The 138,321-nt window shown below is 38.4% G+C and overlaps 4 protein-coding genes and 1 long non-coding RNA gene across 10 annotated transcripts; all 5 read right to left on the bottom strand.

Annotated features, from left to right (window-relative positions):
- Positions 1-600: 600 nt before the first annotated feature.
- Positions 601-13,391, bottom strand: clcc1 (chloride channel CLIC-like 1). 5 transcript variants are annotated; one of them, XM_067416100.1, is made up of 11 exons: positions 12,836-13,391; positions 7,748-7,864; positions 7,487-7,600; positions 7,174-7,398; positions 6,939-7,079; positions 5,414-5,513; positions 5,091-5,188; positions 4,803-4,949; positions 4,129-4,716; positions 1,846-1,923; positions 601-1,582 (listed from the first exon to the last, which is right to left on the bottom strand). In XM_067416100.1, the coding sequence occupies exons 1-11, from the start codon at positions 13,010-13,012 to the stop codon at positions 1,505-1,507; spliced, it is 1,863 nt and encodes a 620-aa protein (XP_067272201.1). In that variant the 5' UTR covers positions 13,013-13,391; the 3' UTR covers positions 601-1,504. The 5 variants fall into 5 exon arrangements, with proteins under 5 accessions (XP_067272201.1, XP_067272202.1, XP_067272205.1 ...); XM_067416101.1 differs by having other exon boundaries at positions 1,870-1,923; XM_067416104.1 differs by lacking the exon at positions 1,846-1,923 and adding an exon at positions 1,686-1,759.
- A 2,169-nt stretch (positions 13,392-15,560) lies between these two features.
- Positions 15,561-35,266, bottom strand: wdr47b (WD repeat domain 47b). Of its 2 annotated transcripts, none has more exons than XM_067416099.1 (14): positions 35,043-35,266; positions 33,270-33,465; positions 32,726-32,809; positions 32,554-32,638; positions 30,730-31,523; positions 28,269-28,380; positions 27,274-27,443; positions 24,823-25,050; positions 24,575-24,742; positions 23,467-23,636; positions 21,071-21,241; positions 20,860-20,991; positions 18,293-18,511; positions 15,561-16,454 (listed from the first exon to the last, which is right to left on the bottom strand). In XM_067416099.1, exons 2-14 carry the CDS (start codon positions 33,425-33,427, stop codon positions 16,312-16,314), a joined length of 2,634 nt encoding a protein of 877 aa, XP_067272200.1. In that variant the 5' UTR covers positions 33,428-33,465; positions 35,043-35,266; the 3' UTR covers positions 15,561-16,311. The 2 variants fall into 2 exon arrangements, with proteins under 2 accessions (XP_067272200.1, XP_067272198.1); XM_067416097.1 differs by having other exon boundaries at positions 33,270-33,439.
- Positions 35,267-46,632: 11,366 nt separating this feature from the next.
- LOC137039553 (uncharacterized) lies at positions 46,633-50,927 on the bottom strand. Its single transcript, XR_010897690.1, has 3 exons — positions 50,879-50,927; positions 50,081-50,215; positions 46,633-48,885 (listed from the first exon to the last, which is right to left on the bottom strand). It is a non-coding gene; the product is annotated as an uncharacterized lncRNA (long non-coding RNA).
- Positions 50,928-68,196: 17,269 nt separating this feature from the next.
- p3h2 (prolyl 3-hydroxylase 2) lies at positions 68,197-129,158 on the bottom strand. Its single transcript, XM_067416112.1, has 15 exons — positions 128,616-129,158; positions 92,602-92,754; positions 91,248-91,437; positions 86,415-86,546; positions 85,582-85,709; positions 83,038-83,127; positions 81,229-81,269; positions 81,057-81,148; positions 80,542-80,669; positions 80,303-80,398; positions 79,742-79,892; positions 77,853-77,970; positions 76,282-76,357; positions 76,066-76,206; positions 68,197-69,322 (listed from the first exon to the last, which is right to left on the bottom strand). Exons 1-15 carry the CDS (start codon positions 129,021-129,023, stop codon positions 69,230-69,232), a joined length of 2,037 nt encoding a protein of 678 aa, XP_067272213.1. The 5' UTR covers positions 129,024-129,158; the 3' UTR covers positions 68,197-69,229.
- A 3,405-nt stretch (positions 129,159-132,563) lies between these two features.
- LOC137040462 (claudin-7-A) lies at positions 132,564-134,962 on the bottom strand. The gene is made up of 4 exons (XM_067416115.1): positions 134,687-134,962; positions 134,438-134,602; positions 133,301-133,382; positions 132,564-133,206 (listed from the first exon to the last, which is right to left on the bottom strand). Exons 1-4 carry the CDS (start codon positions 134,895-134,897, stop codon positions 133,047-133,049), a joined length of 618 nt encoding a protein of 205 aa, XP_067272216.1. The 5' UTR covers positions 134,898-134,962; the 3' UTR covers positions 132,564-133,046.
- Between the last annotated feature and the right edge of the window lie 3,359 nt (positions 134,963-138,321).

Here is a 138,321-nt window from a genome sequence, read left to right as displayed (position 1 = left end):
CATCGACGCTTTGCATTTTGTAAAATCACAGAGCAGAATCAGCGCATTTTTACACAGTGCGCAGAAGTCTCCAGCTTTCTGCAGAGTTGGAGACTTCTGCGCACTGTGTAAAAATGCGCTTATTCTGTTTTTTACATGGCCTGTAGCTACCACTTCGTGGCTGAGATGCTGTAGTTCCCAATTGCTTCCACTTTGTTATAATACCACTTACTGACCGTGGAATGTTTAGTTGTGAGGAAATTTCACAAATGGACTTATTGCACAGGTTGCAACCTATCACGGTACCACGCTTGAATTCACTGAGCTCCTGAGAGCGACCCATTCTTTCACAAATGTTTGTTGAAGCGTCTGCATGCCTATAGGTGCTTGATTTGATACATCCGTGGCCATGAAACAGATTGGAACAGCGGAATTCAATGATTTAAAGGGGTGTCCCAATACTTTTGGCAATATAATATATGTATTATTCCAATGTTTTTTTGTTTTTTGGAAAAAATGTCACACAAGAAGAAATGGTCAGGATCCAAGCCAAATTGTATTCATTTCCTTCAGGAAACTATTGCACCAGTTTGGAGAAAATTGTCAATAAAAAAAGCAAGGAAGACATCATATTTTTTAATGAATATACACTTTTTTTGATTAATGTATCAATGGTTTATACACTCACGTTTCTTGGCATGTTTTGTTTTGGGTTTGTGTGTGTGTGAATTAATTAATGAATTATTAATTTCTGTATTCTACTGTATACTAAAAAGGTCTCAATTTAAAACACAGACCATACACCAGTTTTAATACAGAAAATTAGTTGTTAATGCTTTAAATGAACACAGTGAGGTAAAAATGTTCCAAGCTGGAGCTTATTTCCAAGCTGGAGCTTATTTCCAAACTTCCAAGCTGGAGCTTATTTCTGAGGTCACCTTGAAAGTGCACTCAGTTAAAACAGTTTTTCTCCCCCAAAGAAATGAACAACACTTTTGATAAATATAACCCACAATTGATGATGATTCCAGACATGCTAGTCGCCAAGAAAAAGTTTACCTGGTTAATGATGATGACAATAATAATGTTTACTTTATACAGTGCTTTCAGCCAGTGCTCAAAACACTTTACCAAACATAATCATAAAAATACATGTAAACAAACCAATACATTAATGACACAACAATGAAGCCTGAGTCACCATTATGAATGTGTGATGGATAAGATGGGGGAAAAAACAGTAAACACAATACAAGTATAATATATAAACCGTTTTTAAGCATCAGCAGATAGTGAACAGATTTCATACATCCTGGCCAGTAGATGCCAATATAACGTCCAAATCCAGTGATACAATTGGACGCTTATTAAAACCCTGCACCTTTATTAGACTCTTTATTATCTAAGGATAGTTGAGAAGATTTACTTCAATCAAATCAATCTAAACAAATATGTTTGACTTTTTTTAAAAGTCAATGACACAAAGAAACAACTATGTTGATACAAAACAAGTTCTAAAACCATTTTATTGCCCTGATTCTTGGACTGGTTTCCTAAAGCTTGAAAAAACTTCCTCTTCAGCTGCAACATCTGCTGATGCCTCCTGCACAAACAAAAAAGATTTCTGGTCAAAATTATGCAGGAACAACTTAGACATTACATATATAGTGGAGTGTATGAGTGTTTAGTGAGATATGGCACTTTACGTATTCGATAAGTTGTGTATTCAGGTTTGATGGGATATACAAGCACAATGTAATACTGCACATGCACTATTGACCTAACATAGAACAGAAACACAAATACAACAGAATCACAGGCCATTCAAAATAACAATCATAAATTCAGCTGTAATGACAGACGTACGATGATAAACTTGCGAAACGTAACCTGCAGCTTGAGGTCATTTCGAGCAGCCCATTTCCTTTTAGTGCACATAAAGTGCTGCAATGTTTAAATTAAAGGAACACAAAAAAGTAAGAAATGTTGATAACATTTGTGTGTGTAATATATAAAGTATTATATATATATATATGAATACACATACACTATATGGAGAAAAGTTAAGGAACACTTGACCAATTACACCCACAGGGACTGTAATGACATTGCATTTTAAATACACAAAAATTAATATGGAGATGGTCAACCCTTTTCAGCTATAATAGCTTTAGTTTCTGTGGGAATTTTTGCCCATCCTTCCAGGTCAGGCACTGATGTTGGATGAGAAGGCCTGACTTGGTATCTCTGTTCCAGTTCATCCCAAAGGTGTTCGACGGGTTGAGGTCAGGGCTCTCTCTGCGGGCCAGTCAAGTTCTTACACATCAGTATCATCCAATCATATCCTGATGGACCTTGCTTTGTGCACTGGGGTGCAACACAGTCATGCTGGATTAAATTTGATCCCCATACAAATTTGGAAGCAAAGCATTCTCCAAAATGTCGTGGTATGTTGAAGCCTTAAGATTTCCCTTCACTAGAAATAAGGGGCAAAGCCCAAACATTGAGAAACAGCCCCATGCCATACCATTATCCCTCCCCTACCAAACTTTACACGTGGTACAATGCAGTCAGGCAGGTAATGTTTTCCAGGCATTTGCCAAACTCAGAGTCAGCCCATCAGACTGCCAGACAGAAGTATGATTCGTCAGTCCACAGAACATGCTCTAGAGTTCAGTGACGCCCCTGCATCCGACGCTTTGCATTGTACTCAGTGATGCGAGGCTTGCTCGCAGCTGCTCAGTCATGGAAACCCACTCCATGAATCTCCCGCCACAGTTTTTGTGCTGATATTAATGCCAGTGGAAGCTTGGAAATCTTCAGCCATGGAATCAGTAGAGCGCCAGCAACTTTTAAGCAACAGCACTTTATGATCCTCAAGGCTGAATTATAAAAATGTCATACATTTCTAAACTGTATCTAAACACTTTCACTTCCCAATAATTCCACTTACAGTTGACCATGGACTATATCAGGCATGAAATTTCACAAACTGACTTATTAAAGGTGGCATCCTATCACAGTACCACGCTTGAATACACTGAGCTCTTCAGAACGATCAGTTTTTTTCCACAAATGTTTGGCTAGATGCTTGATTTTATAAACCTGTAGCAATGGTTCTGACTGGAGCACCTGAATTCAATAATTAAGAAGTGTCTCCCAATACTTTAGTCCATATAGTGTATGTATTATAGACTATTGTTCACAAGTTTGGGGTCAGTAAAAAGTTTTTTTTTTTTTTTTTTTTTAATTCATAATTAATACTTTTATTTAACTTTTATCACATTAAATTAATCTAAAGTATGCAACTGTTGTTTACACCAAGATGAAAACGGCATCTTTGTTCATTAGCATAGCACATTAACAAAACATTTTAATGGCACTTATAACACTAATATAAGTACAATTACAAATTTATAATAATAATATTACTACATTTATATAATCCTAATAACACTCTTTAGGTCCGAACACAACACAATAATGAGTCATCGATGACAATCAAAAGCAGCTTTAAACACTGACCTTAAAAACAAACAAAACTTGTTTTACAAGAATTGATTTTTCTAATTCTTTTCACTATCATTTCGGTAAGTTCCACAAGAGAAATATTAAGCCAATAAATTAAGACAGTTGATATACTATTATCAACACTGAGGTCAATTCATCTCTCATTGTGTCTGAGAAAATAAATGTGGTGTGTAGTGTCAAAATGCCAAAAGCGTGGTCAGTTTTTACTTTTGCTTTCATTGAGTAATTAACTGTGGTTTGAGATTCCTTCACCAGCATAACTCTTGTGCAGTTTGTAAACTGCATGTGTAATATTATCAAAGGGCTCGGCTTTTGGGTGAAAGATTTTTATGTGGCGTGATTTTTATTTATAACCAACGCCATCTTAGCTCGCAAAAAGTTAAAACAAAGATTCTCCTTTTCTGCAATAATAAAAGTAAATAATGAAATAAATTAGTAAATTAAACACCAAATGAGTAAACTATTGCACAAGAGCATTGGAGACTTCTTTCAAAAACATAAAAATCTTGTCCAACCCCAAACTTTTGAATAGTGTGATTGTTCATTAATTAATTTATTAATTATTAGGGTGAAATAACCATCTAAATTAAGGATTGAAAAAAATCAATCGTTACTTGCCTCATTCCCTTGATTAGCTCCAAGTGTTTTCACATCTATCTGAGGAGAAGGCACATTGGTTACAGGCTCACTTCCATCTGGACTCTGTGTGTCTTTCTCCCTCTTTTTGTCCACGGTGGATGCATCTTTCTCCTTTTCCTCAACTTTCACTTCAGGTTCTGCATTTTCCACTGTACCAGGGTCCACCTCCTGTGTCCGCTGCTGTAAATCAGTCTCATCACTAATGGGCATGTTACCCGCAGCATGCACAGTCTCTACCCGGACACTCCGGGTCCCGCTGGGTCTGCCGGCAAATTCCTGTCTGAGTTCCATGCTTCTGTCCTCCTGTCTATTTTGTGCAGCTTGAGCATCTCCTGCTATGAGGCCCTGGTCACCTCGGTTTCCTGCTTGATTCACCATGTTGCCATTGTTCTGGCGTATTTGTAGTGGCTGCGGGGCATCGCCCCCTTCCCAGACGTGCTCATGCTCCCTTAGTTGAGGAGCTTGGGGCTGTCGTACCGCAGGAGGCGGCGGGTCATGTCTCCAGCCGAGCCGGGGCATGCGTACTGCTTGATGTATAGCAGCCTGAGCACTTCCATACATAAACACCTGAGAAGAGAAAAGATGACTTAGTATGCCTTTCTTTTTTTTGACCAAATAAGAGATTTTAAAAATTGTACGTTTCCAGTTCTTACAAGGATGGCTAATACTATGGTAAGCAGCACAGGTATCTGAAGAGTGAGTGGTAGATCTTTCAGCAGCGCTCTGAGGAACTCACTGAGGCCCTCCCCAATTTGCTTCAAGGGATCTGTGATGAAGCTGGTTATGGTGACGGTGATAGCCTGGAATACAAACAACACAATTTTTTTTTTCTCTTTTTACAGCTCTAATTAAATAAAGATAAGAAACATATATGCAAATATAAATAATATAATAAATGTTATAAAATATAATAAAATTAATGGAAATTAAAAGATACAGACCTTTGTTGGAGGCACAAGCAAAATGGGGTTCACCACTAGGACCTCGTAATATTTTTTGCAGGGATCATCTTGAAGAGTCCATGTCCGTCTGTACCACTCTGAATCAACAAGGAGTAACAGCAGTTCATCATTATTCACTTAACTTTAAGTCATTTAAAATCTGTAGGCCGTTCCTATAGTATATTTTTGTTCTTTTTGAAACTTAAAAAGATCTATATGAAGATTCTTCAAAATTCTAAATTAATGTTCCACATCAATCAATTAGGTGAATAAATATTTAACCCATTCCCAAACCCAATTTTCTTTAACTGCAAGCACCTCACCTGATAAACTGTCCTTCCAGTCCAGTTCTCTCACCCCAGTGCATTTGCCATTGAAGTTCTCCACTTCCACAATGTTCTTCTTGTGTTCTGCAAAGACAACCTAGACAAAACGGAAATGTTTTTTAAAATCTTGAACACACACACACACACACACACACAAACTTATGTATCCCCTTGAATAGCTGTTTCCATCCAAAGTTGTGAATTTAACTTGGAAAATTAAGGATTTGCGAATAAAGCAGCTTGTCCCTTCTCCAATCTTTCCATTGCGGTTTATGCTGGTGTTGTCTTATTTGCAGCTGTATCATACAAATAAAGAGTAAAAAAATCATAGATTGTGATTTCTGGATTTTTTTTTTTTTTTTGATATGTTTCCAACAGTGGCCATGCACCTACGATGACAACTTCAGACTCCTCCATGATTTCCAAGTGGGAAAACTTGCAAGATAGTAGGGTGTTCAAATACTTATTTTCCTCACTGTATGTCTCTATTTGGCCATTGTGTTCAGGCGCTCAACATATGTCTCTGATTGGCCATTGTGTTCAGGCGCTCAACATATATGTCTCTGATTGGCCATTGTGTTCAGGCGCTCAACATATATGTCTCTGATTGGCCATTGTGTTCAGGCGCTCAACATATATGTCTCTGATTGGCCATTGTGTTCAGGCGCTCAACATATATGTCTCTGATTGGCCATTGTGTTCAGGCGCTCAACATATATGTCTCTGATTGGCCATTGTGTTCACAAGCTCAACATATATGTCTCTGATTGGCCATTGTGTTCAGGCGCTCAACATATATGTCTCTGATTGGCCATTGTGTTCACACGCTCAACATATATGTCTCTGATTGGCCATTGTGTTCACACGCTCAACATATACGTCTCTGATTGGCCATTGTGTTCACACGCTCAACATATGTCTCTGATTGGCCATTGTGTTCAGGCGCTCAACATATATGTCTCTGATTGGCCATTGTGTTCAGGCGCTCAACATATGTGTCTCTGATTGGCCATTGTGTTCACACGCTCAACATATACGTCTCTAACTGGCCATTGTGTTTAGGCGCTCATGCACTTAAGAATCAGTTCAACTGCGCCGCTCAAAATGCCTGCATTGTTTTTAGTCTTTACTTTAGACCAGTGGTTCCCAACCACATTCCTGGAGCCCCCCTAACACTACACATTTTGCATAACTCCTTTGACTGACACACCCATTTCAGGTCTTTGAGTCACTACTAATGAGCTGATGACCTTAATCAGGTGTGTTTGATTGAGGAGATGTGCAGTGTTAGGGGGGCTCCAGGAATGTGGTTGGGAACTACTGCTTTAGACAACACTAGCGCATATGTTTTATGTGCATTTTTTTATTTTACGCACATCTTGGGGTTTCTGCTCAGCCTTTGTTTATACTATATACAAAAAATGTGCATATAAATAGGTGGGTGGAAACAGCTATTTTCATCTGTTGAATACCGGTTTAGCAAAAATGTCAGACAAACAGTATTTTGTACAAAGATGTTTACCATATAAAGATGGAACCAGTTCCAGATCAAGCTAATAAAAAAGCAAACAGCGAACATTCTCCTGAACTGGACAAACCAGGACACCACAGACCAGAGTTCAGTGCAGATAACGGCTACGACAATCAGAACAATCGAAGAAACCTGTAGGAAGAATACAGCACAAAATCATTTATTAATTTTATTAATACAATTATTAATTTTATTTTATCTCTAAAACGCTTTAACAAAATCTGACCTTCAGGACCGTATTAGCCTCCACATAAAACGTGTCTTCGAAACGCCACTTCCAGGCTTCGTGGTTGTGGGGTTTGAATTTGACCAGAATTTGACTGAGTGCCTCGTCCATGGCTCCAGTCGTCCAGTCGTTCTCTTCATCCAAAAGCTTCTGGATCTCTGCCAGCGACTGCTTGGAAAGCTTCACCTTAGCGTCATAGTGCATGACTGTTTTTTCATCATCAGGCTAAAGATGTTAAAAAAGCAAAAGTTGTGAAATCTTTAGCTGTGTAGAGTAATACTGATTCAATAACTTGGAGAAAACAGTCACATACCAGGCCAAGTTTTGAAGTTTCTTTAATGAGCTTGGAAAGGAATCGCTTGAATACTGGAAGGCATACTGGCTTTGAAGAGGTGGTGGCGGTCCCCTTCTTTTTGTGTTCATCAAACTAAAACAGAGGTAGCAGCGAGAAGACAATTAGTACCCTGGTAAATTTACTCATGATAAAACCATTGTGTACCATGCCCAAACAACATTGCAGGGCCATTTTGTTGGTAAGGTCTACCAAACACAGGTGTATTTTGATATATTTCACCTCTTTCTGTAAAATCTCTAGTTTACTGATGCACTCAGATGCATAAGACTGTGGCACATCACAGGACTCTGAGCTGAAATCCCTTCTCTTGGTTGGCACATTTTGGTAACTGGCAGACTGTAAAACATAAAAAAGTTAGATTCATTGAGATAGTTTGAACGTGATGTCTATTTGAATGTCCTGCATACAATTAATTTCATTTTGTCATCATATGTAGACAGCATCACTGAATGTAACGGGTTCTGTTCTCTTTTGTCACGTCCGGTGTAGACACGGTGTAATGTGAGTGCACCTTAAAGGGTTACTTCAGCGATTAGCATATGGCTTTGTATCAGTAGAAACCCTGGAGAATATTCAAATTATTGTGCTTTCCCCTCTCATATCTCCCTGAGACGAGAGATTTATGCATTTTATTTCTGGAAAAATTCCTCCTATGATGCAAAATGACGATTTTTGCATCATAGGAGGAATGTTTGCCCAGAGGCTAAAGACTACAGCCAGCAGAGGGAGCCATTTCCGCATGTTTTGAATCCGGCATTGGGGGATGGGAGATTACACTCAGCTTGCAGGGAGAGCTCAGCTTGTAGACAGGATCATTTAAACGGAGCTATGGTGAGCAATGTAAGTCTTTTAACTTCTCAAATTCATTTCTATGAAAGTTAAGCTTGCAAAGGCATGAACTGAAACGCGCCAGACTGAACTCGCGTTGTGAATGTATGCCGCGAGTGTAGTCGCGATTACCTCAGCTCTCATCACTCCTGCAGTTAGTGCTCAGTGCTGTGAGACTCGCGCGGTGACTCATTATATTGAACAGACACGTTCAGTTTTTAATTGTAGTGTCTCTAACTCAGTCACAGTAATGAAGTTGGTGGCGTTGGGAATGGCCTCACATGGCAGCGAAGCATTCTGGGAATTGTAGTCTTTCATCCCCATGGGACAAAAATACATTTTCTATCTTTTCTGAGTCTAGAAGACACCAAATTCAAAAATAATTTCACATTTCTACTGCATTGATGACCCAGTTTAAATACAGATTCATCTTCCCAGCGCTGAAGTACCCCTTTAAACTGAGAGTTTAAGAGAGTTGTCAAGTTCTCTTTCTGTTGAATCCCGAGCAGTCTCTTTAATGTTAGATCTTATCAAATCTTTTGGCACAGTCTCTAGATACATAACTGGGAGAAGAGTGAATTAATATATTTAATGGCTGATCTTGATACTGAATTCCTACACAATCTCTCTTTCAAAATCAGACAGACAAACTTGTATCTTGGAGTTGTTCTGCCCAAAACTTCTAAATTCATTTTAAGTAGAATTTTCTTCAGAAATTGGAGGACCTTAAAGGGTTAGTTCGCCCCAAAATTAAATTTATGTCATTAATGACTCACCCTAATATCGTTCCACACCCGTAAGACCTTCGTTCATCTTTGGAACATCGTTTAAGATATTTATTTAGTCCGAGAGCTTTTCTGTTCCTTCATGAAAGTGAATGAACACTATACTCCGACATGAAAGACAACCACTGCTTTGCAAAAGAAGCTGAGGGTAAAGGTGATGGACTGGCCAAGCATGTCTCCAGACCTAAAACCTATTGAGCATCTGTGGGGCATCCTCTAACAGAAGGTGGAGGAGTGCAAGTTCTCTATAATCCACCAGCTCTGTGATGGTGTCATGGAGGAGTGGCTATCTGTTAAACTCTGGTGAACTCCATGCCCAAAAAGGTTAAGGCGGTGCTGAAAAAAAATGGTGGCCACACAAAATATTGATAATTTGGGCCCAATCTGGACCTTTTCACTTATGTGTGTGTACTCACTTTTGTTGCCAGAGGTTTAGATATTAATAGCTGTGTGTTGAGTTATTTTAAGGAGACAGCAAATTTATACTGTTATACAAGCTGTCCACTCACTTCTTTACAGTGAAGCAAAGTGTAATTTCTTCCATGAAAATATTTAATAAAATATTTACAAAAATGTAAGGGGTGTACTCACTTTTGTGAGATACTGTATGGTACAACCATTTCTGGATCATCTTTAACACTGACTCTGATCAGTAACAGAGGGGGTTGTGTGCTGTCTGCTCTGCCCTCTTGTTTGCTTCACTGTTTATTACTGAAACTTATTTATTTATTATTATTATTAATGGATGGTGATTATTCATTTATATATTATTGTTATATTATCATTCATTGATTTGTGTATATGTTAAAGTCATGGTCAGATGTATTACAGTTCCTGCAATGATGTGCTACATAAAACAAATCACACAAAAAAATCACAAATACCATAATCCTACCTAAAATTAACATCTGGACAAAATATTTAGCACTGCCTTTTAAGCTTAATTTGAACAAGAAAAAAATTATTTGTCCTAAAATATGAAAGATATGTCATAGAAAGCATTACATTTAACGTTGTCCACACATTGTTAAAATACCATATATTTTTTTTAGAATGTGAAGGTTCTATCTGCATTTTACCTGTTAAAAAAAAAAAAAAAAACGCCATTAACAAATTTAAGAGGATTGTGATATTGCACATTTAGAATACATCTAGGGTCTCTGTCACTTTAGTGTATGAAAGAGACTTCTTGTTCCCCATATAATTTTTGCTATAACGGACTCTGCATGAACGTTGAAGCTCAATATCTCGAGACCGCTCAGAATGCAGATAGAACCTTATTATTCCATGGTGAGGATTTAGCGGTTTGCTTTTTCCCCAAACCCTAAAATTTGCCCTCAGAACACGAGGAAAATACGGCAATGGGGTCTTTGTCTGATACTTTTGCATCTTTTTAAAAGCTTTAGGTGATCCCTATTCAGTGCCATTATTTTGAGAGTGAGCATGACAATTTTTGATAAGTTATCAAACGTTCTTCCAGTAACGTTAATATAATTCTCTCTTGTATTTAACAAGGTCCCCAAACGTTAGCATAAAAACAGTTGTTATAACGTTACATTGTTCGTGGAACGTTTGCCTTTGTGGAACAGGAACAGGGAGGCTTGATGCTACTTCAAACATTTTCAAAACATTCCCATATGCAAAATGATACAATGGAATGAAATGTTTCGAACATTCATAAAAAAGTGTTTATAAAGCGAATGTTAGAAAGTTAAAACGTTCTAAGAACATATTTTGTTAGCTAGGTAATGACGTAATTTAATCTCGGGGCGAACTAACGTTATCCCTAAATATTAACGTTACATAAACCAGAGGTGGGACAAAGTCATTGCTATGCAAGTCACAAGTAAGTCTCAAGTCTTTGCCCTCGAGTCCCGAGTCAAGTCGAGTCAAAGCCAACAAGTCTCAAGTCGAGTCCAAAGTCCTACCATTTTAGTTTCGGGTCACTTCAAGTCATCTTACCACAGAAATACAAATTATACAAATCATGTATGTCTGTAAGATTTGTATTTATTTAAACCTCTCTTTATACAATGACATTAAGCAAAAACAGTAAAAAAAAAAAAAAAACAGAAAATGTACATTTTCACAGAAAATGTTTGTATTTCAAAAGCATATTGCATTAGAACAATGCACAGCAGCTTCAGTCCGGTATTGTGTTGACCTCATATTGCAAAACAGTTTTGGGTCAAGACATGGGTCCTTTTAGCCTAAACTTACGGCCATTATGGGAATATTGTTTAGCTTATTTTTGGTTTAATTTGGTTTACTTTAATCATTTAATTTATCCAATTATTTTGTTTTGCTATACTTTTTATGCCAGCTTGCCAAGGCCCCCCTAGCATCCCCTCGCGGCACCCAGGGGTCCCTGTCCCCACTTTGAAAAGCACTGCTATAAAGCATATGACTTCAGTTTCTTGAGGGAAAGGGCTTTCTAATGACTTTTGAAGCAGTGAAAATATTCTTAATATTGCACACACTGAAACTGAAATATTATTGAATACCGTGGTGTATAATAGACAATGAATATTAACACAACAACATTGATATCAGTAAAGAGTAGTTTCAAATACAAAGTGTGAGGCTATAAGGGACTTTCTGACATCTGTTTAATATTCTTCTCAGGTATGAAGAATACCTAGAGGGGTGGGGGGCCCAAAACAAGCCCAATATTATTATATTATTATATTATTATCAATAATTTATCAAAAGCCTGCAACATATTCAATTGAAATCTCTTGGAGTTTAAAAAGCAAATACAGATGGGATTTTACAAAATTCTTCAAGTTGCAATAAAGACTGAACAGAAGAGGTTTGGAGATGGAAAAAGAAAAAAGGAACGTGAAGAAATATTGCTACTCCAGTCGGAGTTATTGCACACATAGGCCTATAAGGAGGAGTGGTGCACACTATAAACCGTAAAAAGGATAAGCCCTGCATCTCAATGTGCAATGTGCTCAAAATAGTAATGAAAATTACTAATGTCACATAGCTACTATTTAGAAATAATATGCACTTTTTTTTACAGTCTATGATTGGGAGTTGGTGCACAGGAAAACACTGGGAGCGCAGCAATGAGACATACTTATAATAAAATACATTCGAACCATACCTGTTATTATTAGTAGCCAATACTTTTTTTCTTTTTTTATAATAGCCTGTCATAATAAATAGCCTACATTATAAAAAATATTTTTTAAATTAAATTAGGTGGCTCACCTCCCTATTTCCTCTCCATTTCTGTACATATCTGCTGGTTGCATTGTTTGTAAAAAAAAAAAAAAAAAAAAAAATTGTCTATTTACGTCTACAAACTATTACATTTATAACATCATATGACATGCATTAAGTCTTCTCGAATCATAAGGCTCAAGTCCAAGTGAAGTCACGAGTCATTGATGTTAAAGTCCAAGTCGATTTGCAAGTCTTTGTACATTTTGTCATGAAGTTGAAGTCATCAACTTCATGACTCGAGTCCAAGTCACATGACTCCGAAGTCGAGTCCGAAGTCATCAACTTCATGACTCGAGTCCACACCTCTGACATAAACTATAAAGTTCGTGAAATGTAGCACGCCTTAAAAGTGATGAAGTCAATGTCTGAACGGAGTTTATTTTAGTGAGGAGGGGGAAACACTGAAGAAGAGGTTTTTAAATATCCTGCAAGCTCTGTAAACACAATAATAAACTCTTACCTCAGTGTTTTTTCTCATGCGCTTTGTTGTTGGGTCGTAGTTGAGCATGTCATATGGATCGATCCATCCATCATCTTCCTGGTTATTTAAATTTGCACAAACAACCAACTCTTGCCCTAACAGATTACAAAAAATAAAGAAGCAGAATCCAAACGACGAAACGCTTGGCACCTTCATAATCCTCACTGGAACAGACAACTCTAATAAAACTCAAAACTACTGATACATTAAAGTTCAGATTCAGCTTTCTTGGACATTTGTTTACTCTCTGTAAACCAGATCACCTGTTTAACACACATTATCCTAACTGTAGCTAAATGCATCTATCGGTCGCTTAAAAGTTACACACTGAGTCTGAGGGCTAATAAAAAACATAAGAGATTAATTGAAGAAAACTCGATCGCACCAGGCAGCAAAAATTGTCCTTACATATTGGAAAAGAGCTGTCATTTACTGCCACAGACAAAACACGCATAGACACATAAGAGCGATTGTTCAAAATGTCAAATACGAGTTCTAAATACTCATTTCTATGTGCAGTTCTTCTTCTTCTTCTGTTGCCCTTTAATGGAGGTTGGCGAACCAAATATCGATGCATTACCGCCACCAACTGGACTGGAGTGTGAAGCAGTAATAACCAGGGAACAAAAAACAACAAACACAAAATACTCCGTCTATTCCTATTTCTTATATATTTTATTAGAGCACCATATACTCTTTCGTTCTCTGCTTTATCTTTTAAAAGGCTTTGCATATTAAATGAGTCAATGTCCATTCTTAATTCCTTAATGAATTTTAATCTTTCTGATTCGTATTTTTTACAGTTTATTAACACATGCTCTATTGTTTCTACCTTATCACTAGTGATGGCGAAATGAGGCTTCCTGAACCAGTGAGGCTTTCCAGCCCATTGCTTCACCAAAAGGTGCATTTACCCGAAGCCTCATGAAAGTGTGCTCCCTAGTGACACCTGCTGTGCAAAGCAATGCATCGCACACAAATCTATTCATCCTGAGCAACCAAATTATCATACTGTGGGCACACCCTTTTTCTATTGCCTGTGTATTAATAAAGTATTTTACTCTGCCTGTATTAACCTATGCACACACAACTCACACAAACACACAACTTTGTGTTCAACTATTCAGTAGTTCTTTGGGTTAGTGATGAGTGAATGCCCAGAATGATTGTAAATAAATTATTGTGAGTGCAGTGCTTATGGGACTGGAATTGTGGAACAGCAAACTGCAACAGGGATGGGAAAAGCTTTCCCTAATACAGTCTAGTCTTATAATAATATTATTAATAATAATAATAATAATAGCAATAATATATATAATAATAACACTAGGCCTACTACTAAAATATGAGGGGCTGTACAAGCCATAATTCATTCTGGTACTCTCACACACATACATTCTCATTTCATATATATATATATAAAATTACGTAGTATAGGTATTACAACTAGGCTAATTTAATAATCTACTGAACTATGTATAATTTACTCTAATAATCTACTAAACTAAGTATAATGTAATATAATATATAATACAGCTATGATATATAATGATATCGCTACTACATACAACCAACACCTCAACACCAAATTACACCAAACCTTTCATGTTGGAAGAGCGGACAGTCACACATAAAAACCACTCGCCAACTCTCGCGAGAGAAAGAACCGCAGCTTCTAAAACAAGCCCAATATTATTATGTTAAATATGTGTCATTGTATATTGTTTTGGTTATGGCAATAATTAAAAAACAAATGGAGCAGTGGAGACGAGTTCACTGGAGTAACGAATCATACTTCTCTGTCTGGCAATCCAATGGATGACCTGGGTTTGGCAGTTTCCAGGAGAATGGTACTTGCCTGACTACATTGTGCCAAGTTTAAAGTTTGGTGGATGGGGGATTATGGTGTGGGGGTGTTTTTTTTTATAGGGGTCAGGCTTGGCCCCTTTTAGTTCCATTAAAAAGAACTCAATGCTTCAGCATACCAATACATTTTGGACAATTTCATGCTTCCAACTTTGTGGGAACAATTTGGGGATGGCCCCTTTTTGTTCCAATATGACTGCGCACCAGTGCACAAAGCGAGGTCCATAAAGACATGAATGAATGAGTTTGGTGGATGAACTTGACTGGTCTGCTCAGAGTCCTGACCTCAACCCGATAGAACACCTTTGAGATGAATTAGAGCGGAGACAGAGCGAGGCCTTCTCGTCAAACATCAGTGCCGGACCTCATAAATCCGCATAAACACACTCCTAAACCTTCCCAGAAGAGTTGAAGCTGTTATAGTGGGCCAACTCCATATTAAACCCATGGATTAAGAATGGGATGTCCTTAAAGTTTATGTGCATGTAAAACAGGCTGCCCAAAACTTTTGCCAATATAGTGCATGTATATATATAGGTTTTTTTTGTTGTTGTTTCTTTACTTACATGCTGTATATTATAGATATTTACAAACTTTTTTATGTTACATGTGATTAATCATGATTAAACAATTTGACAGCAATACATATATTCTATTTAGGAATTAATACACAGAATACATTATATTGTTGTAATTGTGATAAAATGAAATTGTAATTTGTCTGCAGAACATTATAGTGAATCTTTTCAAAATGAAAATGTTGCTTTAAAAAAAGAAAAGAAAAAAAGAATAGCAAGTAGATTTATAGAAGAAGCCGTAAATCGTTCATTAGGCTAAATCTCAGTCAAAAATTATGTTTATTCCCATGTTCAAATAAATTACCAGTACATACTTTATACAACAAATGATTGAGCGAGTCCTATAATTGTCCTCTGCGTCAATAGAAAAAGGTGCTGAATGGATGTGCAAAAGTGATGCATATACATATATGCATTAGGAAACTAACAATCCACAATAAAAGCATTCCTAAAATGCACGAAACCGTTTCAACAACACTGAGGAGGATGATTTTCATCCTCAGTATTTACGGGCTTTTGATTTATTTACATTTATTTAAATGCAGAGATGAATGTTCATGCTGCATAAACTGTTATGACGTTCATAGTGCAATGTGCTATACAACGATTTTATGCCTTGATGAGCCTATGCAAAAGCTCATATTTACAAGACATTCAGTTGAATAAGTGTAGCTACAGACATCATCAAGGCACAATTCAGCTCACATTTTCAGGACCGTTTCATTCACGCGAAATGGCAAAATACAGAAGCAATGCTACGCGTGGCATTTTTAGTGTTTTTAAGTGAAAAACAAAATGATCAGATTTTTCTGAATAGCAATACATTTGACATTAAAGCTGTTTCTTCCAGTAGACATGCACTTCCAAATGTAGACATGACTAGGACTGAGAACGAACAGTCAGTTCAGGAGGAAATTACAAAGAGATATGCACAAACACACACTGACACACTTTGACTTTGAACTGTCCCTTTAAATGCAGGGCGATCAGTGTTTCTGTGGCGGCTGTGGCTCAAGGCTGATACGCCCACAGTGTGACAGTCTTATCAGCTGAAGAGGACAGGAAGGAAAGGTCTCTGGTGTGCCATCGGCACTGGATCACTTTATCACCATGTTCAGCGGCCACAGTAACCGGCAGGGTTTTGGTGAGATCGCCTGGAGACAAGCAGGGAAAATTCAATTCCATAAAATGGCAATTTTACTTCCATAATGTGACAATTATTTTTATTTTGTTAAACAGTGGGATTTTTGGTGCTGTCAAACGATGAATCATGTACTAAAGGCACACACCGATCAGGTAAAACATTATGATATTCCTTCTTAATATTGCATTGGTCCCTCCTTTTGCTAACAAAACAGCCCTGACCTGTCGAGGTATGGACTCCACTAGACCCCTGAAGGTGTGCTGTGGTGAACCAAGATGTTAGCGGCAGATCCTTTAAGTCATATAAGTTACCAGGTGGGGCCTCCGTAGATCAGACTTGTTTTTTCAGTGGACGCTCAATTTTCACAGATGCCCAATTGGTTTGAGATCTGGGCAATTTAGACGCCAAGTCAAAACCTCAAATTCGTTGTTGTGCTCCTCAAACCATTCCTATATAATTTCAGCTTTGTGGCAGGGTGCATTATCCTGGACCATACGGGCCAGCCTTCACCCCCCACGTCCATCAATGAGCCTTGGCCGCCCACTGTTCCTTCCCCATTTTTCCTGCTTCGAAAACACCTACTTTGAGGACAAAATGTTCACTTGCTGCCTAATATATACCACCTACTAACAGGTGCCGTGATGAAAAGATAATCAGTGTTATTCACTTCACATTAAGGTCATAATGTTATGCCTGATCGGTATACACACACACACAAACGCGCGCACGCGCACACACACGCAAATATTAAAGGGGTGATGAATTGAGAAATCAACTTTCACTTGAGCTTGCCAAGCACCGCCATATTGCAATTCTAAAACAATTTATTAAACAATAATTGTATTTGTATTTAATTATACATATATATTTATATTGTAATTAATAATAATAATACATTAAAATGTTAAATTGATTTTTTTTTTTTAAATGAGAAAAAAAATGAAATGGCATTCACAAGCCAAGCATTTCTTCTGTTATGCGACAAAGGAACAGTGGGATTTAATTTTATTAATACTAATAGCACAATTCAAAATAATAGTAACCATATTAAAATTTAAAAAATTATATACATTATTATTATTACTTAAATTTAAGGCTAATTCAGTAAACAAAAAAATATATATATATTTTTAAAAATTGTTTAACATAATATAGTCATTAATATTACCAGTAATAATAAATATTAATTTGTGTAAAAAAAAACAAAAAAACAAGATAAATGGCATTGTATTAATTGTAGTAATAATAATAAATAACAATATTAAAATTCAAGACCAATTCATTAAACTACGACAAATATAATAAAAAAAATTAAAATACTATTATAATATTATTACTAAAACAGATTAAAATTCAAAGCTAGTTCACTGAAAATAACTCATTATGTATTTACTAACTTGGTTTTGATGTTTAATATAGTAAAATAATAGTATAATCAAAATTGATTAATTGAAAAACATGAAATCATTCACATGCTATATTACTTTTGCAATGTGGCAAAAACTGTAGAATTACATTTTGTATTATTAATAATAATAAACATTATCATCATTATTATTAGGATTAAACTATGTGAAAATTCAAAGCCAATTCAGTGAAAATAACTCAAATTATTTTGAATAACACCAATATTTAATGGTGGTTATGAAATCCTAATACTAAATATTAATACTAATATTAAATATGAAAGGTCACTCAGAAAGCCATATCACTACTGTGATGTGACATTCACTGTAATTTTGAGTGAAAATATTTATTTAACAAGAATTGATTACATCAAGAAGTGGTTGGAGAGGGTTAAAAAATAGGAACTGTGATGCTATTTTCATCATTTGCAGCACAACTCACCTTGAAGATCCGTGATCATGACTTTGTTGTCATAGGAGCCGGTGAGCAGATAGTGTGCTCCAGGAGAAAAGCGCACGGAACGAACGTCGCTGGTGTGCGGCCGATACGCCTGGACGCTGCGGCCGCCTCTGATGTCATAGAGCATGCAGCGACAGTCCTCCAATCCGGTGGCCATGAGCCGCCCACTGGGATCCACTGCCACTGAGGCCACTGCACTTCCTGTCACATCACACAACAATACACACATGTTTGGCACTGAATTACTAATATGATACTAATACTATTAATAACTGAAATACTGATTAAGATTTTGGTAGGTCAATTAAAATTAATAATAATAAGCAAAAATCTAATATTAAAATTTCATATAATGATGATGATGATAAATTGTAATACTACCTAAACCTTAATTTAGGAAAAACAAACATTTTTTAATCCTCTTTACATCCCAGATCAGACTTCATTCAACTATTACAAATCTGACAGCACACTCATCCCGATTAATTATGTGAGTATTTTCATTATTGTTATTGACATTATTGTTATTAATATTTTCAGTATCATAGAAACATTTAGCAGTAATGGAATGATGGCGATGTGAGGATGCTTTGCTTGATATAAGGAAAGTATTGATATAATGTTTATCTTTAATGATTAAAATAAATAAAGTGAAGTGATAGTAATAATAATATAAATACCTAAAATATAACAATCAAATCAACACTTAACATATATCACACATGATTTCAGTGCGCCACACACACCCTTCTTTTGATGCACCACCTCAGCTTAGGCATTCATACAAATAGTAAATGTACTGTGAATGATTCAAAATCAATTTGGTTTGAATTATTTTTAAAAATGTTTATTCCGTAAATAACGAACAGCTGGAGACACCATGAAAAAAAATGGTGGAAATGCATTAGTCAAATGTGTGAACTAGAGATGTCACAATACTCAATATAATATTGAACCGCTCGGTACGGCATTCACGGTTCAATCCGCGCTGGTGAATTGCGTTTTTTTTCCCGGTTTTGCATTTAATTTATTATTTCACATATATATACACAGTTATGTCTAAAGTGAAAGTAAAATCGCGTGCGTCTGTATATGAGATGTGAGCAGGTCTTCAATTGACAGTAGCAGCCTAGTGAACCGCTTGACCTTAAAGGGACAGTTCACCTCTAAAATGATGTTAATTAACAAAAACACCTTCAATACAGCAGCTTTTTCAATACATTTTGTATATTGAAGACTATGTAGTTTTAATTTAAGCCTACATTTATTCATTCAATTTCATACTTAAATGCTACTGTACATCTCTGAGCTGCCACTGTAAATCTTTATAAATATTTATTTTATATTATACAGTACACTAGGAATGTGTACAAGGTTTTTTAGGTAAAGTTTTAAGTTTAAGTAAGGGCTTTTCAAGTCTTTTAAGTAAAATAAAGAAAAAGTATTGCAATAAAAACATTTTCTCCTTAACTTTTTCTGTTCCTGTCGCCTAATGCCTGGTTCAGACTACACGATATTAGCCCGAATTTGGCACGATCTGTTTGACGTAAACGATAATGGACGTCGGGACGCAAGAATCGACCATTTCATCTCGTATAGTGTATCATAGTATACGACAACCGAATCCGCGTCTGCGATAGCTCACGACGTCATGACAGAAAGACTAGCATGTTTAATTTTTTTTGCGGTCCTTCACGACGGGTTCTGTCACGTGTGACGCTGACCAACCGGAGCACAGACAGTTTTCGTACACAGCTTTCAAACACGGCGAAATGCATGAGAGATGACGGAGCGGCTAACTTTAGGTGGAATTATAAAATGGAGGAAAGGTTCGTGGAGTTGTGGCAACAGTATTCCTGCCTGTACGATGTGTCATCGACGGACTACCACAACCAAACAAGAAAAATGCTGGCGAACGATAGCGGAAGCCCTTCAGGAACCCGGTGAGTAACGTTACTGGAATGTAAGCTTAAAAGATGCTTTACAAATACGTTGTGGTGTGGCAAGCTTTTACTACTGGCTAATAACTAAATATTTAATATAAAAAGAACAATATTTTACCTCAAGTTCTCTTTGGAGGATTGACAGCCCTTAATGTCCTCATCCAGCAAGCAAGGAACATGTCCTTTGTTGGGTTTTATTTTTATTTTTGCGCTTTTCTAAACATAAAACAGCCAAAACACGCTGCTTCAGACATCGTTTGTTTACGCTCTTGTTTCTTAAAGTCAATGACATCACGCACATCGTGACAACAAGCGATGATTGGTCGAGTAGTAACGTGTACTCTGACATGTTTCTAGTCCAGGACACGAGAAGAATTTAGGAGTAAAAATTGCGTAATCTGACACAGTAACTATCGTAACAGACAAAAATATCTTGTAGTCTGAACCAGGCATAAGAATAGCATTGCACAAAAAAACGAACCGAACAACCGTGGTTAAAAACCGAGGTGTGTATTGAACCGTGGACTCACTGTATTGTTACATCCCTAGTGTGAACCCTGATGTCGTAAATAAAGGCTTGTAAAGGAGCGGAGAGGAAACGCACACCTGTTCCATGCACAGCCGTCCCAACCACCTTCACACAGCTGGGCACACGCAGGTCCCAAAACCTCACCGTCTTATCCTGAGAGCCGGAGGCAATCATCCACCCGCCCCACGTGTACAGAGACAGAATGTGTCCTGTGTAAAATAATAAAACATCCTGTTATGGTTACTGAGGGCATAAATAAAAGATGACGGTTAGCGTGTGTGAGAGCACCTGTGTGGCCGCTGAGTGCGTGCAGGCCCTGTCCTCTCTGGCAGTCAGTGGTGTAGATGTTACAGTCTCCAGCCCCAGCGCTGATGAGGATGGCACCGCCACTCTCCGGACCCTCCATGAACGCCAGGTCTCTGATGGTGCCGTCATGCATGCTGAACTCTAGATCCGGCCCTGCAGTCCAAATACACACACACTAACCTGTTAATATACATTCCATTCCAAGAGCATATATAAAAATATATAAATTAGTCATATAATATAATTTTAAAAAAATCTAATTATAGTGTGTCATATTATTTATATATATATATTGGTTGTTGTCAATAAGTGCAACAAATAACAACATTAAATAAGATATAAAAGCAAAGTATGAGATATTCAATAATATTTAAATAAGAAATTCACAACTTAAAAGATAAAGCCACAGAAAGTGTTTATAATTTTATATATAGTATATGAATTTCATATACTTTATATTAAAATGTTATAAGTGAATGTCTTTTTGTAAAAAAAAATACAATATTTATTCAGCAAAAATGTGTTAAACTGTTTAAAAGTGACAGTAAAAGACATTAATGCTGCATAGACTTTCAAATAAATGCTGTTCTTTTGCACTTTCTATTCACCAAAGAATACTAGAAAAAAAATCCTAGAATGTATATATACACACACACACACACACACATCTATAAAACACATTTCTTATTGGACAATAATCACAAACGTTTCTTGAGCATCACAGGAATAAATTACATTTTAAAATACAGAATTTAATTTTAAATTGTAAAAAATACTATTTCACAATATTAATGTTTTTATCAAATAAATGCAGCCTTGGTGAACATAAGAGACATTTAAAAACATTAACAATTCCTAACAACCACATCATTTTGATATGACTGATATTATTGCTACAGAAATATTGTCTGTTCTCACACAATAAAATAATATTTCAGCATATTTCATGTGCATTTTATTTAGCCAAGTAGCTGTGAAATGAATGATGTACAGCCAATTACGATCAGTGCACTTTATGATTTCGTAGGAAGACACTGGCCCTCATTTATCAATCTTGCGTAGAAACTGGTGTATATGTTGGCGTAAGATTATGCTTACACTCCTCTCACCGCCTGATTTATGAAGCTGTGCGTACCTCTGCAATCCAGGTGTACGCAATACCTGCCCTTAATAAATGTGGCGGCTGAAAACGATCGTCATTAGAATAACACGCCCCTATATATTCAAGTCTCCGCCTCTCCCATGCCCTCATTTTACGCAATGGACAAACAGAAGACGGCAAAGAAGCGAAACTTCTCCGACGTGGAGATCAGGCGCGCTCAATCATCTCACTACTCCACTAGTCAGGGCACTGATTAGGACATAAGTCAATGGGCTGACTCCCTGATCAGTGCCCTGACTACTGAACTAGTGAGATGATTGAGACGCGCCCATCGAGACCATCACCAGGGAAGTGGAAAAAAAACCCCGAAATTGTTTTATTTGGGAGTTTAAAGAGTGGGAATAAAGGCACCTACAAAAACAAAATATGGACCCAAATTACGAGTACTGTTAATAATGTGGAGGTTGAGAAGCGCACTCCAGCAGTTTCTCAATATAGCTGTTTGGATGATAAATTACCATCACAATGCATTATTTTACAGCACGTTTTGAAACCATTAGGATTTAATTTCGTATCACGGCACATGTATTGGGGTGTACGACAGTGATGATGATGCTATGTGGAGTACTACCATTCATTCACATTAATAATTACATGACGATTTGTAAGATTCTTATTATTATTATTATGATTATTATTCTTAATGACGCTTGTTATTCAGAAGAAGAATGTCGTTTTTATTGATTTTATTATTATTTAAAAGAAGAAGGTCATTTTTATTATTTTGTCAGTCTGAATTATTTTAGTCCCAGTCCGTGCGCAGCTGCCGGGCCAGGCGGGCCTGAAACGTCAGATAAAGCGCACAGGCTTGCGACTGTAGGAATACATATGCCTACAAATCAAACGCTTTGGTAAAGTCACACAAATTAAACATTGATGTTCATGTTGCACAAAAATAAACACTGAATGTTGTTGTTGTGGTTTTTAACAGTGGGTCATATAGCATATCTTGTCAGTGCGTTTTGTGGTGTTAGGAATTGTTTTTCTGCGCATTTTCCCACTAACTCAAACGTGCGTACACCACCTCCTGAGCTGGCGTAGGATTTGAGCGTGCCGTACGCCAACGTCCATATTGATAAATCTCAAAGTCACCGTGGGTTTGGGTGTACGCAAGGTGTACGCTGGAAATTTGGTGTACGCACTTTTGATAAATGAGGGCCATTGTGTATTTACACTACACAGGATGTATTTGATCTGCCATTATTAGACACATTACCTGTGGCGTTGCAGGTTTCTGCGTTGAACGGAAGGACTTTGACATACTTGTCGTTGGAGCCCGTGGCAAGAAGCTGCCCGCAGGGACTCCAGGCCACACAGTAAATAGAGCCTTTATGGTGTTTAATACGCTTGAAGCAGATGTCAGGCTGCTTTACTGGAGCCTCAGCGCTATACAGGAAAAATAGACAGAGGGTGTTACAATTCCTCAAGCCTGCTTTGATGATAAAAGCGTGCAGGGCTGCATGATATGTTGAAATAAAAAAACAATGTCATGATAGGGAGTGAATTTGAATAATTTTTAAATGCCATGCTTAAGATGTAGAATTATAGTTTATTGTTAGCTCATATAGTGAACGCATGTAGCGAACTAATGGTAAGAAATCATGAATCCTTATTGTAAAGTGTTTTTTTTTTGTTTTTTTTGAAGGACTTACTATACCTTTTTACATTTGTCTAGTGTGTAATGTTGCAGTTTGAGAATGAAAAAGGTCTGAAAATCTACAAAGGTCTCGAGTTCTTCCCGGGAGCAAACACAGCACAATATTCTTCATTTAATTCCCGCCATATACAAATAAAGAGACGAAGTTAGTTAGTGTGTTGAACCCATAGACTGTAAAAAAAAAAAAAATATGGATGTAGTGTCCGTGACGTCACCCATAGGATTCTGAAGAGCAGTTGTCAAGCGTAAAGTAGACATGTGCTGGCCGTTGCCATCTAGACAGTGCGTCATCACGCGTCATGCCCAGATAACAGAAAATGGGCAAAGAGGCGGGACGTGGGTGGGGCTAAGCTGAGGTGACGCGATGACTAATAGACGGCAGATAAATGGCTATCCACCTGTCATTTAAAGTGGCCACGCCCTTAATTATGCAGAACTTTAATACTTTATATAATGTAAATGAATCAGTTATAAAAAAAAAAAATCACCCCCTCAGAGTTGTCATGAAAGGCAAAATTAGCCATGTTAGACCAAAACAATTTGTACCAGGCTGTAAATATGTTTTATTCTAGGTTTTAAAATTTTCATCTCTATATAAATCACAGATATGTCAGTTTTTTTCCAATATCGTGCAGCCCTAAAAGAGCGTTAAATACTGAGAACATACATGTTTTTGAGGGACTGTGGGTAAGTGCAGACACGCAGTGCTTTGGAGTTTGAGCCGATTGCATAGAGAGTCCCAGACGGGTGGAAGGCGACCGCGCGCACAGCCTGTGTGTCCTCCAGCGTCTCTACTGCTATGAACGGGGATTTGGGTTTCTCATCCTGAAACACACTGTCATGATATAACCGCATTAAAACAAGCTCACAAAGCAGCGTTATATCAGCTTGGTAGAGTTAAATGCTTTGAGAAACCTCTGGTTGACCAGCACTGGGGACTCGTCCAGAGACGGCACCCCCCGGCCTCCTCCTTTCTGAGGGGTGCTGCTGATCACCGCCGCCTTGTTCCGGCCGGAGCCACTCTCTGGGGTCTGTTTACCGGCTCCGCTCGCTGCCGTACCGTTACACTGCTGGGCCAAAGCTTGGACGTCTTCTCCCAGATCTTCCATACCCACATTCAGTTCCTCCAGTTTCTGAATGGACCTACACAAATGATCAAGACACAACGATGGCTGATGGTGATATCAAGAGAGCAGGGTGACAATGGGTGATATAATGCTGATATTTATATAATTTAATGACAGCAAAGCAGTTGTGAAAACTGTGAGTCACATTTTTATTCTTAAATAAATATGTAAAACTATAGGAAAAATAGTAATTATTTAATTGATTTATTAATTAAAAAGTTCATAACCTCAAAAATATATATTTTTAAAATATATTATTATTAAAGTACATATATCTAATTAATAAATAGCAAAATATAATCATAATATAATTTAACGAAAGAAAAAAAATGACAAAAATCTGAAAAGCAATTAACAAAAAAGAAAAATATGATATTATGAATTGCTGATAACGCCAAAATGGCCAAACACAAAATATAATTATATATATATAAAAAATACACACACACACAACAACAAAAGTTGGGACACTATGTGCACATTTTGAATAAAAAAAGGAATGCAATAATTTACAAATCGCATAAACTTATACTTTATGCACAATAGAATATAGATAACATATCAAGTGTTGAAACTAAGTGAGGCATTTTGAAATGTCATGCCAAATATTGACTCATTTTGGATTTCATGAGATCTACACATTCCAAAAAAGTTGGGACAGGTCGCAATAAGACGCTGTAAAAAAATAAAATGTACATATAAGGAACAGCTGGAGGATTAATTTGCAACTTATTAGGTCAATTGGCAACATGATTGGGTATAAAAAGAGCCTCTCAGAGTGGCAGTGTCTCTCAGAAGTCAAGATGGGCAGAGGATCACCAATTCCCCCAATGCTGCGGTGAAAAATAGTGGAGCAATATCAGAAAGGAGTTTCTCAGAGAAAATGTTATGATCATCTACAGTGCCTAATATCATCCAAAGATTCAGAGAATCTGGATCAATCTGTGCGTAAGGTTTAAGGCCGAAAAAATCATACTAGATGCCCGTGATCTTCGGGCCCTTAGACGGCACTGCATCACATACAGGAATGCTACTATAATAGAAATCCCAACATGGGCTCAGGAATACTTCCAGAAAACATTGTCCGTGAACACAATCCACCTTGCCATTCGCCATTGTCAACTAAAACTCTATAGGTCAAAAAAAGAAGCCATATCTAAACATGATCCAGAAGCACAGGCGTTTTCTCTGGGACAAGTCTCATTTAAAATAGACTGTGGCAAAGTGGAAAACTGTTCTGTGGTCAGAAGAATCAAAATGTAAAGTTCTTTTTGGAAAACTGGGACACCATGCCATCCGGAATAAAGAAGACAAGGACAACCCAAGTTGTTATCAGTGCTCAGTTCAGAAAGCCAGCATCTCTGATGGTATGGGGTTGCGCGAGTGTGTGTGGCATTGGCAACTTACACATCTCGAAAGGCACCATCAATGATAAAAGGTTTATCATGTTCTAGAACAACATATGCTCCCATCCAGGCGTCATCTCTATCAGGGCATCAATTACAACATCATGGCTGCATAGAAGAAAGATCTGGGTACTGAAATGACCAACCTGCAGTCCAGATCTTTCACCTATAGAAAACATTTGGCGCATCATAAAGAGGAAGATGCAACAAAGAAGACCCAAGACAGTTGAGCAACTAAAGCCAATAATGGGACAACATTCCTATTCCTAAACTTGAGCAACTTGTCACCTCAGTCCCCAGACATTTGCAGACTGTTATAAAAAGAAGAGGGGATGCCACACAGTGGTAAACATGGCCCTGTCACAACTTTTTTGAGGTTTTTGTGTTGATGCCATAAAATTTAAAATCAACTTATTTTCCCCTTAAAAATTATAAATTTTCTCAGTTTAAACATTTGATATGGCATCTATGTTGTATTCTGAATAAAATATTGAAATTTGAAACTTCCACATCATCGCATTTTGTTTTTGTTCACAATTTGTACAGTATCCCAAATTTTTGAGAATCGGGTTTGTATATAATGTTTTTACACACATATTATACTATGGCTATATATATATATATATATATATATATATATATATATATATATATATATATATATATATATATATATTATTTTTATGTACTTTTTTTTTTATACACCAGATATTACTTACAATCTCATCATCTTGACCAATAGAAGCCACATAATCAATCAACAGCACAGCAGTTCCAACACATCTCAATGCCTATGAGGCGCATTAGAGGTACACAGGGCACCTGGATCTGACCTGTTCAGGAACTTCTGTGTGAGATTGTGCTGTGCTGCGTCTGTGGGCTGGTCTGGAGGATGAACTCCACCTTCTAGCAGCATCTGATTGTACAGCTGCCTCTGCTGCTGCTTCTGCTCAAGATGCTGCTGCACTCGCAGACGCTGACGCTGGAACTCCTGCATCTGCTCCTACACAGAGACAATAAACAGTATCTGGGTCACCAAGCTAGATCACCAAAAATGCCAATTCTGCTAAGATGTGTTCACACTTGGAATGTTTGGTTCAATTAAAACAAACTCTGGTGTGATTGCTCTGTTAGCGCGGTTTATTTAAATAATTGTGAACGCTGCCATCCAAACTCTGTGGGCACCAAACAAGTGGACAGAGACCGCTGAAAAGATTTGTCTCAGTCCGCTTCCAAATGAACTCTGGTGCGGTTTGAATGAAATATGAATGCAACACAGAGCAAAAACATATAAATGAACCAAAAACAAGAAGATGAGAACCTAATAAGGACAGAATGCTCAAGCATACTTGTTTTTCCTGTCATAGTCGTGATTTTGCTCATTACAGTTCGGTACAGGCATCAGAACCGCGGCTCCACACAGCAGATCTCTGTTTGTGTGTGTGAAGGAGAGATTCCAGTTGTTGTTTTGACTCCTTTACACATTTTAAAGTACTTTGCAAGTTCTCAGCTGGTCAAAATACACACAAAAAGTATTCTAGTCGCCTCATAACATTAAAGTTGAACCACTGGAGACACATGGACTATTTTAACAATGTCTTTCCTACCTTTCTGGGCCTTGAAAGTGTTATTAAATTGTTGTCAGAGAGCTCTCGGATTTCTCAAAAATATAATGCGTGTTCCGAAGAAGAACAAAGGTCTTACAGGTGTCGAACGACATGCGGGTGAGCAATGCCATGAGTTTTCATTTTTTGGTGAACTTCCCCTTTAAGGTCCTGGACGTGTACAGTAATTATGCTGCTGGTTTAGAAGGAAATGATTATATTACCTCTGGTGTTTCTCCTGAAGCCATGGCTCCACCATCCCTGCCAGGAGTCAGCGGAGGACGCAGTGAGTTTGTTTCTCTGGAGCCGTTGATCCTCTCGGCCTGTGCTTGAGCTCTGGAGGAACAGGATAACGCCAGTCAACATCTTAAGATCGATGTATGCACAGATTTTAAATGCAAGCTCATACAATAAACTGTTAAATAATTCCATGTTATGACAAATCACGATATTATAATTATTATACACGGTTCTCTCGAGACATGAAAATAAAACAATAAAAACTAAAGGCAGCGGCTATTTGCACTAAGTGTAAAAAGTATCTAGTTGCTATTTTACACTAAGTTCAAATAGCGATAGATGATATCTACACCAAGTGTTAATACCAACTAGTTTCTATTTACACTCAGTGAAAATAGCATATTTTCTTAACCATAATTGCTATTTAAACTAAGTGCAAATAACAATAGATGCTATTTACACCAAGTGTTAATAGCAACTAGATTCTATTTACACATATTTTCTTAGCGATAGATAATATTTACTCAAATAGCTGTAGATTCTATTTACACTATATAAAAGTAGCAATTCTTTGCCATGTTAATGGCAATTACATGTAATTTATACTTCATTTTAACAGATAAATACTATTTGCACCTCAGTATTGTTGTACATTAACAGGATGAAAACTAGGGCTGCGCAATATAGCGAAATGATCAAAAAAATGTATATATCGCAATATGCATATCGGAACGGCACGCAATATCTGAATGATTTAAATAGGTTACTACAACGTTGTGAAAAGGTGTACGTTTTAGGTCGAAGCTGTGACGCATATAGCAGAGAATAGACTGGGCACACAACTGTTAGTTATGTGACTTGCTTGACGTTAAAAAGAGTTATTAAACGCAATAACTTGTGAAAAACAACAACTTGCAGTCTCGCGCTGTCTGACACACACACGCTGATCCATGCGCATAAGCCACCTCTCAGAAAGAATGCGATCCCTTCAGTTTAGTTTTGTGTCTGCATTATATTTACATTATATTTTTTGTTTGTTTACATTGATGTTATCGTCAAATTTGTGACAATTTTTTGCTAAATCACTGTTGGTCACTTTAAGAAGTTGTAGCGATACTTTCTTTTCCAAGAAAGAATGTGAAACACATAAATGGTATCATTCTTAGTTTTTAAATACTTTTTAAAATAATCACACTAATTCCAATATCGTATCACATATCGAATATCGCATTATTTAACAAGCTATTGCACATCGCATTTTTCTTCAATATCGCACAGCCCTAATTATAACAGTAAATTATTATTTTATTTAAATTATTAAATAGAATACCGCCTTATAAAAGGACAATACAAGCCCTCCTTACATGTATCCCTACCCAATAAATGCTTTTATTATTATTAAACATTTTGTTAGGCACTTTATTTCCACATGTGAACATGTGATCTAAATGTAAAAATGGAGGAAATAAACATGAACGAATAAATATTTAATATAAAATGTTTGAGATCTGTAATATTTTTCAGATGTTCTGTAATATTTGTAATATTCTGTAAGATCTGTAATATTTTTCTTTGATGTTCATCAAGGCTACATTTATTTCGCATAAAATGTAGTTAAAACTGTAATACTGTTCAAAATGATTACTATTTAAAATAGCCGTTTTCTATTTGAATTTCATTTATATAAATTATATTTTTTATTTCTGTGATCAAAGCTGAATTTTCAGCATCATTACTCCAATCATTTTAGTGTCACATGATCCTTCAGAAATCATTTTATTATGCTGATTTGCTGCTCAAGAAACATTTCTGATTATCAATGATGAAAACTCAAAATACCTTTTCCCCGCAACAGCATTTATTTTGAAATATAAATCTTTTGATCAATTTAATGCTTCCTTGCTGAATAAAATTATTAATTCTCCCTTTTCTCAATCTTTCTGACCCCAAAATTTTGAACAGTACTGTAGATTAATTACAAAATCAATATGAATATCTATATATTTTACTAAACACTATTGTTTCCTATCTGGTATACAACAAATTTCTCTTAAGTATATCGACTTACATAGAAGTTTGTTTTGGACTTAACTAGTAAAGCTTCCCAGGTCTATTTCCATGGGTTTAACCGGATTACAAGTGTTAAGCTTGAACACCATATGTTGAATTTCACCCCTCACAGTAACGCCTAGCTAGAGTATCCCCACTGCCTACACATAGTATCCACACATCTAGATTTTGCTCATTTATACTTTTGTTTTTGTCCATACAATGAAAGTCAATGGGGTCCAAAATAGTGCAACATTGGAACCCATTGACTTTCATTACGTAGATATAATAAGTAATAAGAAAGTCACCCAGGTTTGGAATGACATGAGGGTATATCTAAGTCCAGATGTGTCATTTTTCCATGAACTATCTCTTTCAGTGAGAACACAAGCCCACCTGTCTGGCGATTCGCTGAAGACGTCATGCGTTGTCTCCAGTGTGTTTTTGCTTCCATTTCCCCCTGAAGGATACCCAAAGTTGGCGAAAGAATGTGACATGGCCGCTGCTTTTCCGTCGCCTTCAGTGCTTTTCTTTTCCCTTCCCACCAAACCGTAAGATAGACCGTCCAGGACGGGATTGAGAGAGCGCGACATGTAAGTATCTGCCGATTTGGGTCGGCGTAGTGGCGATGCCGGGCAGGGCGAGAGTTTGGTGAGCAGAGGAGTGAGAAGGTCCGCGTGCCCCGTCCGGGCCGGTTTGACGAGCCGGTCCACGTGGATGCTGAGGGTCTTCTGCTCAAACGCGCAAGCGAAGACCGATGGCGAGAGGTTTTGCAGCCAGGAAAGCAAACTCAAGTCCAGCTCCTCGCAGCCGTTCCCGCACAGAACGTCGACAGCCAGGAGAACTTCCTCCTCGCTGATCTCCTCTCCGGTCGCTTTGCTTTGGCAGAATTCAACGCAGCATTCGTACAGAATTCCTTTGATGAGGAGCTGGAACAGACGGTCCCCGCTGGCTTTGAATCCGACTTCGCTCAGTTTGCGGTCAGCAGGGATGAATTCGGCCACCATGGTGCAGGCTTCCTCGAAGCAGTGGACGCGGGCCGTACTGGGGTTCCAGTCCTTGAATTCGGCATGGTTGGTGAGGCGCGGGAGAGTGAGGAGCAGACAGAGTTTGCTGTAGTCTTCTTTGGTTGGGCAGAACTCTTCCAGGGAATGGAGGGACTTTACCGCGTCCTGCATAGTCAGCTCCAACTGGAGATGGGAAAGAGAGAGTTCTTCATGGGATGCTTCCTGACTAGAACATTCGTTTGGGCACATTCTGAGTCGATATACAAAAGGTTTAATGTGGAATGGCCCAATTTATAAATATTTACATATACATATTTGTACATATACATGTACATAGACACACACATCGGGATTAAATGCTACTTTAATGTTCACTTTAATGTGTGTGTGTGTGTGTGTGTGTGTGTGTGTATTTTTTATGTATCACTATTACAGATTGTTTCATGCTACTATTACACTACTACTACAACTACTACTACTAATAGCAATAATAATAATAAACATAAACAATTACAATTATTTTGCATAAGGCAATGCTTATTTATTCATTTTAAATGCTATTTTTATAGTGCCAATAATAATAATAATAATAATAATAATAATAATAATAATAATAATAATAATAATAAGGCTATCAAACGATCCAAAATAAAAGTTTGTGTTTACATAATATACGTGTTTGTAATGTATATATAGAATTATTATATACACATTTGAATACATACATGTTTATATTTAAGAAATATCTGCATGCATATACTGTATATAAATTATTATATAATTTATAATATATATCTAAAAAAAATATTCTTTTTTAAAAAAATATTCTAAAAAATATATATACATGTAAATTACTAAATTCACTAACTAATAAATTAAATCAACAAATAAATAAACTTTAATTGTATATTATTATTATTATTATTATTATTATTATTCATGGTACAAAAAATAACCATGATAATAATTAATAATAATAATAATAATAATAATAATAATAATAATAAATTACATTTTTGTATCATTTTGTATAAAATATGAGCATTGTTTATTTATTTATCAATATTAAAGGCTATTTTCATGGGATAAATTATTATTATTATTATTGTTATTACTGATCGATAGATAGATAGTCTTTGCTCAAAAGACAAGCAAAGCTGATCTTTTTTTCTAGAACAACAGTATGACACTGTCCAAACACAAAAAGACTCACATTCTCAGGGTCATCTGACGCAGATATGGCGTTGTTTACGCACAGAGCTTCCAGAAATTTCTGTTTTAGGATAATATATCGAAATCTAAAAGAATAAAAACAAATCCCAAACAGTGAAACAATCAACGCGTGCTGGGGTGTCGGCAAAATATTCCAAACCGACGTCGCTCACCTCTTCCTGTCAAATTTATCCAGGCACTCCAAAGGCTGAATGAACTGCAAAACTTCCTCCCATTGCCCATCTAAAACAAGTTGCCTTAGCAAAAATAGAAAAAGGTTACCCAGTTAAAGAAGTGATGTTAAAGAATAATGCCACTGCAAAAAAACACAACTCAATACTTCAGCAACTGAAAAAGACACCGTTTTGCAAATGCCACACTTCATTAAGCAGCACAACCATTTCTTAATGATGATACAATGTTTTTCTTCATAGACTGGAGGGAATAGCGTCTAAAATGGCTGCGTAGGTCAACATTTAACAAAAAAAATGACTTTTAATAAAATTAATTTTACAATTAATAATTTATATGACAATATAAAATTTAATAAAGTATTTGTTGTAAAATATTTTTGTTGATCGTTAATTTGTCTCATAGACATACACCTATAAATGCCTTACTGATTCCATACTTTTGAACAGTAGTGTATTAGATCACCAAGCATTCGTTTGCTGTTTAGGTTTAGGTAGACTCTGGAGGTGCCAGCTTACTACCCACCTCAGGAAGAGCATATCATCTGAATAAAGTCCATTAATGATGCCGCTCTCCTTTTCCAGCGCCAGCATACTGATGTGCAGCTTTCTGGAGTTGAGAAAGTCCAGGATAAGCTTGATTATCTCTGCTTCTTTAATGTTTATAATCTCCTCTGCAGTCATGGTGTCAGATTCCTGAAGGGACAGAGGGAGAAGGACATCTGTGAGCAAGGACAGAGAGTGAGTGTTAGTGTGTGTGTCTTTGACCAACTATCCCTACAAGGATAATCAATCATCTACAACATGGGACCAGACAACAGCCCCCACAAAAAGTTACCGTTTTAGAATCCATTCAGCCCATCTCCGGGTCTGGCGGTAGCACTTTTAGCATAGCTTAGCATAGACCGTTAGCATCTCTCTCAAAAAGAGAGTTTAGATATTTTTCCTATTTAAAACTTGACTTTTCTGTAGTTACATCATGTGCTAATGATATTTGATGCATCTGCAATGATATTACGCACATTGCCTAAAAATAGTCCCCAGCCAAGCCAAGTATAGCAGGTTATCACGCTGTTATGTTTGTGGAAGTTAGCCTATTTTCAGGCGCTGCGTAATATCATGGTATAACAGTAAATTTCCTTGATTATTACGCAGGAATTAGAGTATAGTTTCTAGCCAACTTGGTCTAGAAAATATGTACACGGTGCAACTAATAAGTCATGTTTTAAATTGAAAAAAATATCAAAACTCTTTGGTAATTTTTTTTGTGAGATGCTAACGGTCTAATCAGATTTAATGATCTATGCTAAAAGTGCTATCGCCAGACCCGGAGATCGGCTGAATGGATTCAAAAACGGTAAAACTCAGCTGTTTAACTTGAGGGGAGTTGGAAAATGAGCCTATTTTCAAAAATAGTGGCATGTTCCTTTAAGTAAAAATATATCATTAGCTCAGAATATACAGAAAAAATAAATTAAATGTGAGAAAAGGACAGGAAATATCAAAATATCAATATACTAAACCAATACAATAATATAATAAAATAAAAGGTGAGATTAGGGATAGAAAACATAAATAAAAAATGAATACATTTAATAATTAACATTTATTTTAATATTACAAAAAATACAGTGAGGGTTAGGTTTAAGGTAAAAGAAGCATCATTATCCCTAAAACATACATTAAGTAAAATAAATGTATAGGATTATGGAATAAAAAATAGGTTAGGCTATGATTGGCACATTATTTCAAACCAAATAAATACTAAATAATTTTTATTTTTTTAATTAGGAGTTTAGAGTTAGTCTGCAGTGATTATGATTTATAGGCTATACAAAAATAAACACAATAGAAGTCTATGCTATTGGTATGTCCCCATTATGGTAAATTCAATATAAGTAGGCTAAATACAGCGAGAGGCCTATACATTTTCTCTGGTTCACGTGATTTATTTAACTGATGGATTTAAGTCTGGATTTATTATACATGGAAATAGTTGCATGCAGGTACTGCGACAACTTGTGCCACCATGCAGTACTGTCAGCAAAGAGAAGCTTGCATGTGACTGTGTTTCCACTAGAGCAATGGAGACAGCATTGGGTATATTTAGGTTATTGATCTCACCTTTGTTCACTGAGCCTTTTAACTGAATGCAACCTCGAATATATGTCATTTTCGCTAACATTTACATATAAACAGTATGCATGCCCGTCTAGCTCTCAATGCAACGCAGTGAAGCTTTAACTCTGCGTGCTTGCAAGACACCGCTAAGATCCGTGCAGCATTTCCAAAATCTTACCTAATTTCAAGCCTCGCCCAAACCCGAATTGTTTTGTCGAGTCTTCTCCTGCGCGTTCCTTCCACCGCGGATAAGCGCGAGCTCAGCGTTCCGTCGCCCGAGCGTGAGGTGTGTTTAACCCGACAATGGCTCGGATGTCCCCACCCACCTTCCGCCTGTCTCACTCTCCATCAGCAGCAGCGCCGGTTACCGGGGGAGAGACGGTGCTCCGGTCACACCCACCGAACGCTTCACTGCTCTTCACTGCTCTTCACTTGACCGTTGAGGTGAATTATGAGTTTGGGAATCGTAATTATGACATGATCCGGATTCAAATGATTTGGGTCGGAATGCAATGGGCAAAAACATAAATATTTAACACAATTGAGAAACCCAAGACATAACAATGTTAAATATTAATATGAATACATTTTTTATATTTAGGCAATTTTTATTTTTTTATTTTTTTATATTGATTTCCTATTTATTGCTAGAAAGCAGACGAACTTGTTTGTATTATAACCTATGAACACCTGATGGCACTGTGCCATCACAAGACCACAGATTCAAAATATTGGCCTGTCAAAATACCCTGAGCGGTCTTTGCACTTGCCCACTTGACTTACATGACGTAAAAACAGAGTGCTGTATTTTTGGCCGAAGTAGGTGTAGAATTTGGTTACCCGATGGGAGACACTTATAGTGTTGCAAACATGCCAACGTTTACAGAATTCTATTTTGATTTACTTTTTAAATAAACTACTGTTCAGTAGTTTGTTGAGATGAAACAGACAGTACAATTTAGTAATTTGTGGTGCTCAATTAATAGATAAAAAATAGTTGTATATGAAATACACCCTTTTACCAATAAAATGTGCAACATAATGTTTTGCAACCAAATTAGGCAATTTAAAGGTGTCATGAAATGGTTTATTTTTTATGTTGACTGAGGTCAACTTATGAAATTTGTGTGGTTTTTACATTCAAAAACATCATAATGAATATGTAATAGGCTATTTTCTACACTGGTTTTGAGCCTCTCCTGGAACACTTGGTATATGGGCGTGCTGCACTGAAGGCTTGGAAGTAAATGTCCACGGCTAGGAGCTTCTGCTCCCCTGTTAGTAGGCCTACACTTGAGGGATTGTTTTGAAAGCGAAACGGCATTCGGAATTATTCGCCCACAGGGCTCGCAAAACGTCGTTATCAAACAAACACGCAATGCTTTATCTCTCATCCACCAGTTATTGATTGGAATGTTATTTTTTGTATTACCTGATCGGCCGATATAACCACAAACCACACACACTTGCACAAAAGCCTCACTGTAGTGTCACAAACAATGGGGTAATCTAGCACTGGGAAAGCTAGATTACCATATAGGGGCGGCCATTGCTAACCAAGCCATCACCTGCTGTTAGCATCCCCTTGACTCCCATTCATTTTTGCGTCACTTTCACAGTGGATAACTTTACATGTGAGGCGTTTAAAGACTCCATTTGTCCATTGTTTATTTCTAAAGAAACACGACAATGCATAAAAGGCTCCATTACCTTGTATCTTACACTATCGCCCCGTAGAAGCTGTTTTTGTAAAAATAGGCTAACGATTGCGTCATAACCTATACGCGACTCTGTCGCACAGTAGAGAAATTTGCGTATAGACAGGAGGAGATGCTCGGACGCAATCTTTTATTGTCTATCAGACAGTCGGGGGTAGGTGGAGACATAACGTCTGATAAAGTCAAGGGAGAAGAATGGGGAGAAGCTCATAGGGAGCCAAAAGCAACGGGACAAAACATTTAAACAACGTGATTCAGATTTCACTTTCAAGTTCAAGTTCAAGAGTTTTATTTGTCACATACACAGTTATACAGAATACAACCGGCAGTGAAATGTAAACAGGTCCGCTCCATGGACAGCAAATAACAATTAACAAAAAAAGCACAATAAATTATAAAATAGGAATAGGACAAAATAGGAATAGGATAAGGTGCTATATATATACATATGTAGAATTATGAATAAATCAAGTAAAAGAAATAAGAGATGTGGAATAAAATAAGTGAGATAAAGTAAAACTGGAGACTATAAAAATAAATACGTGGATAACAGAAGTGCAGGAGTGTAATGTGCAAACAGCATTATAATGAGTAGTTACATGAACACAAGAGTAAAGTGCAGTGCAATATCAGTATGTGAGTTTTAGTACTGAAGTGAGGTGAAGTCACTTGTTGTTAAAGGGGGGGTGAAACACTCAGTTTCAGTCAGTGTCATGTCAATCTTGAGTACCTATAGAGTAGCATTGCATCCTGCATATCTCCGAAAAGTCTTTATTTTTTTTATAATTATATAAGAAAGATGCGCTGTTCCGAGTCTTTCCGAAAAAAGCCGAGCGGGTGGGGGCGTGTCGTGTGAGTGGAGCTAAATAATGACGTGTGCAGCAGCGCGCTGCAGTGAGGAAAGTGAGTCGCTCTGTGAGGAAAGTGATTCGCTCTGTGAGGAAAGTGATTCGCTCAGTGAGGAAAGTGATTCGCCCGCCGCGTGAGGAAAGTGATTCGCTCTGTGAGGAAAGTGATTCGCTCTGTGAGGAAAGTGATTCGCTCAGTGAGGAAAGTGATTCGCCCGCCGCGTGAGGAAAATGAGTCGCTCTGTGAGGAAAGTGATTCGCTCTGTGAGGAAAGTGATTCGCTCTGTGAGGAAAGTGATTCGCTCAGTGAGGAAAGTGATTCGCCCGCCGCGTGAGGAAAGTGAGTCGCTCGGTGAGGAAAGTGATTCGCTCTGTGAGGAAAGTGATTCGCTCAGTGAGGAAAGTGATTCGCCCGCCGCGTGAGGAAAGTGAGTCGCTCGGTGAGGAAAGTGATTCGCTCAGTGAGGAAAGTGATTCGCCTGCCGCGTGAGGAAAGTGAGTCGCCCGTCGCGTGAGGAAAGTGCTAATACAGATCGACCGCCGGCCTATCAGTGGGTAAGTCAGTAGCTACTGGTTATATCACCTGTTTAGCATCCTACAAGCCAGCGCTTTGATGGGCGTAGCCTGTTGCTTTCGCTCTCTCCCTCGCTCTCTCTCACGCACTTCCGGTAGAATTGTCCGTAAGGCCCATACAAGGAAATTCCGCCCCCACTAACGTCAATGGGAACGCATGATCTCAAAAAACTTGCCGAAACTTATGACTAACCGGAAGTAGTATTTTTGACAAAGAAATACTCCCATCAAACGTCCACCTTAACTTTTGAAACTTTGTCTATGTTTAGTATGGGATTCCAAGTCTTTAACAGTGTAAAAAGATCAGTATGCATGAAACAGCATTTCACCCCCCCTTTAAGTGACAGCGTTCAGGAGTCTGATGGCATGTGGGAAGAAACTACTCCTGAGTCTCTCAGTTTTGGCCATCAGGCTACGGAAGCGCTTACCAGAAGGCAGCCGGGTGAAGTGGGGGTTGGCCGGGTGATTAATGTCCTTGATGATTTTTGTAGCTCTGCCTCTGCATCGTTTGATGTAGATGTCCTGCAGAGACGGGAGAGCTGACCCTGAGATGCGCTCGGACAAGCGCACCACTCTTTGCAGGGCTTTGCAGTCGTGACTGGTGCTGTTACCATACCACGCTGTGATGCACTGAGTCAGTAAACTTTCTATCGCCCCTGAATAGAAAGTTTTCAGGATAGCTGGTGAGACCCGGAATTTCCTCAGGTGGCGCAGGTGGTACAGTCTTTGCCTGGCCTTTTTCACCTGAGACTGGATATGTGCAGTCCAGCTCAGGTTCTCGGAGATGTTCACACCCAGGTATTTGAAGCTGCTCACTCTCTCTACTGGTGTCCCGCTGATCATGAGAGGGGAATATGACCGTTGCTGTCTCTTCCTGAAGTCCACAATCAGTTCTTTGGTCTTGTTCACATTCAGAAGGAGACAGTTGTCTTGGCACCATGATGTCAGTTGCTCTACCTTGTCCAAGTATGCGGTCTCATTGTTGTTGGAAATGAGGCCCAGGACAACAGTATCATCCGCAAACTTGATGACAGAGGTGGAGCTGTGTGTGGACAAACAGTCATGCGTGTAGAGAGAGTAGAGCAGGGGACTGAGGACACAGCCCTGTGGAGCTCCCACACTCACTGTGATGGAGGTGGAGGTGAACTGTCCTACTCTCACCACCTGAGGTCTGCCAGTGAGGAAATCTTCAATCCAGTGACAGAGAGAAGAGTTCAGTCCGAGATCCAGGAGTTTGTTAGTTAGCTTAATGGGAACTATGGTGTTAAAGGCTGAACTATAGTCAATAAATAGCAGTCTTACATAGTTCCCATTCTTGCTGTCGATGTGTGTGAGGGAGGAGTGGAGGACGTGAGAGATGGCATCTTCAGTCGATCTATTGGGACGATAGGCGAACTGAAGAGGGTCCAAGGTGTCAGGGATGGAGGAGCAAATGTTGTTTTTGATGAGTCTCTCAAAGACCTTCATGACTAAAGACGTGAGAGCCACTGGGCGATAGTCATTTAGGCAAGAGGGTTTACTGTTCTTAGGGACAGGGATGATGGTGGATTTTTTGAATGAGGTTGGGACCACAGATGTAGCAAGGGACTCATTGAAGATGGATGTGAGGAGTCCAGCGAGCTGATCAGCACAGGACCGCAGGACACGACCTGAAACGCCATCCGAACCAGCAGCTTTCCTAACATCCACACGTTTGAGTGTCCTGCGAACTACATCCTCCGAGACAGAGATCACGTGATTGTTGCAGCTCTGAGTGATTCTGTCTGACGCGTCACTCGGCGGTGTCGCGCTGCCGCGATTGCCATCAAAGCGAGCGTAGAAAGAGTTTAACTCGTTCACAAGCAACGGATCAGCTCTCACTTCTGCAGAGGATTTCGTTCCAAAAGCACAGATGGTCCTCAGTCCCTGCCACATCCGCCGGGAGTCGTTGAGTTGGAAATAAGACTCCACGCGATCCCTATAATGGAGCTTTGCGGCTTTAACGGCACGTCGGAGAGCATAACTAAATGATTTATAATCCCGCATATTCCCTGTTAGTAGACCGGCGTTGTATGCGGCAGTGCGGGCGTTCACTGCAGCGCGGATTGAACTGTCCAACCACGGTTTCTGATTAGAGAAGGACGTTATAGTTATTGTTTGTGTGGCTTGCTCTGTCAGTGTGTTGATGAAGCAGAGCGCCACATCAGTGAACTCGCTGACGTCCGATGAACTCGCCCAGAACATGTCCCAGTCAACGTCATCAAGAGCTGCCTGTAGCGTGATCTCTGAATGAGGCGACCAGCGTTTAACTTCCCGCCTCACCGGGGGTTCCTACTAGAACCCTACTAGGGTTCCACACTTTCCACATCTACTAGAAGACTTACAACTGTCAGAGGTTGCTTACGTCACATCTACGTCATCAAGCTCAGTCTGAGTCTGCGCAGTTCGCTCAGCCATCAGGGAGTGCTTCTAACTGACTTCATTTTTCGACGTTGAAGTCAGTGGGATCGCTGTGTCCATTTCTTTTACTGTCCATGGTCATTCTTCCACCTTTATGCTAAATTGTTCCGTTAGACACGTAGCATATCAAACGATCTGCAACAATGCAATATTACACACAATTTTTTTTTTTACTTACATTAGTGTGTTGCTTCATTCATTCATGTGATTTCACCCTGTCTGCAAATCCAGTCTCTTGTTTACAAACAAATCTGTGGTAAAATGAAGGAACGAACGCGCAATGTCTTCCCCATGTGTGCTGGATATTCTTTCGAAATAAAATGAATTCTTGCATTCATTATACTGGATATAATAATACTACATGTTTATTGCTTAAAATTTCGATCCAGTTTAGCTCTATGTAGGCTTATGCCATATATACGAGTCGGTGGGCAGGGCTACAGAATCAAGCACTGCTTATCTTCCGTTGAGGTGGCATTTCACCACACACTGACGTCACAGCCTGGCACATTCTGAGATCTGTCATTTGTTGGGCTGGTGTCAATAAAAACGTTTGTTTTTTTTTTACTAAAAAGGTAGTTTTTAGCTCTGAAACTTACCGGATATTCTCATGACCTTTTATATATCAAAAGCTCAAGTGAACGTTGATTTCTCAATTCATCACCCCTTTAACTTAAATTGACAGTTTAGTGTTAGTGATTAATTTACAGCAAAAATTAATAATAATACAATTATATATATTATTATTATTTTGCTGTGGGTTTATAACATTTATGCTTTCATGTTGAACAACATTATTTTTGTACATTTCCTAATAAACTCAAACAAGATCATTTTCTGTCAGTTTATTTTCTTGAATTGGAATGTGTAAAAAGGATTGTGGGTGATTTAAGGCTGCGAAGGATACATCCAATGCATCGTTCAAAACAGGCTGAATGAAGGACGCAAAATGAAGGCTGCCTTTCAATTATCCTTCAAATTGAGATGGCGGTGACGTTTGATGACGTGGCAGCCGAGATATGATATTATTGATAGGTGACACACAGACACTGCATGTCCTGGTTAAAATTGCTTTTTTCTTAAACAATCTTGGAAACATTTGGGATAATGTAAAAACACAAGTCAACATATATACATTTTTTTCTAGTGGTTTTGGGATATTTTAATCTAAAAATCTTACATATTGTGCCTTTAAGGGCATGAAGTCTACATGAATTCCAGAATGTGATGCATGATACGCTTTGAATCAGTGTAGATGGTGTGCGTTTAGTGTGCGATAAGAGCACTCAGCTTTGGTGTTTTTAAGACTTCCTGTAGCATGCACATGCTCTTGAGTGGCTAAGACAGCACAGCATGTGGGTATTTGGACAGGCCCAATGTTTTTAATCTTATCAGGAAACTATTACTAGGTAACTCTCTAAAAACCCACATTACCAGAAAGTATTCTAGCATAACAAAACATTAATAATTACTTAATCTCCCACTTTGCATTAATCTTGCACAATAAACAATACATTAATTTTAGCATTTACTCTGTTTCGAGTGCCATGTGCAAAGCATGCTGGGAAATAGAAATCCCAGCCCAGCTTCAGTTAAACTTGTTTGAATAAACTATGAAACAGTTCAGTTTGCTTAAAATATATCAGTTCTGTGAAATTGAAAGAACAAGAAAGCGTTCTAAATAATCATAAAAGTTAATTTGACTGAACTAATTTGTTTAATTTAAGTTTGTCCTACTCAAATCAATTAATTATTTTGAGCCAGTAAGCTTTTAGGAGGTTAAATCGGCTTCATGACTCTGTTTGACAAAGGCCTTCACGTTTTTTAGGCATTAAATGCACCTGCAAATGGGGCACAGTTGTTTTCTGCAGAACTATCCTACCTTTGCATTTAATATAGCTGCTTAATAACCATCATAATTGTTCTCACCAGAACATACAATACTGTTTGGGGTAAATAAGATTTACAAAAGTTTTTGATAGAAGTATCTTAAAAATAAAGGTTTTTAATAGGCATTGATGGTTCCATGAAGAAATAACATCCACAGAACCTTTTACCATTCTTTATAGTGGAAAAAGTCTCTTCAGATTATTAAAATGCACTTTACACTTAGAATAGAAAGGGTTAATTTAACTTCTAAAGTTTAACAGGTTCAACATGTAAAGTTGCGAATTGCAAATGTGTGCTGCTCACCATGCACTTTCGATGCTATGGTGACCGACAAAGGACAAAGATGTTGTCGTATGAGACAGCCGGGAGTAGCTAGTGCTCTGTAGAGCAATTTGTTCATTTAGGGCTAGCCTACCTGTGGAAACAAAGTGGCGCAAATAGCGATTTCACTAAGGGGACCTGCGGTGCATGTAGATAGAAATGGCTCCTTCTAAGCTAATAAAAGCATAATGTAAGGTCTTTATACTCCACTAAAACATAGTTATGTATATTATACATTGCATTTATGTCAATAGATCCACATAAATATTACACACTGCACCTTTTTAAAGGTTCCTTGGGAAACCTAAAATTGTTCTTTTAGGCATCACTGTGAAAACACCTTTTTGAAACTTTATTTTTAAGATGCTTAAGATCCAAATGTAACGGAGGCCAGCTAGTAGAAGTTGCTGTGTGAGTAAACCTCACTCCTCTGACCTCAAGAGACGCTCTAGCGACTGACGTTAGAGGTTGCAGCCTTTAGCCTCCTTGTTAGAGCGTCCGACTCTCATGCCGGCAGACCTGGGTTCGAGTCCCGGTCCGAACAGAAGGGGTTACATTGGTGCCGTGACCCGGATGGGAGTGAGGTTTAGGGGGGTGAGTGTAACGGAGGCCAGCTAGTAGAAGTTGCTGTGTGAGTAAACCTCACTCCTCTGACCTCAAGAGACGCTCTAGCGACTGACGTTAGAGGTTGCAGCCTTTAGCCTCCTTGTTAGAGCGTCCGACTCTCATGCCGGCAGACCTGGGTTCGAGTCCCGGTCCGAACAGAAGGGGTTACACAAATACAGTAAAAACAGTAATAGTGTGAAATATTACAATTTAAAATAACTAAAATAAAATTTTCAGCATCATTACAACAGTGTCACATGATCCTTTGTAAATCATTCTGATTTGTTGCTAAAAACAACATTTCTTGTTATTACCGATGATGAAAACAATTTGAGCTTACGAAACAAAAATATATTGCAGTATATTGGAAAACATCATGCAATACATTAGGCAATACATTATGGGATTTAATATTTACATTTTCCAATATATTGCTATATAATGAAAGCGGCAATCATTTATATATTTTGCAATATATTACATGAATATATAATATATTTTATAATACCATCAATATATTATTCCATATATTTAGAATATATTAAAATATATTTTAAGTAATATTGGTAAATATATTTTCCTTTCGTAAGGGAATATTGTTGTGGAAACTGGAAACCATGATATAGCCTTAACCGTGTTTTTTTCAGGATTATTTGATGTTCAAAAGAACAGTAATTAGCTTACTTGAAATAGAAATATGTTGTCTCCTTTAATTATTTCAACGCTTCACTCAATCAGTTCACAATATTCGCGACAAGCAATTTATCTGTCCACTTATTAGACCGTAAAAAAATACGGTCCACACAAGGCTTCGAAACAGACATAATCAATCATAGACAGCCAATCAGCAGATTGTGTGGGCGGAGCTCTCCCTGCAACCGCGCTACTAGGCTACTACTGTCTCGTGCACGAATCGAGGTGGGTAAGTTCATATATATTTACAATTGTATCATTGTTGATAATAATTAGACTACCCAGAGACTACTGGTAAAGTCTCTGTCATGAAATATAATTGTTTGTGCAAATAGTTCGCAGTTTGAACGATCTTATTTAATTTAATGGATTCTCATTATCTGAGATAAAGTCGTCGCTCTCATTGAGGCTACGAGGCCTAATTTATCTGTGTGGTGACTGGCTGGGATATAATATCTTATTTCGTGTCCTGGCGTCGAGTAGGTATACTACTGTTAGAACACGGGATGTGACAACAACGAAAGTTCAAAGAAAGTTCTCAGTTCCTTTATTGACTTCATAAGAATTAATGATTCATACCTATGAAACAGCTCGATTCCTCTCATTCTTCCCTCTTTTGCCCTTGTCACAGTGTGTTGTTTGTTATCTAGTCAATATATCAATCCTTGAGATCTCACAGATTTTGTACTGTCAAAATGACACGTGCTTTATTAATTATTAATTTCCACATTTAATTGTAACCACAGAATGTTTCACTATGATACAACCGAAAGTCATTCAACAAAAAAATCAGATTTTCTCATGAATTCTTTAATGTTTACAATGCCATGTGTGAGTCATTCAACCAAGAAACATACAAAAAGTCAGCATTAGGCCTATATTACAGCTTTGCATCTGTTGAGAAATGCTATATTACATCATTAAATAATTGCATACAGTAAGTAACAGTAACAAAAGTAAGTTGCAGTAACAAATGCATTTAATATGTTTTCTATGGAAGCCAATTGCTGCCACATAAGGGGGTAAAACCATGTTTTTGTAAATCATAAATTAGACATAAGAAGTAAAAAATTATGACAAACTTAGTCATATCTATCGGTGGAAATAATGCCAAAATAATGGGATACTGGGCTCTATCCAGGCGCGGATTAACACACAGGCTTGCCTAGGCTGCAGCCTAGGGGCCCCACATGTAGAGGGGGCCCCGGATTGGCCAAACTTTTTCTTTTACTAGGCTATGTATTTACTTCAGCGCGAACAAAAACAAGACCCCCATTGGCCCATAAGAAACAGGTGATTGGATATAGGCTATGTGACTTGGGTCTGTGCATCTGTCCAAACAGCCGCTGGTTTTCATTTATATCACTATTGCTACAGAAAGTACGATAGTGGAGCACAAAAACAGAATCATCACGCATTCTACTGGATAATATTGAATGCCATTTTTAAATGCCATTAATAACTGAGCGCACAACTGATGCTTGCGTGCGCAGTAAATCACTGTGAGATAATCACAGATACACGTGAGGAAACGGCAGCCCACAAGCTCCTTTTAAAACATGGTAGTATAATAGGCGTCTCAATGTGTGTGTGTATGCCAGTTTAGTGGTTAAATTGGACCGGGGCTCTCAGGCTGATGTGCCTGCAGTCAGTTTCCTACTGCAGACATCCCAAGTCTCCCGGAAGTTCCGGGAGTCTCCCGTTTATTGATAGCGGGTGGTTCCCTGATGCCCGCAAAATAAGTTAAAATCTCCCGGAATCTCATGCACACATGAGAGACAAGATACACGCCATAAGCGAGAGATCTTTCACATATCATGTAAGACTCAATTTCTCCATTGCACAAAACTCTCCAGAAAGTGCCATTTAATGATTTATTTTACACACAAAAAATTCACGGGGGAGCATACCCCCAGACCCCCCTAGTGAGAGCCTAAGGTAGGGTGCACAATGTGGATACACTGTCATTACACAAACAGGTACGTGCAGCAGCACACAAACACTTTTAAATATTAAGAATAAAATGATTACTCTCTGGAGAAGCGTTCAGTCTTTCTGCTTGCAAATTCCGCCATGTAAATAGTGAATCCACCATGGTGTAAGCTCAGTTAACTGGCTTTTAAAGGGAATAGGAGATGAGACTCTGATTGATTTATTGCACGTTGTGCCCAAAACACACCCATTATGAGAATAGCGACAACCCATTTACACAATTTTTCTTGTGCTGTGCACTTTAGACCATATGCTTAGATAGGTTAAAACTTTAGACCATACGCTTAGATATATTAAAATAGGGCCCAAAAGGTTAAAATTATGAAATACTAAGTCAAAATTATTTAGTCAAATAGTTTGACATTTCGACTTATAATAATTGTGACCTTTTATGTCATAATTGTGACTTTACAATGGGGCAAAAAAGTATTTAGTCAGCCACCAATTGTGCAAGTTCTCCCACTTAAAAAGATGAGAGAGGCCTGTCATTTTCATCATAGGTACACTTCAACTATGAGAGAGAGAATGAGAAACAAATATCCAGAATATCACATTGTCTGATTTTTAAAGAATTTATGTGCAATTTATGGTGGAAAATAAGTATTTAGTCACCTAAAAAAAGCAAGATTTTGGTTCTCCCAGACCTGTAACTTCTGCTTTAAGGCTTTAAATTTCTGCTTTAATTTACACTGCATGGTTCAAGTGACCCAATTCCGTCATGTGGCACAGATCGGATATGACGTGAACGTGTAAGCAGTAAAAAAACGCATGAATTCCGATATCCTCAGATCGAATTCAGGCCTCACTCAAATGTGGTAATAAATCCGATATGATTTGGATACGTGCATTAGCGTCTGCCATGTAAGCGGAAATCGGATATTCCCCAGTAAATGCGAGTCGTACGTCATTGAAAAAAGGACGGAGGCGAATGACATCAACTCAGGTGGACACAAACTGCCAGTGTTGCCAAGTCCGCGGTTTTCATGCGGAATTGGGCTACTTTAACACAGTTTTGAGTTGCAATTGGGCGGGTTTTTTTGTGAAAACCTGGCAACCCCGTCAAGGGCACTCCTCTTTTTCTCCGCCTTAAGAGAGAAATGTTTTGCCGACCTTTAAAGATGTGTGGAACTGTGCAGACAGCAAAACATTGTGCAATCATTTTGTCTGCGTCCATCGCATATCGCGCTGTTTTACTTCCTTTCACCGGTTTAGAACGTCTTGGGCTGTTTTGCCAGTGTACAGTGTAAATGCAAATATCGGATACGGGTCGCTTTTGAAAAGATGATGTAAGTGGGTCGTCAAAAAAATATATTCCAGATATAGTCACCAAATCGGAATTTTGCATCAAGACCTGGAGTGTAAATGCAGCCTAAGAGGCCCCTCTGTCCTCCACTTGTTACCTGTATTAATGGCACCTGTTTGAACTCATTATCAGTATATAAGAAACCTGTCTACAATCTCAAACAGTCAGACTCCAAACTCCACTATGGCCAAGAACAAAGAGCTGTCAAAGGAAACTAAATTGTAGACTTGCACCAGGCTGGGAAGACTGAATCTGCACCAGGCTGGGAAGACTGAATCTGCAATAGATCTGTAAGCAGCTTGGTGTGAAAACATCAACTGTGGAAGCAATTATTAGAAAATGGACATACAAGACCACTAAAAATCTCTCTTGATCTGGATCTCACGCTTTGGGGTCAAAATAATCACCAGAACTGTGAGCAAAAATCCAAGAACCACACGAGGGACCTAGTGAATGACCTGCAGAGAGCTGGGACCAAAGTAACAAAAGGCTACCATCAGGAACATACTACGCTGCCAGGGACTCAAATCCTGCAGTGCCAGACATGTCCCCCTGCTTAAATCAGTAAATGTCTGGGCCCGTCTGAAGTTTGCTAGAGAGCATTTGGATGATCCAGAAGAGGACTGGGAGAATCTCATATGGTCAGATGAAACCAAAATATAACTTTTTGGTAAAAATTCAACTTGTCGTGTTTGGAGGAGAATGAATGCTGAGTTGCACCATACCTACTGTAAAGCATGGGGGTGGAAACATCATGCTTTGGGGCTGTTTTTTCTGCAAAGGGACCAGGACGAGTGATCCGTGTAAAGAAAAGAATGAACGGGGCCATGTATCGTGATATTTTGAGTAAAAACCTCCTTCCATCAAGCGAGGGCATTTACGATGAAAGTGGCTGGGTCTTTTCAGCATGACAATGATCCCAAACACACCTCCCCGGGCAACGAAGAAGTGGCTTCGTAAGAAACATTTCAAGGTCCTGGAGTGGACTAGCCATTCTCCAGAACTCAACCCCATAGAAAATCTTTGGAGGGAGTTGAAAATCTGTGTTGCCCAGTGACAGTCCCAAAACATCACTGCTCTAGGGAAGATCTGCATGGAGGAATGGGCCAAACTACCAGCAACAGTGTGTAAAAACCTTGTGGAGATTTACAGAAAAAGTTTGACCTCTGTCATTGCCAACAAAGGGTATATAAAAAAGTATTGAGAGGAAGTTTTGCTATTGACCAAAAACTTATTTTCCACCATAATTTGCGAATAAATTATTTAAAAATCAGACAATGAGAGTTTTTTTCTCATAGTTGAATTGTACCAATGATGAAAATGAATGGCCTCTCTCATCTTTTTAAGTGGGAGAACTTGCACAATTGGCGCTGACTAAATACTTTTTTGCCCCACTGTATATGTCAAAGAGGGGTTTCTTTCCCCTTATGTTCCATGGGCTTCCATAGTTTCAGGAAAATTATTATATATGTAATACTTATGGCCTGCGGTTTCTGTTGCTTGAAAGAGTGTCATACTTCCTCAGTGGTTTAATGGTTTCATTTTTTTTGGATTCAGACAAGTTGCAGTTGTCCATCTGATTCCGATTTCGCCTGCAGCAGCCCGATTCCACTGGTTTGGTGTTCTCATAAATGATCTCTAGAAACAAATAAAATTTACTTTGGAGTTACATCAAATGGTTAACAGTGCAAAGCACAGGCCACGCTGAGGGTCTGGAGGAAAGCAGTTTTGCTGTGCATGCTTATGCTGCACCACTGCTCGAGTCTAACCACATACAATAAGAGCCATTCTAATCGTCATCAGCTAGAGCTTACTAAAGCTCACAATGCTTAACCACATGCACCCACACTCATTCAGCGCTTAGCGACCAGGGAAATGTCTAGCCTTGAACAAAGACTCCTGAAGATGTGTTGTTGTTTCTTAGTAAGGTCTTTTATAAGGACCCTGATCAGTTGGTGTGACTTTTAAGAAAATTCAATGCCATGGTTGTCATTACAAGAAGTATCTTGATTCGTGCCTCAGTTTGTAACAAAACGTATAGTTACAGGCTGTAACCAATCATAACCACAAGGTTCAAAAAGTCATTGTAATTGTAAAAACCAGTAAATTCCTTTATGAAAACTGTAATAGATCTAACCTTACATTCCATATAATTTTTACAGTAAAAAAAATCTTTAAAAAAATAAAAACACCAAGGCTCCAAAAAAGCAAAACAGTATAATAATTGACTCACAAAAAGGTACTTTTTTTTTTTTCAATTTTTGAAGACTTTTTTCCCCCCAGATTTTTATTATTTGTTTTGTCGAGCATCCAATCTTGAGCAATTTGTTTTTTGCTGGTGATTGATCCTGTCTTTGCTTCATATCATTTACAGTACAATACTGTTAAAGGTACCATTTTTGGAAGTAAAAAAAAGTTAATCTTATCATTTACAGTGAAAAACCGTAAACTGACATTCCCAGAATCCCCAGTGACACTTCACATTTAATGGATTTTCATTTTAATAATAATGTTTATTCTTCTTAATTGTACGTCTTATGTTGTTACATTCATAAAATAAGAAATATAAATATAAAATAAGCAGAAAAGGGCTGTTGGATTTACTAGTTTAGAATGTTTTTTTTTATTTGTGAGTGTAAATTACAGTTTTAAATGTTAAAATGTACAGGTTCTGTACTGTATACAGAATTAGAAATTGTTTTTTTATAGAAATATTCTGCACAGCTACCAGTTCTTTTTATAGCATGTCTTGGCATAAGAGTAAAGTTGGCGTAAGTAAACATTTATATATATTTTTTTCACTGTAACAATCTTTAATTCATTGTAGATGTACCTGTAGTTTTGCGAGTGACGATGAATATGACAACAATTGACACAACTAGCACTATGCATCCAACTGCCATCGCAAGCCATATCCACCACTGACCATAACTGGGGGGAAGCGACAACGTTACGGGGCTTGTTGTAGCTGTAAAGGACGAAAAGAAAAAAGACACCAAAAAAGGGTGATCATTTTTTCAGATATGTGTCTAGTTATAGTTACAGTATTAATTATATATATCCATAAAGATTAGAGTTGCCTTGAATCAAAAAAAAATATATTTTTCCATCCAACATTTGAAGGGAATTCAAGCAATTTTCTTTATGAACCTGATTTACAAGTTATTAGTTATTTAGCAGGTATTTATTTGGCCATGATTTCAATTTTTTTACAAAAATTGTAATGTACTGTATGCAGTGGAATCGAAAAGACAAAGCACATTGAAAATGAATGCAAACTTAATGTAAGTATAGACATAAAACAGAAAGGTTTAGGACTTAAAAGAAATATGTTATGACATTAAATGAATAAGACGTTTTTTCAGATTAATTTGTATTAAATTAGAAACAAGCTTAACTTAAGCATTTTATCTAGTGGTCTCAGTTTTAGTTTTGGAACATGTTTACTGATATTTAAGACAAAATTACACTTGACCACTTGTTAATATGCCGTAAATCCATTACTTCTTGACTATTAGTGGAATTCACGCATGACCCAAATGTACATGTAAATTGTTTAAGTTTCTTAATTTAAAATGCAAAGTGAGTATTTAAAAATTGTGTAAAAAGGAAATTATTAAATATTCTTCACCACTTGTCCTGCAAGTTGTGGACTCTTCTGTAGTGGAATTTTGCGTCTGTTTTTGCGTTGGATTTCCCGTCGCATTCTGATCAGTTGTGATGTTGGCATCTGTAGAGAAAAGACAACAATAGTGAAAGTCGTTAACTGAATCTCTTGTTACATTCATTAATTTCAATAAAGTAGGACTTTTTAGTTAAATTGTTATTAGCTTCGCAATCTGTACACACATTTGAGATGGCCTCTGTTCCCTTTAAAACTTATATGAAAATGGTGGATCCTCTGTCTTGTAGTCAGTATGTTGTGTGTTTTTCAGTCCACAGTGCCAGCATTAGAAGCAGAGGACATTGGGGCTGAGCCCCCCTAATATTGAAATCTTAGACTCGCCTTGGGTGGTCTTGGCTAATACTTACGACAAAGCAAAAGGATCGAATACTATTAACTAGGGGTGTAACAATTAGGCCTGTCACAATAATTTTTTTTGCTGGATGATAAATCTGTGGGTGCTGATAATGCCAAATGTCTTATGTTAACAGTAAAAAGTGGCCTACATTATTTTATATATCTAGTCCGTGACAGAGTGCAAGTGTATTTGTCTAAAATAAGAAACATGAATATTTTTATTCTGGTGTCAGCACTGTCCTGTGCATTGTCCAAACCCATTTCCACCCCAAATGTAATGGCAATTTTAATCAACAGTACATATTTTTCTAACCTTTTATCATATGTTTTGGAGTATCGCAATATTATCGTACCGTAAGTTCAGTATTGCGTATTGAATTGTGACAGGGTATCGTTACACCCTTATTATTAACTATAGTTGTTCATTTGGTTATTGGCATATTGGTATAAACGGTGTGTATTTCCACAGAAACAATTCGAGTGAAAAGTTGAAGTGAAAACTGTATATGAATTTCGTATTAAGTCTTTGGTGTGTCCTCTTCTGCTTTAATGACAGCAGCCCTTGAGCTGCATGAACTCATTACGATTGTGTAAACCTGATCATCATCCTCTCCGGTGTGATTTGATAATCATCCAAACGAGCATCTTGTGCTTTAATTAACAAAATCTGACCAGAGTTCACACGATCAATGTGAAAAAATACATGCATTCAATTAGTGATCTGAAAAAGTGCAGAACCTGAAAAATATTGGTCACCTTTATTTTGATGGTCCCTTTAACACATTCTGTTGACTATAAGTAATGTCATAAGAGTATTAGTAAACTGGGTGCTTAATATCTGTTAACTCTTCATTGTGATGGCCCTCCAACAAACATTCTACTGACTATTAAGTAACTTTACAACTACATGTCCACTTATTCTAACCTTACACTGTAAACTCGAATAGTTCTAAACAAATTAACTTTTCTTTTGAGTTCTCAAAAGTGACACATTTAAAAGTAATTTGAATTATTGCATTGTTTTTGAGTTTTATGAACGCTTCTTTTAATTAAGACTAATTAAACTGAACCGACACTGGGAAGGGATTTCCCAGCATGCTTTGCAATGGCACTGAAAAGGGAGAGTAAATGCCAAAATGAAGTGTTAACGCAAGATTAACATTAACTGGGGGGATTTAGTAGTGTTTAATGTTTTGCTATGCTAGTTAGAAGAGGTTCTGTCATGTTCTGTTTTTGTAGGGTTACCATCATGGTGATAAGTGGAGCATGAGCTTAGTTTGAGAACCGGTATGTTAAATTTATTATATTGCTGTCCTCATTCAGCAAGTGCCACGCTATGCTACTGCTACCAATGCATTGTGTTCAGGTTACCAGTGTACTAATACCCTGAGAGTAAGTAGACATGTAGGGGCAACGTTATAGTCAAAGGGGACATCAAAATAAAGTTTAACCAAAAAATCGTATTAATTTTAAACTGTAACATGATGAAACCTTCTACTTACCAACCAGAACTTCTATTCCATCACTGCAGTTTTCTATGAGATAAGGAATATCTCTCGTAACCTTGCAGAAGTACCATCCGCTGTCATTGGTCTTGATGGAAGTTATGTTGAATGTTGACCAAGTGGCATTATTTCCTGTACTAATAAGCAACATTTTACGTGTTCCGTCTGTTGCAGAGTTACAGCCTAAATTAGGTGTCTGGCTATAGTACCATTTCACTTTGTACTTTCCACCGGGTTGAAAAGTGCAGTTCATCGTGACTGATTCTCCTTCACACACTTTAATGGACTTTGGTTCCAAGTGGACATCCAGTTGTTCATTTTGAAACGTATTACTGACCAAAGCTCCTGTTTTAAAAAGAAAAGAATAACAATTTATTATCTGCCGCTAATTATAAGCAGTATGATTGGAACATTGAAAACATGAATTTAGTTAGTTAGCGTTAGTTGATGCTAGTTGGCTGACATCGTTAAATGCAAAATATCTAAGGACACTGCTTACACAACTCAAATATTTATCCGACATGTATTATTTAAATTATTCAGATTAATCAATAGACAATTGTAGCAGAAGATATTATATTAAAAAAGTAAATATTAAACAGGGTAGGTTTATTTTTGAAAGTCAATTTCTTAGTCAAATACAATGAAGATTTGACTGCGGAAAAATAAATGAAAAAGCTATTTAGTATTACAGCAAATTTTTTCCATAGTGTGGAAATATACCATTAAATTGCATGTTATAAGCTATTAGCAGCCGTTATGAAGCACAAAATGATTCATGAAATGGCAAAAACATAAAAAACAAATAAAAGCATTGCCAACAAATATTGAATTTAATAAACTGCTTCAATTTATCACATATAAAACACATGACAGAATTTTGGTTTGAAGGACAGAATTTACAAAATTATGCAAATGACGAGGTTTTTGAACTAGATGCTTGAAACTACCATACAAAACCACTGCTAGAGAAACACATGTGCGTAATCAGATTTTGACGTAAAATCTAATAATTGCAGAGATAAAGCTTTTGTGACAACTAGCCTTGATCCTATTTTTGAAGTGTTATGATACTTCCCAAAATATTTGACCAATTCTATGTGGTAGATCAAATCGAACTAGGCTTTTAAAATAACAGAGAGTCCACTTACCTGTGACTAAAAGAAGAAAGATTCGAGCGGATAGTCGATCCATGCCTAAGTTGGGCACCGAGTGGGCCTTGTATAATACACCCTCTCAGAGTAAATTAAAAAAGTGGTCTAAAAAAGAAGAAAAAGACTCATTAAAAGATCAACTTCAACAAAGACAGCACCTGGTGTCTTTAAATGCAAACGCATGAAGCTTCCTCGTTCACTTGTGGTGGTTAAAGCTCTTAAAGTCTGGCAGACCTATCTAGACGTTTTCCTGTGTGGTCATGCATATGAATAGGTCTCTATTGATGGCTTATGAAAAGTATTGTGCTGTCTTCCTGTCGAAGCTAAACTGTACTTCAAGTTTGTAATAAACAATGTTTAGTACAAAAGGATTTTTGCAAATAACTAGTTTACGATACACATTACACATCAGAACCCCAACTGGAAAAATAAATGTGTTTAAAAGCATGTAAACAGCACACTTACCGCTCTTAAAGTTGGTGAAAAATGTGAGTTACTTTGATGTAACATTCAAGACTATAGAGGCATGAAAGCAGGTCAGCCGCATGAACACGATATGAGAAACAGCACCAAAAAAAAAAATATATATACATGACATCAGACACTTCTGTTCAAATGCAGAAACAGAATAGATCAAAAGATAATGGCCTCTCTAAACCTTTTGGATCTTTAAGTCACAGTTTTAAGTGTTTTTAACAGTAGATTTTTATCAAAATTATTAAACATTTTCTGAGCCATTTTTACAATGACTTTTAATGAACTTAACATTTATAGTGAATATATAGTGAAGTCAGTTCTTTTTGGTAAATATTTAACTTAGAATGTGTTTGTCCTATATTCAGTTCAAATACATGGCGCTAATTGATATTTTGTCTTGATATTTTGTGTCAAATATTTGATATCTAATGCAAGCCATTTTTCACTCGAGTGTCCAAACACTTTTTGGAGTTTTGTTTTGACATCTCATACATGAAGTAGCACTCAACTTGCTGAGAACTGTGACACAGTTTGAGTGTGGTTTCAATATTAAACCAAAAGGCAAGAAGACTAGACTACTGTTTAAAGTCAAACTGAAACAAAATACAGACATTTTTTTTCTTTACAGATTTCTAAACATTTTTCATCATTTTTCTATGCCATTATCTGTATAATGTATATCACAAAGAATTCAAGGACAGCATGTATATCTTCGTCTTTAATTAAAAAAAAAAAACATATGGCAAACATCACTGTGCATTACATACTGTAAAAGCAGACAAGTATAATTTAAGTAGGTCTCCTTCAATAGATGTAAGTGTTCAAAAACACATTTTTTTTCAAAATGTACATTGCATCATCACCTCTTTTCTTACAGTGTCTGAAATCATTTGATAAAGGATTCAGTTTCTCTCCTTTCCACGAGTCTGCTTTGATTGGTCAGAAGGCCCAGTCTGTTGTGATTGGTCTACTCTGCTTTGATTGGTCAGAACAGAAGTAGGGCTGGGTATCGATTCGAACTCAAATGAATATAGATTTAATACAAATACAATACCTATTTATAAAAAAGAACAGTGAACATAAGTTTACATGTCGGTAGTTAAAAAGAAATGAAAAGCCACAAACCTGTATATTAAACCTGTTCACCCAAAAATGAAAATTCTCTCATTAATTCCTCACCCTAATGTCGTTCGACTCCCGTAAGACCTCCGTTCCTCTTCGGAACACAAATAAAGATATTTTTGTTGAAATCTGATGGCTCAGAAAGGCCTTCATTGACACTAATATCATTTCCTCTCTCAAGACCCATAAAAGGCACTAAAGACATCGTTACAAAGTTCATCTCACTACAGTGGCTGGGACTTGTGGTTTTATTCAAATACCCTTTTACACACAAAATAAACTTGCGTTCTCAATAACTCAGTCTCATATAACTTGTACACAGCAAATATCTCTGCGGTCCTTCTCCAGTCCACAAGTGCCCAGTCTGTCTCTCTTCCTGTTGTCTGTTCTATCATCATGCACTTGGCCTTCTTACTCACCATCACTCCTGACTCTCTCTCTTCATGCAGACCTCGCTAAACCATGCCACCCTACATGTGCTGTTTATTGTAATTTGTATTCCATCACTGCAGTTTTCTATGAGATTAGGAATATCTCTCGTAACGTTGCAGAAGTACCATCCGCTGTCATTGGTCTTGATGGAAGTTATGTTGAATGTTGACCAAGTGGCATTATTTACTGTACTAATGAGCAACATTTCACTTGTTCCGTCTGTTGCACAGTTACAGCCTAAATTAGGTGTCTGGCTATAGTACCATTTCACTTTGTACTTTCCACCGGGTTGAAAAGTGCAGTTCATCTTGACTGATTCTCCTTCACACACTTCAGTGTACTTTGGTTCCAAATGGACATTCAGTGTTTCTGTGGGTGAATCTTCTGTAGTGTGGTTTTCCATCTGTTTTTCTATATGATTCAGATGTTCCAGTGTAATGTGGGCATCTGTAGAGAAAAAAACAACTACTGAGAAAGTTGTTAAAACAGTGAATCTCGTTACATTTATTCATTTCAATAAAGTAGTATAAGGACTGGGCGATAAAACGATGACGATAATTATCACAATATAATTTTGCTCGATAAAACGATAACAACAGTTCGATAAATTCTCGATATAATGCTTACGCGTTATGCATAATGCTGCGCATGCGTATTGCAGACCGGGCTTCTGGGTGCTGCACGCGCTGTTGTTTACAGTCAGTGACTGACAGGCTTGGAGGATCGGAGTAAAGTGGAGCAATAAAAATGAGCGATAGTGACGAAAACTCAGAGATTACGACCAGTTTGGAGGTCACAGATATCGTTGACAAGTTAGTTCGCTCAACTTCAGTGGTTTGGAGATATTTTGGCGATCCCATCCGACATAAAACAGCGATGTACGTGGAGCGCTTATCATAGGTTCACGTTCACCACACAGGATTTAATTATTAAATTATCGTGCTTCTTCGAAGTTCTTCTATATGACATTGAGCCCAACACAGAGGTAAATCTACATTAAAGGACAACTCCGGTGAGAAATGACCCTCGGGGTAATTAACAGATGGTTACAGAGTAGATCGTTCTGTGGGATGCGTTTTCATGGAACTCGAATGTAAAGAGTTTTATCTCTAAAAACAGATTAGCTTATAATGCTTGTCTATGGGGCACAGGGTAGACACAGGGTGGTAAAATTAAATCGCTAGTTAATACCACTAACAAGGCTAAAAATAGCCTCACACTAACACAGTAGCATAATGAGGGTCCCAACATGCAAACCGAAGCATTGAGAACTTTGTAAGAGTACAAACAGTTTAATAAGAAGACAGTTTATAGACATACTGCATTACACGTTCACGGACAGGCGCCATCTTGGAAAACAGTCTCGACTCATCGAGCGACGAGAGCTCTGCTAAGTGATGAACTGTGACTTGGAATCTCATATGGTCCGTTGTTTCTGGAAGAAAACACTGAACACAACAGAGAAAATAAATAAATAAATGTCCATGTTATTACATTTCACAAACTTAATTCCTATCGACCAGCTCACTTAGAACAGCGCTCGTAGATCGATTCATCGAGACTGTTTTTCGAGATGGTGCCTGTCCGTGAACGCGTAAGGCACTATGTTTACAACGTATCTTCTTATTAAACTGTTTGTACTCTTAATAGGTTCTCAATGCTTCGGTTTGCATGTAGGGACCCTCATTATGCTACCGTGTTAGTGTGAGGCTATTTTGAGCCTTGTTAGTGGTATTAACTAGCGATTTAATTTTACCACCCTGTGTCTACCCTGTGCCCCATAGACAAGCATTATAAGAAAATCTGTTTTTAGAGATAAAACTCTTTACATTTGATTTTCAAGAAAACGCATCCCAGAGAACGATCTACTCTGTAACCATCTGTTAATTACCCCTAGGTTCATTTCTCACCGGAGTTGTCCTTTAACTACATTCACACATAGGCTTATTACCTTGTTAGTTGCGGTAATTATTGTGATAATTTTTTTGGGCCATATTGCCCAGCCCTAAGTAGTATGAACTTGGGCAGTTAAAATGTCTTGACGAATACTATGGAAAATTAAAGTAATGGAATGCTGTTAACTGGTAGTTGTTGTCAAATTGGAAATTTGGTTATTGTTCTATTGGTTCACTAGCCTGACGTGGTCATAATCAATTCTAGTCAGAATATGAGTCTGAAACTGCTCCATTGGGCTGTGATTATGAGGCGTGTTTCAATCGAACCAGGAAAGACATCAATTGGATAGACCTACAACCAATCAGAGCAACGAAACGATGCATTGTCAAATGTCAACAGACAGAGTTCAACTGCACTGTGTTGCCAAGTCCGCATTTTTTATGTGATATATAGACCCATGAGTGCGAATTTTAGCAGCCAACCTTGCCAAAATAACACACATTTTACCCCCCAAACGCCATTTTTCCCCCGGAGAATTCCCTGAGAAGCTATTGTTTAGGGCTAGTAGTTGCCGGGTTTTGTTTTAAATACTTGGCAACCCTGTCTGCACGCACGCTGAAATCAGGCTGGAATACACGATCTTTGCCGGTGTTGTAAAACAAATAAAATAATTGAATGATACTCAGAGTACTTAAAGATTGAAGAATGTTTTGTTTTTATATCAGACCGTTATTGTAGATCTGACCATTTTATTTTATTATTATATTTTTTTATTATATTTTTTATTTTATTTTATTATTTTTACAACTGTTTTAACTATGCTTGTTTTTAATATTTTATTCGTCCACATGGTATTTTTTTTTCTCATGCATTTGTTACCACTGTTTTAATTAATTTCTATGTAAAGCACTTTGAATTGCCATTGGGTATGAAATGTGCTATACAAATAAACTTGCCTTGCCTTGCCTTACTTACCCAACATGATCATCATTTCTGAGATAAATTGTGAAGGTGAATGCATGTACAAACAAGCTCTTCGTTTAGGATTCAAACAAATATAATCCAAGCCCCTTTGATGACGTGCATGATTACGTTACTGTTTATCATCTGTCTGTCATCATCTAAAGCCCGCCCTGATGATTTCATTGGTCCGAACAGTTTCTGTTCGGGGATAATTACTCCTCTATGGAATAAAGCCAGACCGAACTGCCTGACCTAAAAATGTTGTGGGCGGGGCTAAGTTCGGCTGGCATCCAGGCTATTGGTTCACGACACGTTGTCTTTTTTTAAAAAAAAAATACATCTGATGTTATTAAAGCTATAATTCAGGGACCCAATGAGGGACTCAGTTTTCTTGCTGCGCGGGAATGAATTTCCTAATCAAAGACGGTTGCGATCTGTAACCCTGGTTTACATTGGATGGGAGTGGGCGGTCTGACAATAGCCCAGCTGCTCTCGACATCATTTGACAACAGCATATCCATGCTTGATAAATCACAAAGATGCATATTTTCATATCTCCATCCTTCCACAGCACAGGAAATACCCGAGGTTGCTTCATGGGAGAAGCTAACCAATATCGGGTGCTTCCCTTTGGTTTAGCACTTTCACCCCGCACGTTCACCAGAGTGTGGACACGCATTAAATCGACCACTGCCGTATTCTAGCACAGTCAGCTCGTCTTGCGGTTCAACATAAAGATGTTGTTCTTGTGCACATGAAGAAGTTAGGTCTGAGGTCACGCCAGTTATACAAGCTGGCGTGCCTTATTCCCCTCTGGTCCCAGTGAAACTGCTCTCAGTGAGGGCTATGTATATTTCTGGGCAGTTGATTGTGGAAGCAAACATCCTGTCGAGGCAGGGGCCGAGGCCCGGGGAGTGGAGACTCCACACCGAGGTGGTGGAGCTCCTTTGGGAGAGATTTGGCAGGGCTCAAGTGGGCCTGCTTGCCACTCACAAGAATATGCATTGTCGTCTGTGGTTCTCCCTGGTGCCTCCATTTCCTCTCGGACTGGATGCTGTGGTACAGGAGTGGCCGAGGCTGCCTCTGTACGCTTTCCCCCGATTGCTCTGCTTCCGGGAGTTCTAGAGAGAGTGCGCAGGGACGGGGCCCTTCTTCTGTTAGTAGCCCCGTTCTGGCCGGGCCGAGTATGGTTCTCGGACCTTGTTTCTCTCCTCAACGGCTCTCCCCTGGAGATTCCGATCAGGAGGGATCTTCTCTTTTGCCAGGAGTTGTGGAAACCATGGGCCTCTGAGGGGGCCCAGCTCATCGACCAAGGTTGTTGTGACCATTCTACACTCTAGAGCTCCTTCCACGAGGAAACCGTACACACTGAAGTGGAGGCTCTTCACCTTATGGTGCAGAGATCGCTTGTGGGATCCAGTTAACTGCCCTGCGAGCGCGGTGCTGGAGTTCCTGCAGGGGAGATTCTCTGCTGGGCTAGCTCCCTCCACATTAAATTTATACGTGGCGGCCTCAGGTGATTACCACACTCCTTTGGGTGGTGTTTCTTGGGGCGACTCCCTCTGGTTACTCGTTTCCTTCATGGCTCTTTGAGGCTAAGACCTGCAGTACGCACCAGGGTGCCGACCTAAGATCTCTTGGTCCTTCATGGTCTTTCCGAGGCTCTTTTTGAGCCGCTCGAGGAAGTTTCCGAGAAGTTTTTTGTTCTAAAGACGCTATTTTCTCCCTAAGACTACAGTCCCTGACAAAAGTCTTGTCGCTTGTGTACAAATTGACCTAAAGTGCCGCTGAAATATATTTCTAATCAAGATTTTTTTACAAGAAATGGCTCATTTTAATCCCACCAGCTTTTGTGATAATGTTTCTGTGAAAAACTAAACTTTCAAAAAGTATTCTAATATTCACAGCTTGGTAAAGCCCATTGAGTCAATTTTTGCAAAGACATAAGTGTTGTCACCTTGTCATATGAGCTTTACCTGTGACTAATAATGGATCAATTAGGTCTCAAGTGTGTATAAAAAGAACCCCAGTACGCTAGGCCTTCACATCAACTGCAACTAGACCCCTGCAAACATGCCTAAGATTCACCCTGAGACTAAAGTTTTGATTATCAAGAGGCTGAAGACCAGATCCACTGCTGATGTGGCAGACACCTTCAATGTGTCTCAGCGTCAAGTACAGAGGATAAAAAAAAGATTTGAAGAGACTGGAGATGTTTTTGACAAGCCCAGGTCAGGTAGACCCCGCAAGACAACTGCTCGAGAGGACCGTTTGTTGGCTCGAAAATCCAAGGCCAGCCGATTTTCCACTGCAGCAGAGCTCCACGAGACCTGGTCACCTGAAGTCCCTGTGTCAACCAGAACTGTTTGTCGGATTCTGTCTCGAAATGGCCTCTGGTCGAATCAGTGCCCAGAAGCCAGCACTAAACAAAAGACAATTGAAAAACCGTGTGGCATTTGCCAAGGCCCACAGCCTGCTAAAATGATGGACGCTGGAAAAGTGGCAGAAGGTGGATTTTTCAGATGAATCTTCTGTTGAATTAAACCACAGTCGCCGCAAATATTGCAGGAGACCTACTGGAGCCAGAATGGATCCGAGATTCACCCAGAAAACAGTGAAGTTTGGCGGCGGAAAAATCATGGTCTGGGGTTACATCCAGTATGGGGGTGTGCGAGAGATCTGCAGGGTGGAAGGCAACATCAATAGTCTAAAATACCAAGAAATCTTAGCTACCTCTTATTCCCAACCATAAAAGAGGCCAAATTCTGCAGCAGGACGGTGCTCCATCGCATACTTCCATCTCCACATCAAAGTTCCTCAAGGCGAAGAAGATCAAGAGGCTCCAGGATTGGCCAGCCCAGTCACCAAACATGAACATCATTGAGCATATGGGGGGTAGGATGAAAGAGGACGCATGGAAGACGAAACCAAAGAATATTGATGAACTCTGGGAGGCATGCAAGACTGCTTTCTTAGCTATTCCTGATGACTTCATCAATAAATTGTATGAATCCTTGCCAAACCGCATGGATGCAGTCCTTCAAGCTCATGGAAGTCATACAAGATATTAAATTTGGATCTCACAGCACCACAACTTAATTTGCTGACATATTTTTGTATTTGCAGTAAATTTGTTCAATTTCTGTATAGGCGACAAAACTTTTGTCTTGCCAAAATTTGACCTTTCTGTCTTGATTAAATGATAAATATTTTTTCTATGAAAATTATTTATTACAGTGCATTAAACATCATTTGGGAGGGTTTTAGCTTTTCAAATGAGCTATTTCTAACACCAATTAATTAATTAAAAGTCAGGTTAATATCAGGTATTTCTAGAAAATAGATAAGCGACAAGACTTTTGTCAGGGACTGTATAGGAGATTTATAAGCTCTCTCGGTGGCACCCTCGTGTTTGGAATGTGCGCCCGGCATGGCCAAGGCCTTCTTGTACCCTAGGCCGGGCTATGTTCCTAAGGCTCCTCGAACCCTATGAGACCTTTGTGCAGCAAGCCTTTTGTCCTTCGCCTCTTGTGACGTCAGACCAGGACATCTTTATCTGCTTGTGCACTGTTTGTGTCTAGACACTTATGTCCACATAGCTGCCCTTGGAGGAGAACAGTACAGTTATTTGTCTGTTATGGACCTTCCTCGAGGGGGCAGTTTCAAAGCAGAGGATGAGAAAGTGGGTGGTCGAGGCTATCTCACTTGCTTATGTGACGGCCGGACAGCCTTCTCCTTGGCCTTGAGAAGGGTTGGTCTTTGCCACATACCTTCGTCAGATTCTACGAACTTGACATTTATTCTACTCCTGGGGCTCGGGTGCTCGCCTCCTGACACTTCACAGGCGGACATCCGGCTCCTATGGGGGCGTGGGTATTCTCGTTCCCAAAGCGGTGACGTACAGTTTTGTTCAAAATAATAGCAGTACAATGTGACTAACCAGAATAATCAAGGTTTTTAGTATATTTTTTATTGCTACGTGGCAAACAAGTTACCAGTAGGTTCAGTAGATTGTCAGAAAACAAATGAGACCCAGCATTCATGATATGCACGCTCTTAAGGCTGTGCAATTGGGCAATTAGTTGAAAGGGGTGTGTTCAAAAAAATAGCAGTGTCTACCTTTGACTGTACAAACTCAAAACTATTTTGTACAAACATTTTTTTTTCTGGGATTTAGCAATCCTGTGAATCACTAAACTAATATTTAGTTGTATGACCACAGTTTTTTAAAACTGCTTGACATCTGTGTGGCATGGAGTCAACCAACTTGTGGCACCTCTCAGCTGTTATTCCACTCCATGATTCTTTAACAACATTCCACAATTCATTCACATTTCTTGGTTTTGCTTCAGAAACAGCATTTTTGATATCACCCCACAAGTTCTCAATTGGATTAAGGTCTGGAGATTGGGCTGGCCACTCCATAACATTAATTTTGTTGGTTTGGAACCAAGACTTTGCCCGTTTACTAGTGTGTTTTGGGTCATTGTCTTGTTGAAACAACCGTTTCAAGGGCATGTCCTCTTCAGCATAGGGCAACATGACCTCTTCAAGTATTTTAACATATGCAAACTGATCCATGATCCCTGGTATGCGATAAATAGGCCCAACACCATAGTAGGAGAAACATGCCCATATCATGATGCTTGCACCTCCATGCTTCACTGTCTTCACTGTGTACTGTGGCTTGAATTCAGAGTTTGGGGGTCGTCTCACAAACTGCCTGTGGCCCTTGGACCCAAAAAGAACAATTTTACTCTCATCAGTCCACAAAATGTTCCTCCATTTCTCTTTAGGCCAGTTGATGTGTTCTTTGGCAAATTGTAACCTCTTCTGCACATGCCTTTTTTTTAACAGAGGGACTTTGCGGGGGATTCTTGAAAATAGATTAGCTTCACACAGACGTCTTCTAACTGTCACAGTACTTACACAGTACAGGTAACTCCAGACTGTCTTTGATCATCCTGGAGGTGATCATTGGCTGAGCCTTTGCCATTCTGGTTATTCTTCTATCCATTTTGATGGTTGTCTTCCGTTTTCTTCCACGTCTCTCTGGTTTGGTTTGGTTGATTTTAAGGCATTGGAGATCAATTTAGCTGAACAGCCTATCATTTTTTGCACCTCTTTATAGGTTTTCCCCTCTCTAATCAACTTTTTAACCAAAGTACGCTGTTCTTCTGAACAATGTCTTGAACGACCCATTTTCCTCAGCTTTCAAATGCATGTTCAACAAGTGTTGGCTTCATCCTTAAATAGGGGCCACCTGATTCACACCTGTTTCTTCACAAAATTGATGACCTCAGTGATGGAATGCCACACTGCTATTTTTTTTAACACACCCCTTTCAACTAATTCAACTAATTGTCCAATTGCACAGCCTTAAGAGCGTGCATATCATGAATGCTGGGTCTCATTTGTTTTCTGAGAATCTACTGAACCTACTGGTAACTTGTTTGCCACGTGGCAATAAAAAAATATACGAAAAACCTTGATTATTCTGGTTAGTCACATTGTACTGCTATTATTTTGAACAAGACTGTATATCTCGAGTTCCTATGATAGCGAACGTCTCGGTTACGTCGGTAACCTTAGTTCCCTGAATTGGGAACAAGACGCTGCATCACCGTGCCATATTCCCTGCTTGCCCGCAAGCGCATTGTTTCATCCTTTTCAGAAGCTAACGGCCTGTGTTTGGTGGTGTGCTTTATAGCTTCCAGGTCCGTGACGTCACCCGCCTATGACGTTCCGTCTTCCTATTGGACTGATGACATACGTGCTTCAGGACGCAATCACGCAGAGGCATTCCCAAAGCGGTGACGCAGTGTCTCGTTCCCAATTCAGGGAACTAAGGTTACAGATGTAACCGAGGCGTTCTTTGCATCCCATCCACAAGAGCACCTTCAGAGAACATTCAGCCCGTCAGTCAGCAGTGTTTGATTTATTTGTATTTTTGGCTTAAAATTTTGAGTAATGTATTTGATTTAGCCTATTTTTCTCTGTGACATTTTTTATGGTGTTTTTTATGGTGTAGGCCTATCATAAGACAAAAATAACAAATACAATTATTGTATAGCCAACATTTATATTTGTTATCCCAGTCACTCTTTTTAGGGGAAATTTAAATCAGGAAACAAGTTCTAAAAAATGTAGCTGGATCGGTGGATCTACGTGGTAAGCGGAAGTGAATTTTACAGTCAGAGAGCTAAAATCAGGATAGAACATTGCCTTTTATTAAATCTAAATTGACATTTTATGTAAGGGTGTAAGAAAATATCAATACACGTGAATATCGCGATATTATGTTTGGTGATACTGTATTGATTCTCAAAAACGCTGTATCAATATTTATATATTTATTTATTTACATCCAAGATTCGTGGCTTTGTGTTCGGTTTAAACCACAGACTGTATAACACACAACCGCTAGATGGCAGTGTTATCTCAGAACGTATAACTGACGCGGAGCCGGAGAAGCGCAAGGTAAAAGTGCGTGCATCGCTAGTGTTTGCATTAGCAAACCCACCTCTCAAGACGATAGCATTATTCCGCTCCTGCAGTATACAGAGCTGAAGTGTGGACTCATTTTGGCTTCAGCTAAAAAGAAGCCACTAAGGAAATCGACAAGAATCATTTTGTTTGCAAAATAGGCCAAGTTAAAATCTAATACCCGGGAAACACATTGGCCCTCATTTATCAATATTGCGTAGAAACGGGCGTATATGTTGGCGTAAGATTATGCTTACACTCCTCTCACAGCCTGATTTACGAAGCTGTGCGCACCTCTGCAATTCAGGTGTACGCAAAACCTGCCCTTGATAAATGCCGCGGCTGAAAACGATCGTCATTAGAATAACACGCCCCTATATATTCAAGTCTCCGCCTCCCCCACGCCCTCATTTTACACCATGGACACACAGAAGACGGCAAAGAAGTGAAACTTCTCCGACGTGGAGATCGGGCGCGCTCAATCATCTCACTAGTCCACTAGTCAGGGCACTGATTAGGACATAAGTCAATGGGCTGACTCCCTGATCTGTGCCCTGACTACTGGACTAGTGAGATGATTGAGACGCGCCCATCGAGACCATCACCAGGGAAGTGGAAAAAAACGAAATAGTTTTATTGGGGAGTTTAAAGAGTGGGATTAAAGGCACCCACAAAAACAAACAAATATGGACCCAAATTACGAGTGCTGTTAATAGTGTGGGAGTTGAGAAGTGCACTTGATAAATGATAAATGATAAATTACCTCACAGTGCATTATTTTACAGCACATGTTTTGAAACAATTAGCATTTAATTTCGTATCACGGCACATGTATTGGGGTGTATGATATGATGATGTGATGTGGAGTAGACTACCATTCATTCACATTAATAATTGCATGACAATTTGTAAGATTATTTTTATTATATTATGATTTTTATTATTAATGACGCTTATTGTTATTTAGAAGAAGAATGTCATTTTTATTATTTTGTCAGTCTGAATTATTCAGTCCCAGTCCATGCGCAGCTGCCGCACAGGCGCAACTGGAGGAATACATGCCTCAAATGCTTTGGTAGCCTATAGTCGCACAAATTAAACATTGAAATCTACGTTGCACAAAAATAAACACTGAAGTTTATAATTACAATGCTGTTGTTGTTTTTCAATAAAATACTTTTTCTCGTGTTTGAGGCATATAGTTGTGTTCTTTATTCTTTTAAATTATAAAAAAACAAAAACACACAAAAAAGAAATATCGCAATATATTACCCTCTTACAATTTCGGAATATATTACAACAGCAGTTCCCAAACTGGGGTGCGCGCACTAGGGAATATTGTCATTCTTAGACCATTTTCATCTAAAATAATGATATTGGGGGAGGGGTGCGCAGACTAACCACCAGGGGTGCGCGAGAGAATGTTTGTAATGGCAAAAAATTGTCTCTTTTTAATTTTTTATTTTACGTGTCTAACTTGGATAAAATTCACATGTCAGAGTATTATTGATAAATACAAATTTCACATTACAAGCTGTAGTAAATTATAGAAAATCATATTTTCATTTAATTTTACAAGCGTGTCTGCGTCAAAGCCCTGCCCTTTTCATTTTAGGTCTAAAGAAAAGTGCGTTTTTTGTTAATGTAGATTTACCTCTTTGTTGGGCTCAATGTCATATGGAAGAACTTCGAAGAAGCACGCTCATTTAAGAATGAAATCCTGTGTGGTGAACGATCCTCCAAGCCTGACAGTCACTGACTGTAAACAACAGCGCGTGCATTTATCGAGAATTTATCAAACTGTTGTTATCGTTTTATCAAGTAAAATTATACCGTGATAATTATCGTCATCTTTTTATCGCCCAGCTCTACTTGCAGGAATACAGTTGTAATTTCCACTTTCTTCAGTTTAAGACGCATGAGCGAAGCTTGCTTGAAATGGGCCGGGCAAACGAACGATCTTGAATTAAATTGTTGTGGTATCCGATTATAAACATCAACCATGACTGTTGACATTTTTTGTCTGTGGGAAGGGTAAAAAAAGTCCTCACGCGCCCTGCACAGCCTGGAACATGACATTTGTGTCCATTAGAGCTGCCGTTTTTGCTTGTTTACCTGCAGTCCTGATGATTCAGCTCCATCAGTTACGCATGACAATTAACATGTTTGGACTTATGCAAATGTTGGGGGCGTATATATTAATGGTCCCAGCGATTGCGTCACAGATGGCGTTATGTTGAGAATCACTTATTTTTCTGTGGTGTTTTTCATGCACAAGATTTATATAAGAAGTAGGGGGCAATGGTTTTTGAGACTTACAGTATGTGATGTTCATGTACTAAAGTTTATTATTTCACTATGGCAAGGTTAATTCAATTTTTCATTCTAGGGCACCTTTAAAGTCAAGCATGGGGTGATTTTCAATTTTCTTTTTGTTGTTTAATGAACATTAAATCACACAGAATATTAGGTCTGGCCCTTTAAGAGCTGCACAGACAAAGTATCCATATAACACGTTATATAGTAAGATGTCTAGCTTCCGGTGGACTAATTTCCAAATGTAATTTACGAAAAAAGCCTAACTGGATATCTAGGTCAGAGTCCGGCAGTGCGAGCAGGTCCGGCCGCGTCGTGAGGCACTTTACTTCCTTTTCTAATGCAAGCGCTTCTGTTGTGAACGGTGGAAGCTGTCACACATAGACGAAAATTAAGAAATACTGCTCTTGTTAGAGTGCTGTCATTTTTAAAGTTCTGGTACTAATATCATTTGATATCGTACCCAACTTACCCAGTCAACTAAAAATATTGATGTCGACTAATTATCAACGTCGACACAGTCGATTGTATCGACAAATCGCGACAGGTCTATATGCAAGTCAAGGACACAAATAAGTATAATTCAGTCTTTAATTTAAAATACATATCGCAAACATCATTGTGCAATACATAAAACAGACTTAAATACTCATGTAATTAAATATCAGTGAGAAAACGTGACCATCGTCCTAATTCAAATTCAACAAGAGCTGAGGCAAGTGCGCAAAGCACATTTCAACTATCCACAGAGATAAGAGTGACAAGAGTCAATGAATTTGAAAGGAAAGGACAATTAATATGCCACATTTAAGTTCAAATTCCTTGAAACAGGAACAAATAGCATCTTTTATTAAAAAGGTTCCTAATATCAAATGCTGACGCTTGCTATCATAGACGTCTATGATCAAACTACATCATAGCTCGAGTCAGTTCAATTGTAAACAGTATAAATTAACTCTTCTGAAAGCATTGTGGTGTCACAATGTGAAAGAAATCACAGTGCACTATTGAAAAAAATGTCAGCTACTGTATGTTAATATCACAGAAGAGTGTACAGTAAGTATATAACTGTGCAAATCTTCATTTTTCATAGTCTGTTTCATTAGGTAACTTGGATTATGTCTAGTTAAATAATCTTGAATATAAAATGAATCTAAAACAGCTATTAAGAATGTATGTATATTGTTGTACAGTGTCAGTTCACTCTTTGGTAGTATGGATGCTGCGTTTTATTCAATAAAATGAAAGTTAAACCATACTTTCATACTTATTTTTTAAAAGTGAATATAAAAAGATATTCACACCCCCAAAAAAAACACACACACACACACACAAAAAAACATTGGATCATAAAAAGTGCGTTCAATACCAGAATGGAAATAACACGGAATAACCTGAATGATTCGTTTTTGATTTCATGTTAACTTGAAAGTTATTAAATTAGCAACTGTGAACTGGGGTGCACAAGTATTATATAATAATACAATTCTCACAAACAGTCAGAAACAAAATAAAACAAAATAACACAGTAAAAAAATAAAATCATTCTGATCATTAAATAAATAGGTATTGACATGAACCCTGTGCTTTCTCTTCCATTGGCTGATGGACTATAACTCGTCTTTTGGGTTTATATGCAGGCCGTGATCCCACATGTGCTGATTATCCAGGGTTTGAACCACCTCATCTGCTTGAAGCCTCTCCTGGAATTTAATTTAAAACAGATTTTCTTTAGCATTTTTTAATGTTAGAACAGATTTTTATCATTATTTACTCTGAACCTTTGAATTAAACAATTATCCAATATTTTTAAAGGTAAAATGAAACTGTAATTTAAATTTTATTATGCTCTTATTTTTATTTATTTATAAAGTGCCTTTCTCAAGCTCAAGGTTTGCTCTACAGAAAAATCATTATGTAAGACATGGCAACAAGATACCAATATATATGCAGCACATATATGCATGCATTTATTCAGTATGTACATAGGGGCAGCAAATAAATAGAAAAGGACAGAGAACAGCGCCTTGAGGACGCCATGAGAAAGGACGTGGACATGGAGTAATTGGGGCGTGAAAATGGACCATCCCGAAAACACTCCTCTGGATTCACAAATGCTTCTTAAACATCAGATTTGATTGTTAAAGGGTTAGTTCATCCAAACATGCCGCAAACCGCAAGTCCTTCATTCATCTTCAGAAAACAAATGAAGATATTTTGATGAAATCTGAGAGCTTTCTGATCCCCCAACATAGATAGCAATGTTACTAACACTTTCAAGGCCCGGAAAGATAATAAACGAGAGTTTTTACATTAAAGGGGCTGCCAGTTTGAAGACACGAAACGGGAATGAACGCAATTGACAATGAAAGTCAAGGAGACTTACACACTGCAAGTTGATGAGATGATTTATCCGAGTTTTAATGTGCTTTTGTATATTTTAAGATGGATATTATAGAGCTTTTTAGGTCGGGTAGAATCTGCAATCTCTGACCCAGTTTGTTTGTTTTCAGAGAAATGAGTATGTGAACTCAGCATGTTTCCTAGATATCTAGAACACATTATGGTATTTTTATGCTTTAGTATAGTCAAAAACATACATACAGCACCTATTTTGTTTTGAAGCAATGATAATACTTTTTATAAACAACTACAAAACAACTTTATTCAACAGTTTCTTCCCTTCCATGTCAGTCTCCTCCACTGTTCACGTAGCAAACACACTGCAGCGCTGCACTGTGTGTAGTGGTAATCACATTGCAGTCTATCAGGGGTCAGAAAGCTTTCAGATTTCATGAATAATATCTTAATATGTCTTACAGGTTTGGAACGACATGAGGGTGAGTAATTAATAGTAGAACTAACCCTTTAATTGTGTTTGTGTTAATGAATTCCATCATTTGTAAATAGGGTGCGCATGCTCATTCACAATTAGCATAATCCCAGCCTGTATAAATTACAATTACATAAATTACATGTCCAATAACACTGTGGAATCTTCTGGATTCCTTTAGCAGGTTTGGCTTGAGTATATTGCATGAATGCAAAAGGCTAATTGGCCATATACCTTATAAATAATATTAAATTCATGGCGTCCACCAAAGCATTTTTAGACAGCTGTGGATGCCAAGCGCTCTTCCGAAAATGCCTAGCTGTGGGTACTAGCTGTGGTAAACCAAGCCTTTTTCAAGCAGAAATGCTTTGATTTTTAACGTGTTACTACTATCTGATTTTGTGTGTGTGTGGGGGGGGGGGGGGGGGGGTGATTTCACAATCACATTATGAAATAAATGCTTTTCTCCAAAACACATTGGCCACAATTGTTGGTACCCTTTTATTAAATACTTTCTGCAACCTCCTTTTCCCAAGATAACAGCTTTGAGTCTTCTTCTATAATGCCTGAGGAGTTTGGAGAACACCTGGAAGAGACCAGAGACCATTCCTCCATACTGACACCATCCCAAATCTATGTTGGTCCTGCTTCTCTTCAGTTCAGCCACACATCTCCTATAGGGTTCAGGTCAGGAAACTGGGACGGTCATGGCAGAAGCTTCATTTTGTGCTCAGTGACACATTTGTGTGTAGATTTTGGTGTTTGTTTTGGATCGTTGTCCTGATGGGAGATCCAATCCCGGCCCATTATAAGATTTCTAGCAGAATCCATCAGGTTTAGATTTTTTATCTTTTGGTATTTGCTAGAATCCAGGATACAGTGTATCTGAAAAAGATGTCCAGGACCTCCAGCAAATAAATAGGCCCACAACATTAAAGATCCAGTGGTATTTTTAGCCGTGGGCATGGGGTACTTTTTTTATCCCTGTTTGCACCAAACCAATCTGGTAGATTTGCTGCCAAAAACTATTTTATAGTTTCATCTGACCACAGAACCAGGTCCCTTTTGACTTTCCAGTCGTGTCTGACAACTGAATATGCTGGAGTTTGTTTATGGATGAGCGAGGAGGATTTTTCTTGAATCCCTCCCAAACAACATGTGGTGATGTAGGGGTTGTTTGATTTTTTTTTTTTTGGCTTTCTGGCCCCAAGACTCAACTAATCTCTGCGATTCTCCATCTGTGATCCGTGGAGAGTCATTGTCCACTCAAACGTTCCTCTTTGCCGTGCATTAGGACAATATACACACACGTCCTCTTTCAGGCAGATTTGTAACCTCTTTAGTTAAATGGAGCTTCTTAATTATTGCCCTGATGGTGGAAATGGGGATTTTCAATGCTTTAGCTATTTTCCTACAGCTGCTTTCTATTTTGTGAAGCTCAACAAGCTTTTGCTGCAGATCAGAACATTTCATAATGTGATTTACCCCCCATTTTCAATTATTTTACTTAAATGAAAGGTTTGATTTTTGTGATTTTTTTAAAATAAAAGATAAAAAGGATTTACAATGCTGATTATTTTGCTGATTATTATGCCAAATTTGGTTATATTTACCAGGGGTACCAACAATTTTGACTATGACTGTATATATATATATATATATATATATATATATATATATATATATATATATATATATATATATATATATATTAGGGGTGTGCACGAATATTCGAATAGTCGAATATTCGATCTGTAATTAACATTCGAAAACTAAAAATACTATTCGAATTTTATTTTGTTAATTGGCTGGCAGTGAATGCAGTTGTGGCAGATATCAAGTGGTACCCTCAGGACAGAAGGACAGCCAAACATGGATGAGATGAAGGATGTACATTTATTTACTTTAAAGAAAAAGTAGGTTGGAGCAAAATTAGAAAACACACACACTGGAAGGCCTACTGTCTCACGCCGCACTTCCCCGTCTGTATTCACAGTCAGACTGAGCGCGAACGCTTAAAGAGGAAGCGATAACGGATCCTAAGGTGCGCCACTAATTAAGGCCCCACCTACAACAATTGGTAGGAACTCCCAACTGGAACCATTGAAAATTAAACATAAATAACAATGAAAGGGTAACATTAAGTTGTGATGAAGTTAAAACATTTACAAAAATATTTCTTTCAACACAAATAAGGTAAGGTAAAATAAAGTAATAAAAGTAGGATGACATAAAATAAAAAGTCACAAGCAACTGGCTGCACAGTGCATCCATGAGAAATCCCTCTAAATCTCGCAGTTATATCTCAATCCACTGGGTGGCGTTGTGGAGCAGGTTAATAAGTTAAGTGCATTTGATCACAATGTCGTCGTCTGCCTCGCAATGTTTGGAATTAACGTTACTTCGATGAAAATTTAAAATGCTGTTACAAAATGGAGTTACTTTTGATGAAATCAATTACTGAAACTGAGTTATAATAATATCACCACCACAAACGAGAATCACATGAAATCCAAACACCAGTGGAATGAGCGATCACTGCTCAGGAGTGCAGGTAAGCTCATCTGTACCCCGAGTGAGAGTGAGATAACTTATGATAGCAAAATGATCTCGAGACAAATGCTTCCTTTAAAGTTCTTTGAGGGTTTATGAACAGAAAACACAAAGTTCTTCACTCAAACTTCACTTAACCGTTATCTTTGTCTCCGCAACGCCTGTCAGTGGCGCATTTTCTCACCCGAGAATAATATCATAATCCAATAATATTATAGTTTCTCTCTACATGAAAATGTGAAACAATACAAAGTAAACACATCAGCCATATCAAACACACACACACAGGTCGGTAGGGTAGGCTATAGCCTATTGACGTGTGTGTGTGTGTGTGTGTGTGTGTGTGTGTGTGTGTGTGTGTGTGTACGTCACGCTAACTGACGCGCTCTGCGCTCGTGCTCCTTGAGCTTATAATGCTTTTGTTCTTTAGGCATTTTTTTACACACTGTTTAATGTTTTAAAAACCTTAAGATATAACGTAAGCGTGTTGTGTACATTGCCTAATCATAAGCTTGTTCAGAAATGGTGACGACATGTTTAGAGAAAAAAAGAAAAACATCTCTCTCATTTTCTCAAAATACCTAATTTAAATAAACGAATATTCGAATATTCGATTTTTATGAGCCCAAATATTCGAATACAATATTTTGGGAAAATGCCCATCCCTAATATATATATATATATATATATATATATATATATATATATATATATATATATATATATATATATATATATATATATATATATATATATATATATATACACTACTGAACAAAATCTTAAGAGCAGGGGATTCATTGTAAGTTTTACACATTTCGCACTAGTGGATCATAACCGGGTTGTAAGTGCTGCTTCAAAATGCCAAAAGAAGAAACAGGAGCAAGAGACAAAAAATTGAGATTAGGCAATTTATTGAAAACTGCATTTAAACTTAAACAGGCCGTTCATCAGCTGATCAAAAGTTTAAGACCATAGCCCAAAAATAAACGCACAACTTTTATTTTATAAACGCAGTACTAAAAGTGTCAAAAAAGGACTCAGTAGTGAGTAGCCCCACCGTTCTTGTTGACCACTTCAAAAACTTGTTTCGGCATGCTTGATGCGACTGTTTCCAGGAGGCTGGTGGGAACGTTGCTCCATGTGGTGAAGATGGCTTCATGAAGGGCATCCACGGTCTGGAACTGACGTCCATTTTTGTAAACTTCCCTTGCCATCCATCCCAAATGTTCTCAATGGGATTTAGATCAGGGGAACACGCAGGATAGTCCAAAAGAGCAACGTTATTCTCCTGGAAGAAGTCCTTCGTCAGGCGGGCTTTTTGAATTGCAGCGTAGTCCTGTTGAAAGACCCAGTCATTACCGCACAGATGGGGGCCCTCGGTCAAGAGGGATGCCCGCTGCAACAGATCCACATAGCCAGTCGCCGTTTGACGCCCCTGCACAACCTGAAGCTCCATTTTCCCATTGAAGGAAAAAGCACCCCAGATAATGATGGAGCCTCCTCCACTGTGCCGCGTAGAAAACATCTCAGGCGGAATCTCCTTGTCATGCCAGTAACGTTGGAAGCCATCAGGACCATCCAGGTTAAAAAAAAATCTCGTCAGAGAATAAAATTTTCTTCCACTTTTCAATGTCCCAAATTTGGTGCTCCCTTGCAAATTCTAAACGGGCAAGTTTGTGTCGTGGGAGGAGACGTGGCCTTTGAAGACGTTTTTTGAAGCCCTTCTCTAGCAGATGACGTCTTATGGTTATTGGGCTGCAGTCAGCATCAGTAAGGGCCTTAATTTGGGTTGAGGATCGACCTGTGTCTTCACGGACAACCCGTCAGATCCTGCGGCTCAGTGCAGGTGAAATCTTTTTGGGTCTACCACTTGACTTTTTTTGTCCCATAACTCTCAGGATTTTTTAAGAAATGTAAAATAACTGTCTTACTGCGTCCAACCTCAGCAGCGATGGCGTGTTACGAAAGGCCTTGCTTGTGCAGCTCAACAATCCTGCTACGTTCAAAGAGAGAAAGCCTTTTTGCCTTTGCCATCAGGAGATCTTGACAATATGACTGCTTGAAGGACAATGACATGAAAGCCATATTTTTGTGCAGATTTGACCTTTTTATGGCCATGGTCTTAAACGTTTGATCAGCTGATGAACAGCAAATTTACCGTTGAGTTTAAATGCAGCTTTCAATAAATTGCCTACTCTCTATTTTTTGTCTCTTGCTCCTGTTTCTTCTTTTGGCATTTTGAATCAGCACTTACAACCCGGTTATGATCCACTAGTGTGAATAGTGTAAAACTTGCAATGAATCCCCTGGTCTTAAGATTTTGTTCAGGACTATATTTATAATCAGGGACCAGGTTAAATAATCTTGCTCTCTTTGAATGCTTGGTTACTTCAGAAGTATATGCAGAACTTATACTTCCTCATCACCTCACCACTGATGTTCAGGCACATGTTTTTTTTTTTTTTTTTTTTTTTAAGTTTTAAGTTTAAACATCAGATATCCAAGTATTTTATTACAATTACTTTTTGTTTCTTCAGTTTTTATAAATGCTTTGGATGTTTTGAACTCTTACAGAAGTTTTCATAGTACAATTTTATTTTTAAAAAATCCAGGAAAAATTTTATTTCTTATAATATGACCCCTATATTAGTGTATCATAGTCGTATGCAGTACAATTCAGGTATTTAGTCATTGAAAGTGGTCAGGGTTCACTATCGGGGGAAATAAATACTCCAGGCCGAAAGGGCTTAATTACGCGTGTGATTTGTGTCTATGAACATGATGGGCATCATGTTACTGTGTTGTGAGAACAGGAAGTGGTTTGGTGGTTTGACAAGTCTCACAGGTGGCTATAACACTTCTCTCTCGGTGGGCAACTTAAAGGACTTGCCTGACGTACTGTGGAAAATTCCACTTGCACTTAATTTCCAACTACATATAGATTTAGTGACCTGAACAACGATATGCAACCATGTTCATTTTATATCGTAAGCATTATTAAAACCTAAATTTAACAGTAAAAGTCACCTCTACCACAAACGTAACAAGTGTTCTCACCAGCTCCCTGTAGAGGGGGTCTAAAGTGAACCAGAGCGCCACAGCGCATCGCTGCCCCCTAGTGACCGCACGCACACCGTGTGGATTCTCGCCGCCAGATGAGAACCCAACCATCCGCCCGCATCTGGGTTTCACTGAGGCCTGCAACAGGAAACAGAGCTTTTAAATGATAAACTCTACCAGACAGATTAGCAAAATGCTATTACTTTTACTTACAGTAACTGTTTTGGCATCCATTTCTGTAAAGATGAACTCTCCACCATCAAAATCACCGTTCAGATACAACAGAGCACTGAATGACAGAAAAAAACAGGGGAAAGATATTTGTTATTTTATCAACCATATTGTTTAATGTTGAAGTACGCAACTTCCTGTAAATTACCCAACTTGCCGTTTTAACACTTGACTACTTCTTACCAGGGATGGAAATTAACTTTTTTGTCCACCGGCCACTGTGGCTGGTGGATTTCAAAATCTACCAGCCACTCCATGTTTTTACCAGCCACTTTCTTGTTTTTAACCGACAATGTGTAACTGCACGTGAAAAATTAATACTACAAGCTCTACAATACTTAAGCTGTTTATTTAATCTCAAATCTCAATGAAATACTGACATTCTCTTTCTCTCTTATACACACACAAAACATGAACTGATATACATTTCATTAAATGTGAAGGGCTCTGTGTGCTTTTTTTTTTACCTGGATGTGGCATTTGGATGATTCGTGATCTTTTATGGCTTCCAGTTTTAGGTTTTTAGTCCCAACAATGAAACTATTAGTTTTGGCATCTTCTGAAGCGTGTTGACGACACACCGAGCAGAACATTGTCAGTAGGGAATAGGGATGCACAGAAATAAAAATTCTTGGCCGAAACCGAAACACCAAAAGAAATTAATGCCAACTATTAGTACCATTGCATTTATGGCTAATGCTATGACTGTGTAACTTTTCTAAAAATCAAGGCATTGCGATTGCATAAATTAATATTAAAGTTTCAAATATTAATCAATTACAAATTATGCAAATATTTATTTAGCACATTGCAACAATCCACAGTATAAAATACAATTCAAACTAAAATGTTTAACTTGACCTCACTCGTGTACATTTAATAATAGCTAATGTACAGGCCTAATGGCCTGCAGAAAGGTACAGAAATTAAATAAAGTAATCAAATGTAAAATAACTGCATATTTTAACTGTTTAAATTAAAGATTAATCCTTATTAAACTTACAAAAGCTATTCAAGAGCAGTGAGTGATGTCCTTTTGTTTGACATTAAACAGACAGTAGTAAAGGCGACTGCCCCTTTAAGACCTAGTGCAGGGATATGCTCTTCTTTCTCGACTGTATAACGTTCACTTGAGGCATATTCAGACGATCTCTGCTTGGATACTAATCAAGATGGACATGTTGACATACTTTTTGTGTGAGAGTTTGTCCATTTAAGCGCAAGACTTAAAAGAGAACTCAATATTTGCGCGCTGTGAGACGAGTGCGCGCTCTCGGATGATGCGCAGTGACGGATCTTCTTTCAGCGCGCGCGAGTTCGTATTCGCGTCTTGTGGCACTACATCCGGGTAATGACGGCGAAAACGACTGGTCATTTTCGGACATACGGCCGCACTCGCATGCATTGAACAAAGCTTACAAAGAGGGGAAACAGCATGCTATTTTTATTTACCCGCCACGGTGGCCGGTAGGTGAAGCGAGTTTACCCGCCACAGCTCAAAATCACCCGCATTTGGCTGGTGGCGGGTGCTAATTTCCATCCCTGCTTCTTACCTGTAGTCTCTGTAGGTGTAAGCGGGCGGCTCTTTCCAGCACTCGTTCGCTTCTGGGTCCAGGAGACAGTTGTCAGCATGTATTGGGTGACTAAGGTCGTTTCTGTAATCCTGCTGACCTAGTAAAATATTTAAATATAAATTAAAGAAGAATGTTTACTAAATATATGTACAGTCCCTGACAAAAGTCTTGTCGCTTATCTATTTTCTAGAAATACCTGATATTAACCTGACTTTTAATTAATCAATTTGTGTTAGAAATAGCTCATATGAAAAGCTAAAACCCTCCCAAATGATGTTTAATGTACTGAAATGAATCATTTTCACAGAAGAAATATTTATCAAGATAGAAAGGTCAAATTTTGGCAAGACAAAAGTTTTGTCGCCTATACAGAAATGTAACAAATTTACTGCAAATACAAAAATATGTCAGCAAATTAAGTTGTGGCGCTGTGAGATCCAAATGTAATATCTTGTATGACTTCCATGAGCTTGAAGGACTGCATCCATGCGGTTTGGCAAGGATTCATTCAATTTATTGATGAAGTCATCAGGAATAGCTAAGAAAGCAGTCTTGCATGCCTCCCAGAGTTCATCAATATTCTTTGGTTTCGTCTTCCATGCGTCCTCTTTCATCCTACCCCACATATGCTCAATGATGTTCATGTCTGGTGACTGGGCTGGCCAATCCTGGAGCATCTTGATCTTCTTCGCCTTGAGGAACTTTGATGTGGAGATGGAAGTATGCGATGGATCACCGTCCTGCTGCAGAATTTGGCCTTTTTTATGGCTGGGAATATAAGAGGTAGCTAAGATTTCTTGGTATTTTAGACTATTGATGTTCCCTTCCATCCTGCATATCTCTCGCACACCCCCATACTGGATGTAACCCCAGACCATGATTTTTCCGCCACCAAACTTCACTGTTTTCTGGGTGAATCTCGGATCCATTCGGGCACCAGTAGGTCTCCTGCAATATTTGCGGTGACTGTGGTGTAATTCAACTGAAGATTCATCTGAAAATCCACCTTCTGCCACTTTTCCAGCGTCCATCCTTTTAGCAGGCTGTGGGCCTTGGCAAATGCCACACGGTTTTTCAATTGTATTTTGTTTAGTGCTGGCTTCTGGGCACTTATTCGACCATGGAGGCCATTTCGAGGCAGAATCCGACAAACTGTTTTGGTTGACACAGGGACTTCAGGTGACCAGGTCTTGTGGAGCTCTGCTGCAGTGGAAAATCGGCTGGCCTTGGATTTTCGAGCCAACAAACGGTCCTCTCGAGCAGTTGTCTTGCGGGGTCTGCCTGACCTGGGCTTGTCAAAAACGTCTCCAGTCTCTTCAAATCTTTTTTTTATCCTCTGTACTTGACGCTGAGACACATTGAAGGTGTCTGCCACATCAGCAGTGGATCTGGTCTTCAGCCTCTTGATAATCAAAACTTTAGTCTCAGGGTGAATCTTAGGCATGTTTGCAGAGGTCTAGTTGCAGTTGATGTGAAGGTCTAGCGTACTGGGGTTCTTTTTATACACACTTGAGACCTAATTGATCCATTATTAGTCACAGGGGAAGCTCATATGACAAGGTGACAACACTTATGTCTTTGCAAAAATTGACTCAATGGGCTTTACCAAGCTGTGAATATTAGAATACTTTTTGAAAGTTTAGTTTTTCACTGAAACATTATCACAAAAGCTGGTGGGATTAAAATGAGCCATTTCTTGTAAAAATATCTTGATTAGAAATATATTTCAGCGGCACTTTAGGTCAATTTGTACACAAGCGACAAGACTTTTGTCAGGGACTGTACATCAATGGATATATATATAACATACTTCATGATGCAATGTGTAGTATAATCTGAGGCCGAAACTGAGAGCTGAGGTGACGTACCAGATATAGCTGTCCTACACACGAGATGCGTGTATGAGAAATGCAGAGTGGAGTTTAGCATGAAATATGACTCAATTATCCGCCTGGCCTTCTCGCTGACATCATAAAAGAGGCGGGCACTTTTTAAAGGAACACGCCCCTCATAGCCAAACTGCAAAGTTAAATAATGAATAATTAATTATTGTTACACTCAGGAATTTTAATTATTTATGACTTTCCAATCAAAACACACATGATGATTAAAGTCAACATGAAATAAAAATGGACAATTCATACTTTTTTTAATGTGAAATATTGCTGTATTTATTATAAATAATTTATCAATGCAAATCTTTTTTTTTATTCTTAGAATCTTCATGATCGTCATTTATAGGGATAGTTCACCCAAAAATTTAAACCTACATTTTTTATACATTAGGGAAGAAAAGACCATCAAAACTTCCATTTCATTCATCACAACGACTTTAAAGCTGTTTCAAAACCTAGTGATCAAGCTAAAATGTGGCACACTATTTATAAACACAAATATCAGTCAGTGTTAAAAACTAAGGAAGTTCTTACCTTTAAGGTTTTCAGTACTGTCGCCCCTTCAAATTTCTCATTGGGTGTGTGAGGAGACATTTTCCCCTTGTAACCATCACCAGCTGCAGTGACACTCTGCCAATTAAAATATTCATATAAAACTCCCAACTACAATTACAGAATTAAAATGTAAAGTCATCTGATAAGAAATGCTACTATAAATATGCACAGTAATGCTTATTAGGTCAAACAAGCAGCAATAGTGGAGATACACTCACATGTGCCAGAAGTTTGAGCTCGGAGCACTGGTCCTCACTGATGACATCATCGAGAAGCACCCGTTGACTTCCATTCAGGGTGTGGGAGTTTTGTACAACTTTTACATTCTCATAAAGCACTGGACCTCCTATACACCAGTGAACACAAGTTTACTTTTAATAACTAATACAAATGTTGACACATCTTGAAATGGTTGTAATGTAAATTTGCTGAACCAGTTTATGTTGTAACCAGTATGTTGGTCCAAATTGTGTTAAATGAAAACATGTTTTTTTAAATAATTTTGTTGTTGCTTTGAGGTCTCTATGATTTTGTAACAGTCACGTATAACTGTTGTAGTGTAAAAAAAAAGAGCTTCATGAAGCAAATAATTTTGATATTTGGATTCACTGCTTACTTAATTTAAGCATATTTTTGGTCCCCTTTTAGAATTATGTTTATGGTGTGCCGCTTTATCTCGCCTGTTATAATATTTTATGTCCAGATCATTTAAAATGTGTAAACAACACATCACCTTCCCGTAGCTCTTGTAACATAGACAGTGTGACATTTCTCTTTGCTGATATCGGCACATAGTCCATCCAGCCATCTGTCCCAGAAGGAATCCTAAAGACACAGATTCAAGACTTAAAAACTCTGAACATAATGATTCTCATTATGCTTTATTATATCAGTTGAGCACCTACCTGTTAGCATCTTCTCTACCGCCCGAACTGCTCCAGTAGCTCTGAAGAAAAAAATAAAGAGTCCATTAAACACCTTCTAATCATCAAGAGCTAAGGCTTTATGATGACAGTTGGGCTTGTTGATGATCCCACCACAAGGGGGCGATGTAGGTTAGTTGTTTAATCTCAATTCTTACTGGTGCACCTGTTCCCTCTCACAGCTGTTACAAGATTAAAACATGTCCTTGTTCACTGGTATGGCCCATTCTCTATGCCTAAAAGTATTTTGATATTTCATTTCTTCTATATTTACAAACCAAACCGTAAAGTGGATCTCAAGAATTATGTTTTCAAAAAGACATACCTCAATAAAAACTATACTGTGGGTTTTGTATTATTTATTTTTTAGTACATAACATAAAAGATTATGCATGTTTTAAAAAGGCAGCACAATAAATAGAGAGATAATCCTCTTTATTTAAAGTATATTAAATTGAACATTGACTAACAAGCTAAATGTTTTGGTTTTATCGTGAGTAAAATTTATTTAATATTATAGCATTTGTATAATGGCAGTGAATGGTTGTTTCTTTTTTTGAAGTCCATAAAAGCATCTATCCATCATAAAAGTGCTCCTTTCACAAAAATCGCTTTGAACAGAAGGCCTTTATTAACCCCCCAGAGCCATGTGGAGAACTTTTATAATACATAGATGCACTTTTATGGACTTCAAAACAAAAACAGCCATTTACTGCCATTATAAAAATGCTATAATATAATACAACTTGGAGTTAAGCTTTTCTTTGGAAAAAGAACAAAGGCACTGAAGTCTTTCTTAAAAAAGGAAGATGTGTTCAGAGTTTTGCCGAAAAGCTCAAAAGTTGAATCTATCAGCTAGCTCCGCTTCCTCTTCGTTGTTCTGGTTGGGTGTAGCGCTATCCTATTGTGTGCCGAGGGACTTTGAAAGATAACCCTCGGATTGAGCCCTGCCAAACGGTGTGTTTCCGTGGGTCTGGCTCGTCAGGCTACAAAAAAACTACTTTATTAACATTATAAAAAACCCTCAAGGAACATATTAACTCTTTCCCCTCCACAGAGACATGAGACAATGCTTCCCAACCAATGATGGTATTTTCTGGCTTTCCACGTTTTCACTATTATATGGTAGGAGGGCGCTATGACACATAATCTGAAAGAATACAGAATCTCCTGATCAAAACACATGAGAAGATGCAGAAACAAGCGATATCATATGAAATCATGTGCATATAAAAAATAATGATATCAACAACATTAAACATAAATTAACTAATGTTACCGAATAAAATGTGAACCCAGGACAAGGTATTGGACTTTGCAAGCATTAGGGTGTTGATAGACTCGATCTAGTCTATCTGTGTTTTGATTGTAATTCTGAATATGATCCAGATGTAGTCTTTGACATAAATGCAATTTTCTCAGCTTTTTGCTCCAAATGTTGCTTTTTGTAATTTTTTTGTAAACTTTCCCACATTCAAGGGTTGTTAAAAAAGAATGTATCAAGCTTTTCTGGGCTCTATTCTTTTGATATATTGCATTTTCAGATATTCATACAACAAAATATCCTGAGAGCCCATGAAAATGTTGTGAAAATGATCAAAAATGCTGGCTAACTTTTTTATACAGAATTAACATAATAAAATCCATGTCATAAATAAATATAATTTAAGAAAAACAAATATATTTGTCTGTTATAGAAATCAACCTACAAATGACTATATCTCTACATATTAAACAGGCATAGAAAAAAGGTATTTATGGAACCATTTCTGGCTCATTCTTTGAGCTTACCCCTTCAGTATAGGTCACTCCAATGTTATTGCTGCCGATGATGAGCAGGTCTGACTCCTGTTTGTGTCGTCTTAGGTACTGTTCAGCTTCCTGTGGCATAAAAAGCATTGCAACGATGATTGTATTTCCTACATGCCTTAGGTTGAAGATTATGGCCCTAATTTTTTATAATTTGTGGCCCGACAAAATAAAAAATGACCTGGGGCCTATACGGCATAGCCTCAGCTTGAAATCAAGCCCGTTCCACAACCTGCACGATTTCTCTTGGCATTTCTCCAGGACTTTTTATTAGGGGTCACTGGCACTCGTTTAAAGCAGCTTGTTATAACTGGAGCAAAGTCTGCTGCTTCTAAGTGTGGTTGAGACCACATGAAATGGCAGCCTTGGTGCCCTTTTAGGGAAAGAGTTACATTGGTAGCGTTTGCGGCTTCTTATTCTCCGAATGCAAACGGCTCGCAAATTGTTTCAGGGAGCTCTGCGGTGTTTCGGTGAAGCTTTTCTACCCAGTTCGAGAAGACTATGCTGTCAGCACAGTATCTCGGTGGTGGGTTAACAAGGTCCCAGAGGAACTAGAAATCGGGCAATCAGACATGGCACCAATCCAGATAGATGGAAACACTCTGCACTGGAGTGGAAAAGAATGTACTCGGCTGTTATGAGCTAAAGGATTTTGCATTGAAAGATGTTTTCAAACTCGTGCCTTTTACAGTGCTAATAGCTTCCAGGTTTTCCAATGAAAAACTCTTTTGGATGGTTGAAGAGTGCATGCAGCCACTACTGTACATCTCGAATTCCAAACTCACTAAAGGGTCATGATTGCTCCAATGTGTTTATGCACACATGGCCTCCTTCCAATCTCTGCACTTGGTGAACAAGTCTACTAGTGTGATTTCATAATACTGTAGATATAGTTCGGCAAGATCTGGATCTGTTCAAACGTTGCAAGTGGCGGTCCAAGAACTATCACTGTTAAGAACCTGAACTTGCTCCATTTGGGCTGTCCCTAGTGTAGGGTAGGTTACTTTAAAGACAAGCATTAACTAAAGGGAATCTATTATCTGTAGATAAAATGTCAAATTGGATGCAACTAAAAACAGTTCATTACTATAATTTCCACTATCATGACTCAAATGGCATCAATGACAAATAAAAGTGTCCAAGAAAAAGTAAAGAAAAATGTTTCTTTTTTTGCCATGCTCTTAGTATTACATTTAAAGGTGTGGTGTAACAGAAGGCGTGAGTTTTTATTTCATGTGTCTTTAATGACTTAAAATGTCATGTGGTGTAACCATCAAGTTAATGGCTAGTCCAATTGATGGCTGGTCCACTCAATTAATTGAGAGACAAAATATTTTTAAGGAGAAAAAACAGTCATCATACATAAAAATAATAATTGCTCAAATACATTTATTTAGCAGATGCCACTCCCGAAACTTTACGGCATGTACGTGGCTGCTAATGTAGCATGAAAAACAAGTTTTATTCAAATTCTGAATTGATTACATATCGACTAAAATGCATGCAAAGAGCACTCCCTTTATAATCACAAAAAAAAAACAACCTGTCACTCATCTTTAGATCCCGAAGATTATGCAATCATCAATATTTCCGTTATAATCAAGAAGCTGTCTAAACTGCACAATTCATCTCATGTTTACATAAAGTCTACACTCTGCTATAATAAGAGGATTTGAGAGCGTGCAGAACTCCGCACTGGACAAAATCTGAGGCTTTGAGCGGTGAGTAAATTCTAACTCATCTGCATATCTCATTGGCTATTGCGTTCAAGAAATCAACAGACATGTCTGTGATTGGCTACATTGCTCAATGATGTTGTAAATAAAAAAAACACATAGGATTGTGCTTGTTTTAATTAAATTTATGACTGTATTTCGTTGTTTAACTAAAACGGTTAGCTGACAATAAATCACATTTAATTAATATTAATTGTAAAATGCTGTTATTTGAGATTATGCTGTTTATTTGAAATTGGCACATCCTATTTCATCAAGGTCCACTCACTTTAAAATATGTGGCCTTGCCACTGTTTGTACCTGAATAGACGTAAGTGATGGGTTATAATTATAATAACTAAATAATAATAATAATTGTATCACTCAAATTATAATAAATTATAACTGAAAAAAAGAACATATTTCAAACTTATTTTATTTCATCTGGTGTCAAGGCAACATTTATAACTTTCATTCAGTTTAACTTCAATAAGAATTACTAAAACTTAAACTAAAAATAAAACAAATTCAAAGTATTAATAAAAAATATATAATAGAATATCAATAATACCAAAAATGTACACATTTTTTAACAAATATCATGAATTATCCTTGAATATTTGTTTTTAAGTAGTCACACCACATGCCAATTTACAACCTGAAATAACCTTGCCATGACATAAAAAGGTCAAATGAACTGATATTTTAAGAGACTTGAGTTTGACACAGGCATGAGGGTCTGCAGGGGTCCTCTCTGTGACATCATTCCCTGTTTTACATTTTTTCTGAATGTTGAACCGCTGCGTCTCACCTTACGAGTCTGGCCATCATGTCCCAGCACCTCCCTGTAATACTCCACATTCTCAGTCATGAACTCTTCACCCTCGTGGAATAAGAGGTAAGTCAAAGCGCAATCCAGCGCCTCTTCAGTCCTCCCAGCTGAGCACACAGAAAACAGAAACAGTTATTAAGTGTTAATGAAGCCACTGGGGCTCTGTTTCTTGGCTCATCTGGGAGATTATTCATCCTGTGTGAGATTCTTTGGAGTCATCTTTTCCCACAGTCACGTTTATTTCCTTTTAGAGACCTACGTGCTTGGAAACATTCGCATTCCAGGCCAGTGACCACAATGGAACAAACTCCACAGGACTGAGCGAGTGGAAACACGGCTTCGAGACATGCAACAGAAACACCATTTGCACACACACCTGAATAACTTGCCATTTTATGAACAATAAAGTGACTGTCAAAGTAACATATCTCATATCAGAGCTCATTTTCTCAAGGTAGGAGTGAAAAGTTCAGCATTGACATTTCCAAGAAGAAATCGATCAAGACTGAAATATTTATGAGACTCTCCTTCTCCTTTAGAGTGAGTAATTTCGTGATTAATGAGATTTTGTCAAGTTCAAAATTATATGCAAGGTGCTTTTATTTGATTATAATTACCATTGACATTTTCTTTCCAATACAGGCTATTTGTAAAAATTTGACAGATGGAAGTCGGTTGTGTCCAAGGTCCAAGAAGTGAATTGGGGTCAGATACAAAATCAAGGCCAAAGAGTCAGAGACTAGAAGTTGTGAAGGTGAGTTGAAGCACATTTGGAAACATTCAAGAGAGTTTTGACATATTTGGATGTTTACCTTGGAAATAAGCAAACTGCAGATAGTCGTAATGCAGTGGCAGGTAGTTTTCCATGGGCGACAGGCGACCGGGGCGGGTGGCCAAATCTCTGACACACTCGTGCTCGCAATGAAGAACCTGTGTGTAATGATCTGGAAGACAAAGTAACACATGATTTAGGCTCTGTTTACACAGAGACGCGACATGTTAAGCTGTATACGTACAAATTTTGTATTGGGAGTGTTTTGGGAGCCCGAAACCGTTATTTTTTTAAAAATGGGTTTAAACCCAGAGAGATAAATCTGAAACCGACACCCTTGTGTTCTCATGTGTAAAGCAAATCAGTATATTTTGTGAAAATGTGATGTCATCAAACCACGTCTCACGCATGCTCCTTCTGTTTTTAGTGTATCTCAGTGGCAGAATTACAGCACCACATACTGGTCTGGCATGTATACGACATCGTTTTTAGTCTGTTTCGTGTGTATGCAGATATTTCTTGAGACGAGGGAAAAAAGATTGGTTAAGGAAAGCTCTGGCTTCGTGTGGATGTGGCCTTGGGGTCTCAAGTTCAAATTAGCCGGTTTGTATTCTCCATCTTGAACCAGTTACAACACATATACAGATGCTTGAAATTGAGCTGTATACTTTTACTTGTGGAAAAACAGAAATGGCATTGCGGCTGGTTTTAATGGCTTAATAACACACTGTAATTGTGGTTGGTGTAGTTGAGAACGTGATCTTGTAGTTGAGAACGTGACCCAGTGCATGGAGTGAGATCATTTAACTGGGATCATATCAAAGATGTCAAACCGTTTGAGGTGCTGCTGGTGTATTTCATGTGGACAAGGTTATAGATTAAATTAGAGAGATGAGAAGACTTTAAAGGGCTTTCATGGTGGGGTAGATAGACAGAGTGTTTCCACATGAAAGTGGGAACAGATTCACAAACTAAAAAGTTGAGTTAGAGCATCTATCAAAAACGGGTTTAACCGACATATGGGATGGAGAGGCTTTAGTCGTATTTGTTCTGAGCATGTAGTTACAAAAGCATGTAACTAGCTCTTGACTTCTTTTGTAAATGTAACAATGATAACCTAAAAAAAAAGACGACAAAAATGGTGAAGAAGCCCAGCCCATCTGCTTTAAAAGACCTTTTGTTAATATGGCAAAGAATGAGTCCTTAGTTGTTACAGAGTCGGGTTGTTGCTTACTGGAAACCCAAACACAATCCCAAATACAATGGCCCTCATTTATCAAAAGTGCGTACACCAAATTTCCAGCGTACACCTTGCGTACACCCAAACCCACGGTGACTTTGAGATTTATCAATATGGACGTTGGCGTACGGCACGCTCAAATCCTCCGCCAGCTGAGGAGGGGGTGTACGCACGTTTGAGTTAGAGCGAAAATGCGCAGAAAAGCAATTCCTAACACTACAAAACGCACTGACAAGATATGCTATATGGCCCACTGTTAAAAACCACAAAAACAACATTCATAGTTTATTTTTGTGCAACATGAACGTCAATGTTTAATTTTTGTGACTTTACCAAAGCGTTTGATTTGTAGGCATGTATTCCTCCAGTCGCGAGCCTGTGCGCTTTACCTGACGGTTCAGGCCCGGCAGCTGCGCACGGACTGGGACTACAATAATTCAGACTGACAAAATAATAAAAATGACCTTCTTCTTTTAAATAATAATAAAATCAATAAAAACGACATTCTTCTTCTAAATAACAAGCGTCATTAAGAATAATAATCATAATAATAAAAAGAAGAATCTTACAAATTGTCAAGTAATTATTAATGTGAATGAATCTTACTCCACATCACATATCACTATTGTACACCCCAATACATGTGCCGTGATACGAAATTAAATGCTAATTTTTTCAAAACGTGCTGTAAAATAATGCAGTGATGGTAATTTATCATCCAAACAGCTTTAAACTGCTGGAGTGCGCTTCTCAACCTCCACACTATTAAAGGGTTACTTCAGCGATTAGCATATGGCTTTGTATCAGTAGAAACCCTGGAGAATATTCAAATTATTGTGCTTTCCCCTCTCATATCTCCCTGAGACGAGAGATTTATGCATTTTATTTCTGGAAAAATTCCTCCTATGATGCAAAATGACGATTTTTGCATCATAGGAGGAATGTTTGCCCAGAGGCTAAAGACTACAGCCAGCAGAGGGAGCCATTTCCGCATGTTTTGAATCCGGCATTGGGGGATGGGAGATTACACTCAGCTTGCAGGGAGAGCTCAGCTTGCAGACAGGATCATTTAAACGGAGCTATGGTGAGCAATGTAAGTCTTTTAACTTCTCAAATTCATTTCTATGAAAGTTAAGCTTGCAAAGGCATGAACTGAAACGTGCCAGAGTGAACTCGCGTTGTGAATGTATGCCGCGAATGTAGTCGCGATTACCTCAGCTCTCATCAGTCGTGCAGTCAGTGCTCAGTGCTGTGAGACTCGCGCGGTGACTCACTCATTATATTGAACAGACACGTTCAGTTTTTAATTGTAGTATCTCCTCTAACTCAGTCACTGTAATGAAGTTGTTGGCGTTGGGAATGGCCTCACAGGGCAGCGAAGCATTCTGGGAATTGTAGTCTTTCATCCCCATGGGACAAAAATACATTTTCTGTCTTTTCTCAGTCTAGAAGACACCAAATTCAAAAATAATTTCACATTTCTACTGCATTGATGACCCAGTTTAAATACAGATTCATCTTCCCAGCGCTGAAGTACCCCTTTAACAGTAGGCTACTCGTTATTTGTGTCCATATTTTGTTTTTGTAGGTGCCTTTAATTCCACTCTTTAAACTCCCAAATAAAACAATTTCGGTTTTTTTCCACTTCCCTGGTGATCTCGATGGGCGCGCGTCTCAATCATCTCAATATCGCAGTGATCAGGGAGTCAGCCCATTGACTTATGTCCTAATCAGTGCCCTGACTAGTGGACTAGTGAGATGATTGAGCGCGCCCGATCTCCACGTCGGAGAAGTTTCGCTTCTTTGCCGTCTTCTGTTTGTCCATGGCGTAAAATGAGGGCGTGGGGGAGGCGGAGACTTGAATATATAGGGGCGTGTTATTCTAATGACGATCGTTTTCAGCCGCCGCATTTATCAAGGGCAAGTATTGCGTACACCTGGATTGCAGAGGTGCGCACAGCTTCATAAATCAGGCGGTGAGAGGAGTGTAAGCATAATCTTACGCCAACATATACACCAGTTTCTACGCAAGATTGATAAATGAGGGCCAATGTGTCCTCAGGCTATCAAAAAACATAAATACACATGCTTTCAAATGGGCATCATCACACGGCCAATAAATCACAGAACTGACAGAAAATGTCAGTTACATTATTCTGAATATTTTCCAGGGATTCCTTGGTGAACTCTGAGAAATGCCATCATGCACAAAACCCCCTGCAGCTAACGTCAGAAACACTGACAAATCCTGTGAAGAACAAGTCTTCTCACGACTGGCCAATTCTTCAGTCTTCCTCAAAATGTTTTCCACATTTAGGTCATAAACTCATGTCAATCATGCTAGTTTTTCACATCCTTCCTTTATCAACAGCATGAAATCAGCAATAAATAAGATCTAATATGGCAGCTTAATGCATTGTTTTGTAAGCCAAATGTTGGGGGGATGTTATGATATAAGTGTTGTTGAATTATGACTCGCCGTTTGACTTTTATGATTAAAAGATGTCCTTTTGCGCCCTTCACACTACTATTGCAGCAATTTAACTGAAATTGAACTAAAATCAGCTAGCATTGCGAGTTATGTAAATAACTGGGTAGTGCATATAATATAAATATATGATAACTATGATAAATGAAATAAACTACAGTTTAAAAACTTTGAGGCCAGTAAAATGTTTTTGAAATGTTTGAAATCCCTTTGCTCACCAAAGCTGCATTTATTTGATTAAAATATTACTACAGTTTTAAAATGCTGTTTTTATATTTTAAAACGTCATTTATTCCTGTGATCATTGCTGGATTTTTAGCATCATTACTCCAGCCTTCAGTGTCACACGATTCTTCATAAAATCATTAAAATATGCTGATTTTGTCAATGTTGGTTGTAATAAAAAAAAAAAACACTGATAAACTATAAATAACTAACCCTAAACTAAACCTAAACTTTAACTCTATAGTGAGTATATATAGTCAATTAATATTACTCAGTAGTACTATTTAAAGACAGTAACTACACCTTAAAATAAAGTGTAACCTAATATTCAATCTCAGTTGGAATGCATGTGGCCTATCGCTGAATTTCAAAACAGCAGTCTGGTTTTCAGCAGGAATGCAATGCAGACAAAACATGGCTTGTGTTTTGCATGTTTATCATACGTAAACATGCATAAGCCTGTTTTCCTAGTGTGACTTAAAAGGCTAAAGTTAAAGTGAGCTGCTTCAGTATTGATTAATTATAACAAAAATAAAACGGTGAATTCATCTTTGATCCAAAGAATCTTTTTAAGATGAATTTTAACATTGTATAGGGCAACCATATGTCACTCTTTATAGCTGCTTATTGTTGTACTATCATGAACTGCCTGTCAGACACAACAAAAACAGATTATACTGCAGAAAAAAAGGTCAGGCACATGCCTACTCATAAAAGACTTACACAGAGGTCAGAGAACAGGAAGATCTCAATATCTGGAAACACAAATAGCTCTAAAGACATGATATCCATAATGGAAAGTCCCAAATAACCACTTGAAAACGGAAAATTCCCAGAATCTTCTAAAGACCGCGGATGATGGCTTTACCACATTAAGAGGAAGCAGCTCAAAAAGCTTTTGAGTACAAAAGCATCTGTACCTGAGATTAGCTCGTAGAGGTTGTATTTGTACAAGACACGATCCTGCTCTTCGAAATGCTGCGGCCCTTCACAGAGAGCCCGACACTCCACATCGGCACGGTAGTACTCAGTCAGAGCCTCTTCAAAGAGTGTCACAGAGTCTTCGTACTTGCCTTTGTCATACAGCTTCACCCCAGCAAAAAAAGCTCTCTGTAAATACAAGGACGCACTTCATGATACCAAACTTGGTGTTTCAGGCCTTGTAAGGTATTTTTCTACGTTCAAGAACCATCAAGCTGTGGCATTGGTAGTGATGCACCAAAATTTCAGCAACTGAAACTATTTGAACGAGCATTCATTTTTGGTTTCAGCCGAAACAGATTTGGAGGGATGATTTGTCGTTTCATCTTCATTTTGATGAACCAAGATCTTTTAGTTTATTCTTTGCACAGTTGATATTTGTGAAAAACTTTATTAAACTTAATGTATTATTTGATCCAATAATCGTTTATTGTTACTTCGCACAACTTGTTATTTTTAATTTGAAACAAAGAACTGATCATGTGAACCGATCATCTCTTCATCTTTAATACAAGTTATAGCATGAAATAAACATGAATGAACATCAGAAGGTATGTTGAAAGAGACAGTACAACTTACTGAAATGTATGATGTCTCATGTAATCGCTCAATCAGTGTTTCAACCACGGCAAGACGTCAATAAAACGTCTTGTAAACAATGTCACATTACAGTACATTTACCTCAGGAAAGCTATTCAACATCCATAACTCTTTAGAGGAGCATTTTGATAAATATATGCACTATATTGTGTTTCTGTTGTCTTCATTATTTAATGTATGTTTGAACAACTCTGTCACGAAAACTATTTGTTACCACAGTTAAAATGTTTATTTTTCATTTAAAGATTAATATATTTATTTTAAAACGTTGCATTTAAATGCAATTTATTTAAACATTGATTGTTAAAAGTTTAGTCCAGCAAAGTCTGTCATTTAATCAACTTCAAGTTGTTCTAAACGTTCTTTCTTCTGCGGAACACAAAAGAAGATATTTCACTAAACAGTTGATGGACCCCATTGACTTTCTATATTAGGGAACAAAACATTATGCAAGTTAATGTGGGTTCATCAACTATTTGATATTCTTCAAAATATAATCTTTTGTTTTCAGCAGAAGAAAGAAATTTATACAGGTTTGGAACTTGATGGTAAGTAAACGAAGACTACTGACTAAATGGTTCAACTATTCCTTTAAATAACCTTTAATACTGCTTTTGGTTATTGGCGGGGAATAAACAGGTAAAAAAATGAATTTCGGTGCATCACTTGTAATTGTGGTCATCAGTCACTCACCTGATGTGGGCGGGATTCCCGGTCAATTAGGTGTTCCTCTTTTACACCCGTATGGGCTTTGTACTGCTCCAGGTCCTCGCCCATCTCCACATGCTCAGGGTTGGCCTGGAAATATGTATGAGCAGCAGACACAGCTTTGTCCAGTTGTCCAAGCTGTTTCAAACAAAGAGAACACAGAAACATTTTTAAAAAATGAACTCTGGAGGCTCTTTCTTGACGCAATTTTGAAATGCACTGTCCAAATGTTGAGAAATTACATAGCAGATATGTCAAATAAAGACATAATTGCGAAATCATGTCCCAAAAATGCAATTATATGTAAGAAACGGCTATGCCATGTGTGTAATAAAAACTATATACGAAAACAAATCATTTTTTTCCAATTAATCATGGTATAACCAATTCAGACAAGCATAAAAATGTATTCCGGTTTTGAACAGGCTCATCTTGGCCTCTGAAAGGGATTACAAATTTAAATAAATAAACCGGGGACTTTTTGATTAATAATTATAATGAATTATGCTATATTACTGGAAGAAAAAATAGGCAAAACAAGTTCACAGAAGCCATCAGCTGTTATTTTCCCGCTTTTATGAACTGCAGACCTCAAATCTGTTCTGCAGATCTCGAGATTGTCATCTGTTTCTTTAATAGGTCGATATAATGCAGTAATAACAATTGATGATTTCACAGAAAAAACAACAGTATTGCATTGATCTTTTGAAGTTTACAACAACAAAATACATCAAAAGGCTATCGGCATCAAATACACTAATTCAGGCTCAAATAGATCTCGACTTCACTTTTTGCATATCAAAGCTTTATCTTTCAACAAAACATTCTCAAATATAGCAAACAAGTTGCACGGAGCACATTTATATGGTGCTTTATTATTCTTTTTGAAGCATCCTTTGGTCATGCTATTGTTTTGTGGAAAAAGCAGCGTCAGCATTTCTCAAAATATCTCCTTTTGTGTTCCACAGAAGAAAGAAAGTCACACAAGTTTGCAGTGAAATGAGCTGGTGATGACAGAATTTTCATTTTGTGTGAACTTTCAGGGACCGTGGTGAGGTCACATTTACCATTTCGTAAATCAAATTAAATCTCCAATATCAATGGGTGAAATCCAGACATTTCAATAGAAATCCACACGATCTGGAATTTCACATGTGGGTGAAAGATTTCCCAATGGGTTTAAGTTGTTGATGCAAATGTGGCATGTTGACCAAAAGAAAGCTTCTTGGCTTGAAAGTGCTGTGCTTCATACATCCCTACACAATTGACAATAGACCTTTTAGGCAAGCAAAGTTTTGCTGTTGTTTTTATAATGTGACCGCACCTTTAGTACAATGTTCTGTAGCTTTTGATGTCTCCAGATACAACCATAGATGGACCACTGCAAAGCGGAAAGGATGACCCTGAATCAACCACCTCTTTTTTTCTTGTCTTTTGCGACTCAGCCAAGGTTTGGTCTTTTATCCGCTACGGAATGAGGCAGGGAGGCTAAAGGCTTAGGAGGATATGCTTGGTTACCTCTGAAAGGCCAAAGATCAAGCTGGCGTCGACTGCATTCCTGCGTCTTCTCTCTACCACCCCCTTGTCCACACGTACTCTTGTGTCCCAGCTGCGAATGAATTGCAAAGACCCTGGCTGGATATCGGGGGTATCTTTGTATCCCATCCCAATGCTGACCTGTCTGATTTTCTTCAGGTCAGATTCCATGAGCCGAAGCCAAGAAGCGACTTGGCCACTCAGATCTGACTGTGATGTTGTCACCTGGCCGCTACAGTAGCCTATCAAAAAATCCTCATGCCTTGACAAATCCTGTAATAATCACACAACAGTGACCAAAGAGTTCACTAGAGGTGATTGGAAAATGGCCCAGCCAGTCACAAAAGCTCAAACGCAGCTGGGAATTAGCCCGACTCACCACAACATCTGCTCATATTCACATCTCACACAGCTGTTTCTCAATCTTATTTACCAAAAACGCAACATTTCTGAGACTTAAAAGATTTAAACCTCAAAATGTAGTTGTATTCATGTGTGTTTGAAGTTTTTATATGAAATCGTTACCTCATAAATACTGGCCATATTTCACTCTGCCAAAAACCTGGTAGACAAAGGGATGTAGAAGCACATTGCTCTTTTACAACCAGCATATTTTAAGTGAATTCATGTTTTGAAAAAGCTAGTTTTCTTTGCAGTACAATTGCCTCATATGCATGGCAAAATATAAGCTAACCTAACAACCTATAACATATAAGCTGCCCTAACATAACTTGATCCTGACATAACAGCCTATAACATGACGTAACAGGTAACATGACGTAATATAGAACCTATAACATAAGCTAACATAGATCATCACATAACAACCTATAACAAGCTAACATAACATAGAACCTCACATAACCTATATAAGCTAACAATATAGAACTTCACATAAGCTAACATAACATAAACCTATATAAACCTATATAAACCTATATAAACTAACATAATATACGCTAACATAACCTATATAATCTAACATAACAGAAACCACACATAACTTGTAACATAAGCTAACATAACATACGTTAACATAACTACTGGTAACATAAGCTAACATAACATAGAACAACCTATAACATAAGCTAACATAACACACACTAACATAACCTATAACGTAAACTAGCATAACACATAGGCTATGAGATTACACATAAGCTAACTTACCCTATAACACAAGATAATAAACATTTAATTGAACCTAACATATATAAGCTAACAAAACATAGAACATCACATAATAATAACTAATAATAATAATTTGTTCGATTTATATAGCGCTTTTCAAGGCACTCAAAGCGCTTTACATTGAAGGGGGGAATCTCCTCAACCACCACCAATGGTGTCAATGAAGGCCTTTCTGAGCCATCGAATTTCAACAAAAATATCTTCATTTGTGTTCCGAGGATGAATGGAGATCTTACGGGTGTCAAATGATATGAGTGTAAGTAATTAATGACAGAATTTTCATTTTTGGGTGAACTAACCCTTTAACCTAACCTAACCATCAGAAATAGGGGCATGCTGAGACATGAAATAGTGTCACATTGCCTGTCTTTTAGTATGCGCTAGGCTTAATTAGCATGACTGAAGATGTAGCTGGAATAACATCTAAACAAAGACCTGAGTCACTGACCCTGATGCTAGCGAGTCCTCTGAAACATTTTAGTTCACTTCTAAATTACTTCAACAGATGGTTTTACAGCTGAGATACTTTCACAAATTTCACGCACAGAAATTCCACAGTGCTGGCTTTATATTGATATTCTCAGTAAACCTACTGCATATAAACATTAAGTATGCGCAAATAGATTTTCCCTTCATTTTATATCAAAGGGATACACCCCCATAGACAAACATAGTGTGCAAGAAAATGTAAAAATCAAACGACATGAACCAGTAGTCTGTTCTTAATTGCATAAACAGACTGCAGCTAACATTTGTGCCTTTTGGGTAAATATTTTCCAGAGAGCACCTGTGGCCCTCGTAACTGCTCTTTAATATACACCAACACAGTTTTTTTCCCTGCATCTCTAGCCAGAGTTTACAAACCATTTACTCACTGGCTGTAAAAAGACGAAATATGCCGTTTGATGTGGGATACAGTCATAGCCACGACGAAGCATGCCTGCTTTTTTTTTTCAGATGAAGAATGTCAACAACATGTTAATAGGACTGCTTTTATGTACTGAGAAAATCATGCTCTTTGGTGGAGATCAACTATAAGGCCTAGTCCACATAGACACGGGTATTTTTATAACCAGAGTTTTTCCTCCTGCGTTTAAAAAAAAAATCCCGTCCACACATGCTCGGTTTTGAATACATGAAAACGAAAAAACCCGCTATCAGGCGATGTCAAGAGCATGCCACACCAGCAGACGGGGATTGTCCTAATCGTTAGGCAAGTTGGCCAATCCCTGCGTAGAATTTCATTCTGATGCCTCTGTTCCGCAATATAATAATATACCTGAGCATGTATCTGTGTACATGATACAAGCAGCCCTGTTAGCACAGTTACTATCAGCAATATGTGGGCTACGTCCGCCATTGCACAGAATCGTCAACAATAGGGTCGTCAGCGGCGCAAACTGACGTCAAACACAGAGGATAATGGCGCACACTCTGACGTCGCAAGGCAAAAATGCCGGTTTTACTGTCCACACGACACCACTGCAACCGGCGTTTCTGAAAATCCTCACCCTGGCAGGGGTTTTTAAAAATGTTCGGTTTCAGTGACCTGATACTGCATTTCCGTGTGGACGAACAGCCGAACCGTGTAAAAAAAGTCACGGTTATAAAAATACCCGTGTTCGTGTGGACAAGGCCTAAAATTCAAAGCTTTAAATCATGTTTTAAGTTTAAACAAGAAAAGAGAGCATCCATTAATGTGCGTTTAAAGTCACACTAAAGTCTATTAAATGATTTTATTAATTTAGAAGCAATTTATTGTTGGAGCTATTAGTATTCATAATAAACCAAGCTTTATACAAATACTATTTTTCTTGGATTAGATTACGGATGAATAAACCTGACAGCTTGTGTACTTATGTGTTACAATAATAAATAAAGCTTAATTTATGTCTATCAAATAGCAAACAAACCCTTATTGTTGAATCTAAGGATTAGCTAATATCTAACATATTCAAGCACAGAACATATTGGCTGATGCAGTGACATTGGCTTCAAGCTGAAACTGCCAATGGCCTGTTTTCACTCACACTAAGCAAAAGAGAAACCACAAGAATCTGTTCAAATGCACTAAAATCCAATGTGTTTGTAGAGGGGTTGGTTTAAATAGTTGTCTGTTTTTCTGTCTTCATATTGATTCAGTCACAAACATGTTTTAGAGTTTAGTAAACCTTAATAACAAGATATATAAACAGCAGCATTTCTTGTATTTTTAAATTAAATTCTATTGTCCATTAAAAAAAATCACAATTTAAGTACAATCCACATGGGTGTTTCTCATTTCAACTTAAATTACATTAAACTGACTTAAATGCCACTAAAACGACCAAACACAACTGCTTTTTCCCCCCTTCGAAATACTACACTTGTCTTCAAACTGAACTGAGTCATTGTGACACAAAACATCAGGCTCAAAGTAGAGCACTTTTTGTTCCACAAAGTCAACTATGAGGACAACTTACTCCGCCCAAATATGATTGATCCCAGTCTTTCTCCACTACTAAAACCTCTTAAGTCAAATGGCTGTAGGGCATGTACGACACGTGCTGCAGAAAACAGCCCAGACTTGTGGGAATCCTGTGGATGATGTCATACGTCTGGGGGCATGGCCTCCGTTAGCGCTGACACACACTAGCCCTTTTCTCTGTGCCCCGGGCCACACCCACTCAATACACATCTTGGTTTAATAAGGTAATGTCTGAGGAATGTCTTCAAAGCAGGATGGAACAGACAGCCTCTTTCATTAGAGCAAACACGTGAAGACATGGGATAGCTGGAAAAAGCACAGAGTTAAAATAGGCCTGCAATAATCCAGCTACTGTATGCTACCGCTCAATGGAAGTCTGTCTACCTGTATTCAGATGGTTTGGTCGTTTTTTTGCTTAGATGAGGTGTTCGGCTGTAGTTGATTTGGTTTGTGCATAATTAGAGGGTACATTAAAAGATTAGATGTTAGATTAAAGGTCAGGAGTAACCTGGAAGCTTTTTTGTTTGGTAAACAGTACTTCTGTTGTGTCTGACAGAAACCTTTCAGACAATAACATCTTATACTCTTTCCCTTGGTTTCACAGACGAGCCTTTTCTCAGAATAAAATACATGTTTCAACTGAAAGAAACTTGCACTGACATATCTTGAAATAGGCCAGCTATTGTTTAGTCTCAAGTTGCACACCAGTGATGATGGGAGTGGAAATTTCTGCATTTGATCTTCTGACGACTCGCAAACTAAAGAACACAGACTCAGCCGGAACTTTTCCATAGTGACCAACGCAGTCTACCAAGAGCAGCGCAAATTAGCGTCTGGGTTTAAGACGTGCTTTTTTTGGGCAGTAAATCATGGCACAAACACCAGTAAATTGACTGCCGCAAAGCTTAGTAAGTCACCTTGCTTGATTCATTTAAATACTCTCCTCCCAAATTAGTCCAATTTAGTAATGACTTGATGCGGAGTTATCAACACTGTAAGTTACTGTAACTGTTATCTATTTCTAAAGTAAACTACATGCAGGATAAATGTGTGTGACCAAGTTTCTGCAACAGCTCTCTGACGTGGTGTGTCCGAATTCCTTGCTTCATTTCATTCACTCCGTACTTATAGTATACTCAACTCTCACGCCCTTCATAGGGAATTAGAGAATCAGTCAACAAGTGAGTGATCTTGGACACAGCTACAGAGTAGATTCCTGAGCTGGAGTCAACCCCAACTCCAGGGGCTCCAAGTCATCGTTTTTTATAACAGCAGCATCTCTGGGCATGACCAAAAGTGCAAATCTTATTGGTTGGCCAGTATTGTTTGCAGCGTGAAAATTGTTGTGATGATGGGATGCGAACTTTCTGTTGACAGCGTTTTAACCTATTTAAATGTTTATAGGACCAATTTTTACACCAAACATTCGTATTGGTGTGAACAGGCCTCTAGATTTCTCTTTCTTTAGTAATATCGAAATAAAAGACTTTTTAATTTTGGATATGTGGTTCATATTCTCCAACAGAGGAGGTTCATAATACCTGAAGAAAACTATTAACATTTCCATTGATCTTATAACTGTTTTTTGACTGATTGAGGGAACTTGTATCCCATTTGTATCCAAGCTCACCTTTCCCAAACCCATTCCTCCCTTTTCTTTCACTTCTCCACTTCTATAAATCCCATTTAAGGCTTAAAAAGCTCATAAAATAGTAATAGTTCTTATAACTCATGGTAGGCAGCTTTCCTAGATTTTCCAGTTGCATTAGGAAATAAAGTTGTGTTACGGATGAAGTTAAAATTCTCTTAAAACATCACCCAGCTTTCACCCGATTAAAAAAACAACAACTATCTGGCTCAAAAATGTGATAAATACACACAGTTAATAGACCTTAACATCTTTTGTTCCAGCACCTCGTCTTTTATGTCATTCCGTGGGATCTCTTGGCCCCGGAGCAGAGGGGTGAGTCAGAACTCCCTCCACATTCCTGCAGAGCCCTAGGCCTGAGAGAGGGCAGCCCCCTCGGATCAGCGTGCCTGGACTCATGCTGGCCTCCTAATGACCAGACTCCCCCGCTGGGGAGAGCAGAGAACATTTGATCAAAAAACAACTCAATTTATCTCCTTTAAATACGGGCTTGAGGCAAACTTACATTCACCTCCGTCAGGCGATTTTTATGAGCTGAATTCGCTTCAACTGGTGAAAGCTTTATTCAATATACATCACAAAGCACTTTTCTTCCTGACAATGTTTACGAATGAGTTCCTTTAGAGGTCAAAGAGCCTATTACGGCCCTTGTTCCAATGAGGCATATCAGCTCACCATTTAAACGCATGGATTGGAAACAGAGCGGAATGGGGAAGCTGTACTGAAGAGTTAAATCTAAAGCAGGCCTGGACTTTATTCACACACAACAGAGCTTTATAATGGAGGCTGTGACTTTACAAAGCTGCCTTTCATTCTCCCACGAAAGCACCAGCACCCTTGATTTTCCTCCCTAGAGGTCTGTGCACTGCATTCGTCATGTTGCAGATGCCCATCTGCTTCTTTAGCTCTAGTGAGTGTCAGAAAACTGAGCCAAGACTACTGTATTGACTCTGTCAGGTGTGAAAGCTCCTGTACAGCCCTCATAGAGGCCCCAAAGAATTCCCAAGGTTCTGAGTGCCAAGAGGTGAATGATTTGTTCACGGTGTTGGTGACAAGTTTTTAATGCAAACTCAAAGTAAACCCCAGGTACGGCTCAAGTGGGATATTTCTCTCCTGTTTTATCATTCAACAGGAGAAAACGTACTCATTTTTGCAGTTGTCATTATAATTCTTATTTTGTTTGCTTTGAAGACTTTTCACAAAGCACCATAAACATCCTGTCAGACAGAAAGCTTAAAAAGTCTGATTGATGTTTGTACAGTAAAGCCTGGATTCAACTTCCCACGCAACAAATATTGTTGCAAGATGCGGCAAGTTGCCAGTGACAAATGGTTTGGCCACACTTAAGCGTAAAACTGCTGTGCAACGTGACAACAGAACAGGCAATCAGAAAATATTTGGTGTTTAATAGAGTGCATTAGTGCCTGCCCTCTTTTTCAGTGGCTTTAGTTCTGGTAGTATTTTTTTGATTAACTTTTTCCGATGTGGGATTTGTACAAGTGAATCACATTTTGGAATCATACAAAATGTTCAAGACTGTGTACACAATGGCTTTAACAAAGGAAAGAACTACAATCGCATGAAGCTTTGTGAATGATTGTTAAAAATGATGTAGAGTTAGATATTTTTTTAAGGTCAATTACCCAATCGAGAACTTTTTACTTTTGGACTAGTGGTGTTGTGGTGTGGAAATAGACACAAACGATATGCCAAAATGTCCTGTTTCTCGAAGCATTCTCTTGGTTACGACATGGTGATTAAAAGAAAGATATTTTGAAGAATGTTGGTAAACCAGACAGTTGACTGCAACCACTGACTTCCATATGACTTCCAGTAGGAAAAAAAACTATGGCAGTCAATGGCTACTATCAACTGTCTGGTTACCAACATTCTTCAAAATATCTTTTTTTGTGTGTGTTCAAAGATGAAAGAACTCATACAAGTTTAGGAACAAATTAAGGGTGAGTAATTAATGACAGAATTTAAATTTTTGGGTTTTAAGGGCTATGAATGTTTTTTTTTTTTTTTTTTTTTTTTGGATTGAGCTTCTTTAGTAGATCATTACTAATAAAACACCTGAAACAAAGCCATCTACAAGGCAAAGTCATTTCAATATTCCGTATTATGAAGTTTAACAGGCTAAAATATGAGGCTTGTAAAATGTTTAGTGTTATGAGGTTTGGCAAACCTATTCATTTGTTGGTTTATGGCAATGTTAGTACAGGCCAACTCCAAATGCATCTATAGTGCGCCAAGCGAGGGGTTCTCGTTTCAGATCACAGCATGAGGCAGGTTATTTAACCCAGGGAGAGCAGTGGAGGAGGTGCAGGCAGGGGCGTAGCACCAAATTTTGGGCCCTGGGTACAAACCATCTTGCTGGGCCCCCGTACCATGTATGTGTATGTATAGAAAACGGACTTCCCTGCCTTGGGCCCTGGTTACTCAGTACCCTTTATCCCCCCAGTCCCACGCCCCTGGGTGCAGGGGCCTGCTATCTTTGGAGAGCTTGAGTTTTGACAGTAGCCTGGCTACTAACACTGCTGGCAAACCACTTCGATGAATTAGCCAACTAGAAGCCCCCTTCAGCCCGGGAGCCGCCAAAAGCATCCCCACCAGAGATTCATCCCGGCCCCCCGCTGAATAAAAAACCAGCTGTACTGACAAATGGGAATACATTGCTTTCTAGTGGGAGTTCAGGGAGGTAACCCCTTTCTGAGATGGGATGACTGTTTTATTAAACTGGGTGACTGTTATTAATTTGTTTTTTAAATTATTTTAGGGAGTTATTGTTGGAAAGAACGTTTGAGTTTTAGTTACTGTTCAAAGTTTCTAACCAAGAAGGAGATCAAACAAATCAATGAATCGTTTAAAGTTGTGAACATGCAATAACATTTCAGTAAAAACAGACCTCAACAACTAGATTTTCTAGAGTGGTTGTTGGCACATTGTCATGCTGTGACAAATGCATTCTGGGTGGTTGTTAGAGCATGATCAATATTTACATCTTAAATGTCAAAGGTTCAGTATAGCCACATTTCTTGCCTGCTTTCACAACCACCCAGCAATCACACTGATTTATGACTGATAGTGAGTGGTTCATTTAATAACATATTGGCTGAGGAGTCATTTCCAAACCAAATCCACTGCACATAAATTAGTTACAACTAAGTGCCAAACACTGAATATTTCAAGAAAAATGGCTGATGCAAAGTACAGGTAGTGTTGTTTGCTTTCTTATAGGTGTAACACAACCACACAAAAAAGGTACTACTTTCTGAGGCACAAATTGGACAAAAAAAACCCTCTTAAAAACACAATATAGTGCCTCACCAAAGAGGCTAACAAGAAGCTAAAAAATTTAAGAAAGGGTCACCTCTGATCCAACGTGTGATGATGTAGGTACACAGCGTAAGTTTAGGTGAGAATTGACAAACACGGAAGAGCAGAGAACGCCGGTTAAAAATTAGATGTCTAAGGCCTCGTCCACACGAAGCCAGCGCTTTCCCAATCCAATCTTTTTTTTAAACTCGTTTCAAGAAATATCTGCGTCCACACGAGATTACCGAAACTGACTAAAAACGATGTAGTTTGCATACCAGGCCAGTGTGTGGTGCTGTAATTCTGCCACAGAAATACACTAAAACAGAGAAGAAGAAGAGTTGTGGCTAGCAGGGGTATAGCAGTGGTCGGAGGTGAGGCAAAATCTCACAATAAAATAACAATAAATACAATTGCTACTTAACAGATGTGTTTTATTAATGCCTACACCTACCCCAACCCAAAACATACCCTTACAATAATGCAGATACGTTAATTGAATGACGCGATATTGATGTGCGCCTGCCCAATGCCCGTAGTTGTATCCCTTAACTCTTTCACGGTGCTGGACGTAGTGTGATGACATCACCGTTTCAGGAAATATATGGTTTCGCTGTACACACGAAAACAGAAGATGATCGTTTTCAGATTTACCCACTTTGGGACCCGGTTCCAGAAAATATCGGATTCATGCTTCTAAAACGCTGGATCCATGTGGATGAAACGCTGATACAAAATGTATACGTATTACAGCTAAACGCGTCTCCGTGTGGACGGGGCCTAAAACAATGTGTTAAATAAAAATGCAAAACCACATGACCACCATACATGGAGTCAGAGGTCACTCTTCCGCCAGAACTTGACTCTCTTGTCAAAGCACATGTGGTCATTGCCAGAAGTCAGTGATTACATTTTGTATATTAAAAAAAAAAATCTTACAAAAACCCAATCGCTCTGCCTCAGAAGGCATTTATTAACCCACTGGAGCTATATGGACTACTTTTATGATGGATGGATACACTTTTTGTAACGTTAAAAACACTATTCACTCCCATTACGAAGCTTGGAAGAGCCAGGATATTATTTAATATAACTTTGATTGTGTTTGGCTGAAAGAAAGTCATATACAGGATGGCTTGAGGGCGAGGTAATTATGGGATCATTTACATTTTTGGGTGAACTATCCCTTTGACCCTGTACTGGGTTAGTTCTCCCTAAATCCACGCTTCTACGTGCAATGGACTATAATGGTTGCTTGTGCGTTTAGACTCCACATTTTTGCCTACCATTTCAACCATGCCGTCATCAACGATGAAAATAACCTTTAATCATCTTATGGTCAGGTAAATAACATTATGCTAAAAGTTATAGGAAGTAATGACATTACAGTGATGAGTGATTGATACTTTTGCGGTTCAAGTTTTTGAGAAATATAGAAAAGGAACAACTGAAATCCATCTTACAGCTATGAGATCCATCAGGAAAAGCCACTCGCTTCATTATGCTGTGTGTTCATGCGGGGCTTTTCTTTTTTTGTTTGCTGAAGCCCTTCGCCAGAGATGAAGTAAATAGCGTTGTAGACAACACTAGAAAACTCAAATCCATTGGTCACAACTGAAAGCCAAACTCAGAAATAACCTGTATCCATCAGGCAAGCAATAATATAAAGTAGGCCTAATAATAAATAAAGAAATGGAGCAGTGGCTAATTCAGTCAGCAGGACACTGGGATTTTCCGGACTGGCTGCAGGCTGTGTGCACACATCAATCCCGATTACATTCGGGTCCAGTCGGGTTTGAAATATATTCTTTTATTGGGTCTGTCTTGGGTCAGAATTTTCTTTTTTATTATTTATGGACGTTGGGTTCGGGTTGGGTACAGATTTTAGGATCCGAGAATACCTCTACTTCGGACCCTGATACATTATAATGTTTCATAGATGTTTGTAACACACTAAAAAATGGAAAAGTTTACCTATAGTTTACATGTAAATTAATTCAGTGAAAGCAGGAGACAAAATCCACATGAACCACGGGAGATCTGACGTGATTTCCAACTAAGGCAACATAATCAGCTTTGAGGGAGATGGGAAAATGAGCAGGAATAACAAATACAAAACTACTCTGATGACCTCTACTCTGCTAGAAATGGGTTGGATCAAAGGGAGCAAGTTTGGCTTGTCATACATTTATGAGAGGCGAAGGACAACATGGAAACACAACAGGTCATCTCTGATTACACTGTGAGTCAATAGGTCAGGGGTCCTAAACCCGCTGGGTGATGACCTCACTGGTGGCCGGTGCCATGCGTCTGGAGTAGTCAAGAATCCTAGGATGTTTGATCCGGGATGGTTGCAAAAGGTCAAAGGTCATGCCTGGCAGGATCTGACACACTCCTCTTGCAAAAACAAGCAGAAAGACAATCGTGCTGACCACCCGGAGTGTAGAAACAAGGGATCCTAACGGCTCGTCTACAAATAATAATTTCAAGGATGCTTTCATTCAAATAACATTACAACTATTACTTTCACTTATGTTTAAACACAGCTAATCTTTAATTTTACAGTTACAGCCAGTATTTCCTTAAACATCCAGTAGTTTGTAATTTAGTACAAGTTAATGTTACAATCCACTATCAAAACATCAATGCGCTAGGTTTGTTTGTGGGTAGGTTATGTACTAACATAAAAGTTATGTCAATATTCATCTCTCGAGTTCGCAGAAATTTAAGCAGCAAAAAATTAAACATACTTTTTTTTCTGTTTCAATAAACTGGTTTTATACAGCACATTGTGTCCCAACAAGTCATTATTTCTCATGCTAAGTAAATACGCTAATGCTTCACAGAGCTCTCATTCAAACCTTTTTTTAAATGTTCATAACCTTAAAATGGACACATTTTCTTGCCATGCACTAAAACTGACCTACTAACTTACAAATCTCAATAACACATCATGGATGGAAAACGCATCTGAATCCAGAGGATGACGAAGCCACATAAGGAATGCATTCTCGGTTAATGCTTGATGTACGAAATATGATGGCAGTTATTTTATTTGGCTTTGTTTCACAAGTTAACAAATATGAAGCCATTTTGTACTAATGTACTTTTGTACCACCCACATTACACAAGGCTATTTGTCATTGTAGCAATACCACACTGATCGCATCCATATGTTAATAATGATTCAAGGAAATACAATGATCTTGTGGATCCCATGAGATCTCAATTTTTCTGTGGTTAAAGGATGCAACTTACATTTTCTCACACATTTCTTATTAGCCATGCGATGTCTTTGCAAAAGCATACACTGAAGTAAAATTATACGTTTCACGTGGTACATTTGGTTTTCGTTCTGCCGCTTATAAAAAGCAGACCAGTTCTGTTGTTCTTTGATTTCAGAGTACACTTAACACAATAACAAACAGTTTTTGTTGGGACGGATAGGCCTTCTGGTTCCTTCATTAGAAGCATCTCTGCTCTACTGTGTATGTTAATATAACTGATTTTAACAAGTTAAGGACAATTAAAAGATACATTGAACTTTATCTTGAAAGAGGGCATGTCTTTTCTTTGCCAAATAAAACAGTTAGTCTGACTCAGTCTTGGTTGCATGATGATGCAAAGCATGTGATTTTTAACATTTGAAGTTGATTAAGGGTAATATCCTCTTGATAATAAAAAAGGATTCATACATACCTCGGGGTCTTTAGTGACCCGAATGACATCATTCACTACACTCCTCATGGGGACCACTCCTTCTCATACATCAATCCGCTAGGTTTGTTTGTGGGTAGGTTATGTACTAACATAAAGGTTACGTCAATATTCATCTCTCGAGTTTGCAGAAATTTAAGCAGCAATTTTTTTTTTTAAGTTGGACAGTAACCTTCTTAGCATTCCTTTATCAAATCATTATAAACAATATCATAAAAAATGTATAGAGTCGCTAACGACCCGAGGTGTTTAACAGTGTAAGTATTTTTTTTTTCCTCTGCACAACAATAATTGTATCTTTGTTGACTGAATAAGTGCAATTCACCTTTATTCCACAAGATGTCTGATACACAATGATAAAGTGATGTTTCACTCATAGGCCTTGTCCCATATGTCACACTAAACCTTCATGGTCCTCCTCTGAGTCTGCATTTTCACAACACTTTGACTGCCGGGTACAAGCCCTCTGCATAACTCGTGATCTTGTGGGCTTAGCTGAAGTGCACATCAAGGGCGCCCTTCTTTAAGCTTATATCAAGAATAGGACTACTTAGGCCCTGTCCCAAAAGGCACCCTAAACCCTCACGTCTTCCTCTGAGTCCGCACTTTCACAACGTAATGCTGCTTTGATTACTGGGTAGAAGTCCTCTACATAGCTCGCAACTTGCGGTCTCAGCTGAAGTACGCATTGAGGGCGCATAGCAGCCGAAAAGGGGGCGCTCATGAGCACCCTTCTTTAAGCTTAAATGACGAATGGGACACTCTACGGTCTTGTGGACTTAATGGACACGCTCACGCAATGGCCATTTTAAATCCACAAGACCAAAAGTGCACATGAAATGTGCCAATTGGGACAGGGCCATAGTTACCACAGGCAGAAAACTAAAGAATAGGAAGTATCATCAGCAAAGCAGTTTACTGCAGAGCAAGTGCTGAATGCAATCAAATATAAGTGTCACTGTCACTTGATGGTGGATCTGGTGAAGAAGCTGAAAAACACTGATTTTGAAGATGTTGAAAATGATAATATGTTTGAGATTGCTGAGAAACAAGCTCTGACAAGGACATTGATGATGGTATAAATTATTTGCTCAAACTGAACCCTCCCAAGATCTAAAATGTAACAAAATATGCTGTTTCATTGTCCTTTATATTGTTGCGACAGATAGACTCATTTGTGTTAGATATATGACCCCAATATATAATGTTTGGTGAAACATTCAAGCATTTAAGGATTAAACATGTCAATATAACAAACTTACAAAGTATAAGTTTGAGCTCAAAAAGATGCAGATCCCTGGTCCAGGAAGGAAGGATAAATAAAGATATATTAGGTTATACAAAGATTCTTGCCTTGAATGTGGCTCTTTGCTGTGCATCTCCCCAGAGTCTTGTAAACCAAAAGAGCTACAAAGACTAAAAATGCCATATCCTTGTTTACCCAGACTCTGAAACAAGGCCTCACAGTTTCAGTTTAAATGGCAAATTTGTTTAGCAAAGATGAATCTTCCTGAGTTTAGATATTTATGTAGACAAGAATCCACTTCATTATCTCAGCACTATTATAGGGGGGTCAATTTCTTACAGCAAAACTTTGCATGGTCAAATAAACATCCCACGGCATTCCTTAGCTACAGAGCTATAAAGTGGCATGGCATTTGTGAGCTGAGGGTTTACAATTACGCAGCTGTTAAATGTAAAGCAGAGTTCCTTTTGTTCCTGTTGAAATTAACTGCAGCACAAAAGCTGTAGGACTTAACGCATCTGTTCCGTTCGGAAAAGTTTAATTATAGAGTGGATAAACACAATTCCAGTGTACAAAGCCCTTGATTATTAAAACACAGATGTCAGTAGTGGGTTTATTCCAAGTCGGTAAACTACAGTCCTCAAACTTAGCTCTCTGGTTTAAAAACGGGACACTGAGCAGGTTTGTAGGAGCAACACACCTTTAGAAAACAATCTTGAGGTATTGGCTTACACCCCTGATGGTTTTAAACTATTTATAAAAGGTGTTCAGAGCTAGAGATTTTCCATTTGACTTAAACTATAAAATGCTAAATAGTTCTAATAAAAGCCTAAGCATATATCTGCCCAAGTGAAAACATTGACAAGTGATGCCAGAGTCTATTTATAATTTCATTTAAGAGCTTGTGGTTTTACCAGTGGCAAACGCTGATGAAAGAGAGCTTTCAACAAGCCCTGAGGAAAGTCACGACTCAAATCTTTGCTTGGTATATATATATTTTTCATTTTCTATGCTGCAATCTCCTCGTATACTGAAACAAAATGGTAAAATAAACCAGATTTGAATTTCCTGAAGGAAATAATGGCACTTAAAGGGCAGTACAAACAGAGAAGAAAGCCTGTGTTCTGTTCTAAATCCTAGTTGGCTGCCTTCTTAGTATTTTAAAGCTTGTCTGGGAACATTATTCTTTTAGGATACCTTGTTTGAGCCAGATTCTAAAGCGGCAACACTCATTGAAAGTATTAATTCAAGATGGCAGGAGTCAAGAGAAAGGATCTTTCATTAAGTACAGAGTAAGTATTATTAAATATAGATTAGAATAGATTTGGGTCTATTTAGGTGGGTTTTTAACTAAAAACACAATACATATATTGTGTTTTTAGTTTACCAAAAGTCAAACTATTTGAATAAGCTGTAAAATATATTTTTCATATACAGTTTTGCTCCATTACAATCGCATAAAATGACTTTTAGGGGGCATTACATGACACCTTTTTCAACTAAAAACGGAAAACATTTAATGCAATTTAACTGTACATTAATTTACACGGCAACGCCTTTTTGGGGGCTTGAAAACACCAACTTCAAAGTGCAAGTTTAAAAAACAAAACAATATTGTTATTGTCTCCATGTAAACTACAAAAGCATGTGAAAATGGTGACACCATGAGCATGTGTATTATGGGTTCAGGCTATAGGTTTCGAGCAAGTTTCAGAAAGTTTTTTTTCTCACATATACCCCTGTATGACATCATAAAAAGCAGAATTCCTTGTATGTATGGCACTTCTCCCGAATGAGTGTGTGCGCACATCAACCAGAGCAAGAGCAATGAGTTCGAGTTACGGTAGCCGTCGGCAACACTTGAAACGCTTCTGTGGCTAAATGAATCAGTGTTTTTGGACGAATCTGTTGAGTGAATGATTCACTTGCTCACTCACACAAAAGCATAAATTAGCCATCTGCAATTTTGTTTTTAAACCACAAAATCAGCAATGTCACTAAAGAAGTGTGTTTTTGGTTGTGTGGGAAAGAGAACCATGCTCAGCTTCCCAAATAACCCATTAAGAAAACAGTGGACGCAGTTAGTTTTTCCGGAGCAGCAACGGAGTTCTGCAAGTGTGTTTGTTTGTTCATGTGTTTGTTTGTTCCTGTGCTTGTTTGTTCCCATCCATGTATCTGGATGTCTTTTTTGTTGGCAAAATGGAAGTTATCCAGGGATAATGCCATGATGTATTTTGTGCGTGCACTTGTGACTCTTTAGCTCACTGCATGCATCCACAAGCTCGGCTGTTTTCGGTAAGAAATGTTACAGTGTATCTGTCTTTTATAAATATGATAAAACTAAAGACCTTTCAGAGATATGAAGGATGCAATACTTCTCTATATGTACTCAATATAAACATGAGGTTGGTGGAAACTGTGTGTTATTTACTCTTTATATCAGCTAAGACCAGAAAACCTCCTTAGGTTTGTTTATTTTCTTGTGTTCAATAGGGACCATGACAGGTGAATCCCACAAAAAAGATGTCAAGAAAAGGCTAAACATACTGTTGTTTGTTATAGAAACATTTAAGAGTGTGTCGAGCAAATATTGTAAATGTGTACCGTGATTACAAGCATGTGTCTGGTAAGAAGTCTTTTCTTTCTCATGTCCATCTAAAAAACACTGCACCCAGAAACAGGTCTCCCGGAACAGCGAGTCTGTAATGACTCGACCAGACCTGCGTTCAGTCTGCATTTAAGTGAGTGTGACAGTAGACTCAACGCAAATGCTTTCCAGCTTCTCGCACTTTAACTGGAAGCACGATGCACGCTCTCAGCAATTTCTGGGAGACTCATGATCAAACATTGGTCATATGCAAGTCTGCTGGCAAACAATGGATGAACTGAGAGAGCACATGTCTGTGGTTGCAGAAACAGACTAGCATACGTTTACATCCTCCACCACACAAATCTGACAGCAAGGTACGATCCAGTTGAAAAAGTGCTGGCGCTTCAGTGCTATTTCCTTTCTGGCTGGTTATACAGGAAAGACTTAAGTACAAGCTGGGATTTTCACACAGGTGCAGCTATAAGTAAGCATGTTCCATCCTAAAATGCAGCGGTAATAAATAAAAAGAAAACCCTTGGCTTCATTCCATGCTGATTCTGGGATTTTGCCCTTAGGGGCTGTAAAACAAGTAGCCGACGGAGCCAATAATCTGTAGGTAATAATATAAAGCAGAAAACATGTAACCTAACATCATGATTCAATATAGATGTCTCGAAAGGAAGTAATGTACAGTGTTTCTGAAAGGTTCTGAGACTCAATGGAGCGTTTCTATTAGTGGACCATGCAGGAACTATTTACACATGACTATAGGCAAGATGACGCATTTAAAGTTATCCCTTACAATGATAACCATCTTTAAACATGGACTCTATTAGCAGGTATGGAAATAGAAAACAGAACGTCTGTATTCCTAAAAAAATAAACGAAAATAGACTGCATTTGCAGACCGCGGAATGGAAGTACAGTAAGCACCCGGTTCTGCTCCTTTGGCACCAAGACAAGCGCACCCGGAGGCCTGGTCAGTGGACAAATTAAGCTTCAAGAAGCCAAGTGTGACACAAAGCCAAATAGCATGTAATCTTGACATAATTAGTATGATATGATATGCTATTATGACTTCAGCTTTTGTCACGTCACAGACAAGGGAAAAGGGTGCGAGGACTCAAGTGCAGAAAATGATCATTTATTATAAAATAAAACATAAACTCAAAACAACAACACACAAGGGGGAAAAACACATAATAGAATAATATAAATACAAACTTAAACAAACCAACAGAATCACGGGGAGGACGGAAGACGCAGACATTACACAAGGATCCAACACAGACTGACAAACACAAGGAGCTTATAAAGGGAACCAACAAGGCAGATAATGAGGGAGAACAGGTGGGGCAAATTAACCAATAACGCTAATCAGATGACAAGGGGGAGGGATCTGACAATGACACATGCTCAACATAACAAACCCACATGTGCACACAAGACAGGACAGGCATGTGACATTACCCCCTCCTTAAGGAGCGGCTACCAGACGCTCCACTAGGGACGGGCGGGACAGACCAGGGCGGCACGGGAGGGACAGACCAGGGGGGCACGGGAGGGACAGACCAGGAAGAAACAGACAAGGGAGGGGTAAACAAGGGAGGGACAAGGAAAACAAAAAGTTCAAGAGGCCACGGTGGCACACAAAGTTCGAATGGCCAGGACGGCCCGCCGAGGTCGGGAGGCCCACCGAGTTCAGGCGGCCCGCAGAGTTCAGGCGGCCAGGGCGGCGCGGTGAGAGCAGGACTCCTGGGTGGCGCGGTGAATGCAGGGGGCGCCAGGGAGGAGCGGTGAGAGCAGGACGCCTCAGCGGCGCACGGAGAGCAGGACGCCTCAGCGGCGCACGGAGAGCAGGACGCCTCAGCGGCGCACGGAGAGCAGGACGCCTCAGCGGCGCACGGAGAGCAGGACGCCTCAGCGGCGCACGGAGAGCAGGACGCCTCAGCGGCGCACGGAGAGCAGGACGCCTCAGCGGCGCACGGAGAGCAGGACGCCTCAGCGGCGCACGGAGAGCAGGACGCCTCAGCGGCGCACGGAGAGCAGGACGCCTCAGCGGCGCACGGAGAGCAGGACGCCTCAGCGGCGCACGGAGAGCAGGACGCCTCAGCGGCGCACGGAGAGCAGGACGCCTCAGCGGCGCACGGAGAGCAGGACGCCTCAGCGGCGCACGGAGAGCAGGACGCCTCAGCGGCGCACGGAGAGCAGGACGCCTCAGCGGCGCACGGAGAGCAGGACGCCTCAGCGGCGCACGGAGAGCAGGACGCCTCAGCGGCGCACGGAGAGCAGGACGCCTCAGCGGCGCACGGAGAGCAGGACGCCTCAGCGGCGCACGGAGAGCAGGACGCCTCAGCGGCGCACGGAGAGCAGGACGCCTCAGCGGCGCACGGAGAGCAGGACGCCTCAGCGGCGCACGGAGAGCAGGACGCCTCAGCGGCGCACGGAGAGCAGGACGCCTCAGCGGCGCACGGAGAGCAGGACGCCTCAGCGGCGCACGGAGAGCAGGACGCCTCAGCGGCGCACGGAGAGCAGGACGCCTCAGCGGCGCACGGAGAGCAGGACGCCTCAGCGGCGCACGGAGAGCAGGACGCCTCAGCGGCGCACGGAGAGCAGGACGCCTCAGCGGCGCACGGAGAGCAGGACGCCTCAGCGGCGCACGGAGAGCAGGACGCCTCAGCGGCGCACGGAGAGCAGGACGCCTCAGCGGCGCACGGAGAGCAGGACGCCTCAGCGGCGCAGGCAGGGCGTTGGGGAAACTTCTCCAGTCCAGCAGTATCCACCGGCACTGGGACCACCGGAATACGATCTGCTGGCATTGGGACCACCGGAACATGATCTGCCGGAACTGGGACCACCGGAGTGGTGGATGACACCCTGTGCTTTTCCCAAGCATGCAGGACTGCCACCACAAACCCTCCCATTATGGCCCTCCAGGCCATGTCCGGACTCGGGATTCCCGGACTCGGGACCCCCGGAACTGGCACCGAGGGAGAACTTCTCTGCTGAGTCCTCATTGTATGGTTGAATCCTTCTGTCACGTCACAGACAAGGGAAAAGGGTGCGAGGACTCAAGTGCAGAAAATGATCATTTATTATAAAATAAAACATAAACTCAAAACAACAACCCACAAGGGGGAAAAACACATAATAGAATAATATAAATACAAACTTAAACAAACCAACAGAATCACGGGGAGGACGGAAGACGCAGACATTACACAAGGATCCAACACAGACTGACAAACACAAGGAGCTTATAAAGGGAACCAACAAGGCAGATAATGAGGGAGAACAGGTGGGGCAAATTAACCAATAACGCTAATCAGATGACAAGGGGGAGGGATCTGACAATGACACATGCTCAACATAACAAACCCACATGTGCACACAAGACAGGACAGGCATGTGACAGCTTTGAAGTGCCTCCTAAGACACAAATATCGAACCACAGCCTCAAGCAAAATTGTGGCAGCAGCAGTAGGAGGATAGAAAGATTGGTCAAATGAGTTGAAAATGGTCTTAACTTAAATGATGGTGTGGTTGATGGAGATTTACAGTAGTTATTTCTGGACTATTGGATCGCCCTCATAAACCCCGATGTACTGTCTCAATGGTTGGTCTGTGTGGCTAATGTAGGGGGGGGGGGGGAATCCACATCATCCATATCTTTCTGGTTGCAAATGTTTAAAGTGTCCTCATCAAGCTTGAAGGACCTGGCCTAGAAATACAGCTCATATTAAACCACTTAACTGTATTACAAGGTTCAAAATATTTTTTTCCAGGGAAAGGTTTACATCTCCCAGGAGATTTAGATGTCATGAAATCCCAGTAAGAGAGGAGAGGACAGAATGATGCATCTAACCTTTTTATGCAACACTGGTGTAATTAGGAATGCAAATTATTAATCGACAATTGATTAATAGTTAATCGCTAAAACTTATCAGTGATCACTAAAGCAAGGTCATCATTAGAGTGCGTTTTGAGCAGACACATGTAGCAGACAGACATGGGAAAATTAAGCAAGTGCGGCATAGTACATAGTTACATATTCTAAATTAATTAATGTCTTCAAGCCAAGCAATCGATTAGGTAAGATGGCCCTTATTTCCGAAACATAATTAACCAAGGGTCCCTTATAAAAAATAAAACAAACAACTGATTGACAACTTGATTAAATGTCATATAAAGTAAAGAGTGCTTCTGAATACTCAAATTGATGCTCCTATGTCCTCAAGCCTGTGACCCAGAAACCAATCAATCTTACTTCTCTAATTCAGAGGTTTTCATCCCTGCTCCTGGGGACCGGCTGTCCTGCAGAGTTTAGCTCCAACCCTAATTAAAGACAGGTGAAGCTAATCAAGCTCTTCAGGAGCACATGTTGAAAATGCACAGGCAGGTGTGCTGAAGCAGGTTGGAAATAAACTTTGCAGGACAGTGGGTCCCCAGGAGCAGGGTTGAAGACCTCTAGTCTAATTACAAAAAATGGAGGCAAAGAATGAGGAGCGAGGAAGCTTCCTGAGGAATCATGAGTGAGGATACAAAGTGGTATCCTTCCCTCGCACCCTATATGGGTGGAGCTACGATGCAAGAAAAGGAAGCAGGGATGGACAAATAAGAAATAAGAAGCACCCAGAGAACAAACAAGTAATAAGATCCTGGTTGATGAGTGATGATCTTCCAGCGCTGTTTCAGCTGTGTGCTCCTACTCTATGGCTCAAGATAAATCAAGACCTGTCAATCTGAGAAAACAAACCAATCCAAGCACGCCCCAGTTGTTAAACAGTGTCCTGTTGGTCTAGACCAGAGTGTCCAATCCTGCTCCTGGAGGGCCACTGTCCTGCAGAGTTCAGCCCCAACCCCAATTAACCCCCCCCCCTGGACCAGCTAATCAAGGTCTTACTAGAGATACAAGACAGCTGTGTTGAGGCAGCATATATGTTACACATCAGATGTTTTTGTTCATTTAAGAAATAACAGATACTGTTTGTGTAAATACTGCGTATATGTGTATCGGAATTGAGCACTGTCTGATGTCTTTGTGCGCACCCTTCGGACTTGTCTGTCAGCGCAAGTAAGATGGTTTTGCATGAGTTTAAAAATTCACATTTCATTGGTTCAGACTAATGCCACCGAGAAGTCACTATGAATATTCACTGTTATTCAAGTTGGAATGCTTCAATTTAAAATGATACTTGTGCTGAGAGGTAGCATCAGTTTTCGTGAAGCGTGCAGATAAATTGTTCCCCCCTCCACTTCGGATTTAAGAGGTTAAGGTTAATGAATAACCGATTAATTGATCGTTAATTTAAACAACAATTGATTATGGGAATTTATGTAAATTTACATCCCTAGGTGTAATCCAGATTGCGGTTCCCATGCTCCATGCTGACAAAAGGGCAAATTTAACGACCATCCGAGTTGCTGAATGGAAATCTGGGAACATAGGGAAATGGTGACAGGTAACTTTAGGAATGAGGTAATTGGCCTGTGGTTTTGGATTTGAGAGCAAACTAGATAGGATGCATTTTAAAAGCTTAAGAAACATGCCACAAAAGCATTAGTGAGGTAATGGCTGAATGTTCCCACTAGGGCAATTGCAGCAGGGTGTACTTAATTACAGTACAGCTGAATGCTTGACTTTAAATGCTTCAACTTTCATTGGTACTTCAAACAGTTAGTCAAAGTAAGCTATAGTTACAGGCTGACATAATATCTGGCTTCTGTGCGAAACCCAGGGTTAGTGGTAATTGTTTTCAAAGCAAATTTCCGTGTTCCACCCTGACAGTCCTTGGGTAACTCTTAATAGAAAAGTTAATCAGTAAACATCTTCCACGTAGCTCTCAAATTTCATTTTTTATTCTAAATCATAAAACCGATACAAATGAAATTTGAGAGCTTCAATGAATATTCTTTTCAGTTTTCAGTCAAACCTAAAATTCAGTCTACTACTCACACAAAAATATGGCTTTACAAGACTTGGTGCACGAATGTAGTGGATTGCAAAGATAAAAGGTCTTTTTTATGATCCAACAAAGACTGAAACTTTAGCCTGTCCACAATCTGTAAGGCTTTGCAGGAGGGTATTACGGCTTTCTCAAACATGTCAAATCTCCTTGAGACTCCAGAAGTCTGAGGCCATGAGAGCCTCAGTGAACTCAAGGTAGGGCTCTTAGATTCTGGTGTGTGTTCACAACTGACAGTACAATGATTGAAAACACACCCAGGACATGAAATGACGGTTTCCAGCACTTCTTTTGTGCAAACATGGTGTGAGAATAAGCACTTCACTTGATGTGCAACCCTCTGCGGCACTGTTACAAAGTAGGGATATTCATAGAAAAAGTCTTAAGAAAAAAATACTGCCTGCAGCATCAATGAGATCGCAAAGACTTTTGTAATACTTTTCCAGCGGACAACTGGAATGAAGGTATCATGTCACCTCTTTTGTAAGGTTTCCCATGACAAAGCTTCCATTTCAGTTAAAGTCAGAAATATGATAGAAACACCTTCTGGTGTTTGAACCAACAGCACCTCACTATATGGTTCCCATTGGCGGGACAATCACATAAATCTATAACATTAAACATACTATTTTTATGAAAGAACAAGTTAAAAAGAATGTTGCATATGGTGTAAATATAAACCGAGCCGAAGACTTGACCATTAAGCGATTGAAGATAAATGAGTCTACTTAATCTCCATGAACAAAAGCATGCTCAAACTGGTAATTCCATACGCTCCAGCTCTTTAATTGATACCACATGCCAAATAACTAAATCAGCGGACACACTTGAGGCACATGTAACCCATGAACCCCCAGCAGGGTCTGAGGATCATGTGTTCCTCTAGGCCTTGACTACTATCAGCCTGCCATCTGCTCTAAATGCCCACAAAACGGAACAAATTTCATCACTGCCCCCTATAAAAATTCCTTCTACATGAAGATATCCCGAGCCACCACGCAGAGCTCCCAACCACTCATTAAGACCTTTATTTGTATCACCGTTGGCCTGGTAACTGTTTGTAAGGTTATCTTTGGAACGATCTGGAGCATATATTCATAGACATCAAGCCAAATATACAGGTTCTTAAAACTTCAAATGACTGGAAAGCCTTTATGAAGAGCACATATTAAATGCTTATTTATTATGAAAAATAAACCCTACCCTCAACTTATAAACACATGACCCAATGTATTGCCTGCAATAATTAAACTGAAAACACAAAAACAGTTATTATTTTTTAATTAAAACAAGTCTGGAATTTGTGCATGCAGACATTCGCATAATCGTAAAAACCGAAGTACAGTATACTTTGGAATTTAGCCAATCAAAAACAGCCTTAAAAACAATGCTTTCTGCTTTGAATTCTTCAATATGCTTCCCATGTGTCTCATCAGTCATTTTCATCTGACACAGTATCTGTGATTTTCTTTGAAATTAAAGAATAGCTCATTATTCTTTATTAATGCTTAAATGGAAACAAATGAGTTAGGGAAGTGAGGGAATGATTCATATAAAAAATATGTTCCAGGTTCAAAACAAGTTCAACAGCATCTGCAACTGTATCTGTACATTAATTTTGACTAGTCCCTCCGTTTATCCAAACAAGCAAAGATTGTGTTTACAGTAATATACTTTACACAACGGATGTTCAGAGGTCAGTGGCTGTCTGCGATGTTCTACTGCTATGACATGCACAGATAAAATATGCTGTAATTGGAACAAAAGCTGCAGGCTTAAGCTGCATCTCAATTATTTTCCTTTACAAAAAGACACTCTGTATGAAGTTTAACATTGTAGATGTTACTCAAGATGTACTCAAGAGTAGCCTCGGGAATAATTACCAATTTTGTGTGCCAAAACCAAACATTTTCATGGGCGTATTGCAAACAATTCAAGCTTGAACAAGCGACTTCAAATAAGTGTAGGAAACTCCCTCTCAGTTATTTACTAAAATGGTTAGAGAATTCAACAGAAGCCTTATAAAGAGGTGTGATCTCAACGCTTGGAAATGATAGGTGGATATTCTTGGAAATTTCAGAGTTGAGGAAATGCCCAAGACAAGCATGCCCAAGAAATGAGCATACAATAAAATGTACACTTTAAAGCCTGGAAAACCAAATAGGGCCGTTAATAAGGTAATATGGAACAGGACCTGAGCTTACAGAGTTCATGAATCACACTTACTTCAGTTTCCATAGATTAAATGACGATGTCACTGGATCTATGAATGGAAGCCCTGTTTCTTCGACTACTGAACTAGCAGGCCAGAATGTGGCTTCCAGCAATTATACACATGAGTCACATCCTGCTAGAGTCTGAGACTCCACATCATCCCAGCTATTAGCCCACATCATCATCTCAGCAGACATGCTGAGACTACACAAAGTCTGTGTTTAAAGTTGGTCTACCACAAGTGTAGGAAGGTGCACTTTCATTTGCTAAATGATACCAAACCCCTGATGATTTTCACATGCACTCAGTATACTTAGACTACACAAAGACACCCCCTCCCCCCACCAAAAAGTAGATGGGGGGGTTCTATAAAGTAGTATTTGTCTATGACCGTATTACAAATCTTGACCCTCCATTTTTTTATTTTATAATTGAACAGTTTATTGAACCTTTAAACAAAAATATATATTTTTAAATTCTAAAAAGTTTTAATGTGCATTTTTGTTCAGTGTCATATTTAATACATCACGCTTTTATGGCTCATATATAGTATGATATGGATCTTTAAAAAAACAAACAGCAACACCTCAGTGTTTTTAGAGGCCCACACTGAACAAAAATATGCAATTTGGAGCAAATGCTGATATTTATTTGGCTAAAAACTATGATTCATGACAGCCTGCAATGAGATCTTTATAACAATGCAGTATAGGCAGGTTTTCCAGTAAACGTTTTATCATATTGATTATTTTGAAAACTTTTTGCATATCAAAAATGATTCAGTAGTCTTTATAGGGTTAAAATATGCAGTGCTAGAGTTTTGGATCAATTTCAAATAAAAGTGTTAATACAAAAAGTTTTTTAAAATATCTTAATAATTTAAATCATAATTATCAATTGGTTTATTCTAGGAGTCACACCACATGACATTTTACAACCCAAACTAACTGTGCCTTTTCATAAAAAGGTTGAATTATCTTATATTTTAAGGTACTTACGAACCTTCACACAGTCATGGCAGTCTGCAGGGGTCCTCTCTATGATGTAATTTCCTGTTTTATGTTTTCTTTTCCCCAATAAGCAGTAAGTTATGGTGGCTTTAACTCGCACTACTAATAAGAGATGCAGAGATAATAAAATATCTCTCAGTGGTGTGGGGCGAACTTTACAGGAAAGCACTTTCGAAATATCTCCAACATTGGAGAGGTTAGTGAGGTATATTTATGTAGCAAACCTGAGATCCCCTCAGCTTTTAGGTAAATCCCACAAGATTAAAATACATGAGAGAGTGAAAGTACAGGGCAAAGTGATTAGAGCGGCAATATTCTCTCCAATGTAACCATTAGCCTAACAATGGAGTAGTGTGCATTACCCCCTCAACATACAACTGACCTTTAGTAGAGATCTGAGAGTTGAGACTGAAATATGGTCTCCCCATAGGGCCATCTAAATATCTCGAAGAACAGAGTTCACACCGAACAATTGTCTTAAATTTTGTCAGTTAAAAGGGGAAGGTCTGTCGGTTATCTACATTAAAACCAACAGAAGAACTTCAATCAAACTTCCAAACCAGTAAACTACTGCATAAGCATTTTTAACCACAGCACATAGTTTTTCTTTGCTTGTTTTATTGATATTAAAAATATATCTCATTGGCCAATAAAACTGGGCAATGACTTGAATGGGATTATGTTTGTGTCCAAAAAAACAAAGCTGATCGCTTTTCCATATTCAGATGTGCTCCTGACATCCATCCTTCTTTCCAATGGTGCTCTACATCCCCAAACAGCAAACTAGCATTCCTCTCAGGTGCTTGTTGACGCCAATGTGAGCAATAACTTACCGCTGTGTCCTATTACAAACAGATGTGAACATATAGTGGGAGTCTGTCCACTATATCAGCAGGGTCGTGGAAATTAAAGCCAACCTGCTCGCCATTTATGAACGAGACAATAAAGAAGTGCTGTAGATAATGAGATGAGTGAGATGAAGGAACTTAAAAAAGAAGTAGTGGATTATACGCTGAGGTGTTCTGATTGTTCATGTCCCCTTGCTGTGTGTGACCCCTGAGGTTATGCTGAATTAACGCTAGTAATTCAAAGTCTAATTTAAATAATGCATACTTCGCTTGCCGTGACATCTTTAGTGGCGATAAGTCTTTTTTGTGTGGGTTTCTGTGTGCAAAAAGTAATTTTCTTTCATCTGTGGAACACAAGAGATGTTTTGCAGAATGTTCGCGCAGCTCCTTTGCATATAATGGAAACCTCAGACAGGGATCAGGGGCTGTCAAGCTTTCAAAAACGACAAAAAAGTACAAGAAAATGTTCACATGCGCTATATTCCAAGTCTTCTAAAGCCAAGAAATAGCTTTGTGTGAGGGACGGGCCAAATTTCTTGCGCTTCTACATATTTTTGGCATATTTTGAAAATGGAACAATGACATCATACGGCTACAGAAGACTTGTTCCCTTTCAGTCGGTCATGTTCGACGTTTGTCGACATAACATCTCCATTCCCTCTTTCAGGGAACAAGAGTTACATACATAACCAAGACATCATATAATGCATAAGTAATACAGACTTTTATCTATAATAACATGCTTTTATGGTACCTTTTCTGTTTGTTTTGGAGCCTTGTGAAAAAAAAGTACACTTTAGCAAATTTTTAAAAAGAGTACCAAAAATTATTTACTGAAAAAAAAAATATATATATATATATTAAATAAGACACCAAGTACTTTACATATGCCTTATCATGTTAGTCAACACATAACGATAAGTGTTCTTTAAACCATGATAAAAAAAGAGATAAAACATTATAATTTAAAATGTTTTTTAAGTAAAACTTTTAATTACAAAGTGCCCTTTTTAAAAATATTTAAGTGTGTTAGGAAACATAATAAGCACACTTAAAGGGACTTTGCTTCTAAAAATGTGAATTCAATTGTAGATGTCATTATTTACTCACCCTTAAGTTGTTCCAAACTTGTATGAATGTCTTTCTTCTGCTGTACTATGGCAGTCAATAGCTGTCGAGATCTGCTTGGTTACAAACATTCTTCCAAATATCTTCCCATGTGTACAGCAGAAGAAAAAAACTCATACAAGTTTGGAACAACTTGAGGGTGAGTAAATTATGACAATTTTTTTATTTTTGGGTGAACTGTCCCTTTAAGAGGCCTTTATTTCATCAATACTATCTGCATGATTTGAAGTACACTACAAGTGCACAGTCACTAAAATTAAGCACACTTCTTTTTCACAAGCAACTGGTGTTGAGATGTTTTATGGAAAAGAGCAGCGTGTGCATCCTGCCAAATATCTTTTAATGCTTAGGTAAACTATTCTTTTCATTCGCTCTATCTGCCAGACATTTTAACTACACAAAAAAAGTTCAGAGGGGACTACCCATGTGTCATCTGTCCAAAATAGAAACGGTTTCCTCTTCATTGACACATGTGCGACACACGCAGAGCTATTGTTTTGATGGATTTCCTGCCACTTTTCTATGCAGGCGGCGATGGGGTGCAAAAGATCAAGTTTACAGAAAAGTTCAATTAAAATGTACTTAATGAAATCCCTGTGGGACCATGTTGGGGTTCAAGATGACCATTTACTTCAGTAACTATGATGAATTTTTCCTGTTTTGTAAAAGTCTAAATCAAACTAGTTAAATATGTGTAATGTTAAACACTGTTCTTCATAGACTCTATAGAAGGAAACCATAATTTCATTCAATATAAGCACAAGAGAAGCCAAGAGCGATAGAGGAATACTGTTCCAGACTGCAGACAGCCATTTGTCAGAGCAAACAGATGTTGACTTGGCCGCTGCATCCCACTTTCCACTCTTTCTTAGGCTTTGCCAGAATTCCCCCAAGAGTCCTTTCATTCATGGGCTTTGCCCAACAGCTCTGGGTCTATCCTGTGACCCCGCAGGACTCCTAAAACCAGATAAACTTCTATCTTTATGGAGTCGCATTATATCCGACGCAGTTTTATGTGCGACTAAATCAAAGAAGATCCACCGATAAGGGACAGAAAGTCAAATATGCGACGTAAATCAAGATTTAACAAGAACGGAGTCGAAGACTTGCATAAACCCATTGTTTATCTACACTCAAATTTTGGCTATGTGATCTGGAAAATACTGTCCCCCCATGAGATACGCATCTGGCTCGATGAAGCAGCTCTTGGAAGCACACGCAATTCAGTGGTCGTGTTTTCTTCTTAGTAATCCCAGGCAGGGCCATTTATTGTACAACGAAATAAGGCAACATGCCCACACATTCCTGCTGTGCTGTTATCCGCTTACAGTCGGTCATCCAGAAAATGTTTGGCAGAGGAAGTGCCATGCTGTCTGGCTGAGCGTGTTGATTGGGCACGAACCGAACCCCACTGAGTGGATGGGGAAACCTGACACACTCACACACTCATTTCAGGCAACGCAGGTGCAACGTTTGCTCAGCACACAAGCACTTGCAGAGCTAGAATCAAGCACTTGGGTAGTCACATTACTTAGGAAAATATATATGGTGGGTTCTGTTATAAACTAACATGATCTCAATCACTTCATATTGAATTGTGCTGGCTTGATATGCAAAGACAATGGTAGATATTGCAATTTATGCAGTTCAAGCTTTTCCCTGATGTTATCTGTCCTAACACATGGTACCACAGTAGATATGGGTTGGGCTTTGTGAGTTTCTGAAAAGATTGAAAGACGATACCCGTAATATTGAGGTCACAGATAGTACTTGCGAGTATCAAAATCATTTTGGAGACACAAAAACTGGGGGGAAAAGCTACATATAATGCATTTTTAATTATAAAGGAGATATTTATCAGGTGTAAATGATTTTTAAGTATAAAAGTTAGATATAGCCCATGATAAAGATTTAAATAATAAGATTAATAATAAGATTTCGAGACAGACATCACATCATAAGTTGGGTAAGTAGGTCAGACGATTCACTAACCACTGTTAATGATTCAGTGAAGAATTTATCACGCAGATTCCAATACTAAGTCTGCGAGTCATTTTGAACAATTCAACTGACTCATAAGAGTCATTTGCGCTTGAATCGAACTACAGCCTGCGAGCACAACTCAGAAGAAATGTGCTTTTGCCTGATTATTTCACGGCACGCAATATTATCAATTCGCTTTGTCCTATAATTTAATGGAAACCCCTTACACATGACAGATCTGACAAGACATTCTTGCTGAACTTTGACCCTTCTCTGATTTGACTTTTTGATTCAAAATGAACTTACCAATGACAGAGCAACAGGGGTCACTACTGCTGCCGCAAAACTCCTTCATTCATAACCCAAAACAAGCTGGCGCCTTTCCTTTCAGAACAGCAAACACGCTTTAAGAAAAATATTTGCCAAGATAAATGCTGATTGACCCAGGAAAACAAACACACAAGCTTGTCAATGAAGTAACAGTTGGCGTCTCTGGCCCCTGCGTCCAGGCCGAAAAGCCTCAATATGCCAGGAATATGATGGGAAAGAGGACTGTGTGGTTGAAATATCAAAGAGTGGTGGAATGTTTCACAAACATCACCCCATATATACACACATAGACGTCTCTTTATGACATTCACTGACCTGAAGTGCTGACAGGAATGTGTCTGATCTCTCGCTCTGGTCATCGTAGAACTGTGCCGACTTCATTTACTGGGCTCTACTGCTTTTCTTTTTATTAATCACGTTCTGTCCCTGGCAAAGGCATGTCTGATTTGGCCAGTATAGACCGCTGCTCTGAGAATGTCACGCTTTGTTCCCATCTGTCTGGACTGCCGTCCAAGCAATGTTCGAAATATCTCAATCGTTTTAGGATTTTAAGGGAGACAATATGCAGAAGGTTTGACTATGAGGGGCTTCTGTGTATTCATTTCTCTGAATGAACCAATTCTGCCTATTTATATTTAATAAATTAAGTATCAGAGATCTGGATTTACAGTATGGTCAAGTTTGAAAACCTACCTCACAACTGTATTGATTAGGGGTGTAACAATATATTGTGTCACAAATAATATCGCAATACAAAAATGCAACAATATGTATCGTGGATAGTATTGTGTAAGATTACAGAGTTTTAGAGTCAATACTACATTAAACATTGGTTATAATGTATAGTAATATTTGTGGGTCCTGATAATGCCAAATGTCTTATGTTACCAGTAAAATGGTACAGTATTTTAAATATATCAAGTCATTGACAAGTCCAAACCTATTCATTTCCACCGCCAATGTAATACCAAATTTAGATGTAATTTTTCTGTATTACCATCTTGGAGTTTCGCAATAACAACGTATTGTGAGTTCAGTATCATGATATGCATCGAGGGTATTGTTACAACCCTATTGACAGGTTTTCAGAAAGAAAAAAAACACATATCTAACTCCATTTATGTTATACCACATGGAAGAAATCTGGAAATATTATTTAAACATCACAGTTATAGCAATATGTGACCCTGGACTACAAAACCAGTCAGAAGTTGCAAGAGTGTGTTTGTGGCAATAGCCAAAAATACTTTGTTTGGGTAAGAATTATATAAAAAATAATAATAATGCTAAACATCATTTGGATATTAAGTAAACATCATGTTCAACGAAGATATTAGTCATTTTTTCTACTGTAAATATATATAAAAATGTATTATTAGTATTAAAATGTATTATTAGTAATATGCCTTGCTAAAGACATTATTTGGATTTGTTTTGCACCCTCAGATCCCAGGGGCCTGTTGCACAAAAGTAGAATTAAGACATCCGGGATAAATGACTCAGCTGAGCTCAATAAAGCCAAAACATGTGCGTCCAGGCTTAATTGGTTGCACAAAGACCAAGCCAGGATGAGCAGACACGGATTCATTAAGCCAGGTGAAACCAATCCTGGATATGTGCGCGCTCACGGCTCACTCAAATAGACCCCGCCACAGATCACAGATTAACTGATTTACCATGGCAACTAGAGCCGCGTACTTTTCCCCGTCGGAAGCACAAATCCTCATGGAGGCATACGAGGAGGTAAAATATATAATTAAGAAGAAAGGCAACACCGCCACAGTGATAAAGCAAAGAGAAAAAGCGTGGCAAAGTATTGCAGACCGCCTGAATGCGTAAGTAGTGCACAATTACACACTCACCGCTCCGCTGAAACATCACAATTACAAATCAAATATTTAATTCACATCTCCAAAAACGCAGTTGTAGGCTACTGTAATTATGAAACGGTTACATTTTTTATTGAAATGCACTGCATATATGAGTGAAATTGTGTAACGTAACTCCATCACACTGTATAAAGCTATGATATATTATTATTAAAGCCTTACATTATTATTTTACGTTACTACGCTCAGTACGGTTTAATCTTAGCCGTTGTACTCTGCTTATTATGTTGTCCACCGTTTTTTTTGTGTGTTTCCCCTGCTTTTATTAATGTAAAGCAGCTTTGACAGAATGAAACAATTGTGAAAAGTGCTATATAAATAAAATTTTCTTGAATACATAGATGAGCTATAATAATAATCACTTTAATTTATATAGCGCCTTTCAAAGGAGTGAGCAACCAACCTTGGGTCCTTTCTTACTTAGTATTTTTGTCTTGTTTTCAGTCCAAAAAAAAATATCTAAAAAAAATCTTAAATATTTTCGAGAGCAAAATAACCTAGGAAAATCTATCTATCTATCAGTGCCTATCACAAGGTAAGCCACACAACCCCTATTTATAACCATCATGGCTGTGTCAAGAATATCACTGTGTTTATGAGGTAGTAATGATGAGATTTTGTGTTGACAGGTGAATTCTCTGGTGTGTTGCTGGGAGACAGGGGGTATGGCTGCCAGCCTTTTCTCCTGACACCTTTCACAGACCCCCAGGAAGCACAGCAGGCCTACAACCATGCCCATGCCAGGACCAGGGCCAGAGTTGAAATGACCTTTGGCCTCCTGAAGGCACGCTTTCACTCCCTGCACAAATTAAGGGTCAACCCTGTTAGGGCATGTGATATTACTGTGGCTTGTGCTGTCCTCCACAATGTGGCCTGCCTGAGGAAGGAGAGGGCCCCCAGAGTGCCACCAGCCATGGACTGGGACAATCCGGCAATCTTCCCTGATGACGACAGTGGTCGGCTGCTGAGGGACCAATATGTGTTGAATTATTTTAGTTAGTATGTGTGCTTTCAATTTAGGTAAAAAAATGTCCTGCTGTGGCAGAGGAAATAGGGTTTTTTTGGGTTGTTTTTTTTTTTTACGAATTTGGCCTCTTATGATGATTGTGCGGTATACTGTGTGTAATACAAGGCTGCAGGGAGGCTACTGCATCCATTCATTTGTCTGTTCAGTTGATGTGTATGGATTTGTCCTGCATTTATTTTAGTGTGCAGACATGCAGGGTGTGTTATATACAGACCTTTGAATGTGTATGTATCATTTTGTATAATATGCTTTGATTCTGTGCTTTCCATCTTGTAGAGTCACTGTGACTTCAGTTTCGAAAGGAGCTGATAGTTTACCTGCTTTTTGTCCTTATTTAATAAAGGAACATAATGTTACACATTGTGTTTTTATATTCATATGGAATGTGTATTTGTTTATATGACAGAGTACTAGGGCCCCACTGAGGAAAAAGGATAAAGTCATAAATTTATGAGGCTGGTTCTTTCTGCAGAAAAGCAACATAATCTTTTTACAGTTTTGATAGTTATGACAATGTGATACTTCATATTCTGGCACATCAGCATGTCTTTGTTTATGAAACCATACTGAAGTACAATTTCACGAAATGCCCCACATCTGTCATTTTAACAACTGTCCTCCTTTAAAACAACTGGTTACAATATTATGACTTGTCTTTTTTTCCCTCTGTGGCCCTAATATTCTGTCATTTTATATATAGCCTTATAGTCTATTGGAAACTGTAAATTATCTAATGATAGCAACATCATCTAAAAATCATTATTTTTCCAAAATGATTGAAATTAATGATCACAAACGTTTAAATAATGACAGTGGGTCTAGTTATATGTGATAACAATGTATAGTGAGCAGTGAAATAACTATTGGTTTCCATTTGTGGTGACTGCTGACTGACATTAGGGATGAGATTAAATAGATCCTGGAATTTAGCCTGGTCTGGAGCAGGCTAGTTCCACAGAATAAATCTCCATGGTAATTTATACCATAACATATCCTCCTGCCCCCTATCCAGCTTTAGTGCAACCGGATTAGGGATCAATTGAGCCAGGATCACCAAGATATCCTGGCTTAATCCCTTATCCTACTTTTGTGCAACAGGCCCCGGATCTTCAAATAGTTGTATCTCGGCCAAATATTATCATAACAAACAATGGAAAGCATTATTTATTCAGCTTACAGATGATGTATAAATCTGAAAAAAGGACCCTTAAAACTAGTTTTGTGGTACAGGGTCCATATCTGTAAAATAACTCGTTTTAAGAAGATTTCAAAATCTCTGTTGTTTTATATTTTGCAGAAAATGGTTACTATGGCTTTAAGTGGGTTTGGCTTCATCAGTTAAAGCGCTAAATTTACATCATGAGCCACTTGTAGACATTAAATGGGCAAAGACTGAAATTAATGTGAATCATTTAAGTTAAAGAGACTTATCATGCAGTTTTCTAGAGTTTTCCCCCGTCCCATCCCCGTAGGTGTCTGTCATGATTGCGTAACAAACATGTCGTACTACAAATTAAATTTCGATTCCAACGTATTTACAACGTTCACCGATAGAAAAAAAACGTAAGGCTGTGTATTTAAACATTGTGAGCAGCCTATACATAGACAACTAGAATAGACAATAGCCTAGCGCAGAAAAAAAAGATTAGATTTGAATGTCTGAACAGAATAACGTTGATCAAAATGTTCGATTTTAATGTTCCAACGGAACACATTGAAGGAAACGCTTGATCAGAACGTTCTAATGTTAGAATGATGCTCAACATATGATTCAAACACACATAATGCACAACAATGGTCACTTCGAACGTTCGGATGCTCAGAAATGTTTCATTCAAACGTTTCCGATGTAGGCACCTCACAACAAGCCGTCTATAAAACTTGTACCCACCTTTCTGTACGCTAGCTGCAGGTAGTTATAGGGAATTCTTCTATTGAAATCCTGAGAGACATCGTCACTGACTTTATGCATGGACTGAGCTCCAAGTTTTCCCTCAAAGCATTCGTTTAAACAGTGCGCCCTATGAAGAATCACTTCGAAAAACTTATCAGTCAGAAAGCTGTCAAAGCGATGCTGGTCTCTGCATTTTAGTCTGCATGTGATTTTGGTCTGACGGACTTCAGAGAAACTGTGCAGCGCACTTTCCATGTACCTCACCACATTGCCATAATCTCCTTTATTAAAAGCCTCCACTCCGTTATCATAAAGCAGGTCAAACGGTTCCAGAGTGGCAGATGCCAGCAGAAGTGTCTGGAGGATACAAGTCAAAAAGCCGTAGATTTGGGGGTTCGTATCCATCTTCTGCGTAATATGGTGCGCAAAATAAAGCGCTCCGACTGATGGATAAACAATCCCGATGAGGCTGGTGTGGGATATTACACCAGTAATAGGCTAATGAAAGTGACGGCTGGACTACCTTTCGAATTCAAGGCAGTTTTGTTGTCACTCATAATGAATGACCAATTACTAGAGACATTTCAGCAGTGACCCCCGTCCCTCCCATCCATTCTGAGCTCCTCCCCACAGCCCACACAAGACGGAAATAGCCATTGTTGACGACCCCCAGTTGACTGACTTTTATGTAATTGAACAGCTACATATTAGAGATTCTGAATTTTAGAACTTTTTATCCCACTTTTAAAAACATTTTTTAATGTAAAAGAGTCGAGTCTCTATTACAGACAACTGGTTATTCAGAGCCACAGAACTTTCCAGTGAGATTCTCACAAAGCCCTCAAAGCGAAGACCTCCTGTCGCCTTTTCAACGTCTCCCTCTAGAGGATAGAAATCATAATACAGCTCTCCTGGAAACCCAACTGTTCACTATAGTACGTTTATATCAACCATCACAGCATCCATCAGTTAAAAGTTGGGTTAAACATTTAAATAGCATGCTCCACTTACTATGGACTAGCTAGCTATTTAACAACAACTAAACAGTTCTGTTTTAAAGGATTAGTTCACTTCAACATGAAAATGAACTGATAATTTACTCACCCAGACCCAGCCACACCTCATCCACGATGTTTATGACTTTCTTTCTTCAGTCGAAAATAAATTATTTTTTTCGAGGAAATATTCCAGGATATTTCTCTACATACAGCACTTCTATGGCAACCAACGGGTTGGGTCCAAATCAGGGAGCAGCGCAATATGACCAGTTTAGGTTAAAATGTATACAAACGATCATTTCGCTAGATAAGACCACATTCCTTGTCTGGGATCGTGCAGAACCCTCTGTAGCCCTTTGAAGCTGCATTGATTTGGACCTCCATCCCGTTAGTTGCCACTGAAATACATTATGTGGAGAAAAATCCTGGAATGTTTTCCTCAAAAAGATTTTTTTCGACTGAAGAAAAAAAGACACAAACACTTTGGATGAGATGGGGGATCATTTTGAAGTGAACTAATCCTTTAAGCGTAAGTAAATTTATTCTACAACTGCCAGACTAACCGCAGAAATACACACGTCCGCTTACCATAATCCCCTTAAGGCTTTTATCTGTCAAACAGAAACAAACCAAGGAAGCATGCTCTCTAATTTCAAGCGCTTTGGTTCTCTCCTCCAGCGATGAAAAGCTTCATGCTGCGTCTGAAATTGAACACTTCCCTATGTATGCGAAAATCAGTACGCCAAAAGAGCATAGCTGCGCCTGAAATCACGTACTGTCTGAGACGTATAGTATGAATGTGTGTAGTATGGATGTAATCTGGACGTACTACAACTGCCATTATCATGTGACCTACCAGCGTCAGTTGCGTCGCTTCACTGACATTCACAAATCCTGTCCCATGGCCTTATTGGAAAGCAAAATGTCCATCGAATGTGCACTTCCGATTCTCGCCAAAAGTAGCTCATTAGGGGGCTTTTTGTCTACCATTTTTCGAATGGCTGCATCCGAAAACTGGAAAATGTTATCTTGACACATTTCAAGACAGGAAGGCATCAAGGCACATCCGAATCCATTAGCTTCGCCTTCACTTCCTGCCTCCTGATAGACTGATCGAGTTTTTAAGGCAGCAAAGATGTATCCTTTGCTGCCTTTGATATCCTACAATTCAATGCGTTCCATTGGTGACAGTTGAGCTAGAAAAAGAAAGATGGCACCTGAAAGTTGTGGCCTTAGTAATAACGAAATGTTTCCTAGCATATGCTACAGAAGAATAATTACACAAAAGGAGTTTCTTCACAGAATCCGCTGCTCTAATGATGCTAAGAGGTGAAGGGGTGGAGTTGCGTGCAAATGTCTGTGCGACAGACTAACCCCTCATTTACACTGAACATGTATAATGGCGCATTACGGCGGCGACACGGCTACCGGAGCTGATCGCGCCCATTCTAGCCAATGCTTGTGTTTACACCGGCCGCGACGCGGCGCGTTTCAGAAGCTTCCCAGAAGCGGCTCTCCGCGCCGCTTCGCTAAATAGGTGCCAGTCTATTTTTGACGGAGCATGCTTTTGATTGAGCTTAAATACTATTGTGGATTAACAAATCATATGAGCGTCAGCTAATATTGTTTAGCGATCAGTGGTCTGCCTTAACTACGCTTAAATTCCATTCGATCACACAAGCTCGATGGTGATTTGATCACATCAAGCTATGGTGACGTTGAATTCGTGGGACTGTGGTGTAGTTCATTTATAGCCTACCCTTAGCTTTTTACTTCTGGCGTCTGGCTTTGTGCTTTAAAATTCATTGTGTTGTGTTCATTTGTGATAATTATCCTGATGGACAACGTGTAAGCATCATAAAGTGGACTCAAAGTTTTGTTGCTCACAGAGCTAGTTTTTTTGCGATAGGCTATTCCAAAAGCCTATATGGGAAACTCCTGTTGGTTTTTGTTGAGGGAACCAGTGTGATGCTAACTGCAGTATCATGAAGTACCTATGAAGTGAAGTCATACCTCCACCACTAAATAGCAGTGACATTATCAGCATTTTTCCTTTTTCCTCAGCTGGGATCGTGTAGAGGCCCTTTGAAGCTGCATTGAAACTGCATTGAAACCCATTGGTCCCAGTTGAAGTCCATTATATGGAGAAAAATCCTGGAATGTTTTTCCTCAAAAACCTTCATTTCTTTTTGACTGAAAGAAATTACCATCTTGGATGACATGTGGGTGAGTAAATTATCAGGAAATTTGAAGTCTGGAGTCAACCTTTAAGCTGTTATAGTTTATTGTATCGCTATCATTTTCATTTGTGTAATTTCTTATAATCTATTCCAACAGCCTGAGAGTTCATACTATAGAATAGAGCGTAAAACAAAATTGTAAGGAAAAAAAACAACCCTTACATATTTATTATATGTAAATAATAAATCAGCTCCATTGCAGATTCCAAATGATCAAGGGCTTAGGCTTAGGGTGTTCCTTTAAACAATTGTTCTGCCTTTAGTGCACACTTGTGCAATTTAAGCAATGACGCACATCCAAGTGAACAAGAAGGAGGGAAGTTAGTGGACTCAAATTGGACCTAAACCACATCCCTATATAGTATGTAGCTATAGACAACCATGAAATATACAGCTCTCTGAAAATGGAATCAAGTAAGTATTTGACTCCTTAATACCCTAATTAAATCAGTTTCATGTAATACATATAAATATAACTTGTGTAAATAGGCCTGTAAGGTCAAACAATATTTGTAATAACACTTTATGACTATTTTTGCCTGACTATATGAGATGAACCTGCCATTTTTTACTGTTCGTATCTAGCACAAATGTGAAATGACCTGGCATTAAAAATATTTTGATGTTTTGTAGCTAATGTAAAAGTGCTAAAAGCACATCATTCAGAAGTTATAAGGAGGGATAAAAACCAAGTGTGTGTGGTGACAGCAAACTTTTATTGAGTAATTCTGAATTTATTATAGATTAAGTATTGAAAATCAATTATAAATAACTGACAAAGTAGCATACAATGAAGCTGTCTAAATTTTGCATTGGCATTTAATCTAAAGTACATAAAAGCATAGAATCTTCTCCGTTAATAAAAAACAAACTAAAAATAGTAAAAGTTACTGTTGTTACTGGAATATGACATCACTTCCTCTGTGGTCAACACTGAACTGTTAGTTAAGCAATCACAGCGTGAATCAGAGTTAAAAGTTCAATGTAGAGACCATCCCAAACATCTTAAAATACATCAAGTTATGAAAGTATTTCGTAAAAAAACATTTGTATCATGACATACACTGAAAACTACATGCAGTGTATAATATACTTGTCTATTAACGCAATGAGTGCACACACTGTACACAATAGTTGCTAGCATCTGCCGTTCAGATTAAGTTCAGGAATTCAGATGGTTCCGAGGATCACTAAACATATTCTTTTCCAGGATTTTTGGAGACAGGATGCTTGCTGAGATTTCCGTTGAATCGTAGGTGCGTTACGCTGCAGGCGCATAGGAGCATGCCTCCGGATAAACAAAGCAAAGATGCTAAGAATGCACCAATCAGAGACCTGCCGATCACAAACCTACAAGCACGGATAGAATTCATAATCAATCATTTAGGATCACATGACATGACAACATGAAGCTCAGTTGAAACAATATGAAACAGACTCCTACTTTTCCTTAGGTGATTCCTCCTGGTAGAAATCATCAATAATTCCATGCATAAACCAGCTGGTTAAGCCCAAAGCCAACAGACCTGGAGAGGTTATAAGAAAGAAGAATGCACATATTCATAAAGCTTAAGTCTAACCGTCATAAGAAATTTGTAAAACCTTTATGTTATCTCACAGATATATACATTTAGACTGTTTACTGTAAAATAGGTAGAGTAAAAACAGTAATATTTTGACTTGATCACAATTTAAAATAATTGTTTTCTATTTTAATATCTTAAAATATAATTTATTATTATTGCTGAATTTTCAGCCTCATTACTCCAGTCTCCTTCAGAAATGTGCTCAAGGAACATGAACAGTTGTGCGTTTTAATATTTCTGTGGAAATCATGACACTTTTTTCAGGATTTTTTGATTAATAGAGCATATTTAAATGTTTGTAACACTATACATTTCTTTACAGTCACGTTTGATCTATTTACTGCATCCTTGCTGAATTAAAAGTATTTTTTTCTAATAATTTAAACAAACTGTAATTTATTACATTGAATAATTTATTCAACAAAGATGCATTTAAATGACCAAAAGTGACAGTCAAGACTTTTACAATAGTATAAAAGATTTCTTTTTTTAAATAAATGCTGTTCTTTTGACCTTTGTATTCATAAAAGAGTCCTGAAAAAAAAAAAATGTAAACGGTTTCCAAAAAAGTTATATTAGTTTAAAAAAGTAAATTTCAGTTTAAAGAATTTTTATAAGAAAATATTGGAAATTATTTGCCATTTCATAGAAAAATTGTGCTTTCAAATCGATTAATCGCGACTAATCGCATAGCATAAAATTGTGTAAATGATTGGATAATAAAAGAGCCTGACCTGATATATATATATATATATATATATATATATATATATATATATATATATATATATATATATATATATATATATATATATATATGATTATTTATAATGCTCTGTATATATACCATTATGTCTAACTTTATATACACACACAAACTTTTATATTAGATGCGATTCATTGCGATTAATCGATTTGACAGTACTAAGAAACCAGATTTCACTCCAGTTTCTGGCTAGTTTCTTTATGACTTTTAAAATCTGGGCTGAACTTACCACCGCACACAGAGAGGATTCCCCCTGCAAAGGCAGCTCTGTCCTTCGACCGCTTGTTTTCGTCTAGACATCTCGTACACCTGAGGCCGAAAACGGCTATCAGCAGACCAAGGCTTGAAACGACGATGCTGGTGATCATTATTACTCGAGCCAGCCGAATTTCAACTACAACAACACACAACAACAAATCAGAGCACATCCCTTTGAGAAGTCAACAGCAGATTCATAAATCATTGGACAGATACTCACAATTTTGATGAAGAAGAGAATTGAAACTTGTGCAATCGATGGAAGACGAACGGGTTACTTCGCACTCCATCCACAGTCCTTCGTAGTTTTCCCTATTCATGGATTTGTCATTTTGGTATCCCATGGTTTTCCATTCGTTTGTAAATGTGCCTATAATTAGGCCACATAGTCCACCAAGGGACATGATAAAACCAATGAGCTGAAGCGTCATTGCTAAACTCAAAAGACAAGTTAATTTCTTTGAAGACGGTGAAAACTGTGTCCAGTCTGTCCAGTGTCCTGAAGCTCAATGATGCAAACTGAGCATTCTGAGCTGCTATTTATTTCTGCAAGAGTAGGTGTGAATCAGTCGTCATGTCATTCATGGACAGGACATTGGGTCAGATTTTCTTGGAAGTAGCAGCAGGTTTATTCCGGCAACATCTAGCTTGAACTCCTCTAAAACTGTTCAGCCCTACAAAGGCTAAAGACCTTAACTTGTTAGAGCGTGAGAAAAATGACTGGTAAGAAAAAGATTTTTAGCTGTCCAGCCAAATTGATTGGAAATCTGGCAATACGACACTTTAGTAGGCCAAATGAAAATGATCTACATAAAAAATCTTGAGCTCAAACTTGACTTTTGCCCGCTATTTTAAAGTTCCTGTAGCCTACTCTGCCTTTGTATTGTCTTTTATTTTCTTTGTATTATCAATATTTGGTTGCAGATCAGCATTTACAAAATCTTTATAGTAACACCTGTATAAAATCTATGGATTATGGCATTTATTTTGGATGATTTACAATGTTTCTTATATGTAGCAGGTTGGTAGCCTATTCATTGGATTGCTGACTAGCCTATTTATGCTATAGGCTGCTAGCTAGCTAAACAAAGACTGTGTCTATATAATTAGTTAATCTAATGTTACACAATTTCTAACCTTGACCCTTAAATGCTATTGGTGAAAACAACCACTCAACTATTTGTTTTACCTACACTTTTAATCAGGTGTTGTGTGTGCTTCAGTGACACATCAAACTTTAATGGCCAGTAAAACAAAGGCAGAGTAGCGTAACTAGCGTAATAGCATACTGCTCAGCGCCGCTCGCTCAACACAGAATGCCCTTTGTGATATGCGAAAATATGTGAAATAAGTAGGGCTGTCACAGTCTAAAGTGTTTTCTAGTCAACTAGTTGTTGTTAATTTAAGCCGTTAGTCAACTAAGCACAAATTTGTATTCATTTATTTACTTAAATATATTATGCGATAGATTTCGAAACCATAAAGAGTGTAGCCTATTCCGCCCTCAAGCACACGCATAAAGCTTGCCACAAAGAACCAGCAAAAGTAATTATTATAAATGTCAAACATAGCAAGGAGACATTTGAATTGTTTATTAATATAGTAGTGTTTTCTGTGTCAGCGTCGGCTGCAAAGATGAAGTTGATGATGCTGACTTGCCATCTCCGCAGTAGTGGATGCGCTAAGAGAGAAATACACGTTTCATCAGAGAGTATCCTATTACTTTTCGTTTTGAATTGGTTCATTTAAAAGGAAACAATTTAAGCTCTCTATAGACATATTTCTCATGTCTGTGAGGCGAGTATACGCTGAGTTTCGGTTCATTTATGAGACGCGCTCCAGTGCAAGTGATCGCGCCTCCGCCTCCATGATTATTGTCTGATGTGTTTGCTTATTATTTATTAAAGGCAATTGGTTGATGAAACAGTGATTACAATTAAGATACAGTTTATATAAAACAAAAGAAAGGCATTTTACAAAACAAAACTTAATGAAGTGGTCAAAATCATGTCTGACCCACTCCATGTCTTCTGACATCTTTCACAGGCTTTTCAATTTTCATAATCAGCATAGATAAAAAAATAAATAATAATATTTAAACATAAATATGAAACTAAATAAGTTTTTTAATGGCTATAACAAGCATAGTACAGAGAAGTTTCTAGTCGGAGCGGTGTTTGAGCGAATGGTGTTCTACAGATGAGCAACGGTTCAGGAGTGTGTGGAGCGTTCGCTGTACCTGCCTCAAGATAGCACTGTTTTCACTGTCGAAATCTCAAGGCTTCAAATCTTTTCCCAGAACAATCAGTCAGAGAAAAGCTTAAAAGATACGAGGCTTCGTTTTTCCATCCCTATACTCAATAGTTTTAGGCGTTTTTGCAAATGTTTCGATTTACAAAAAGCATCAGATTTTTTTAAATAAACTGTTGCATTTTTATTTGGATGTATATTAAGGCAGGAGATGAGTTCCGTTTCATGTGAAATGATGTGAAAACTGTAACATCAGCACATTCCATCTGATGATAAATGCATCATGATCATGATAAATCTCACAACGTGTTGTTTCAAAGACACACCTGCTCATTCACAAAGTGCAAAAGATATATTTAGTGTTTCCACTCATAATCGTGATGTTTCCTCCTTTTTTTCTAGTTGTTTTTGTAACTGGGAAAAAAAGTGGGTGGGTTGACACAAATATGTCGGGAAGGCAAGTCATCCACTAATAATAACAGCGACTAATACTGTTGTTGGAAAAAAGGGGACTATTGTATTTTATTTCTAAAGATGTCTCATGATTATTGCGGCCTTTATGTGCTCTCGGATTTATCGTAAATACGAGTTTCCTTGGTAAAAAGAAATTGCACATGAACACCCTTTTTGTGCAAATGAGTGTTTGTCATTATTTCCAACAACTTTTAACAGTTGTTGTTTTTTTTATTCACATTTTCTTTCTTTTTTGTTATGTGTAGGTCATTTAAAATAGCGTGCGGAAAGTTTTATCATACACTGTAAAAAAGAAGAAGTAATTTTACAGGTAATGGTCTGTATTTTTTTACAGGATTTTCCTGTTTTTTCATTATACAGTGAAATACCTGTTGTTTTACAGATATTTGCTGTAATTTGATTTTTGGCTATTCAATTTACAGGAATTGCTTGTATTTTGGTATTACATGAAATTTCCGTTTTTTTAAGAGAAAATTTCTGTATTTTTACATAAGTTAAATGTAATTTTGTATTTTTACAGATTTTTTTCTGTAAAAATAGGAAAAGAAATGAATGTAGAAATCAGCAGTCATTCAACATTTTTAATGTGTATTGTCTTGTTTAACACTTTAACAAGATAATGTGCTTGTTAAAGCGAGTTTTTAGGCTAAATAATAGTATCTGTAGGTTTTCAACTTATCTTTTAACTTTGTCTTGCAAAAAAAAAAAAAAGAGCTAATTTTTTAGACTAATTCTCCCCTAAATTTCCTAACCAGGTCTATTATTCATGTATATTTTATGGTTTTCCGTCCAGTTGCAAATGCTGCTGTGTGTATATGTATGAACAGGTTCAGATGTAGACTTTTTTATTGAAAATGTTTACCATTTTGGTGATGAGTGTTTCCTTTAGTTGGGCAGTTTGAGTCTTAGCAAATTGTATGAGTTTGTAACAGTGTTAAACAAAACACATTATTTGCAATTTGTTGCAAACCAATGATCAAGTGATCTAAAGAACTAGGGGAGTAGTTGACTACTTTATTCATGATTAAAATGATTTTGTTAAAATAATGGTGTATTATATTTACCACCAAAGTTTTTTTTGCAGCAGCAGATCAGTCATTCTGAATTTTGATTTTTAAATACATTGTGGGA

This window comes from Pseudorasbora parva, chromosome 14, assembly GCF_024679245.1.
Source record: "Pseudorasbora parva isolate DD20220531a chromosome 14, ASM2467924v1, whole genome shotgun sequence".
Classification (NCBI taxonomy): Eukaryota; Metazoa; Chordata; class Actinopteri; order Cypriniformes; family Gobionidae; genus Pseudorasbora; species Pseudorasbora parva.
This window is presented reverse-complemented; position numbering and strand designations above follow the sequence as displayed.

Bases quoted from the DNA above. Each gene is read 5' to 3' on its own strand.
- clcc1 (XM_067416100.1), bottom strand. From the start codon at position 13,012: ATGAAGGTGCCAAGCGTTTCGTCGTTTGGATTCTGCTTCTTTATTTTT. The intron at 7,080-7,173 runs GTCAGATTTTGT...TTCTTCCTACAG, and splicing joins AGGCTAATACGGTCCTGAAG to GTTTCTTCGATTGTTCTGAT. The intron at 5,514-6,938 runs GTAAACATCTTT...CGTTTTGTCTAG, and splicing joins ACTGGTTCCATCTTTATATG to GTTGTCTTTGCAGAACACAA.
- wdr47b (XM_067416099.1), bottom strand. From the start codon at position 33,427: ATGACTGCAGAGGAGATTATAAACATTAAAGAAGCAGAGATAATCAAG. The intron at 24,743-24,822 runs GTTTCTCAAAGC...ATATCATGACAG, and splicing joins CCAGTGCTGGTCAACCAGAG to TGTGTTTCAGGATGAGAAAC. The intron at 18,512-20,859 runs GTGTGCGTTTCC...GTGATGTGACAG, and splicing joins GACGGCTGTGCATGGAACAG to GAAGTGCAGTGGCCTCAGTG.
- p3h2 (XM_067416112.1), bottom strand. From the start codon at position 129,023: ATGGATACGAACCCCCAAATCTACGGCTTTTTGACTTGTATCCTCCAG. The intron at 80,399-80,541 runs GTGAGTGTATCT...TTTAATTGGCAG, and splicing joins AGCTCAAACTTCTGGCACAT to AGTGTCACTGCAGCTGGTGA. The intron at 79,893-80,302 runs GTAAGAACTTCC...TTAACTTTGCAG, and splicing joins CAGTACTGAAAACCTTAAAG to TTTGGCTATGAGGGGCGTGT.
- LOC137040462 (XM_067416115.1), bottom strand. From the start codon at position 134,897: ATGACGCTTCAGCTCATTGGTTTTATCATGTCCCTTGGTGGACTATGT. The intron at 134,603-134,686 runs GTGAGTATCTGT...GTGTTGTTGTAG, and splicing joins TTCTCTTCTTCATCAAAATT to TTGAAATTCGGCTGGCTCGA. The intron at 133,207-133,300 runs GTAGGAGTCTGT...CCGTGCTTGTAG, and splicing joins GAGGAATCACCTAAGGAAAA to GTTTGTGATCGGCAGGTCTC.